We start from the raw sequence: 144,179 nt of genomic DNA on the forward strand, positions 1-144,179 counted from the left end.
CTATAAATCGGTAGCCGGATAGGAAGCGTTACTAATGCCGGTGGCTCTTTTCTCGAAGTGGTAGAGGGGCGTGGTTCTTTAGTAATCGAGGGGGGTGGAGAGCTCGGATCGAGGCAGGTCGTAGAAAAGAATAGATACTCAATTGTCAATTAAATATCAAATTTAAAATATATTTCGTTAAAGATAGAGGAGTACGGTGTCGACGACAATCGTGGAGCTTACTCCACTTAATAAAATTTCATAAATTCACAGATGTGGTTAGGACGGAAGCCGAAAGTCGGCACAAAGCGAATGCGGAAACTTTAATTTTTCTCTACAAGGCGGGAGGCCGTCGAGGCTCTCCGCTCGTCAATCACAATAATTATAATATGCTCGAGATCGGTATTCGCGATAATAAAGAACGCAAGTATTAATTACAAGATGACTGTCGGTGCCGGCTTTGTCCGAGAGGGACGTACTTAATAACTAAATATTCAGGCCGGTCGGTCCGATCTTTCGCGCGGCCACGAGACTCTACTTTGTATTTCGAGTCCTCTACACTAATAAATAAGCAACAGCAAAACGGTATCGGATTCGGGATCACCGGTAACACGACAAACGGTATCCCTTATCCGGTTCCGCACGAAAGTCGACCGCCTTACCGAATCTTACTGAATTCCGCGTGGCTGCCGAGTGATGGCCTTACAAAAAATCTCCAAATCCTCGTCCGCCGAAGTTGATCGTAGAGCTGGTCCTTTGATACGCCTTATCGCACCGTCGACCGAACAGTGAGGAGCCCCTGTCCCGCGCCGGCCGGCTCGAGCCGTCGCGCAGGCGCGGACGCTCTTCGATTACCAATAGATGGATCCACGTGACTCGCGTGATCCTCGATCCAGCGCCGCGCTGCTTCATCTCTCGAAAGGTCCGTGATGGACACGTGCTCCAAAAGTGCGATCCCTTTTTCCGCCGTTTCGGTAGGTCCGGCTGGCCAGGCCGCGACCAATCCGATCTTGGTGACTGGCGGTTTACATGGCTGTGGCCGTTCTTCCGGTCCGTAGCCCGGTGGCGCGTGCCCACGGCGTGATCCTTGCTGGGAGCCGTCGTGTCTCCGTGCTGTCATTCGGCGCGGTCGGTACCCTTGGCTCAGGGACGACAACGCGCTGCGGGGCCCGACGCACGGCTCGGCGGGGAAACTCCTTGAAAAGCGCTCCTTCCACTGTCGATTGTCCCCAGCAGAATTCCCACAACGGCTGCTCCTCCGTCGCCCTTAGCACACTCTTTAGATGAGCCCTCACTCGGCGCCTTTACTTTAAAATTTGACGCGCGCGCCGGACGCGCCACGTCACACAGCTTTTTAAGTCAAAAGTGCAAAACCACAAATTGCCCGCAAAACAAATCCAAATTATTATTTCCTCGGTAAGAGATAGGAATCTTTTATTGTTACGGCATTTAATCTCCGAAAATTCACACAATCGAATTGTGCCGTCTTTTTTCTTTGCCAGAACAGGAGAAATCCATGGGCTACTAGATTCCTCTATGACTTTTTGTTCTTTTATTTCTTCTAATTATTAATTTATCTTTGCTTGTAAATGAAGAAGAATACGACAAGGTACCTGTTTTATGGGAGAAGAATCACAAAGTTTTATATTATGACAGAGAATATCATAGTTTTCCGCAACAATATTATCGAAAAAGATATTATAAAATTCACATAAGAAATCTAAAAAAAATTTTCTTTTGCTCAATTTCTAAATGTACAGAGCTCTGTTCGGAACTATTCTATTTCTGCAAAATAATTAGAGAGCTCGGCAAGGCAGTTCTCAATGCGAGGACAAATTAGCCCGCGCTTTACTACCACGTTTTCTGTGAAACCAAAAACATTTTCAAAAAGGCCATCAAAAATACCCGTTCGGGAGAAAAAGTCTCCTCTGAGTATGGCCTCATCGTTAATATCTGTAAAATTTCAAAACAGTACAAAATTTGTCTAGACGAACAGAAGCGGTAGCCAGTGAAATTATCGACACCCTTCCGTGGGATATTTCAAATTGCAACACTCTATCTGCTCCTGATTCAAAGAAGCCGCCATACCGATACTCAATACCGACACATCTGAGCCCGTGTCAATTCTAAAAGAAGAGTGGCACCCGTTTGACCACGTTAATATTGGCCACGGTTTCGATTGACCACGTCAATATTGGCCACGTCAATATTGACCACGTCAATATTGGCCACGTCAATATTGACCACGATCCCGATTGACCACGGGGTGGATTGGCCACGTCAATATTGGCCACGTCAATATTGACCACGCGTTATTATTGACCACGCGTCAATATTGACCACGTCATTATTGCCCACGCGTCAATATTGGCCACGTCACTATTGGCCACGCGTTATTATTGACCGCGTCAATATTGACCACATCATTATTGCCCACGCGTCAATATTGGCCACGTCACTATTGACCACGTCATTATTGCCCACGCGTCAATATTGGCCACGTCACTATTGACCACGCGTCAATATTGACCACGTCACTATTGACCACGCGTCAATATTGCCCACGTCATTATTGCCCACACGTCAATATTGGCCACGTCACTATTGCCCACGCGTCAATATTGACCACGTCACTATTGGCCACGCGTCAATATTGCCCACGTCATTATTGCTCACGCGTCAATATTGACCACGCGTCAATATTGTCAACGTCAATATTAATCTTTTTTTTTAAATTTGTTTGTATGTTATGAAATGTTATTAAAAAAGTTTCTGAGTGATTCAAATTTATTGAAACAGTGAAACATTTTTTTTCTTTCGTAGAAGTTAGCCAAAATTTGGTTAGGTCTGTCAAAACTCTATACAAAATTGCATAGGTAATTTTCCTTCTAAAATATTGAATAATTTCGGATATAAGATATGTTTTCAGACAAATATTGACAAACAAATACATCCACACGAAATTATAAATTGTGTATCTTTTGTAAAAAGCATGTTTTCTAAATATATGTTATAATATATGTTAAATGTATGTTATATCTTATAGCATTAGTATAAAGCCCTATTCATAAGTGAAAAATATGCTGCTGTTAATATTGACTACAGAGAATATCTGTTTTTGATATAATTGTTCAAAGTTCGTAATGCACAGACGTTAGATATTTTTAATCGGATTGGAGATTAGTCGTATTTAATAATTATAATTCGATATATTTAAAAAGTTATATATACATTTGGCAATTGAGGATTTTGACGATTTTAATGATCAAGATTTGGCTAGTTAATCTGTCAGATTAGTTGCATTTATTAGTATTAGAACTTGTATTGGTCTCAACAAAGGGTTAATAATGTAATGCAAGGAGTGTATAACAATGCACTCTTTCATTTTGTAAAATAAGCAACACATACATATGTTAAAAATATAACTTCAATACACATAAACAATGCACTCTTCAATTTTGTAAAATAAGCAACACATACATATGTTAAAAATATAACTTCAATACACATAAATTTTTTGATAAAATTAAAATATAAAGGTGTTGCTTCTTCAATTAAAATCGAGTAAGATTTGAAGAGAATTAATAATTAAGTTTCAGTGATAACAATTCGTTGTTGTTAAAATATCTTTATTTTACTTATGTAACTGCATTCCTTAGTTTTATCCGCACAATTTACTTCGCAAAATAAAGTATAGTCATAAACTAAGTTACATCAGCAACATTAAAAATAAAATCACATAAATTTGATTAAATTTTAGAATTATACGCAATATATAACATAACACTTTGCATCTTACACCCATTCACTGAATCACAAATATACAAGACGAATTAAAAACAAATCTAATTATCTAAACATGTGTTACAAGAAAGAAAGTTATATTTTTTCTTCAATAAATACAAATGATTAGTCAAGCTGCAATGTTGATGACTTCGTTACATTGCACAAGATTCAGATAGCGGAGACAATAATGATGATCTCATGCTGAAATGAATCCCATGTATTGTAACTGCATGGATCCTTTTGTAATTCCTGTTGCCACTTCTTTAATATTATTTAAATTATATAACACATAGTTGTGAATACCAATTCACCTCACTTGTGACAATCACACAATATATATTTAATAAAATGCAAATATAATTTTAAAAACATAAAGCACGGCACTTCAATTACTACAAATTTCGATAATTATTTAGTTTAAACACATCACCTCAAATATCTCGAGATATTAATCGTTAAAGTTGGCGAATATTCAGGTTATGAAACCTGTCATACCGACGAAACATAACGACATGAGATCATGCTCCGCGACCACGTGCGCACACTCGGTGACCACATACACTTTATGATCATTGGCCTGTCCTTTTTAGCTACACTACTGCACTGATGCAATAAGTTAAATAAGTTAAGCTGTCTTACAGATGGCTAGGCATTCCTGTCCGCATGTGTACACAACGCGATTTCGCGCTATGCGTTTACTTGGCGCGAGATACTACTGTTAAGTTCAGCCTTATAGAATTAGAGTCGAATCGAGTATTAGGGAAGTATTTATGGGAGATAGAGGTAAGGCACGGAAGGACGTAACGTGACACGACTCTCGAAGGCACACGGTCAAGAGAAGAGCAGCGCCTCTGGGGGAAACGCACTCGTAATGTCCAGAAAATGTCAGCGTGCCAATAGGCCCGTTATAATTCTGTTCTCCTGGATTTGCGGTCGTTGATCCTGTTTTGAGTTAGCGAATTGAATCGCTTTAACTCGGGATCGGACCTGGTGCTTTCTTTGATCAGGGAAAAGCGGGGGGTCAGGTAAAAAAATTGATTGAAAAGACAGATTTAGACTCTTTTAACACAACTATTTATTCATATAATAACTAATGTTAAGTGACAGATAATTGCAGGCTGAGGTCGCAACATGATTATAAATTTAGTCGGGTTGTTTTACATATGATGGGTTGTTAATTTCCTTATGGTTAAATCCGCTACAGTTGACAGCCGTGATAAACGATTCGTTAAACAATAGAATTTGGAAATGAAGCGCATTTTATTAGTAACGTTACAACTTAGGTTTTGTTACAGTGTGGCGATTAGAATTTCAATTAGGTGAACACAATTTCAGAATTTATTCGTGTGGCTTACGCGAATAAATTAGACATTGCTCGGATGTCGATAGTGAAACTTAATATAACACAAAATGATAAGTACGATTAATTGTTACAGATCTTACTGTTACAAATTAAATATATTACTGATGAGATGGATATGAAAGAATCATTCAATTTCTTGAAGTATGGCGGTGGATGGAAGGAAGAACTTATAGAAAAAGTCGACAGGGACTGCGAAGGAATGAAAGATGCGGGGGAGGAACACGGGGATGTGGTCGGTGGGGGCGAGGGAAGATACTACGGAGAGTAAAACATCGAAATTTATTGAGTCGCCATATATTAGTTAATACTCGCGAAAGTGAAAACTCATTGGGTTAGATTTTATAGGGAATCGAGAGGATATCGATGATTCGAGTAAATCTTGGAGAAAGCGGTCGAAATGATAATACGAAGGACGGAAGGGTGGGGGAGAGAATTCTTCTAAAATTTCGATACTGAAATCGGAGGGGAGAGTGGTGGCGATTCATTTTCAGGTTCTGAGGAGCTGATGGGGGAGAATGAGGAAGGAGGGACTTGTGGAGAGTCCTCGCGGGTCGGAGAACGTATTGTCTCTAAAAACTCCTGGTAGGTCTGGTTGAGAAGGGCCCGCACCGCTCTGACTTGACTCCAACGTTTCCGTCTTATTGACTGGCGGGATTGGTTAAGTCGAAGGTGATTGTTCACTAAAGTGACAACAGTATATTATATGGGAGAACCGAACGATAAAAAAAAGAAAAAGGAAAGAAAAACAAATCTGAGTGAATGACTTACTACTTTGACCGCTGTGGAATGTGCGGGCGAGTGGAATTGTGGGTGGATATTCCCTTTGGGTTGCCAAAAGTGTTTGTGGGCGGCGGGTAGTTTCCGTGATGATGGTGGACGATACTCCGCACTTATTGGCAATGGTGCACTAACTTAAATCACTCACAAGGGCCGCACGAACTTTATTTTTCGCGCCAAACTTGCGTTTGACTCACTTGCGGAAAATGTTTAAAGACATTGCAAGAAAAATGGAAAGAAAAAGGTTGACGATGACGATGGCGTCGCGGCTTTATAATAACTTCCCAGGAAGGTAGGTTTGGGTGTGGGGAAGGTTCGAAGGCTTTAATTGGTTGATCCCTTTTCGGGATTGCACGGGAGGTGGTTCTTAATTGAATGGGACCTTATTTGTTTTAGCAATAAATTTCTGTTAGAATCCCTAATCATTGGTTTATTTTTCTTTGTCTCTGCTTGCGATAGTTCAAGTTCTGAGAGGGGAGGGAATTGATATTATTGGATGTTCTTATCTAAGGGCAGTAAAAATTAGAATTTTATATTTCCTGTTGCCCTGTCGTCAATTCTAGGATTGAGAATCGTATCTTGCTTCGAAAGTAAGGTGAATTATTGCTTCCCGCGTTCAAAACAATCGGGTTTTCATTTGTTTTACGCTCGGAGTTCTACGCGGTCTCACACTTTTCTCAACGATTTAGATGAGCGAGTCCCAGATGCGCACAGTAATAAACGGACACAGCAAGCTGAGTGAAACGGACACAGTAACAAACGGACACAGACCAAACGGACACAGACCAAATGCGCACAGAGCAAAACGGACACAGTGCGAAACGGACACAGACCAAATGCGCACAGAGCGAAACGGACACAGTGCGAAACGGACACAGACCAAATGCGCACACTGCACATGCGCACGGACCAAATGCATACACGGAAAGTCGCAAACTCATGTGATGCAGTGAATGTTTCGCACGCACACACACACATACACACACACACACACACACACACACGGGGGGGGGGTGCAAGTGCATGATCAGGGTACAGAGAGACTTTAGCATTTTGATGTTCAATTCGGAAAGCGCGAGCTCTCTGGAATTTTTATGACCAGCTTTTTCCCACAATGCGCGACGCGGTGTTTAATTCTATACTCTTTTCGATTCCCGATGAGTGCCAGATGCATTTTTCTTAATTTGTCTCTTTCCTTAGAGGTCAGCGGGTGATAAAAACGTGAAATTCTCCGGATGTAACACTACCATATCTGTTGATTATTTACTAAATTAACACTGAAATATAGTGTATAAATTAGTGTAATAATAAACTAGTAGAAAAATAGTGTAATAATAATCATGTTTCTTGAAACATATTATTGAATTTTTCAAATGGCAAATGCTAGATAAGCAAGCTCATTTCAAGGTCAACTTCAGCTTTTCCAGTGGAAACTTCATTGTAGAAATGAACAACAAAAAAAAAAATAAAACAATTTGACCCCACAGCCACCTCTATTATCAACTCCCGGTCCAAAAAAATATTTTCCAATAAATATTTCACTCTCAAGTGTTATTTTAAATAAAAGTTTTCATTTAAAAATCGAAAGTTGATCTCTAAATAACCTTCCGGGAGTATCTTCAAGGTCACAGTAAAGGTCATCATTTTGTGTGCCCTTTCACGCTTGTAACTTTTGTCTGAAATATTTTTCCTTAAAGTGCTTCGCCTAAAAGTTATTCTTATTGCAAATATCCGTTTGAGTTTTCACGATATCTAAATGACAAATTTAAGGCTTCATAACTCAACAACAGGACTTCCGCTTCCGGTGACTGTGCGAGTGACAGGAGTGAAAGCAGTGTGCTAGTGTGCGAGGAGATTTACGGGTGTGAGTGACAAAGAGAGTGTGTAGGAGAGGTAGTAAGAAAAAATAGGAGAGCAGGGCGATAGGTGAGATAAATAAATTCAGAGGTAGAATGAGGATAAAGCAGAAAAAGAAGGGAAAAGTGTGGTATTATCGGTTAGGTTAGGTTAGACGCGGGGCAAAGAAATAGGTAGGAGGGAGAACGTACGAGCGAGGCAAGCGCGGGCGATAGAAGCGCCGGAAAGACGGGTGAGAATTCGTAGAAGCAGGACAGGTGTGTAATTTAGTTAGAACGAGAGGTGTTCATTAGGAACAAAGAGAATAGAAAGGGATTAGCAAAACAAAGATATATGAGTAGAAGTGAAGGGAGAGCAAAGTAAGAAAAGAGGAAGGCCATCGAATATAGAGAGGTTAGGAAGAGAGAACGGGTAGCATGGGAAGCATCTCTATGTCTCGCTAACGGCAGTTCTATCTTACATAATCTTCTTTCTCTACCTGCTTCTCTTCCTCTGCTTCCTCTTCTTATTCTCTGTCCTTCCTTTTTCCTATTAAACCGGAGGATTTATTAATCGGAGGATTTGTTTAATAGGGGAAAAAAGAAGGAAAAAGAACAAGAAGAGGGAGCAGGTAAAAGAGGAAGATTTATATAAGAGGAGTAGGATAGGGAGAAGTCTACCAAAAGGAGGGCAAAAATGCAATGGAGATTGGAATAAAGCGTTAGGGGATATTAGAGAATTTTTAAGAAAGGATATAGTTCAAGAAACAGAAAAGATAAGAGATGAAAGTAGACGAAGGAAGGGAAGAAATGAGTAAACAATGGAAATAAATGATGAGGAAGTGGGAGAAAGAAAGGAAAGAAATGAGGAAGAGATTAGAGGAGCTAGAAAGGAGATTAAAAGGATTAGAGAAGAGAGAGGAAACAAGGTGGGAACGGGGGGAAGAAAGGAGGTCGGGGGAAACAGGAATAGAAGAGGGTGAAGTAGCAGGCGAGTTAACAAGGAGATTAAGGGAAATGGAGGTAAAATAGGATAAAGGAGAAAGAGCGGAGAGGAGAAATTTAGTAATTAAGGGTATTAGATTGGAAGAAGGGAAGGAAGAAGAGGCAGTAAAAGAGTTATGGAAGGTGATGAATGTTAAAGAAAAAGTAAAAGAGGTTAAGAAGATAGGAGGTATAGACAAAGAGGGGAGAGGGCTGGTGCTAGTTAAGATGGAGGAATTAGAAAGTAATGGAAGCAAAAAAGAGTTTAAGGGGACAGAGAGAGAGAGTAGTGGATGATTTGACGAGGATAGACAGAAGGACGAGATAAAAGAGAGGAAAGCCGAGAGAGAAAGAGAAGAGAGAAAAAGGGTGCAAGTAGGTTACATGAAGATGTGTGTGGACGGTGTAATGAAAAGGTAGGATGAGGTAAGAGAGAAGTGGTATGGTGAATGGGGAAACGTAAGGGGAAGTGCGAATTAAGGGATAACAATAGGAGGGGGATAAGGAAAAGGAGAAGGAAAGAAAGAGGAGTAAGTGTAGGAGGGAGCCAGAGAAAGAAGTTTATAGGATAGCGTTTTGGAATGTAGCGGGCCTAGGAAACAAAGATAGCGAATTTTGGGAAGAGCTGAAGGAGTGGAACGTGGTAGTAATGAAACATGGATAAATAGAGAAGGATGGGAAAAGATAAGGTTTAGGTTGCCGAAAGATTACATATGGGAAATACAATGGAAAGAAATTAAAAAAGGGTGGAAATTTGGGGATGGAAGAGGAGAGAGGGAATAGAGGGTTACAAGAGAGGTACTTGAGATGGGTACTGGGAGAGAAGCGTGCCAGGATATATGGTATGCGAAGAGTTGCAAAGAGATAAGTTAGAAGGGAGGGCGGGAATGAGAGCTTGGGGATATTAAAAGAAGTTAGAAGAGAAAGTAGGTGGAGAGTTAGCAAGAGGATGTTGGGAAGAGATAAAGAAAAGAACAAGGGATGGTAGAGCAAAGACAGGTTGGGAAGAAGAGAGGCGGAAATTTTATGAGGAAAGGGGTTGGGGAATAGAGGAAGTAGAGAGAATGAGAGAGGAGGGGAGGTTAAGAGGGGAGAAAATGATAAAGAGAGAGAAGATTAGGGAGAGGAGGGAAAGATGGGAGAGAATTAGTAGCTCGCGGTTTAATAGGTGGTACGGAAGAATAACAAGTGAGGGTATTCCAGATTACTTAAAGAGAAATTGGGAGGAGAAAAGGTGGCAAAGAGTAGCAAAGTTTAGGTTAGGTAGCGGAATGAAGGGAGGGAGATATTAGGAGGATGAGGAAGAGAGGCAATGTGGAATTTGTAGATGGGGAGAGGAGACATGGGAACATATGTGGGAGGAGTGCATAGACTGGGGGGAGAAAAAGGGATGGCAGGAGATGGTAGATGAAGTGTTAGGAGAGAAGGGAGAGGGAGAAAGGTGGCTAGAGATACTAGACAACATGTGGGAAGAGAGGGAAGGCTGGGGGGAAGAGAAGGCCGGGAGGAGAAGAGTGCAAAGAATGATTGAGGACAAAAGATGGCGAATAGAAGAATAAATGGAGAAGCGGCGGAAGCGGAGGTCCAAGAGTGAATGCGGAATGGATGGATGAATGGAGGTGTGGTCTCTCTCTTTCTCAAAATATAGGCGAAGCGCAATGCGAAAAAAGCGATATTATTTATTTTTGTAAACGGAACGGGAGTCCGCCTGTACTCCGCAAGAGAAAGGCGAATAAAGATATTATTATTATTATTATTATTATTATTAACTCAGCAACAAAGAGTGGGCTCAATTTCTTTTAGAGGATTAGTATCTCATAGTTTGCTATCATTTTCCACCAAAATAAAGTCAAAAATCAAGAGCGAGAGAATACAGGCTATTTTTGACATGCTTTTAAGGTTACTTTTTTTTAAGAGATCACATAAGCAATATTTTAAATTATCAAATATATTTTAAATTATGTATTTTGAATCTAAATCAAACTATAAAATTGATTATGTGAAGAGAATATAATTAAAATAAAAAATTGTTTAATCTTTAGAAAACCGGCCTTTTTTTGAATGACTTTTTTAGTTTTAATGCTAGAATTTTTGTACTCGTTGATGAGTTAAACTACGAAAAAGATAACATTGCTCCAGCGCCTATTATTAAGCTTCCGGTCCGGAAAAGTGGTTATTTTTTGCTATATTTGAACTTTATAATATTATTGTTTATTGTTAAAATAATTGTTTAACGTCATTTGCAATAAAAATATGTTGAAAAGCATGTATAAAAATATAATTATGTTGCACTTTGTAAGGTATAAAAGGCAATAAAAAGTCATTTTACAAAGTAACATTAATTTATTTCGAAATAAATGCACACATTATAATAAAAGAAGTAACTTTAGTTAAACAAATAGTGTTTTCAATAAATCTAATTATAAGCTTAATATTAAGCTTTCAGAAAGGTTAAAAAGAAAACAGCATTTTAGCAATAAAATGAAATGTTTGAAACCAAAAATATAAGTTTCTTTGAAAAAAGAAAATAATTTATCATTTGTAAAGCTAAAAAAAATTATAATAAAAAATAATGAACTGTTCCTAAGAATTAAGATAGTGCTCAGTATAATTAACGGACTCATAAATATTGAGCTTTACAATAAAAAAACATTAAATTGCGTAACTCAAAAGTAAATTCTAAGAATAAACAAAAAAAATGCTAGCTTATATTAGACATAATTCATATAACAAGTATATCCTGACAATATATGAGTAATAATATACATTGAGAAACAAAATTAGCGCAACAAAAATTTATACCAAAATTTCACTCAACTTCAAATAATCGTAACTTCGTAAAAACTTGTCGTATTAGAAAATTTTTTCTTTTATTTTAAAGCTTGAAGTCTCTACTTGAAAGAGCATTTATTAAATTTTGATCCTCTCCTTTTCCCTTTTCGAAATCTCTTTAAAAGAACGTGTTTTGTGTTCAAAAATATTCATACTTTGACGCGCTTCACAGGGTTGAATTTTTCTCGTAACCTTTACAAGAATAATGATAAAATATAAACTTTTCCCTACAAATTAAAAAAAATTGAAGTCTGTGCGATTTTTTTTGCGGAATTATGACATATCAAAGTTACTTTGCATTTTAGTTTATGTCTGTTACCGCCAGCATCAGCATTATTCAATGCGCACTACGAAAAAGTTGCTGGCCAGATTTTGCGCATTGTGTGTGTGTGTGTGTGTGTGTGTGTGTGTGTGTGTGTGTGTGTGTGTGTGTGTGTGTGTGTGTGTGTGTGTGTGTGTGTGTGTGTGCGTGCAAAGCATTCACTGCATCACACGGGTTTGCGACTTTCCGTGTGTGCATTTGGTCCGTGCGCATGTTCAGTGTGCGCATTTGGTCTGTGTCCGTTTCGCACTGTGTCCGTTTCGCTCTGTGCGCATTTGGTCTGTGTCCGTTTCGCACTGTGTCCGTTTCGCATTGTGTTTGTTTCGCACTGTGTCCGTTTATTATTGTGTCCGTTTGGTCTGTGTCCGTTTGTTACTGTATCCGTTTCACTCAGCTTGCTGTGTCCGTTTATTACTGTGCACATCTGGGACTCACTTTCATAAACAGGCTGTTCGAGAATCATTTCGATACTTCCGTCGACTGCTAAGGTGGCAGCACCTACTAGAGCGGGCTAGAGTGGCTAGACTAACCTAGATCGTGGAATGCCGCGCTAACGTAACTCGCGCATGCGTCGGCTCGTCTCCCGTTTCACTTCGGTACTTGTGCTCTATGGCTGCGATAAGCGGTGCCTCTTGTGCAACAGTTTTGCATAATAATTGTGTTCGTATTAATTCGTGGGATCTTCGCATACGGAATCAAGGACTGCTCAACGGATAGGCTTACATTGTCGCAAGGAGAAAACTTATCACAACTCTGGTATATCAACATCATCGAGAGGCTTAAGCTTACCACGTAACGGCGCACGCCGGCGCCATGTACCAATGGCTCACGGGCATTATCATTACAACCCGGTAAAACAATAATATAATCAATGTGCGAGTGATCAAAGACTCTTCTCTATTTATTTTGACAGACTCACTCTGATGTTTAAATGAACGATTTACGTGTGTAGCGCCTATCAAACTTTATCTGTGATAAATATATTAAGATCCGGACATCACACTGAGTCCACATGCCTAATATTCGTTTTGTACTATTTTATTATACCTGTTCCACGGCGTTCCCTCAACCTGCTTCCATCTGTAGGGTAATTAGCGAACTCACCGTGAAATTTGCGAACACAGACTAAAATGGATAGATAATTTTGATATGTCATAACTCCGCCCAAAAAATTGTACAGCCAAACTTTTTGGCAATTTCAGTTATCTTTTTTTTTACAAACGTTACACAGTGATGAAACTTAACCCGTTAAAATAAAAATTATTGCGATCTCGCGTGAAAAAAATTAAAGAGAATTTCTGTTATTTTCATTTTGCACCAAGATTTTATTCCTTTATTTTGAGTGGTTCATTGCTGTGCGATTTTTTTAACCGAGTTATTGAGATTTTAAGAAAAAATGGTCATTTGGATTTTTATCGCTTGCTACTTGTAAACAGATCAACGTACGGCTCAACAAAAAAGCGTTAGAAAGCTGAAGATGTGCATTTTCGAATGCTATTAATTTTTTCATAGATTTACTTTTTCTAAAAACAAATTGCATTCAAAGATTACGTAAAAAATCGCAAATTTTACCGTTCTCATTTAATTTAATACATTGTCGTGAAGAAAGATCCAATCACATCACTAAAGCAAAGTTGTATATTACAATTACTCCCCAATAATAAACACTAACGTTCTTTGATTAATTACTGCTTGTAAACGTTCTCATATGTTTATGCACCTCTTAATAATGTCCTATGGAATTTCGTGCCAAATTTGCCTAAGTGCTTTTCCTTTACTTATCAATCAGCATTAAAAAGTGCAGACTTTCAGCTTTCCATTGTTTGTTACTTAGAGTTGTACGTTGATATATTTACGAGTAATAAGCAATGAAAGTCAAAATGACCTTTTTTTCTTAAAATCTCAATAACTTGGTAAAAAAAATTGCACAGCAATGAACAACTACTTAAAATAAAGGGATAATATCCCGATATAAGATGCATATAACAGAAATTTTATATAATTTTTTCACGCGAGATGCAGCGCAACAGAGTCGAATTAAAAATTTTTATTTCAACGGGTCAAGCTTCATCATTGTGCCACGTTGATAAAAAAAAGATAACTAAAATTACCAAAAAGCGTAAAAGAAAAATTAAAAAAAAGAAATTTCAAGCTTTAATATTTTTTGGATTTTGTTTCTGCGATGATTTTTCCTTAAGTTCCAGAGAATTGAAAATAACCTTTTTCGGTATACGAATAGTGTTTTATTTTTTTTGAGTAGTGTATATCACAAGTAATCACTAGCATTTTTAATAACGAAGGTATTATAAATGGCTGTCTTTATAAGTGCCATACATAATACCTTCTCCATTACACTTAATTTCTCCTTTCGAATAAGTTATGACTCATCTCATTTGATATTTCACAGTTATTGCTATCTCTGTTTGTTAGTTACAACTCATGCATATTTTTTTCAGCCTTTAGATTTCAGTTTTTCTGTACAACACTTACGTTGTAATCAGAATAATACAATATTGATCCGATCAGGCAATGATGATTTTTCTAAAGTCAGCAACGCAACGATGTTTACTTTTGTCACTCCAACATGTCTACAAATTTATCACAATTTAAACATCTGCGGTAAGTTACTAAAATAATTTAAAAAAGGAATAAATTCATTTTGAACTTTAGTACTCGAGTATTTCTTAAATATATTTTGAGTTATTAATATGAAAGGATTTTGGATGGACATCGCGTACTGAAACAATGTTATTCCAATGTTTCAAGCATTGCAGCTTGCAATTAGAATTAGAAACTCTAATATTCAGTAACAGGTTCGTCAATTAAACACTCTATCTAGAAACATCTTCTACCTATCCACATTTCTCTCGTCACAAAAAGAGGACTATTACAATTATAGAAAGTTTAATATCAGAGCTGATATTGACCTCCCAGTCCTGATGATTCAATATTGGCCACGCGAAATATCGGCACAATACTATTTCAGTACGCGGCATACATCTGTTTACATTGGAAATCTCTGGAGCGTCCCGTTTTCCCACGTCAATATTGGCCACGGTCCCGATTGGTTATCGTCAATATTGGGCACGGTCCCAATTGATTATCATCAATATTGGCCACGATCCCGATTGACCACAGGGTAGATTGGCCACGTCAATAATGGCTAAGTTAATATTGGCCACACGTCATTATTGGCCACGCGTCAATATTGGCCACGTCAATAATGGCCACGTCAATAACGGACACGCATTTCTGCCCAAGGCACTCCTACCGACAGGATGAGTGCGGGAGGGGGTCCGAAGGCCTCCCTTGCACCCCCTCGTGTGTGTCCACGCAAAACGAGATCCTTATATTGACGTGGGCGATATTGACGCGTGACCAATATTGACGTGGGTAATATTGACGCGTGGCCAATATTGACGTAGGCAATATTACGCGTGACCAGTATTGACGTGGCCAATCCACTCCGTGGTCAATCGCGATCGTGGCCAATATTGACGTAGTCAATATTTACGTGGCTATTCGGGACCGTGGCCAATATTGACGTGGGCAAACAGGTGCCACTCAAAATCTTTCATATTAATGGGAAATATTAATAGAATTGTAATGATTCTAAAACTATTTTGAGCTTTTTTTACAGCTAAATCAAGTGTACAATAATAAACTTTCTTTTTCAATTAAACAGCACCTGAAAAAGTAAAAGGTTTACGGACAGAGTACATTCAAAAACAAACTAAAGGATTATATAACATTGCAGTTAAATGGAGTAAACCTATTCTACAACCGGACAATTACACGTTGCGGTTTAACTCATTTCAATTTGAACCGCGTTTAATGGTTGTATCTGGAGTCAGTATTGCCACAATGTAACAATTCTTTTACGATTACAAAGAAAACCCTGAAAGTCAGAAATTTTTGCTTTATGTTTTTATAGAATGCAGTTGAAGCTCTTTTTTCGAACGTTGATGTAAGGTTACAATACGAAATCAATATTGTAGCAGAATCAAGAGGTGGTGTAAGTTTACAATCAACTACATCTGGAAATATCGATCAAGAATCAGGTAGGCATGCTAATAATTTTAATCAAATATTATATAGAAAATTTCTTTTCGAATAAGACCTATGGAATATAATAATTGCAGAACTATCGTATCAGGAAGTTATCGTAGCGTTATCAACATTAACTATTGTCGCGGTGGTATTTGGAATAATTTGTATGCAACATCGTAACAAAAAGACTAAGCAGATTAATATGGAATATATACATTTTGAGGTAAGCTCATCAATAAACCATGATCATGCAATATTTAACCGATGATTAATTGTAAGATAGATCGATTTTTTATAGTATAATTAATTTTAACTTAATTAATTTTGATTCTTTATTATACTTTTGGTGAAATATCAAATACAATAGATTTCTTATTATATTTAAATATCACGTTTTGGTCAGTTAACAATTAATAATTTTGTTATAATTTTTTTATTAATAATTACGTAACCTTTTATCAAATCCCTGTAAACAAATTGTTAGCAAATTACGAAGTTGGCAATCAAGTGCAAACATAAACAATACAGAAACATAATACGTCCGAGCTTTAAATTTGTTTATATATAAAAAGAGCCTAATAAATTTATATATGCAAGAGACGAAATCTAATGGCGATCTTGCTTCGTTTTCACGATAATATGAAAATTACACTGAACAGTTTCTGGACGATTTCTATTGCCATCATTAAATTACAGACCCTGCACAATTTTGCCACTGATTCTGATTAGAAAAATACTTGTAATTTGCTGCTAAATTATATTAGCAGATTTTTTTATTTATCTGCTAGCATTTTGCTGACATCATGTGATAAATCAAATTCTATATTACATTTGTATCTTTCTTCCTAATAAGATTTGTAGCAAAATTTTACAAGGTCTATTTTTATTTTCGTTAGATTATTGCAAAAAATTTTTATTATTGAAGCAGTTTTTCATCTCAAATTTCAAAACAACTATCTAAAAAAGATTTTAATAATTTTTCACTTAATAGGATACTATGGCCTCCTTAAAAAAATCTTTACAACGAGATTATACGATAGAAAATATTGATACTCTTTTGCCTGATGATAAATTTCAACTTGCTCCACAACAGTTGAAACTTAAAGGTATATTAGGCAGTGGAGCGTATGGTATTGTCAGACTTGCCTCATTGCAAGATGAAATCGGCGGTATCATGGACGTAGCTGTTAAAATGATGAAAGGTATTTTAATATAATAAAATAAAGCAGAATAAAATTTATTTATAAAATGATTTAAATGTGCAACACGTGTTAAGAGAATTCTACATTTACATAAAATATTTGTGTATGTAATAATTGAACATAAAGTAGTATTAAAATATATAAATAAACAATTTTACTTATGAAGTTTTACTTCATTATGTGTAGATAATCCAACAATAGAGAATATAAAAAATTTTCATATAGAAATTTCAATGATGAAATCCGCCGGTCAGCATCCAAATATAGTATCTTTAATTGGATACTGTACTATGTACAATAAACCTTTATTAGTAATGGAATATTGTAGCAAGGGTGATTTACAAACGTATTTAAGAACGGTGAGCTATGTCAAAAAATAACTGAAGGTTATCGAAATCGCATCACTTTTCACATATGTAAAGGCTTATAATTCAGAAATTATAAAAAATATTTAAATTCTTTACATTATAATAAAATACGATATTTCTTCTTTCTGATATAATTTTTTATAATTCTTTGCAATATTAAAGCTTTTAAAAAAAAGTAATTTTGTGTAAGGAAAAAATTTTGTAACGAACCCCGGCTGACGGCAAACAGCGATCGCAATCGGCCTAGTCAAACAATCGCCATACGGGCATTGGCCCGTGATGAAGCATCTCCATTTCGTTGATACGGCAACCATCTCTACGATACGCGCGTCCCCCCGTCCGACATCCCAATCGTCGAAATACCGAACGGGGAGGGGACCGAGGACCACCGAGAGTCCCCGATCCTTCGTCGAGCGCGGTATATAAGGCTGCCTCGGTGTAGGAAAAAAATGTGCGGAATTCTTTGTCAAGAGAGATGGAAGAAAATGCTTGGTGCTTTTTTAAAGTGAGTCCCCTTGCCTCTCACATTATCTACCATCGGGGTGCTTTTTTAAAGTGAGTCCCCTTGCCTCTCACATTATCTATTATCGAGCTGCTTTTTTAAAGTGAGTCCCCTCGCCTCTCACATTATTTATCATCGGGGTGCTTTTTTAATGTGAGTCCCCTCGCCTCTCACATTATCTATCATCGGGGTGCTTTTTTAAAGTGAGTTCCCTCGCCTTTCACATTATCTATCATCGGTGTGCTTTTTTAATGTGAATCCACTCGCCAAAAGATAATGTGAGGCGAAGGGACTCACATTAAAAAAGCATCTCAATGATAAATAATGTGAGAGGCGAGAGGACTCACTTTAAAAAAGCACCCCGATGCTAGATAATGTGAGAGGCGAAGGGACTCACTTTAAAACAGCACCCCGATGATAGATAATGTGAGAGGCGAGGGAACTCACATTAAAAAAGCACACCGATGATAAATAATGTGAGAGGCAAGGGGACTCACATTAAAAAAGCACCCCGATGATAAATAATGTGAGAGGCAAGGGGACTCGCATTAAAAGCACCCAGAACATATGGAATTTAAAAACGTACTGCAAACTCCTCGTGATAAACTGCCGAAACGATAAGTTTTATAGGCTACTGCAGACGTCCTGGAAATATTATATGTATTATTATATTTTATATTATTATATCATAATTTTTCTTGGCAACTAAACATTGCAACACTGCAACTAGTATGTAAGTTCAACATGACAACAATTGCCGTGCGCCGCGGCGCGGTCGTCCAGCCGGCGCGGCGCGGCACGGCGCATAGTGGTACCATGTATAGGAAAATTGCGGAAAAAAATATATAACTTGTTAATTGTGCAATGTTTGTTCATAATATGTGTTTGATATAAAAGTATAATTAAAAAATTATAAATTTATATATATAAAGGGAGCCAAAAAATTTGACATCAATAATATGTTTTAAAAACAAAACATTAAAAAAAAGAATATTTTATCTAAAAATTGTATGACCTATAATAAAACGGGAAAAATAATAATAAATTTACCTATTTGATCTGCAGCAGATCTTATAATTTTTTAGTAATTTAATATTTTTCTCATATAAACTGTGGCCCGAAAATTTCGTCAATCTTGAAACACAGTTACTGACAAGGGAACCTTGCGAACCCGAAAATTCTGATCTTAATGAAACTTGGCATAAATGTAGAGGGGGTAAATACATGAATTTAGAAATTATAAGTTGGTGCTTATAAACGGTTTAAAAGGTTGAAACCACCCTTCAAAAATTTAGAGTTTCTGCCTTTTTTTGATATATCTTGTAAATTAAACAAAGTATTAAAAAATGTTTCATACAAAAGTTTTACAGTATAAATACCTCTATTTAACTATGCTATTTAGTTAAAAAAAAATAATTTTTTTTTAACAAACTTTTTTCTTTGAAAAAAATTTTTTGGAGAAAAAATAAATAGCATAGTTAAATAGAGGTATTCATGCCGTAAAACTTTTGTATGAAACATTACTTGTCTCCCCTTCCATAAATTAATTTTTTTGTCAGTATTTTAAATAAAAACATACTTTACAAATAAATTTTTTATTTAATCTCGTTTTAATATAAAAAGTAACGGAAAGAGTAACGAATCATTACTTTTTAAATAACGATCATAATAACTAGTTACTTTTGAGAATCAGTAACGGTAGTTTATAGTTACTTTTTTCGACTTGATAACAAGTAACGGTACCTAGTGTACGGAAAGATATCCCAAATCAGCTTTTCTTAGCATCTTTCTTTAATTAACCAAATTTTTTAATTTATATTTTAATTGTTTTAAAATTTTGTTTAAAGAAATATTTTTGGTTTTACAAGTTTAAAATAAATTTATTCCTTTCATTAATATTTTAAATAAAAAAATATTTTATAAAATTTTTATTTAATCTTGTTTTAATTTAAAAAAATAACGGAAAAAGTAACGAGCCATTATTTTTTAAATAACGGTAATGGTAACTACTTACTTTTGAAAATCAGTAACGAGTAACGGTAACTTATAGTTATTTTTTACTCGGTAACAAGTAACGATAACTAGTGTAGGCAAAAATATGAGGAGATGGAAATAGAACGTTAATTAGTTAAACACTGAACTTTATTTGGGACAAGATATGTCATTAATCGGCTGAGGCGCGATCCGAACGTGAGCGGGACTACGGAGGATTTGAGCTCGAGAACTCGAGTTTCAGTCTGAAATATCGCGTCGATTATCATGAAAACTAAATTAAAAAAAAAATTGTTATTTGCTGCGACGAACATTGGCGACAGTGGTTCTACGGTCGGACCATCTCAGAGTCGCAGCATGCTCTTATTCCGCGGCGTTAGTCATTGCATTAATTCTATCATCGGATACTTCAAAAAATCGCAGTACTTTTATCTCGCATAAATTAAGCGCCACCAAGACATCGGGCGACTATGTGCGACAAAGCCGCGCTTAGTTACTTTTAAAAAGTAACTTTCTGCCAATTGCTCACGTGATACACGGATTCAATTGCGCATAAATTTTATCGCAATCCGTTATTTAATAAATGTCCTATCGAGATATGGCAGTAATTATAAAATTTTTTAATCTTATAAAAACTGTACAAGTATGGCTTAAATTTTTATATAAAGTGAGATTCAGTTCAGACATATTCAGTTTATAAGCTAGTGCGATTTCGGTAACCTTTTTTTATATAATACAATAATATGTAAATTTAAAAAATGTTTTGTTTTGTTTAAAATAATTACTTTGTCATTTATACATATAGAACAATTATTTTATTAAATTTTGTTTTTAGATTGGGCAGAATTTAATGAATGCTGTATTCGAGTGTAGGAATCACTTAAAATCCAATATCGTGAAATACAATACTATGTCGTTTGATAATAAAAACATAAATCATGGTAATACGCGCGTGTGTGTGTGTGTGTTTGTATGTAGACATATGTATACAGAATATCTATAAAGTCTATCCTCATTTCTTATATTTTGATTCAAAATTATGAAAAACTATGAAATACGTGTTTAACCATTGGAAGAGTTAATTTATTCTTCCAACCAGCTTAAGGGAATGTTGGAATATCCATTAAATTCGATTGAAATCGATAATGTAGAATAATTAATGCGCATTATTAATAAAATTTCATATATATATTTTTTTTTTACAGATTTGGAAATTCTTTTCTAAAATTAAAGTGGACGTATTAATATTAATATTAGTCTACGAAATTGGACTTTATAATACTGCGAACAAAATATTATATTTAGTATATTACAGGATTGGGGAGTAACGTTGTTACCGTTACAGTTACTTTTTTTGGTAACGGATTGGTAACGCCGTTACTTTTCTTTTTGTGTAATTGGAACGGTAATGTAGTTATATTTTTTTAGTAACGGTAACAAATTTATTACTTTTATTGTTACTTTTTATGGTTTGAAGTAAATTTCATATTTATAACATATGTAATTTATATTTAGTCTTTAGTTGTTGACCAATTATTTGATGTAGAATTATTACAAGGTTCTCCGAAATTAAAAAAATTTATTAAATTTAATATAGCTTTGCAAGCAGTGCATCCATAGAAAGATTAGTTAATATTGATAATTCCGTATTGTCATCATCCAGTAATCTATATGATGCGTAATTTATCCACAAGTTTTTTAATAATTATAATTTTCTTATATTTGTAACGATCACCTATCCTTTTTCCTCCTCCGGGCTGGTGCGCGGATAGACTGTAGTCGGGAACCAGGGAGGGAGAAAAATCCGGAGACACAGCTTCGATTTTAATTAATATAAAATCGTTTATTAGGATTGTAAAAATGCCATACAGTTATTTCAGGCAATTATCGCCGTCTCCGCTTTGTGCGGTGCTTCGCTTCTAGGTTGTGATCCACTTGATGCTACAAACGCTTCAAAACATTCTATGATTGGCCAATTCGTAAAATTCTTTGTTCCGATTGGTCATTCAAATGCTTCAAAGCATTTGTAGCGTCAAGTGGATCGCACCCCTAGTCTCGTGCGCTTAACGTACGGCTTTCGGTGCGTCGATCAGCTGTTCGCGTTCTTAGGAGTTTTACACGCGGAGTGAAGGAAGGAACGGCCGGGTTCCCCCACTTTCTACTAATGTTTCGCGAATGTTTCATTCGATGGTTCCGAGGAATGGTATCGAATTTGATATAATTCGCGGCTAGCCGGGAAAGTCCGGCCAAGGCGGGAGATCCACACTCCTGTAGCTGCGACGGTTTGGGAAGCTGGTACGTGTACGCTTTAGCCGGTATATCCCGGCCGAGGCGGATGAAGTTCTCACCTCGTTCTTAGGCGTATCCATACAGGAGATGATTTTCGGGAGCCGGCGGTCGGGAAGTACCTGACCGAGACCGAGAAGTCTCAGACGCCTGCTTTTGCCGGATTTCTGGGAGCAAGCGTCGTATCAAACGGATTCGGTGCGGGCTTGCGGAAAAAAAGGTACTGTCCTCCGTACTTGTCCTTCTTTTATACCCTGCGCGAGTGGAGACCGGAGTCGCTGAGAGTGGAGAAAAAAAGAGAAGGAGCAGAGCCTGCCTAATTTCTCGTATTGTTTTCGGCGTCGCGTGATTCCGTCAAATTTCGGTGTTATTGTGATCGGTAGGTGTGGATATCGGCGGTCAGAGAGCGCGTGCGCAACCTGTTTAACCGTCGCGCGACCTGCCCCTTCTTCACGCTCGTCTCAAGCGATTCTATTCTGTATGCGTTTAAGGATGTATCGGACTGAAGTTCAAAATGGTACAAAGTTGCTAAAAATTTGTGAAATTGTTCTTTTAGTTTCCCTAATGTACTGCAAAAAAATTGAAAACGCATGCACTAAATGGTTGCTGAGTTATAACTATTTTAATTTCCACTGATTTTACATGGTATCCTTTTCTATATTATGGAAAAGGACGATCTTGACGGATGAAACGGATAGAAGAAATAGTACCAATGTTTTGAATTTTTTTGTACTTCTAGTATATGAATAGATGAAAATATCTGCCAAGTTTTAATTGTCTTCACTACACCGTTTTAAAGAAATAAAATATAACTTGAGATAATTCTGCATTTTCACTGTCAAAAGTTTAAACTCATAAGTGAAAAAATCGCAAATACGTAAAAAATACCTTTGTAAGAGTAAAAATAAGACTCCAACTATCGTTCAAGTTTTTTTCATCTAGATTTACTATGCGTTAGGCATAGATATTTAAGTATTTCAAATTTCATGCATTTTTGTCTAAGACTGTATGTCCGATACACCCTTAAAATGGAAGCGCGTAGCGCTTCCGTCGTCGCAATGGACGACACATCGTTGTTTGATGATTTTGATGCATTTCAGGGATACACCGTTACATATTTAGAAAGTTTAAATTTATAAAAAAACACTATATGTACCTATATAATAGAGCGCTAAATTTTAAAAATTAATAAAAAATATCGATAAAATTTATAATAAATTCGTATTTTGTAATTTGGATAATCTTGATCTTGATGATTTTTGTAGCTTTACACATTTTAAGAACATTTAAAAGTTTAAAATTATTGCATTAAACATAAATTGGGCGTACAAAACACATTTAAAGACTGTATCTATATTTTTAAAGATGTTAAAAAAAGAGGAAAGTATATTAAGGATTTTGACTCTTTTTATAAAAATGTGATACTAGGCAGTATTAAATTGATCAGTAATTAATTTTTATTTTAAGTATTAAAAGCACAATTGTTAATACTTTTAGTACTTAAAATAAGCAATAATTACTGGCTAATTTAATACTGTCCAGTATTATATTGTTATAATTATTACAAGTGAAAGTAAAAGGAACAGTATTTTTTTATAGAGTTTGACCTCTTGAATGGGATAAAAAAATTATTAAAAAATTTGAGGTATGAAGAACACCTTAAAAATTGGACAAGAACTTGTTTAAATTAGTTTTGTACTTTATTTTTTAAAATTTTATTTGTTTTAATTTCTTTGAATTTTTGCATATTTTAACCTTCTCTTACTTATTTTTACATTTTTGTTAATGAAAAATAAATCAACTTAATATATTTTTTAAGTTGATTACGTTGACATGTAACGATAAGACTTTCTCGTGCGTCCGGATTCGCTCGCCGGGATCAGGGTTCGAGAAAGCAAGAAACTCTGATTTAGCAAAATAATAAAATTATTTATTTAAACTTTTAACAAGAAGACATTAACACTGTTCTCAAATGCTGGACATAGACGATTAATTATATCTTGGACTCGGCATCCGCGGTTCGCTTATTACACGCGGTAAACTAAAGTTCGGTTTGTAATGCTAACGACTTATTTAATAATAGAAAACTAATAATCACGGTTTAGTTATTAACAGGAAATTAATGAAATCGCAAAAAGAAGTGTCTAGTTTTAAAACGAACGTGTTGGTTTTGTTAGCTGTGTTTTACAATTTATGCTTTCGCAATACTTCTACAAAAATAACGCACGGAATTCTAAGAAATTATTAATAATTAATTAGCGAAGAAGAACGAAATCTGGATATGTACGGGTTAGCGAATACACCCGATAAAGGAGAGGTACACCTCAGGATCGAGACACACTATCACCGTGTCAGAGAACACCCTCACTCTCGAAACGGAATCGCCGAGCACGCCCGGCGGAGAAAAAGTACACTCTCTCCTCAAGAAAACTTCGAGTACGCTCGAGGTGGTTAGGGCACACTCTTCCTTGGTTAGACACCGAGATAATCGATGATACCGAGATGTCGATACTAGGGTCTGGTCAGGACTGGAATCCTTCCCCGGTCAACGGCCGGGCTTTATATACTGCTTGGACATCCCCATTCCAAGCGCCGAGACAGGCGGCGGTAGTGGAGGGGATGCCCACAGGGCCGTAGGGGTAGGGAGTGGCGCGATCAGCGGTAACGGCAACGACGGGGGCGCAAAAGAGAAACGGCTTTAAAATTATTACGGTCGTGAAAAAATCAATAAATATTACAAATTAATATGGTCAAATGTTTCTAAGTAATTAATAAGCATTAGTGAATCAAATTACGATTGAATAGAAAAAATCGTTAAAAAAAGAAATTTCCAAAATTTCCAAAATTGACTGCGGGATTCAGGGTTCGGGCAGCGGACATGAATAAGTGAAAAGACAGGCGATATACGTTTGACGGGAGTGGTTCAATGACACACAGTATAATTGGACACGTTGCACACCGTGGTATTGTACACATAAATTTGTACATTGTTCGATTGGACACGCATTTGCGCACAGTTGCTTTTAGACACAACACATATTTTTGTAAAATTTTTAACACTTGCACAGATGCGTGTGAAATTTGTTATTAACTTTGTTAATTAAACATTTGTTACATTAAACACAGTGCATTTGTGCACAGTTTTTTTGCGCACAGTCAAGCGGATAGCATTTAGATATTCTTGCTAACCCATGTACATTGTATTAGAAATCTGCAAACACATGTGAACTTTACTTTGTTTGCAATGTGCATGAGTTAGCAACATGGACGGAGTGAGTGCGGGAAGGGGGGCTGAAAGCCCCTCTTTGCACTCTCTGCGTGCGCTCGCACGCACACATGTGTGCGTGTGCAAAGCATTCTCTGCACTACATGGGTTTGCGACTTTCCAAAACTATTTGCCGCTTCTTAGACTGGTATTTATAGTCGGGTTTTATACTTAAGATTATCTTAAGATGCCATCAGCCAATCACAGACCCGTATTAACATCTTAAGACATTACTTGAAACGATCTTGAAATAAGATTCGATTATGAATACCGGCCTTTAGATATATCTACAATTGTAATTTATGAATATCTAGATGCGATTTGCTTGACTGTGCGCAAAAGAACTGTGCGCAAAAGAACTGCGCAAAAAACTGTGTGCAAACGCACTGTGTTCAATGTAACAAATGCTTAGTTAACAAAGTTAATAACAAATTTCACATGCACATGTGTTAAAAATTTTACAAAAATATGTGTTGTGTCCAAAAACAATTGTGCGCAAATGCAACGTGTCCAATTGTACTGTGCGCAAATGAAGGCTTCTCATGTTTGACTACTGGTTTATTGTAATAAGATAAATCCTAAGCTAATATAGTGCAGGTCCCTATGCTAATTTGTACAGGAGGTTCATGTATTGCGAGGTGATACGTTGAGAATAAAGCTGGCAACGTTTGCTGCTATTTCATGGCGTGCGTGTGTGCGCTGAAAAATCGGCAGTGATGCGGTGCTCCGATTGGTGGTGGCGCTCTTATTGCTAGCGGTACCGCTTCGGCGCGGTAGTCACGGCCCTAAGGCCCGTGATCGCGGCACTGCGATGCACGGTCACAGTATACTGACATACAGTAGGAACATGAAGTGTCGGCATCCTTGATCTTTTTCAATCGACTTTTTACCGCCATGTTTTTAGGCGACACACAAGTGCCATATTAAAAGTATTATAAACCCTTACCATTAGTAAATTTTAAATGTACTTTATTACTAGATTATATTAATTATATATAAACACATAAGATTATTACAACATATTTTATTTATATAAACACAAATTATTTTTATAAACAATAACATATGTTTTAAATGTATTAGTGTGTTATTAATGTGTTATTAAAAAATTATTTAAAAAATATAAAATTTCTTACATTTAAAATACATTAAAATAATTATAGCAAAATATATATAAAAAAACTTTATTTTTAATAAAATAAAAGAAATAAACAATACGTTTTTTTAAGATTTGTCTGTAAATAATAAAATGTTGTGAGTGTCCAACACTGACACCGAGAATAGCGTGGGCGATAAGAATGTCGAGTAACATCTCGCGTGAGGACACTGTCCGGCTTTCACACCGGACGTCGCACCGGGCAATGTACTCGATTGCCGCTCGAAGTCTCCTGATTTCCGATGGAATGCACGTAGCCAGCAATTGTTGGCTAAGCAAGTGCACGGGCCTGTGACCGCGGGAGAAATTCTCTGGCAACAAGCCCGAAAAGCGGTGTATATAAACACCGCGGAAAGAGAACGAGCACGCTCATTATTAATTAATACAGCGACGAATCTATGTCGCTCGTCGTAACGCATAATTGTACTTAATCATTTGCGACACTTATCAATTCGGGTTTAATAAGTGAGAACTGTAACTATTTGAAACAAATATATCTGTTTATAACTACTCTCGGCGTTACTCTACAAAACCTGATCCTGAGGAGTCATCGGCAGCGATCTCGTAACGTGTCCCGAGACCAGGGCACGACAAAAGTGATATTTTTGCTCATATATGTATGTGGTTTCTTTAAAAAAAAAGCTCTCTTAAAATGAATATAATTTAATTACATTTGCTGTATAGATAAAATTATAAAAAATAATTGTTATAAAGGTAAAATTACAAGAATAACTTTTTTATATTATTTTATGTTAATACTGTATAGACTTTAACATGCAAGCATAGAAGGAAAATGGGGCAACGAGAAATGAAATGAGCAAGTCAGATAATTTTGGAACCAAATTTATTGTTTATTTATATTATTTATTTTGCCAGATGAGTAATTTATTTTTTTATCTTTATCTTTGAAGTTTCTATTAGTAAATTTTAAAGTAAAATATATTCCCATTCGTGAAAATAAATGTATTACATAATCAGGCGGAAAGTTTTCACACGGATGTAGAAAGTTTGTTTTTTTCTAATTCTTTAATAAATTTGTTTACAACTTTATTTTTTACAATAAATTCTTCGAACTTTTCATAAAAAATTCTATTCATTTCGCTAACAAAATGTACAAAACTTTCAGATGGAACATACAATGAATGAGTACCAGTTGCGCACAGTAATAAACAGACACAACAGGCTGAGTGAGACAGACACAGTAACAAACGGACACAGACTAAACGGACACAGTACGAAACGAACACAGACCAAATGTGCACAAACCAAACAGACACGGTGCGAAATGGAAACAATCGCAAATCCATGTGGTGCAGAGAATGCTTTGCACACACACACACACACACACATACACACACGCGCGCGCGCAGGTGCAATGGGGGCTTTGCCCCACTTCCCGCACCCACCCGTCTGTAGGGCCCTGAAAAGTCGCAAGCCATGTGGTAAGTCCGTTTATTACTGTGTCTGTTTGTCACTGTGCGCATGTGGTCTGTGTCCGTTTTGCACTGTGTCCGTTTGTTACTGTGTCCGTTTGGTCTGTGTCCGTTTGTTACTGTGTCCGTTCCACTCAGCCTGCTGTGTCCGTTTATTACTGTGCACATTTGGGACACTCCCCATACAATGATCGAAATGGCATATCTATGTTACCAGAATACGGTTTAAAATGCGAGAACATTGTTTTATCATTAACATTGTGATTTTTGGCATATGAATTACAAACATCACAAACGTGTTTTTCCAAACATTTTTTGATAAGAATATTGAATTCAATTTTGTTCAAGAATATCATAATCTTGATAATCTTTACTACTTACAGATAAATCTTCTAAAAATATGTCGTTGACAATTTTTGTTTCTTTATTTAAAAAATGCTGAAACTTTAGAAGTTATTCACTAAAATTTGCAGCAGAATTTGTATCATTATGAAAAAGCAAAACAATTTTCTAAATGACCTGGTAAATTGAATTGTTGTTGGATTTATGCAATTTCCATTTTATTGTCGTATATAACCAAAGATATTTTCAAGGGCATCTTGATTGATTCTACGTGTTAAAAAAAATTACCTAGGTAGCAAGGTGACGTTAATACGACGTCAATAATTCGTCATTTAAGGTCGCAGACGTCATGTTACCAAATAAAGACGTAATAGTAATGTCATTTTTTTACCTATTAATTACGTCAGTCATTTATCCATTCTACAACGTATTTCCGACGTCATATTCTTGACTAATTAATAACGTCAGTTAATTGATCATTTTACGACGTATTAATAAAGTTTTATTAGTGACTAATTACTGACGATAACTATAATTCTTTGTAATAATTGACGATTTGACCTCAAATGACGAATTATTGAGGTCTAGTGGACGACACCTTGCTACCTGTAACTATTAATCATTATTTAAAGATTGATTAATAAACAACATTATTAAAATTAATACAATATTTTATATAATTAATACTATCAATATTTTAGAATCATTCCAGACAGCACATAATATTTATAATAAATATTTATTAATATTTATTAATATTTATTTTTTCAAAATATTATATAAATATTTTACACATATTTTATATACACGAAGAAAAAAATCTTTATTCAACATATTATTAAAATATAGATTAAATATTTTATATAAATATTTTATATAATATTTATGGTAAATAAAGATAAAGATTTCTATAAGTAATATTTCGTAAATATTTATAAATATTTCATAAATATTTTTATAATATTTATGATAAATCTTTATGATTTGTCAAATCTAAGACCACAAAAATATTTATAAAATATTTGGATAAATATTTATAAAATATTTAAATAAATATTATAAATATTTTATAAATATTTTATAAATATTGCGTTCTGTCTGAGATATAATTTAGCTTTATCAAAAGAACAGAGCAAAAACATATTTTTATAAGTTATTCCACATGTTATTTCGCATATGTAAAAATCAGGAAAAAACCTGTAAATTTATATTTATTTATAAAAATATTAGTTAACTACAAGTTTCATGTTTCTCGCATCTATTGAACTGAATAACTATAACAAATATGTATTCATGAGCATCAAGTGTTCATGGATCATCACAAAGTGCTAGGTAGCGTACGATCTTTGAAGTCAAGCAACGTCCACGGCGGTTCAGAGTTGGATGGATGACCGCGGAAGTTAGGCAGTCCCAAATGTGTGACTATGGTGTGGTGGGTCACGATACTTGTTGAGAAACAACGTAAATTTTTTTTTACATTATAATTATGTTATTTCGATATTTTCATAATGCAAGTACTGCTTATATATGATATGTATCCGAAATATTTTCTAAAACGTCAAAATAACGGCTTTTACTATCTGGGATAGTCATAAAAATGACGTTAAAATGTCATCTTTATTAGATGTAATCTAAAAACCTATGTTTTGTCATAAAAATAACAGTAAAATACCGTCAAATGTACAATACTAGCTTCTTGAAAATGACGTCAATAATATGAAAATAATGACGTATTTTTGACGTCAATATATGACGTCGTTAAGATGAGACAAATGTATGTCAGTTTTACGACATTTAGACGTCATTTTATCTCGACATTATGACGTCTGGTTCGTCATAAAATGACCAAAAAATGCCGTCAATTAGACGACATCTTGCTACCTGGGTAGTATCCTTTTTCATGCAAAAAATCACACAATAGCATAATAGAATTTATTGTTATTTTCCAACCTTGAATAGACTTTATAAAACTGATTATATCTTTTCCAGTTTTGATATTTCAAACTTTTACCTTATCTAAAAAATTAAAACATTCAAACATAAAGTCTTTTTGATTTTGCGTACCTTCTTTCCGACCTATGGTTTATTAAATTTTTTTTTTTTATTTAAATCCTGATGAATTAAGTATATTAAAAGTTGATCAAATCTCTGTAAATCTCTGTAAAAAATTTTACTATTCCTATAGCGTCTTCAGGTAATTTTTAAAAAAATATATATGTACACATTGCAGAAGAAAGTAAATAATTTAATATTTGTGTCACGTATTTTATCTTCATTTTGTCAAAATTTGTGAGTTTTACATTGTGCGTTTTATATTGTGCGTCAATCAATTTAAGATATGATCGGTTTTCTTTCATTTTATCGTAATTATAAAAGTATGAAATATATGTCCAAGATGTAAAATCGTTTCCAGGAATATATCTTTATGAGCAAGTTATTATAATATTATACTTAATAGTAATAAGCTGATACAGAATAAAAGAAACTTAACATAAACGTGATAACAATAATACAAATACAAAATAAGGAGAAATATAAGATATAATGCAAGAATAACAAGCAAGAAAAAGCAAAAAGCCGATATCTGTTGACCTTAATATAACTTAAACTAATAACAATGAGCTAATGCAAAGTAAAGTGAAGCATAATATGTTAACAAAACAAAGAAGATAAGGCAAACGCAAGAGAAAGGACAGTGTCGAAAAAAAGGTAACATGCCAAATAGATTATATCATATTGAAGACTTAAAAACTAATGTCTACATACCAATTTACTAACCACGCAGAAACATGAAAGATACATGCAAAAAACTAGAAAGACACAAATGTGCAAGGATGTCAAACCGCTTCAGACGCAAATAGGAAAGAGCGAAGGAGACTTTTAAAAGTCGCAAGAGAGGGAGCAGAGGTGATATTATCCGGAAGAAAGCGCCAAAAACAAATAGAAGAGAGATGAAAAGAGTTCATATAAATAGAAATACGGAAAGAAGGTATATGAAGAGTGCACGAAGAAGTAGCAATACGATCAGATCTTCTAAGCTCTGGATTCCAAAGTGTAAAAAAATCACTTGTAACGGACCGTATTTCCTACGCGGACTTTTTAATTCGCCGGGGATCGGGTGTAGGAAAGGTCCCTGAAACAATAGACTTTTCGGTTTTTAGTAAAACGACAGAATAATATATTTTAATTTGAAACGTATTTACAATATATACAGATGAATATAATGATGTATGTACAGCGCGTTGCTTGGTCGTATCAGCTGTTTTTCCCCACTCGTGTGGATAGCCCGGTGGGGGTCGCGGTGTGCGGCGACGAGCCGGCGGGCAATGCCCCAAGACGCGTAGCGATGTTTCGTGGCGCGGCGAGGTGAGCGGTACGACGAGCGGTAATCGCCGGTGCCTCGAGATCGATGGTGCGCGGTACGCGGTGTGAAGCGCGGAGTATTGTGACGTGCGGTGATTTTGACTTGCGTCTGGTGATCGAGGAAAAGGCGCCGGTCGATTTCGAGATCTCTCGAGGGAGACGGAGAACTCTCCACCCCGTTTTTGTTCGTAGCCGAGAATTCTTGGCGAAGGCGGAGGCTCTACCCTCGTGTACGGAATCGAGTCTTAGGAATCGAGAATGCGATCGGCACCGAGAGCTCTCGGTTAAGGCATAGAACGCTCTACCCTACTTGTCGTATCGCAGGAATCTTCTCAGGATCGCACTCTGGTCGGGATCGGACTACCAGCGTACGGTTCGGAGCGAGAAGTGTCGCAGCCTCCACCGGAGCAGCTTTTTATACCCGCTCGGGTGGAGGATCGAGGATCCTCGTGGATCTTCGGGTTTCCCCCCTCCTTCATGGAGGTTGGGAGAGCGCGAGGAAATACACGGAGTGGAGACGGTGATCGTCTCGACGCTTTTTTGTGCGGCGTTTAGGACGGGCTGATGCCCGTTTCGCGGACCGGCGGTGGTTCGGCCGGGCCGTACGCGGTCGGTGGTGCCGGCGGACGGGAGGTTCGTTACACACTCAAGTAAGATGGCGAACGCATGTGGAGGATGCGATACGTCTGGCAGCCCAAGAAATAAAGTCTTCTGTTTTTTACAGAGAGCCACCTAAGTCAACGTCTGTATGGATAACATGCTCATCCCGCCTAAGGTCAAAGATAAACCTGATGCAATAATTTGCAAGTTTCTATAATTGATCATCAAGCTCCTCAATCAAGCCGTGATACACCAGGCACCGGTAGTCAAAATAAGGCAAAATCAAAGTAGTAACCAGCTTTATTCTCAACTCCGTAGAGAGAGAGTTCCTATTGAACTTCAATCTATGCAACACAAAATGGACCCTTTGCGAAACGTACAAGATATGCCTCCTCCAAGAAAGAGTAGACACGAACATCACATTAAGATTTCTTGCTTCACTTACAAAAGGGATAGGTGTACCATTTACAATAATTGGAGGGAGCAAACTCAAGTCGATTCTATTTACATAAGCCAGGCTTCCGAAAATAAGAACTTTAGATTTGGAAGGGTTAAGTTTAAGAGAATTTTTACATGCATAGTTAAAGATAACATTCACGTCCCTGGTAATGAGCAAACTTCAAACCATGAAGAATGTCGGAGAACACGTAAGGTACACCTGGATATCATCGGTAAAAAATTATGTGACGTGTATAAGACAAGATACTACTGATGTCATTGATGTAAAGAGAGAACAAGATTGTAATTATAATATAAAGAGAGACTTTTATTCAGGTGATTAAGAACTACCAAAATTTGAGCCAATTTAACCAGAGGCCAATTTTCATAAGATCTGTGCGGACTCCTTTCTATAAATCTCGTTTAATTTTTATGTTTCCAAAGCCTTACAAATTTTTACTTTAAATAATTTTATTATATTTACAATGCAGGAAGTCAAAATTTACATAAAATAGTATTTCTCTTAAGTATATCTTTGGGGGCCGTAGTCGACCCTTTTTTAATTTCTTTCTTTAATTAACCAAAAATTTTTTACTTACATTTTGAGCATTTTAAAATTTTGTTTAAAAAAATTGTTTGGTTTCGCAAATTTAAAATTAAATTAATTTAACCCATTAAGTCCCAAGCGGACTGTTTTCAGTCTTTTTTTTTAGCGGTATTTTATACCACAAATCTAGTCCTCAAAAAAATTTAAACCAATTTTTTTTTATTTAAAATTTTCTAAACTTTTAATATCCGTCAGAATGTCTCAAAAATGCAATTTGATAAAGCGATTAAAAGAAATATTTACATACAGAAAAATCGAAAATTTCATAGATTTCCCTCTTCTAACCGCCATATTGGATATCGCCATTTTGAATTGAAATATACTAACACGTACATTTGAAAGTTCATGGTCCATGGACACAAGATTTTAACTTCTCAGAGATATTTCAATCCGTTTTCTACGTGTAAATATTGACTGAAAAAAAATTTCATTGAAAAAATCAACTTTCTTTGCAAATAAATTAACATAATTCTAGATCGCATCTTTAAGAAATTCTCACGACGGATATTAAAATTTCAGGAAATACATAAGAATTATACATAAGAAAAAATTGGTTTGAAATTTTTTGAGGACTAGATTCATAGTATAAAATGCCGCTAAAAAATCACAGAAAATTGTCCGCTTGGGACTTAATGGGTTGACGGTCTGCATCAAATATTAGTGAATATAATTTTTCCATTAACTTAAATTTTTTAGTTTATTTAAACGACAGGTTTCGTCAGACTTGCAACACAGTTACTAAGCTTGAATATCGATGCTTTATAGTATCTTAAAATTCTCCCTCGCAGAATTTCAAGATACTATAAAGCGAGTGGCACCTGTTTGCCCACGTTAATATTGGCCACGTCAATATTGGCCACATCAATAATGGCCACGCGTAATATTGCCTACGTCAAAAATGGCCATGTCAATATTGGCCACGTTAATATTGACCAAACGGACACAGTTATTGAAGTTAAGAAACCGGTATTGATAAGGATCTCGTTTTGTGTGAACACACACACACACACTACACGCGCGCGGGTGTGTAAGGCGCCATCGGCTCCCCTTCTGCACCCACCCCGTTGGTAGAAGTGCCCTGCGCAGAAATGTGTGGCCAATATTGACGCGTGGCCAATATTGACGTGGGCAAATGTAACGCTTCCCTCTAAAGCATCGATATTTAGCTTAGTAACTGTATTGCAAGTCTGACGGAATCTGTTAGCGCGCAGTTTAAATGAGCAAAAAATTTAAGTTAATAAAAAAGTTATATTTATTACTAATATCCGATATGGACTGTTAAGCGGTCTACTTAATCCATTAATATGTTTAAATATATACCAATCGGAAAAATCAATGTACTAATATTGTTATATGTTAAAATTAATTTATTGCGTTTGTTAATATTTTAAATAAAAAAATATTTACAAACAAATTTTTTATTTAATTTCATTTTAACATTAAAAAAATAACGGAAAAAATAATTAATTGTTACTTTTCTAAGTAACGATAACAGTAACTATAATAGTTACTTTTAAAAAGTTACTTTCCCATCCCTGGTTTAATAATATACATATATCTACATTTACCATATTGTGATTATACATATATCATACATTACACAATAATTTCAAGTAATTTTTCAAACAACAATTTTTCTATTACGCAGAAAAATATGTCTCCAATTATAAGAACGCATATAGAATCGCCAATCACTTATATGATATTCAACAAGGTAAATCACACAAAACAATCACACATAATATATTACATAATTCTTCTATATATATTGATGTTTTTCCAGATGTGATGAAATATACAGAAAATGTTACTTCTGCTGATTTATTGAATTTTGCTCGACAAGTAGCTACAGGAATGGTAAGTTGCCTAATAAAAAATCTATATTAATCCGGAGCGTGAATTTAACTAACAATAGACGCATTTTGATTATTTTAACCAAAATATATTTTAGCACATACACATATTACAATTAAATAGAAAAGACGGCAGTATGGATTATCCAATGTGGGTTTATGGAATTCATGATATTTCGTATACTGCGTGTTAAATTTCAGAGATAATTTTTAAAATTATTCCTTTACATATTGTTTAGACGTTATAACATGAACCTTTTACGAATTTCATGACTATCTCTTTCTATCTTTTTCCTCTCTTCAATAAATTTTTAATTATGTTCGTACACACACACACACACACATACACACACACACACACACACACACAAATTGCAACGTTTACGATACATCGGCGCAACGCTGTACCAGAACGCAGCAAGAGCAAACAAAGAGCATCCACGGAGAAGCTATCCCAGTGTTGATTAATAAATTTGCTAAATTCAAAAAGTCCATGCACCTACAACTGTGCTCATTAGCTTTTTTTTAAACAGTGCCGTGATCATCAAGTGGTACCAAAATGCTTTCGATTATAAAACTTCGTACCATCTTCGAACCAGGCGAAAGGCATTCTTCGACAAGCATCGTTGAAGTTAGTTAGAGAAAGAATGTCAGCAACTAAAGAAGATCTAGCTGAGACTTCTCGGAAACTATTTAAATTACATCTTTGTCTTTCCAACTCTTTGAACCCGGAATCGTGGCAAACACTGGATCGAATAACATACAAACAAGCTAACTGTTCCGTTGAGACAAGAACACGGAAATAAAAAAGTAAATATAAGATCAGTCCTCTGGTCCAAACTCCAGTTTCCACACATACAGTAAAAAATCTTAGCAGTCAAACTCTATCTCCATCTGAAGTTTCTGTCCTTTTGAAAAAACTTAATTTTACAGTCACCCCTACTAGCATTCCTAGGGAAGAAATCATCAACCAAATTGAAACGGCTATTTTTCACCTCTCTCCTGAAGAAAACAACGACATTAGAAGACGGACGGCCAATATCCTCTACAAGCAAAACTTTCCAGCCAAAATATAAACAGAGAAGAACGCTTAGCACTCAGAAATCTGAAACCAAACAATAATAAAGTCGAAGATAAATGTTAATCGCCAGCGAATAAATAACAGTGAGATAGTTTTTTGTCGACCCAACTGGCCAATTAATTGAATTAATTACAAATACTACGTTTTAACCCTTGGTTTGGGTCCTTTTCAAGTATTATCTACAATGAACAAATATATTACATCCCACATAGAAGTCATAACACATTCTCAAATTAGAACGCGGTATATAATAAAAAAAAATAAATACCTTAATCTACGCAGGTAAAACAATTATCAATTGCAATTCGTCAGTCTCGTGCATCCAAACCACATTCTCATGATATGTTTCAACGAATCATGTGGAAGCCAGTCTAATTAAAAATGAGCCCCATACAATAAGGTGAAATTCCAATAAGAGGTGGTGATAATTAGAAATGTCAATAACTTACTTGTCTGCGTGTCGGAGTTGCATAGTAAGATCATAACGCATTAAGTAATAAAAAGTAAACTTCACCACATCAAAAGAAAGATTATTTTAAATAGTCATTACATTTATCACATCTTAACGGTCATATGGTAACAAGCAGACTGAGAACATAAGAGCAACAATGCGGTGTGGAAACACGATGTCAGAAAGTCACTGCAATGAATACACGGATAAACAAAAAGAGAGAGAGAAACAAATCTGACAAGTGCAGACAATATTAGGCGGATTTTATTATATGATTATAAATTGGATTTAAATTTTCGGTGTCTTTTTTTAAATTAATAGTGTTACAATGTTTTTTAATAAAGAATGTTTCTGCGATCTCTCTCTTTCTCCTGTGCCTTTTGCTATGTAAGGTCTCAATACTTTGCCAGTCGAAATCATGATCGTGTAATGCGCGGTGCCTACTTACAACAGATTGGTATTTTCGTGTTTTTTAATATTCTGTCGATGTTCTTTCAATCTAGTCTCTAAATGTCTCTTTGTCTGCCCAATGTATGTGACATTGCAGTTATTACAATTGATCTTGTACACTACATCAGTTCTCTTATTCATCTGTAATCGATCTTTACCTCTCTTTATGTGAGAGTCGAGTTTTTGGGGGACTGTATATGTATACTATGTCAAGACCACACTTTTTTTAGCATAGAACTGATGTTCTTACTCCTCTAAGTCCTCTAATGTATGGAATAGCTATGCAATTTTTAATGTCAAGTTTTTTGCATCATTACTTACATATGAATGGTCACGGAGTTTTAGTGCTTTGGTGCGTTTTTTAATGTGTCTACTAGAACACAACATTGCGCGCGCTTCGCGCGCGCCACTTAGCATTTTTATATTGAACATTGCACTTATTCTTCTTCTGTAATATTACTCTCACACACTTTATCATATTTAATGCCCTTCTCTATCTCACGCTCCCTCATTCTCCCTTTCCCCCTCTCTAAATTATTAATTATATTATTAATTATATTAATTATATTATTTTCATATTGTTCAATATTACTCTTACACACTTTACTTTTTTATTTAATCCTCTTCTATATCTCTCACGCTCTCTCATTCTTCCCCCTCCTCCCCACCTCTCTCTCTCTCTCTCTCTCTCTCTCTCTCTCTCTCTCTCTCTCTCTCTAAACACAAATTATTAATTATATTATATTTGCATGTTTCTTAATATCATCTCTTACACACTTTACCTCCATACTTAATCCCCTTTAAATAAATTAAAAATTATAATATATTATATGTAACGTTACCTGTTAATTTTCAATAAAATTTCAAAACTTTCACTTTCTGGCTTTCTTGTTTAATTTCTCTCAATTATAATTTCCTTTCATCTAATCTCTTTCCTTTTCTAATCTCTTTCGATAAAACTCACTATCGCTCTCTGACCATTTCAACAACTTCTGACAACAAGCATCCAACAACTTTAAAATTAAATTTTTTAAATCTTATGCCTTAATAATACAACATTAAATTTAAATTTTTAAATAAATTAAAATTTATAATATTATACGTAATGTTACCTGATAATTTTCAATCAAATTTCAACACTTTCACTTTCTGGATTTCTTTTTTAAACTCTCTCGATCTCAATTCTTTCTCTTTAATCTCATTCCTTTTCTTCTATTAAAATACACAAAATGTCAAAATAATTAAAACGCAAATGATATTTAATGAGAATAATAATAATTAATAAAAATTGATAATTATTGAGAATGATAATTAATAAGAAATGAGAATTAAGAGTTTAAGATTCCTTTTTTTCAAAATATTTAAAACGCAAATGTTACCTTCCCGAAATCTCGCACTCTCTCTCTTTTTCTCTCTTAATAAGATCTTCAAATTTACTTAATTTCTCTGTCTCTCTCTCTTTCCTTCTCTCTCTCTCTCTCTCTCTCTCTCTCTCTCTCTCTCTCTCTCTCTCTCTCTCTCTCTCTCTCTCTCTCTCTCTCTCTCTCTCTTTCCTTCTCTCTCTCTCTCTCTCTCTCTCTCTCTCTCTCTCTCTCTCTCTCTTTCTCTTCTTCTTCTACCTATCACTTAATTCTTGCAATTTTTTTAAACTTTTTATTTTTTATAAATATCTATATAAACACTGGCGCAAAAGAAAACGAGACAAAAGTTTTGACCGATTTTTAGGCAATCTTCAAAGTGATGCAACTTTGCGAAAAATCATCTAAATTACATGTACTTTTTTTAAATTAAAGGGCAAAGACTCTACTTTGAGAATCCCTAGGTGAAAGTTTGATTTGTTAAGTGCTAATATAACATATAGTATTGCATTGAGTAGGCAGTCCTCAACTACATATCTCATTGGATACATTACATTTTTTTGCAGTGTATATATGGTTTTACGTCCGTATCAGCTATATTAATTGATTTTGAAACAGCTATAAGAAAATCAATATATCTACCAGTTTGGAGTCAATGTTAATTACAACCAAATGATATATTGATTTTCTACCCCTGACATTCATTAATATTATGTAAATTTTTATTTCTATTTTCTGTATATACCTCTTTAATATTTCTTTTTTTCTTTTCTTACTCTCTGCTTCCTCTATTTCTTTTTTTCTTTTTTTAATATAATGTTTATTTTCTTTAACCTTAAATAAAAACATTTATATATGTTAAAAATAAAAACGCAATTAAGTCATTAAAAATTCAAAATTTTGACAAAACAAGCTTTACAGCTTTTTAAACAATTATTAAATACCTATCTCGTCTTTCTTCCTTTTTCTCTCCGCTTTTTTATGAAATATCTTAATGTTTATTAATTTAAAAGAATTATGCTTTTTGAATCTTTTCTCTCTTTTCTTTTTTTCTCTCCTTTCTTTATCTTTTTCTCTTTCTTTAATCCTCTATCCTTTATCTTCTGCAATTTTAAATAAAAAACGTGTAAGTGTAAGTTTATAAATAATTACATAATATTATATAAAAACATATTTTAATAAAAATTATTTACATATTTTTTTTAAACTTTTTTTTATAAATACACACACACACACATATATGTATTTATTTAAAAAAAGTTAAAAGAATTAAGTAAATAATAATTTTTAATAAAATATATTTTTATATAATATTATGTAATTATTTATAAATTTACATAATTTTACACACACACACACACGCGCGCGCGCACGCACAAATATACACACACAGAAAAAAATATAGCCAATAATATATGTAATTGCGAGCTGCTAACTACATAAAATATTCAATACAATAATATTTACTGTTAATGCTGTAACACTCTTCTTTTTCTTCTTTCTTACACTCTCTTTCTCTCTCTCTCTTTTTCTGCTCCTTCTTTCTATAGAAGTCGCTGTTTCTCCTTCTGTTTTCTTTTCTGCTTCTTTTTTCAACAAAAGTCGAAACTCTCTTTCTCCTACCAATCTATTTCCTTTCCTTCTTTTTTTCTAAAAGATTATAAAATTTTAAAGATATTATTGTTATTTCCTATATATATTACATTATTACTTAATATATCTTAATATTATATAAAAACATATTTTAATAAAAATTATTTACTTATTTTTTTTAAACTTTTTTTTTTATAAATACACACACACACACATATGTATGTATTTATTTAAAAAAAGTTAAAAGAATTAAGTAAATAATAATTTTTAATAAAATATATTTTTATATAATATTATGTAATTATTTATAAATTTACATAATTTTACACACACACACACACACGCGCGCGCATACACAAATATACACACACAGAAAAAAATTAGCCAATAATATATGTAATTGCGAGCTGCTAACTACATAAAATACTCAATACAATAATATTTACTGTTAATGCTCTAACACTTTTCTTTTTCTTCTTTCTTACACTCTCTTTTTCTCTCTCTTTTTCCGCTCCTTCTTTCTATAAAAGTCGCTGTTTCACCTTCTATTTCCTTTTCTGCTTCTTCTTTCTACAAAAGTCGAAACTCTCTCTTTCTCCTACCAATCTATTTCCTTTCCTTCTTTTTTTCTAAAAGATTATAAAATTTTAAAGATATTATTGTTATTTCCGAGAGAGAGAGATTATATTATTACTTAATATATCTCTTTATTACTTACCTTATTACTTACACACTTTTGATATAACCAATTTTGATTTGAAAACACAACTGTCAAACACAACTGTCAAACACTACGAAGCATGCGGCTCAATGATCAGCGAAAGAACCAATCAGCATCGCGGATTAAAGGCAACAATTCTTCAACCTCTCTCTCTCTCTCTCTCTCTCTCTCTCTCTCTCTCTCTCTCTCTCTCTCTCTCTCTCTCTCTCTCTCTCTCTCTAAACACAAATTATTAATTATATTATATTTGCATGTTTCTTAATATCACTCTTACACACAAAAAAGTTAAAAAAATTAAGTAAATAATGATTTTTAATAAAATATGTTTTTATATAATATTATGTAATTATTTAAAAAAAAAATAACGCAACAGCTTTTTAAACAATTATAGATTTAAACATGCTTTGTTATAAAAAATTTTTAATTTGGAAAAAATTATTCATATATAATCATATGTATATGTATATACATTCATATATATGTATATATATATATATATATATATATATATATACATATTTATACATATATGTATGTATGTATTTATTTTAAAAAAGTTAAAAAAATTAAGTAAATAATAATTTTTTATAAAATGTTTTTATATATTATGTAATTATTAAAAAAAAATAACGCAACAGCTTTTTAAACAATTATTATATACCTTCCTCGTCTTTCTTCCTTTTTTCTTTCTCCGTTTTTTTTTTTTTTATGTAAATATCTTTATCTTTATTAATTTTAAAAGATTATGCTTTTTAAATTTTCTCTCTTTTTTTTCTCTCTTCTTTATCTCTTTTCCTCTCTATAATCTATCCTCTATCTTCTGCAATTTTAAAAAACGTAAGTGTAAGTTTATAAATAATTACATAATATTATATAAAAACATATTTTAATAAAAAATATTTACTTAATTTTTTTAAACTTTTTTTTTAAATAAATACACACACACACACATATATATGTATTCATTTAAAAAAGTTAAAAGAATTACGTAAATAATAATTTTTAATAAAATATATTTTTATATATTATGTAATTATTTATAAATTTACATAATTTTACACAAACACACACGCGCGCGCGCACGCCCAAATATACACACACAGAAAAAAAATATAGCCAATAATATATGTAATTGCGAGCTGCTAACTACATAAAATATTCAATACAATAATATTTACTGTTAATGCTCTATCAATCTATTTCCTTTTCTTCTTTTTTTCTAAAAGATTATAAAATAATATTTAAAGATATTGATATGCAATAACATATATTATTGCATTGAGTACATCTGTAGTTGACAGGACTGCAACTACATATTTTATTAAATATATTACATTTTTGCAGTTTATGTGTAATTTTATAAATAATTATATAATATTATTATATAATTATATTTAATAATAATTATATTATAAATATATTAATTTTTTAAACTTTATTTTTTATGAATCTCTCTTCTTTATCTCTTTTCCTTTCTATAATCTATTTTCTATCTTCTGCAATTTTGAATAAAAAACGTGTAAGTGTAAGTTTATAAATAATTACATAATATTATATAAAAACATATTTTAATTAAAATTATTTACTTATTTTTTTGAAACTTTTTTTTATAAATACACATACACACATACATATGTATGTATTTATTTAAAAAAAGTTAAAAGAATTTACACAGAAAAAAAATGTAATATAGCCAATGACATATGTGATTGCGGGCTGCCAACTACATAAAATACTCAATACAATAATATTTGCTATTAATGCAAGTACAATGTTGATACTGCAATAGCATATATTATTGTATTGAGTAATGTGTTGTATTGAATATGTAAATATATCTATAATTGGCAGCCCGCAATAACATATCTTATTAAATATATTACTTTTTTTTTTCAGTGTAGTAATTAATAATTTTTAATAAAATATGTTTTTATATAATATTATGTAAATTTACATAATTTTACACACACACACGCGCGCGCGCACGCACAAATATATACACACAGAAAAAAAATATAGCCAATAATATATGTAATTGCGAGCTGCTAACTACATAAAATATTCAATACAATAATATTTACTGTTAATGCTATAACACTCTTCTTTTTCTTCTTTCTTACACTCTCTTTCTCTCTCTCCTTTTTCCGCTCCTTCTTTCTATAGAAGTCACTGTTTCTCCTTCTGTTTCCTTTTCTGCTTCTTCTTTCTCTCTTTCTCCTACTAATCTATTTCTTTTCCTTCTTTTTTCTAAAAAATTATAAAATTTTAAAGATACTATTGTTATTTCCGATTATATTATTACTTAATATATCTCTTTATTACTTACCTTATTACTTACACACTTTTGATATAACCAATTTTGACGTAAAAACACAACTGTCAAACACAACTGTCAAACACTACGAAGCATGCGGCTCAATGATCAGCGAAAGAACCAATCAGCATCGCGGATTAAAGGCAACAATTCTTCGAGACTTTCGAGATGACTTCGATACATTCGATAAATAAATAACATGGCTTTTTTAGAAAAGGAAGGATTGACTAATTGCGGTGGAAACCCATTATTTTTCAAGATGTCTTAACAGTATTCTCGTGATGGAAACGTACATCAGAGAGGAGAATCGCTTGGTCGACTAAACTTCTGATGACATTAAACTTATATTTTAATGGATAATTGGAAAAAAAATTTACGTATCTGTCCGACGAAGTTGGTTTGCGGTACCAATTAGTAACGAGCTTACCATCAATCCTTGTCACAGTTGTATCAAGAAAATTGATTGAGCCATTTGATTCTGTCTCATACGTGAATTTAAGTCTGGGGTGGTAGCTACCCACACAACACATGGACACGATTACGACATAAATCGGATATCCGAAACGGGTCCTAAGGACATCCGATAGACATCCCGTGTACATCCCATGGACGTAAAAACGGTTGTCCTATGTCTCGCCAAAAGACATCCAAAGGACGTCCTTAGAATGTCCTCACCGGACATAAAATGGTCATCATTTGGACATATATAATTTTGCTAAAAAATGCACTGAAACAACTAAAAATTAGCTTGATTCATAAATAAAATGTCGAGATATGTTAAGTTAATATATAAGTTAACTTAACATATCTCGACATTTTATTTATGAATCAAGCCAATTTTTAGTGCTTCAGTGCATTTTTTAGCAAAATTATATATGTTAACATTAGACAATTTTGTATACGTCGATAGTCGAAGCTTTCTACGATGAAGTTTTCATCGGATAAATGTGAGAAATTTGGACTATAACTTTGAAACTCTGGTAAAAATATAGTAACGTCTTAATTGTTTTTTTTCATATTCTATTTCTGAGATTATAAAACAATTAATATAAGAAAAAATTATTTAAGTTGTTTTTAATTTTTTTCAAATTATAATTTATGTCTGGAGTAAAATAAAAAAAAAACATTACTGTTTTTACCATAGTTCCGGAATTATGTAGTAATTCAAATTTCACATCTATCTGGTAAAAATTTTATCGTAGAAAGCATTAGCTAGCTATTGATCAGTAAAAAATAATAAAGTATTAATATATTTCGACATTTCATTTATAAATCAACCCAAATTTTTCGTGAATTCCTTTTGATGAGAGGACAGTTGTTGGAGCACAAATAAAATATACATATTCACTTTGACATATTTTATATATATATATATATAAAGGAGAAGAAAAACAAACAATTAAGTTTTATTTTATCAGGTAGGTATATAATATACATTCAGATATTGTCTTCTGGGTTTTTTATCCTCTCAGACGAACGGCGGAACCAGTTAATTATGGTTAACTCCACATTCCTATCGTCAATATTGAAATGCTGCTTTGCAGAAACTGCGAACAAGAATTCAAGTATTATATCGTCAATTTTTGTCATCGACTATTAAATATACATACTAAATAATGCACGTGAAACGAAAGTTCCGTTGAACTTTTCATTCTTTTTGAGTCCTTGCCAGGATATTTTTGTTGCTACACAAGGCGAAAACACGGCTCGTAATATTCGTCGAATATGCTCAGCACCATTTTTTCCCCCACGAGTGGAAAACATTTTCTCCTGAAAGAATAAAAAAAATTTAATTTAATCTTTATCGTCGATTACTTGTACCATTTTTAGAATCGTTACTGTGTTATAAATACTTACAAGCTGTTCACGCGCAGCAGCGTTGTTTGACAATAATGTCTCAAATTCATGCCAATCATTTAGCGTTTTCAATGGAAAAACTGGTAAAAAGTTTTCCAATTCTTCCTGTCTCGCGTTCAAGAGTGTTACGTATAGAAAAAAATACATGTAAAATTAAATTTTTATCTGCTAATTTAAATGAGTTTAGATGGCCAAAGAAGGATGACATTCAAGAAGTAGATAAAGAATTTATAATGTATGGGCCGATATATCTTTAAATGGGATAAATCCTTTTACAATTAGTAAAGAAATACGTTCAAATATCGAAAAAAGATTCAAAACATTCAAAAATAATTATTTCATATAATTTTAGTAATAACTTATATTTTATGTTATATTTTTATAAGAATTTTATATTTCCATAAAAGTACTCTAACAAAGAGTTTCTTGAAGCAAAGTTAAATACTTTGTATAAAACTGTTAATTTGCCACAATATTTAATTCGTTTTAAGCCGGCGAGCAAAGAAATACACGTTAATTAAACAAAATGATTAATACAAGTAACCGTATCAGTAACATTCAATTCTACGGACTTCAATGTATAAACAGCTATGTACTTACGGAGCTTTAGGTTCTCTATTTCCAATATCAAGGTTAATTTCTCTATTTCCAATATCAAGGTGCGTTCACCTTTTTCGTACCTCGTACCTTTTTCGCACCTTGTACCTTTTTCAACTTCGGATCTTTCCGCAACTTGTATTCGACATTCAATTACCTTCCCGTCGATTAATCTTTGCTGCGACATAACATCGTCTACGTCGCTTCGTTTTATAAATTTCCCGCTGCAGCTCGGATATCTCCTCAGCGTTGAGACCCTCTTTCTGCAGTCTACAAAAACAAAAAATTCTTAAAAAAAAAAAACAATTTCTCGTATTTTCTTGCTACGTCTATCGACAAGTGTTTGACTATAAACTATTCTGTAAACACTAACGATATCGTTACGTGTTCTACGCAGTTTTTCTATATCGTAGAACTGCGCAGAACACTTAACGATATCGTTAGCGTTTACAGAATAGGCCCCTTAATTCTTGTAAAATATACGACGAGTACCCTTTTATCGCATGGCAATAATACGGGATCAATACAAAATGAGATATTATATTGTTTAATCTTTTAAATGCCTAATATTTTCTATGCAACTTTTACAACCGAAAATAACCTCAAATTTATAAGTAGACTATATTTCAATAAATTATCAATATATTTCATATAATTATTTTATAAAAGTAAAGATTTATGTCAGGTAATATTTAGAACAATATTTTATTAAAGAAAGAAAGATTACGTACCTTTCAAAAATGCAGATGAACTGCTGGCTACTGCCGGCTAACTTTACACACACACACCACGTAAGAATGTCTCTCCACTCACACACGTCGCTCGCTTAGCTACCGAGAGTCGCCAATCGCGCACGCGCATGGCGAGCTTTGCAACGCGATAGCCAATCACAGACACACTCAACTTTTACTTAATATAATATATTTTAAATAATTTCCTTATTTTAAACAACTTTATACAACTATAATTAACAAAAAGGTTTAGTTTTTCATATTTAACTAGTAACATTATTAGTTGAAAATATTTAAACAATTAATAAAAAATGTATAAACAATATTTTTTCTTATTTTGAAATAATTAAAAATATACGTTGTATAAATTTTATAAAATTTAAATTTTATTAATTATTAAGATATAGAATACAAATTATATTATAGCATTGTTATCTTCACGATAATTATTTATATTACATTATACTACGATATTTTAGGACATCCGGAACACGTCTTTCGGACATCCTGTTGTAGTTGCGATTTAACGGGACGTCCGGATAACGTACTTCGGATATCCCGCGGACATCCGAAATACGAGGACATAAACAAGACTTTTCAGGACACATATAGGATATCCGAAGGACGTCCGTGTGTTGTGTGGGTATTGAACACATTGAGTATGTTGTGCAAACTCTTTTTTGGAACTATTGCAAAAATGTTGTCAACGTATCTGCAATAATCAACAATAACTCAAGAAACCAGTGATGATAAACCATCAATAAATGTTGAATCGATTTTCCAGCAAAATTTCGTTTATTTCAGAAACGACGTTTCGACCCTTGATTTGGGTCCTCTTCAGGTTAAAGTAAAATTAATTGGCAAATATTCGACATAACAGATAGATTCGGACCAAAACGAATTATAAAGTCACGTTCTAAAATAGAAGTATCGTCAATATAGTCGATATAAGTAACATTAAATACGTTGATAAATTATAATGAGGATAAGTTTAAAAGTAAATCTCGACGAAACGAAACAAATTACGAGATTATAATAGTCGCCACAAATTGATAAAAACTTACATGTCTGCGTCAATAGCAAATTATAAATGCGTTGTAGTCGTGTGATGCACATGTTATCCGTTTATTAATTCTTTTTCAAGAGAAAAAATCTGAAAGTGTCAAACTTGCGGTACGATGGTAACGACCGGTGTGAAAATCGAGACAAATGTAATAACAAAGTAAAGAAAGTAAACATTAAGCATCCTTGATAATTCTATTATATACGAAGTTCAAGTTTTCTGTGTCTTTTTGTAAGTTTGTAGAACTTTTATTCTTTTTTTATGAAGAACATCTTGGCAATCTACCTTTTGCATCTATTTTTTTCACTATTTTTGGTGATTGCCAATTAAACTCGTGATTATTTTTAGTCTGATGTTTGCTAACTACTGAATGTTCACTTTGATTTTTTTTAAATATCATTCCGATGTTCTTTTATCCGTGTGTCTAATTGTCGTTTAGTTTGCCCAATGTAGGATGCGCCACAACCATTGCATCAAGCGATACACAACGTCAGTTCTCTTAGATCGACACAACTTGTAGATCTACACAACTCTTTACCTTTCTTTATAATAAGGTCTAATTTTTTTGGAACAGTAAATAGTGTGTTAATTCTAACTTTTCTTAGGTAGTGACCAATACCATCACTAACGTCTTTTATGTATGATAACGTTATGCATCTTCTAGTATTGAAACTCCCACTTTCCATTGTCAAACCTTTATTCTTTGCGGTATCATTTCTGTGTTTTAATTCGTTAATTCTTCTATTAACATGTTTTTCAATGACGTCATCAGGAAAATAGTTATTTTTTAAAAATATTTTTAACCAACATGATATTTGCCTAATGAGATTTTTTGTTTGATAGTAGCATTGCTCTATCAACTAAATTTATTATTGTATTGATTTTATACCGCATTGGGTGGCTCGAAAAAAAGTTTATGTATCTACCGGAAAATGTGGACTTCTGATATCAATTTGTTATCAATTTGTTTTTGTCACGCATAACGAGAGTATCCAAAAAAGCAATAGATCCGTCCGATTCCATCTCATGTGTAAATTTCAGTCGGGGCTGATAATTATTAAAGATCGTGAGAACATTATTAATTTCAGTATTTTTCGGTACAATGGTAATGATGTCATCGACGTACCTATAAAACATTGGAATGGTGAATTATAACTTTCGCAAACAAATGGTTTCAAGATCCTCAAGAACAATGTTAGCTAAAATTGGGGATAGCGGGGACTGCCATATACTTGTTCATAGAACTGTCCCTCGAACACAAAACTTGTGGAACTTAAAACCAAATTTACAGCATGTATGAATTGCGGCAATTGTAGTTTTGTAACAATTGAATCTCATTCCATCTTTTTTTATGGACTCAAAAATAAGCTCATTTGGAACGTTCGTAAATAAGGAAGTTACATCAAGCGAAACTAATTATTGTTCATTGTTAATATTCACATTTTTTATGTTGTCTATAAAGGACAAGCTATTATCAATATGAGACTTCAGTTTATTTATCGATTGTTTTAGAATGTCCTGTAAGAAACTTGTAATATTGTATAATGGGCTTCCAATAGTTGAAACGATAATACGTAACGAGAACTCTTTCTTGTGTATTTTTGGAAGTCCATAACAACGTAGCAAGTTTCCATTAATACACTAAAAAATCTATAAGAGGTTTCATCTATAATATCGTTATTACGCCATACTTTAACCAACTGATTAATCTTTGATGTGAGTTTCTCTATAGGATCCTTATCAAGTTTTTTATACGTTGAACTGTTATCAAGTAAATCGTTCATTTTTTTAAATGTAATCATTTTTATCCATAATGACAGTAACCTGTCTCTTATCCGCTTTTGTAACAAAGATGTCACCATTTGTCCGCAAAAATTCCCTACATTCGGCAAACTGCTTTAAAATGTGTCCATTTATAGAATCAAAATGTTTTCTATTATTCAGGAAGTTTTGTAAAAAATTAGTCACAGTACTTCACATTTTATCCACCTTATTCGGAGCAATTTTGTGACAATTCGTTTCAAAGTTTTTTATAATATCTACCGCCGATTGTACACAGTCATTATTATCATTGCTGTTTATTAGCAGACCGAATTTATCACCTAAACTGAATATTAAAACATTATCAAGAATATCCCTGTTACTAATATTGATGACCCATTTTTTGTGGTCAAAATTTTAAAAATCTGCAATAAAATGGAATGTCAACGTCCAACAATTGCAGACACTCAGTCTCAAGGTCGTCCATCACGATATCTGCCAGAATCGGCGATAAGGGAGATCTCATGAGACTACAAAAAAAACAACAATGTTTTGATTCTACCAGCAGACAAAGAGACACCATGGTGGTTATGGATAAGGAAGACTACTGCAATAAAATCAAGGCCATGCTCTCGGATCACAAATTTCATAAAAAAACTTAAACGCAACCCGATTTCCACTATAGAAAAGAAAACGATTTCTTTTCTTAGAAATGCAGATTTTTCTCCTCAAACTCTTAGAAATTTAATCCCCAAAGAATTTTCGGCTCCTAGACTCTACGGCCTTCCTAAGATTCATAAAGAATCAGTGTCATTACGCTCCATTGTTAACAATATAGGAGAACCCACCTATAATTTGGCCCGCTATCTTATCAAATCTCTCCAAGAACTTACTGGACTTAATGATTCTAATATTAAAAATTCAATAGATTTGGTGAACAAAATTACTAAAATCAAAACAAAATCTAATGATATCCTTGTAGCTTTGATATAGTCTCATTGTTCACAAATGTTCCAGTCCTGGAACTTTAAACATTACCAGGAAATCCGACAAAATTTCCACGAACCCCCTTCCATTAATAGAACACTGTTTAATGTCAACTTACTTTCAGTTTCAAGGAGAATTCTTTGAACAAACTTCTGGAGCATCAATAAGCTTTTCCATCTTACCCATCATCGCAAATATCTTTATGGAACATTTTGAAAATCAAATTCTAAAAAACGCACCTTTCAAACCGTCTATATGGTTCCGACATGTTGATGACACTTTTGTGATTTGGAGCCATGACAGAGATACCCTTCCTCAATTTCTTGTCTTTCTCAACTCTCAGCATCGTAACATTCAGTTTACAAAGGAAGTATAACAAAACAACTGAATCCCTTTTCTAGATGTGTCGGTTAGAAGAAACGGAGATGATACTTTAAGCCATCAGGTCTAACGAAAACCAACACACACAGATCGATATCTTCATCCCACCTCTCATTATCCTTCGCAAAACAATTCAGTCATTAGTTCATTGGTATATAGAGCCCTTAAAATTTCTGAACCAACTTCTTTGAATGGGGAATTAGAACATTTTAATTAAATTCTAACAAAAAATGGATATAGTAGCAGAAACATCAGTCAAACAGTCCAAAGATTGAAAAACAAAGTTTCAGTCTCAACAACATCGGGACGCCAAATGAAGAGAAAGAAAAGAAAAAGAAGAGAACAAGGCTTTCCTTCCGTATTTTCAAGGTACGACAGACCGCATCAGCAAAATTTTGCGCAGACACAATATAAAAGTGATCTTCAAAACACAAAGGAAGATTTCCAGTTATTTCCTAATCCAAAGGATCAGAGACAATGCTTAGAATCACCAGGTGTAACAAAATCCTTTGCTCTTGCGAAAAAATGTACAAAAGAGAAACCGGGAGAAAGATTAGTACACGAATTAAAGAACATCAACGGTGTACCAAATATAGCCAAAAGAGCTCAGTATCGGAACTCCTAGCCCTGATGATGCAAACTGCAACGTTTGCGAAACGTCGGCGCAACGCTGTACCTTTGTGGTGGTATACAACTTTGTGGTGTAGAAATGTGCAGTGTACAATTTTGCGGTGTATAACTTTGCGGTGTACAACTATGCGATGTACCACTTTACAGTGTAGAAATGTACGGTGTGCAATTTTGCGGTGTACAACTTTATGGTGTAGAATTTGCGGTATACAACTTTATGGTGTAAAAATGTACGGTGTATAACTTGGCGGTGTACAACTTTACGATGTAGAAATGTACGGTGCACATTCTTAAGGTGTCCAATGATTGGCACCCGATTGGCCACGTCAATATTGGCCACGTCATTATTGACCACGATCCCGATTGACCACGGAGTGGATTGGCCACGTCATTATTGGCCACGCGTCATTATTGACCACGTCAATATTGGCCACGTCAATATTGGCCACGCGTGATATTTCCCACGTCAATATTGGCCACGCGTCATTATTGCCCACGTCATTATTGCCCGCGCGTCATTATTTCCCACGTCATTATTGCCCACGCGTCATTATTGGCCACGCGTCATTATTGGCCACGAGTGATATTGCCCACATCAATATTGGCCACGCGTGATATTGCCCACGTCAATAATGGCCACGTCAATATTGGCCACGCGTCAATATTGACCACGTCATTATTGCCCACGCGTCATTATTGCCTACGTCACTATTGACCACGCGTCATTATTGCCCACGCGTTATTATTGCCCACGTCAATATTAATCAATTTTTTTGCTTAACGTGGAAAGTTGCAAACCCATGTGGTGCAGAGAAATGCTTTGCACTGTGACGTGACGCGTCCGGTCGCGCTCGTCACAAGGGCGTAAGTTCGACCAAGGGAGTCGATTTGGGGCTCCTCCTCGCCGAGCCGAGGGGGATGCGACTTTGTTTTACGTTTGTTTCTTTCTTTTCTGGTTTCCGCGTTACCGTGTCAGATTAATTAGGGTATTTAGGACTAAGGCGCCGAGAGAGGGCTTAATTTTATTGTACCACGAACGGAGGAGGAGCGGCCATCGGGGGAAAAGTATCGCGAGCAGTCGACAGTAGGCGAGGTGCCCCGCAAAGAGTTTCCCCGCCGAGCCGTGCGACGAGCCCGGCTGATTGTTACCGCCCTGAGCCGCAAGGATACCGTCGCCGTAAGGATACCGTGGCTGAAAATTTACCGCGTGGCAACATGAGGGATTCCTGAAAGGAATCACGCCGAGGGCACGCCACCGGGCTGCAGACCGGGGGAGCGACCGTCAAACTGTCAACCGCCCGCCACGCAGATCGGTTCGGCCACGGCATGGCCAGCCGGGCCGACCAAAAATGGCAGAGCAATAGCACTCGCATCGGCGGAAGTCGTCACGCGCGGACCACGAGGCAGTTGGAGGGGCGATGCGGCGCAGCATGGGATCGAGGCGTGCGGATCGACCGAAAATCGAAGCACGCGCATGCGCGGCGGCTCGAGCCGGCCGGCGTGGGACCGGGGCTCCTCACTGTTCGGCAAGCCGTGACTGCGTGTACTTGGCAGAGGACGAGCCCCAGATACCGCGACAGTTACCGAAGACTTCAGGGACCAGGACTCCGTTCATTATTGTAAGGCCAGCACTCGGCAGCCATCGATTAAGTAAGGTTCGGAAAAGGCGGTCAACCCTCGTGCGGGACCGGATACCGGATACCGTTTCCACTTGTGACTTCGGTTATCCGAATCCGATACAGTTAGTGATATTGTTGTGTAAGGTAACTCGAAGTAAAGAGTAGAGTTTTGTGGCCGCACGAGGGCTCGGACCGACCAGCCCCGAATAATTTATACCGCAAGTACGTCCCTCTCGGACTACGCCGGAGCCGACAGTCATAGGATTAGAATCATTGTTACCGCGACTTGTTTCCGCTATTATTAATTTTGTCTTTGTTCGAGCGGAGAGCCTCGTCGGCCTCCCGCCGCGTATTATCAATTCTGTCTTTTCCACATTTTTGTGTCTATAATTCGTTTCTGTTTCTATCAAAGTAATATCCGTGAATTAATTGTGTGCAGACGCATTGAGTAAGCTCCTTGCAGCATTGTTACCGTTTTCACTCAGTAAAGAAATATAAAATATTCTTTAATTGTTTAATAAGTGAGTACCGAATCTTTATACGACCTGCCTCGATCCGACTTCTCCACGCTTTCCGCCTCACTAAGAACCACGCCACTCTACTGTCTCGAGTAAACGAGCTACCGGCACTTGTAGCGCTTTCTAGTTAGTTACCGTATTATCGTTGATTATTGTGTGGCGCGAGAAGTCGCGCCTGGCGCCCAACAAATTAGAGCATGGGAAGTTACCGTTCTTGCACGTTACCGCTATCGTATCGAGAGCAATCTCGATCGATATTGGGGGATACCGTATACAAGATACCGTTATCGTGTCGAGAGCAATCTCGTCCGATATTTAGGGGATACCGTCTACAAGTTACCGTTCTCGCTTCGAGAGCAATCCCGAGCGAGTGGGGGATACCGTATGCAAGTACTGATACCGTATAGAGAGCATTCTCGAGAAATACTGAAGCTACCGTCTAGTAAACTATGTAACTAGAAGAGCGTTACTTGTTACCGCATATACAGAGATTCCCGTTTAATTGGGCGTAGCCCCCTCGGACCTGGCGTTCCCGAGGGAAAGCAACGTTGCAGCACACACACACACACACACACGGGGGGGGGGCCTTCGGCCCCCCTCTTGCACCCACTTCGTCCAACTCGCAAACCCATATACAGTAATGACGTGGTCAATATTGACGCGTAGCCAATATTGACGTGGCTATTATTGATGTGGGCAATATCACGCGTGGCCAATATTGACGTGGGCAATATCACGCGTGGCCAATAATGACGCGTGGGCAATAATGACGTGGGCAATAATGACGCGTGGCCAATAATGACGTGGCCAATCCACCCCGTGGTCAATAATGACGTGGCCAATATTGACGTGGCCAATCGGAACCGTGGCCAATATTGACGTGGACAAATGGGACGCTCCCGTCCAAAATTTATGGCCCGTGTGTCCAAAAGTTATTGTGTCCAAAATCCTTGTGTCCAAATGAACCGTGTCTATTTAAACCGTGTACATTATTGTGTGTCCATTTGTAACATGTCTATCTGCACTGTGTCCAAGTGAGCCCCTCCCACGCTCTTTCACCGGCAGAAAAGCTCGTTCTTTAATGACACTCGCACATTGGTTGTAGTGGCACATTGGCACAAACTTTCCACTCGCGCACTAATAACACAATTGTGTCGATTCTGCTTGGTTCTAGTTGGCTGGAATCATGCTTTCTTTAATTTTTGACTTTGTTGATCTCTTTGTATTGTATACTTTTGGCTTCCTGGATCCTACCGCTGTCAGCAATTTTGTTGTGTCGATAAGTCCTGGATCGAGAATTCTTCCCGGAGAAGACGAGTAGTTTGTACGCTTTAGGAGTTAGGACCCGAAGGGTGAGAGTACGGCTTGAGGTTAATAGTAGTTATACTAGGCGGGTTCTAAACAATAGAATGGGGGGGAATGGGGAAGGGGAATGACGTCACCGGGGAAGGGAGTAATTATCTATCACATAAATTAAACATTTTTTTCGTTTATCGTTCCTCTATAACAAATGACCTTGTCATAAATTTTAAAATTCTTTTGTTTACTGTTTCTTTTTAACAAATGAACCTGTCATAAATTAAAAAATTCTTTTATGTATTTGTTTTATAACAATTGACAATGTCAGAAATTTCAAAACTACCCTTGTTGATCGTTTCTCTGTAACAAATGACCCTGTTATAGATTTTAAAATTCCTTTGTTTGTTTTTTTTTTTAACAAATGACCCTGTCATAAATTTCAAAATTCTTTTGTTTATTTCTTTTTAACAATTGATCCTGTCATAAATTTCAAAATTTCCTTTGTTTATTGTTTTTTGTAACAATTGAGAAACTTGTCTCAAGATGTTTTCGAAAGTCCTTTGTGCTCGGGATTCACTGCCACTCAGGTACATAGATATAGAAACTTTATTATTATTTTATATATATATTATGTAATTTATATTTGATTATTTATAATTGAAGTTAAATTATATATTTATATATATTCTAATGTAAATTATAAATAATTAAATAATAAAAATTATATTATGCATATTCCACCCCAGTTACAGTTTACTCTTTCTCTCTCCCACTACACTAATTGTATAAGCAGCGCTGTTATCTCGGCTGCCAACGAGCGCCGATATTAGGCTGCCAGATTTGATAAACATAAAAAATATTTTAAAAAAATAAAAATGTATAACATTACTGTTGTTACGTCCAGGGGACTTCACTTTTATTGCCCGCTGACCTTTTCAGAGATAAGCAAACCAAACAAAATTCTGAGACTTATCTGCGATCAAGTGTCGCGAGAAAGAAAATTAAATAAATATCTCTGCACCGCGAGGGCGTCTGTTTCCCATAATCAGAGGGACCCAAGACATTAAAAGCCCATAAAATTTGGTGGGGGTTAGGCCCCGGCGAAGTTAAAATTCAAATATTTGCCTTTAACGGACTAAGGGCACTTACAGAATTCCTTTACGACCGCAGATAAGTGCCAGATGGAAAGTTAGATTACTCGAAAAGGGGCAAGGGCACATTTGGTTTTAAGGGTAAAAACACTTTTTATTTACGGGCGAAATGTTATCGAAAGAGAGCCAGATCACCTCAAATGTCAAAGGAACTATAAAATTTTCCTTTGGAAACCAGATGTGCCTGCCACCCCTGAGAAATGCGCGGGCCGGGAAACATAAAATTTCCTCTCCCTATTTAAGATAAGAGCATCTGAAAACCTCCTCCCACCTACCAGATTTGAAAAAGTTAAGCGGAGGGAACCAACGAACCAATAGCCAAAAGGGCTAATGAACACCACCCCAAGACCAAACAACCACCCATCCAATGAAAACCTTAAAACTTAGTTCCCATGCATTCCCGTCAATTAACATCCCCGAAACACCCACACCTAAAATTTTACCTTTTGGGAAGAATATTATGCTATATAAACCTGCACTCCGAAAAATCAGACAGTTCCTGTCTCGGTTACTGTGCCAGTCGGTTTCACTGTCTCAGTCACTTAGTCACATAATAGCTTTCGTGATTAGTTACCGCTGCTCCGATTTCGGATTGTCTGCTTCCTTTGACGAGTGAAGTGTCGAAAGTGCTAAAATCAGACTCTAGTGCAGAACTCGTAACTCAACTCAGCGAGTGCACCTTTTCTCTCCGAACTTCACCACCCCGCGGGCCCACCGCCTTTGGACTCGGCCAGCCGACTTCAAATCCAACCTGTCCGGCGAGGATCGACCTAAGAAAGAGATTTTTGGATTCAATTCCCTCCTACACGCCGCTCATCAAGTAGTAAGTCTCTTAATCTCAGCTGTTAACCCCCTCTCCCGGCTAACATACTGTTGTCACTTTAGTGGACAACTATCCCCAACGAAAACGATCTCGCCAATCCATAAGACGGGAGCGTCGGAAACGAGTCAGAGCAGCACGAGCCATCCTTGACCAGGTGTACCAAGAGTATCTAGAGGCGACGCGATCTCCTCCCCAAGGAGACTCATATCGAGTCCCTACTCCCCCTCCTACCCAAGAAGACTCATCTCGAGTCCCTACTCCCCCTCCTACCCAAGGAGACTCATCTCGAGTCCCTACTCCCCCTCCTACCCAAGGAGACTCATCTCGAGTCCCTACTCCCCCTGCGTATTCACCTGTAAGCTCACCAGAACCGGAAGAAATTCCATCCCCACCTTCCCCTACACCTTCTATAGAATTCTTAGACGAATTCGACCGAGTACCACCCAGGCCGCGCCATTATTATTATAATGGTACCCAAAACTCGTTGATAGAACTCTTAGAACAATTCCCAGTAAAGACAGATCTTTCTCTCCAAAACTATCGCGAATTTACCCCAGAAGCAATAGACCCAGATGTTTTATTTAATGTAGTTTCTGCACTCGATCCCACAGATTTTATCCTCACCTTTACCCCTCATTACCATGATCCCTTCGCAGTCCCAGTAGATTTCTTTTACAATTTCTTTCCCCCTTCCTCAGTAATCATCCGAGAGATAATATGAAACTTCTAACTTCTTCCTCACCCGTCGATTCACCCCAAGAATTTGGTATTAATATATATATATATATATATATATATATATATATATATATAACAAACTATTGTAAAATCCGAGAACTAGTATGTTTAAATTTATTGTAATCTTTATACACACATTATTATAATAACTACCGCACCAACATTATCACTAACACATATATACATATTATACATATATATAGATAAATAGCAAGTATTAGTATTACCAACAATGTATTCCATTAGGAATTAAGTATACATAATTAAAACAATAGTAAATATCAACCTCAGTTTTTTTTTCTGTATAAAACCACCAACATTAGAATAAATATGATTATAAGTTAAATCTCTTGATTTATTTATTAGTCGACCTACCCTCATTCCCCAACTAAAGACTGTATCGGGTCCGATCCCGAGTTAAAACAATTAAATTTGTTGACTCGAAAGCAGGACCAACAGACGCACAGCCGAGAGATAGGGGTTATAGTGAGCCTACCGGCACACTGACCCACATTTCTGGCAATAAAGAGTGTGTTTGCCCCTAAGGCACTTGTCTTTTCCTCGAGCCTGTGCCTTCGGGAGTCGTGTCATGTTGCGTCCTTCCTTCTTTATCTACCATACCCAACCAACCTTCCGATCCTAGTCAAAACCCCATAAACCTGGACGTAACACTGTAGTCTGCGTTTAATATTATACCTGAAAAATTTCTTTGATACAATTGAACATGTCGCAACATGTTAAAGCTCACAATCAGTAGGACTTTTTCCCTTCTTCTAAAATTCTTTTCAAGAAATCACGTGACTTTACAAATAGTATATATGTGAGACTCTTAGAACATCCCTTAGACGTTTTCAAGTCAATTTTCGAGTCAATTTGCCCGAAAACTTGTGTGTATAGTAATTTTTTTTAAAATGCGGTTTTAAGAACGATTCAGTTTTTTTCGCAAAATGGAAAATTTCCAACGAGTGGAACGCGATCTTCTAGAACAAGCAAACGAAGTCGCTACATTGGGTGAATTTTTTATTTGGTTGCAACAATGTGAGGAGTGCATCAAACAACTTAAGGAACGTAATCGTGCCAAGCGTCCTCGGCTTGTCGTTGGACAAAGACAATCTTTGGCGAGAATCGCTCGACTCGCAGGTGAAAAAACGCGCCTGCAAAAACGTTTTATGCACGTCGGTGGCAATTACGCTAACACTAGTGACGATAATGCAAATAGTGGTAATAACGCAAGATTTGAGTGGCGTGAAATGGATACTGCATTCGAGAGCCGTATCTTATCGGTGCAGTGATTAACGTCCCACATAGAAATTGGCATCTAGTGGATGTCCAATGGACGTCCATTAAACCTCCATAGATCCATGGGACGTCTATGTCCATGGTGGAAGTCAGATGGACGTCCATTGGGGGTCTAGTAAACTTCCTTAGCTCCATTGGAGGTTTACCTCCATGGCAGAAGTTAGATAGACGTCCATTAGGGATCCAGTAAACGTCCATGGCTCCATTGGAGGTTTACCTCCATGGTGGAAGTTAGATAGACATCCATTAGAGATCTATTAAACATCCATAGCTCCATTGGATGTTTTCTTCTATGGTGGAAGTTAGATGGACGTCTATTAGGTATCCATTAAACTTCCATAGCTGTATGGAACATTTATTTTCATGGTAGAAGTTACCCAGACAACACGCTTGTCAGAATGAAAACTTTAAGAGAACTTTTTTAAGAAAACATTTAGATATCGTGGAAATAATGTCCAAATGGTAACATTTATCAGAGACGTCTACTAAGAGAGGTCTTTGAGATATCTCATAAAAGAGTTTCATTTAAGTTTCTTGAAAATGTTATTCTTATGATATCAGCTTAATGTCTCATAAAAGATATCTGTCCGATTTTTGAGCCGTCCATGCGCGTTGTAGTCGATTCAGAAATCAGACAACACTATAACATCCTAAATAAGAGATCCATTTGATATTTAAAATAATTATCATAAAGATAATGTTTCCAAAAATAACGGTTTGTCTACAATTACTGCGCACAAACAAATGCACAAAATCTAAATTTATCATGTACTGAACAAAAACAGAATAATAAATGTATTATTCAATTTTTCTTAGAATATATGATCTATATAGTTAAAACCATCTAATTAACCATTTGCATTCTTCAAATTTACATGCATTACACACCATTTGAACGCTTCAAAGTATTAATGCTAAACAGACCGCAATTTCCATCAAATTATTAAGGTTATGGAAGAAGATAAATTTAACAATGAAATTAATAAGTAAATAAATTAATGCTATTTATTTTTAATATGTTTTGCAAAATTTAATTGCTTTTATAAAAAATAATATAATGGCGTCAGTTTATAACATATAGGTATATGCAGACAATAACAAGTACTCATATCGATGAGTCAAATTGGCATAGCAGATAGAGTACAAAGATTTGTAATCCTAAGGTCCCGGGTTCAAAACCTACCAAAAACAAGTAAGAATAAAATAAAATAATATAATTTAAATTTAATTAATTAATAAAAATTTGTCCTAAATTTAGTATGTACTGTTGATAAAAATAATTTAAAAGAAATAAAATTTTTATTTTAAATTTTTATTTTGTCAATCATCTATCGAGGCTCCATGAAGCCTCTATTAATGATCCACGAAACATCCGTCAGTCATCCATCGAGGCTCCGTGAAGCCTCTATTAATGATCCACACAACGTCTAATAGACTTCTTTGACGACCTCTAATGGAGGTCTAATGGACGTCCACAATGCGGAACTGTGGATTTTTAATGGCTCTATATTGAACGTCTAATGGACGTCCACTAGAAGTTTAAACTTCCATGGCAGACGTCCATTAGACGTCTACTGGAGGTTTTATTTCTATGTGGAGTGCGTCATATCGAACGTCATTTTTTAGAAGATGCTAAAAATATTGTGCTCGAGCGAGTGCGGGAGGCATAGACAAACACGACAGTGTAAAAGTGAACACTGCGTTTAGTGGCGAATTTGTAGCAGGAGATAAAGAGGTGCCAACACACACACACACACACACACACACACACACACACACACACACACACACAAGAGTGTGAATACAAAAAATTACGTACTCTTTCAATTATCAGATTTGAACAAATGATACGAGCTGTACGTTATCGAGCCCACGTTAACGTTGCTGGAAGAATTTCAACAACGTGATAGTGGGTGGGCGTTGTCGCGTATACTAAATTTAACTGTTAATATAAATAAGTACAATTCTATGCGTGCGGGATGTCGTTTTACATTACCACGGACCTATTATGCTGAAAAGAGCAGTAATCAACGTGCAATCTGAAAACAATGCATGCTTCGCATGGTCGGTGGTCGCCGCTCTATCCTGCAGAAAGACGTAGTGATAGAATGTCGTCGTACCCTCATTACAGTACCGTTTTGAATTTTGGAGATATAGATTTTCTGGTCGCGCTGAAAGACATTAGAAAATTCGAGCGACTTAATAACAATATTTCTATTGATGTTACGGCATCGAAGAGGATAAATTTGTCCCTCTGCGACTCTCAAGTGAAAAGAAGGAGAAGCATGTAAATTTGAAGAATGTAAATTTATTATACGTGCAAGATAACGAAGGCAAAGTGGGGCTCTTTGTACTGATAAAAAATCTTTCCCGACTCATAAGCTCACAATTGAGCAAGAATAGATGCAGAAAATACATTTGCGATTGGTAAGTAATAATTCTTTTATAAACATGTTTATCAATTTTTTTTTATCAAATAATAATAAATTAATTTTTTTTCTTTTGTTATTCACAGATGCTTACATTATTTCTATTCCGAGGAAAAGTTACAATCACACGCTGTGGACTGCAATCGGATGAATGACTGCCATTCTATTACCCAGTGAAAAGAACAAGTGGTTGAAATTCCGTAACTCAAACACTAAAGAACGACTTCCCTTTGTCGTAAGTGGGTGGTGTTCTTTTTGCTGGCGTAGCACGCTTCTAGTTCTTGTTTTAATTGCTCAAAATCGCGGATTTTTTGCGTTTAAAAATCTAACATTGCTCGGTCTTTTAATTTCGTGCATAAGATGGCTCCTAAGCTTACTTCGTCCATCGGGTCAATGTTTTCGACCGCATACGTCGCGCTTAGAAATTCTTGCAATTTTCCTGCATTCCCATCAAATTCCAGGATCATGCAGCGTGCCTCTTTTAGCGGTAAAAACCCGCGGCTTGTTCAATGTCGGACGTCATCGTCGAGGTCTACTGTAAGGATCTATCACGATCCCTCAGGTATCAACTCCTTGTAACAACGTAATATAAGCCGAACAAGCTGGAACATGTCGAAGCATGATTGTCAGTTAGCGACAAAAGGTCGCGAAGAGCGTGGCTTCTCGCACCTCCTACGCGAATCCTAACAAACTAGCCTGGAAAAATCCGGCGAATAGGACAAAGGCGTAACCGAGATTGGTCGACGAAAGCGACCGAAGACTGTATATAAACGGCACACGAGCATTAGCACATTGTACGCCCGACTGCACAGTGGGCCAGGAGACCAGAAAAAGTGGCCAAAAGTCAACTTTAAAGTTTTATGAAATAAATTACGTCCTTATGTTGTGCATATTTTGAAGTTGCCGGGATACAATTTTTAATAATTTTTATCGATTTGTATTCTTTTGGCAGCATTTTAATCTGTAGCTAAGCATTATTTTTCTTCTCTAGATTATTTGTTACAAACGAAATTAAATATATATTATTATTTAAAGGGCTCGTTAGCTTCGTTTTTTTATACATAGGAATGAGTGAAATACATGAAAATTAATTACATGTATAAATAATCAAAATTACATACAAATTCCTAATATTATCAGCTTAATTAGTAAATTCTTTAGTACAATTTTGTATACCGATTACTCATAATCGGCTATAACTCATAAAAAAAATGAAGTGTGGAATGTGTTATTCATATTATGTACTTTAACGTACTTATGCAACTTTTTGCAACTTTTCATTTATGTTTGAAAAAATAATATGAGACATCTTTCGCGCGATCAAATGCCACAGTGCACAGTGGGCCAGGAGACCGGAAAAGTGGCCAAAAGTCAAGATTTTGTTAGATTTTAATAAAACTTTATATATAGATATGATTTTGAAGGTCGCTAATAACGAATATGATGTCAAAATCTAAAAATTAAAAATGTGGATCTAATATGACGGACAAGAAATGCAAAAACATGGCAATTTTAATGTAAATTTTTTATCGGAGATTTTTAAGGACGCTGATTACGAATATGCTATTTAATTTTTTAAATTTAAAATGGCGCATTCGAAATGGCAGACCAAAAATGCAAAAACTCGTCGTTTTTTGATAAAAATTTTTTTTCAAGACTTTTCGAGGCCTTTAATTACAAATTTGCTGTTCAAATTCTAAATTCAAAATGACGAATTCAAAGTGGCAAAAAGAAATTAGTTGTAATACAAATAAATATAAGTGGTCGGATGTCTATAAAAATAGGATATTAAGAATTTAAATCAAATATTTTATCAAATTTGCCCGCGATTAGCCTACATAACCCCAGGTAGCAAGGTGACGTTAATACGACGTCAATAATTCATCATTTAAGGTCGCAGACGTCATGTTACCAAATTAAGACGTAATAGTAACGTCATTTTTTGACCTATTAATTACGTCAGTCATTTATCCATCCTACAATGTATTTCCGACGTCATATTCTTGACTAATTAATAACGTCAGTTAATTGATCATTTTACGACGTATTAATAAGATTTTATTAGTGACTAATTACTGACGTTAACTATAATTCTTTGTAATAATTGACGATTTGACCTCAAATGACAAATTATTGAGGTCTAGTGGACGACACCTTGCTACCTATAACTATCATTATTTAAAGATTGGTTAATAAACAACATTATTAAAATTAATATAATATTTTATATAATTAATACTATCAATATTTTAGAATCATCCCAGGCAGCACATAATATTTATCATAAATATTTATTAATATTTATTAATATTTATTTTTTCAAAATATTTATTTTTTCAAAATATTATATAAATATTTTACACATATTTTATATATACGAAAAAAAAATCTTTATTCAACATATTGAAATATAAATTAAATATTTTATATAATATTTATGAAAAATAAAAGATAAAGATTTGTATAAGTAATATTTTGTAAATATTTATAAATATTTCATAAATATTTTTATAATATTTATGATAAATCTTTATGATTTGTCAAATCTAAGACCACAAAAATATTTATAAAATATTTGGATAAATATTTATAAAATATTTAAATAAATATCATAAATATTTTATAAATATTTTATAAATATTGCGTTTTGTCTGAGGTATAATTTAGCTTTATCAAAAGAACAGAGCAAAAACATATTTTTATAAGTTATTCCACATGTTATTTTGCATATGTAAAAATCAGGAAAAAAACTGTAAATTTATATTTATTTATAAAAATATTAGTTAACTACAAGTTTCATGTTTCTCGCATCTATTGAACTGATCTATAACAAATATGTATTCATGATCATCAAGTGTTCATGGATCATCACAAAGGGCTAAGTAGCGTACGATCTTCGAAGTCAAGCAACGTCGACGGCGGTTCAGAGTTGGATGGGTGACCGCGGAAGTTAGGCAATTCCAAACGTGATTATGGTGTGGTGGGTCGTGATGCTTGTTGAGAAACAACGTAGATTTTTTTTACATTATAATTATGTTATTTCGATATTTTCATAATGCAAGTACTGCATATATAGGACATGTACCCGAAATATTTTCTAAAACGTCAAAATAACGGCTTTTACTACCTGGGATAGTCATAAAAATGACGTTAAAATGTCGTCTTTATTAAATGTAACCTAAAAACCTATATTTTTTCATAAAAATAACAATAAAATACCGTCAAATGTACGATACTAGCTTCTTGAAAATGACGTCAATAATATGAAAATAATGACGTATTTTTGACGTCAATATATGACGTCGTTAAGATGAGACAAATGTACGTCAGTTTTACAACATTTAGACGTCATTTTATCTCGACATTATGACGTCTGGTTCGTCATAAAATGACCAAAAAATGCCGTCAATTAGACGTCACCTTGCTACCTGGGACTATAGCTTTTGAGATCTACCGCGAGAAAGTTGCAGGACATTATCGAACTCCATTTGTTTTTTTTTTTTATTTAAAAAATTAAGTAGCATATTTGTAATCAACGTCCTCGAAAACCTCTAATAAAAATTTGCTTAAAAATTGCCATGTTTTTACATTTTTTGATAAAGATGTTGTGTCCGCCATATTTGATTCGCCATTTTAAATTTTTTAATTTTAACATTATATTTGTTATTAGCGACCTCAAAAATCCCTATATATGATGTTTTACTAAAATCTGAGAACTTCCGTTTCCGGTAGAGTGAGTAGAAGTATTGTAAGAGCAGGTGTGAGAGAGAACGGAGTGAAGCGGTGATTAGAGAGAGAATTAGGGTGAGTGAGAGTGAAGGGAGAGAGAGAGGGAGTGAGTGAGAGAGAGCGAGTGGAGGGAGCAAAGGGCGTGCAGGGATAGGGCGGAGGTAAGGTGAATCGGCGCATAGAATGAGAGGTTAGGGAGAGAAGGAGCGCGAGAATAATACGAGCAGGGAGTAGGAAAGTAAAGAGAGGTAACTCGCGGAGTGGGAGAAGGCGAGCGGGCGCGGATAGAGTGGCTAAGATAGAGGGGCATAGGGTAGGAGCAGTGGGCGCGCACAAGAAGAAGAAAGAACAGACTTAGAACCAGGAGAGTTAGATAGAGTGACGATGGCAGAGGGAGTGAGAAGGGAGAGAAGTGACAGCGTGGGCAGCGCGAGTAGTACGGAAGATCAGCTGAAAAGAAAGAGAGAGCTGCTAGGAAGAGACTCGTTAGAGCGGGAAAGAGGGCTAGCAGACATATTCAAAAGGAGCAAGAAAGTGACGCGATCGCCGGAAGGGAAGGAAGGGGGAAGTGTGGAAGAGGAGGTTTGGAAGACAATGTTAAAGGAAATAAGAGTGGAGTTGGGGGAGGGATTGAGACAGCTAAGTAAAGAGATAAAAGAAGTGGCGGACAATCAAAAAGAAATAATGAAAATGGAAATAGAAGAGTTGAAAGAAGAGCTGAAGAGAAGAGAGGAATGCTGGCAAAAGGAGAGAAGAGAACTGAGAGAAGAGCTGAAAAAATTAGAACGAGCGGTGGAAGAAATGAAGAAGGAGAGGAGGAATGTGGAAGAAGGAGAAGGGAAGTAGAAAGAGACAAAAGGGGCAACAGTGATGGAGGAGAGAGTAGAACGAATGGAAAAGTTATGGGAGGGAAGAGAGAGAGAGGAAAGGAGAAGGAATATTGTGATAAAAGGGCTGAAAGAAAAAGGAGAAGACAGAAACAGAAAAATTAAAGAGATAATGAAGGAAATTGGAGTGGAGGCGAAAGTAGAGGAAATTAGGAATTGCAACGTTATTTTCTTCGCGTCTGCAACTTCGCCGTGCTTCTCAACAAAAGGTTGGGCGCCAGGCGCGTAATTCGCGCCGCACAAAACTCGCGATACTCTCGGTACTTCGCACGACGGCCAAATGCCGGCTAGCCCGCCTCCACACGAAATGGCAGAGGGGCGAAGTTCTTTCTCGGCACGCGGAATAGGAGAGGAGAGGTCTCGCGTGAATAACTAGATCGACTGAATAAATATAATAAGCATGTATTGAAGTTAGAATGGCAACTGCGTTGCCATCGATTACAATCTAATCATTATAACGCACTGACCGGTACGGCTATAGCGTACTTAACTCAACATTCACAATAGCTCAAAGCTTACTCTACACAGAATACAATCTACTTCAATATGACGGCACACGACGTTAACAATACTTAATAGGCGATAAACGGGATAGGCCGCTACGTAACTTGCGCATTCCGTGCAGAAATCCTCATCTGCGGAAGCCCGCCTCGGTATTGCACAACCGGCTCACACTCTCGGTATGCGGCAGATGAATCCCGGCGGATATTACTTTACACGCTATCCCGTCGCGAGACTTTACTTCTTACGCCAATACAAAGATCGACTGTCGGCTCGACATATTCCCCGAGGGAGGAGACAATAGGCGCAATAACTACTCTATACGAGGCGAAGATCGACACGGCCCGGCTACGCGGTGACTCGACTCTCGGTATCCCGAGAATAATAGATCCGCCTACCGAACGCTCGGTAGGGTAATTAATTCGGAATAAGTGAATGGGAGAAATATTTCAGGAATATATTAGGAGGAGTGAAGAGAAGAGTAGTGATGGGAAATAGTGGGAGAAGAGAGATGGAGGATGGGGAAGAGGAGCTGTCCAAGGAAGAGATAAAGAGGGTGTTAGATAAGTTAAAAGACCGGAAAACGATGGGGATTGATGGAATTCCGAACGAGGTGTGGAAGTATGGAGGAGAGAGAATAAAGGAGTGGGTGTGGAGAATCTGCGGGAGGATATGGAAGGGAGAGGGATGACCGGAGGAATGGAAGGAAGGGATCATAACCCCAATATTAAAGAAGGGAAACGGGGAGAAGGTAGAGGAATATAGGGGGGTGACACTCATGCCATCGCTTTACAAGGTGTATACGACGATCCTGACGGAGAGACTGAAGAAGGAAATAGAAGAGAAAGAGATATTTTCAGAAAGTCAGTTTGGATTTAGGAAAGGAAGAGGGACGATAGATGCGGTGTACGTGATAAACTATCTGATAAATAGGCAGGTAAGCAAAAGTAAGGGAATGTTGGTAGCGCTATTTGTGGACCTGAAGGCAGCGTTTGACTCGGTGGGGAGAGAGACGGTGATGAAGGCCTTGAGAGAGAGAGAGGTGAGAGAAGGATTGACGATTAGGATAGGCGAAGTGCTGATAGAAGTAAAAAGTAGAGTAAAGATAGGTAGCGAGGTAGGAGGAGGTTTCTGTACAGCGAGGGGGGTAAGACAGGGGTGCCCATCGAGTCCGACGCTGTTCAACATGGTGCTGGCAGACCTGGAGGAGGAAATGGGAAAAATGAAGTGGGAAGGGGTGAGGCTGAGGGAGCGCAGGATTTTCTCGCTATCATATGCGGACGATATGGTGTTGATAGCGGAGACGGAGGACGAGATGAGAAATATGATAGAAAGGCTGGAGAGATATTTGGATAAGAAGGGTCTGGAGGTAAACGTGGAGAAAACGAAGATTATGAGGTTTAGAAGAGGAGGAGGCAGAAGAAGGAAGATAAATTGGAGATGGAAAGGAAAAAGAATTGAGGAGGTAAGAGAGTATAAATACCTAGGGTATATACTACAATCAAACGGAGGTCAGGAAGCACATATCAAGGATAGAGTAAGAAAAGCAGCGGCGGTGATGGGTCAAGTCTGGGGGATTGGGAAGAAAAGATATGAGAAGGATTGGGGAAGGAGAATTTGGATCTTCGATAGATTAGTATGGACGGTACTAGAGTATGGAGTGGAGGTTTGGGGATGGAAGGAAAGGGAGAGTGTGGAAAGAATGCAAGAGAGGTTTCTAAGATGGATATTGGGAGTAGGGAGTAGAACCCCGGGATATTTGGTGAGGGAAGAGTGGAAGAGAGAGAAATTGAGAATAAGAGCGGGGAGAAGGGCTTGGGGTTTTGAGAGGAGAGCAAGGGAGGGAGGAGGAAGAGTATGGGTGAGAGAATGCAGGATAGAGATGAGAGAGAGAGAGCAGAGAGGAGAAGGGAACTCTCGAAATGGGAGATGGAAAGGAGAGAGTTCTTCGAAATGAGAGGAAAGGATGTCGGGGAGATAGAGGGAGAGGGAGGAGAGGAATGGGAGAAAGTTGAGGAGACGGAGAGAAGGCTACAAAGGGAGGAAAGAGGGGAGAGGATAAGAGATACGAGATATAATATATGGTACAAGTGGATTAGAGAGGAGGACATACCGGAATATCTAAGGAGGGGATGGGGAGAGAGTAGGTGGAGAAGAGTAGCAAGGTTTAGACTGGGAAATGAAATACGGGAGAGTAGATACTGGGAGGATGAGGAGAAAAGAGTTTGCAGGTTGTGTGGAGGGGAAAGAGAATCATGGGAGCATGTATGGGAAAGATGTAGACGGTGAGAGAAGGGGGGAAGGGGAAGCTGGCAAGAGGCATATGGGAGGATCTTGGGGGGAGCGGAAGAGGGAGAGGATTGGATGAGGGAGGTGGAGGAGGAGAGAGAGATTTGGGAGGAAGGAGGAGTGAGAGAGGATGGAGGGTGAGAGAGGAGTGAATGGAAGGAACGAAAGTAAAGAATTGTAAACGGAAACGGAAGTCTATAGGCGTAAGGTTAGGTAGGATGCGGCGCGAGAGAGAGAGAGGTCACGTAGGTAGAATTAAATAGGATAAGGTCAAAGGAGCGAGCGGAAAGAGAAGAGTGAGTTGAGGTAGAGCGTATAGGGAGGCGAGCGAGATGAGAGGCAAGGTGGCGAGCGGCGTACTGTAAGAGCGATATTTGTATAAAAAGGTGTAAAGGTTTGGGACCGTTCCTAAAAAAACGCCATTCAATCCCCAAGGGGAAGAATAAAGCTTATATCTATCTATCTATCTACTAAAATCTGACAAAATCATGACTTTTGGCCACTTTTTCGAGTGAGTCCCAGATGCGTACAGTAATAAACGGACACAGCAGGCTGAGTGAAACAAACACAGATCAAATGCGCACAGAACAAATGTGCACAGACCAAATGCGCACGGACCAAATGCGCACAGTCGCAAACTTATGTGGTGCAGAAAATGCTTTGCACACACACACACACACACACCCACCCACACACACACACACACACGCGCGCGCGCGCGCGAGGGGGGGGGTGCAAAGGGGGCTTTGTCCCCCTCCCGCACCCACCCCGTCGGTAGAGGTGCCCGAAAAGTCGCAACTTATGTGGTAAGTTAGTTGGTTACTGTGTCCGTCGTTTGGTCTGTGCGCATTTGATCCGTGCGCATTTGGTCCGTGTGCATTTGGTCCGTGCGCATTTGGTCTGTGTCCGTTTCACTCAGCCTGCTGTGTCCATTTATTACTGTGCGCATCTGGGACGCTCCCACTTTTTCTGGTCTCCTGGCCCACTGTGGACTGTAGTAGAATATATTGTTTTTACCATTATTTTGCTTTCTGTTATCCCTCGCATCCTGAACGTATATCACTTCTACAGTTTTCAAAAGTGGGATTCGATCCAGTCTTTAGTACGGAACGCGTATAGAGCCTATATGATACGCTTACTTGCGGGAGTGCGGTACGCAAGGATTTCCATCGGGTGTGGAATTACGTCGCGGCCGTGCGCGCCGAGGTAACTCGCCTTACTGTGTGTTCGACGTCGCGTCGAAATGAGAAAGAGAATCGATAGTTTCACTGTGTGTGAAGAGGTACACCGTTTGTTATCACCAGCGACATTGCTGTGTGCAAGAAACTGCGTGGACAGTCACCACTGGATCAAGATGACGACTAAGTTCACTGTCGCTCAGCTAAAAAAGCTACTTCGAGATAGGAATCTCCCAACGTCAGGCAGCAAAGCAGACTTACTGTTGCGATTGCGGGAACATGCACCGAACATCGCAGGTGCCATAGAAGAGGAGAGCGGTACATTCGAGGGAGCGACTGCGCTCGAGCGAAGGCCGCAAGGAGAAAACGCCAGTGTCACGGAGACACTGAAACCGTCGCAAAATCATGCACTTGAAGCGGACCGAGCAGCAAGCGTCGAAGTTGAGCTACTTCGACGGGAGAGAGATGGGAGCGTCCCGTTTGCCCACGTCAATATTGGCCACGGTCCCGATTGGCCACGTCAATATTGGCCACGCGTCAATATTGACCACGTCATTATTGCCCACGCGTCATTATTGCCCACGTCATTATTGACCACGCGTCACTATTGCCACGTCATTACTGTATATGGGTTTGCGACTTGGACGGGGTGGGTGCGGGAGGGGGGCCAAAGGCCCCCCTTGCACCCCCCCCGTGTGTGTGTGTGTGTGTGTGTGTGTGTGTGTGTGTGTGTGTGTGTGTGTGTGTGTGTGTGTGTGTGCAAAGCATTTCTTTGCACCACATGGGTTTGCAACTTTCCACGCTAAGCAAAAAAAATTGATTAATATTGACGTGGGCAATAATGACGCGTGGGCAATAATGACGCTTGGTCAATAGTGACGTGGGCAATAATGACGCGTGGGCAATAATGACGTGGTCAATATTGACGCGTGGCCAATATTGACGTGGCCATTATTGACGTGAGCAATATCACGCGTGGCCAATATTAACGTGGCCAATAATGACGTGGCCAATAATGACGTGGCCAATAATGACGCGTGGCCAATAATGACGCGTGGGCAATAATGACGTGGGCAATAATGACGCGTGGGCAATAATGACGTGGGCAATAATGACGCATGGGCAATAATGACGTGGGCAATAATGACGCGTGGCCAATATTGACGTGGCCATTATTGACGTGAGCAATATCACGCGTGGCCAATATTGACGTGGCCAATATTGACGCGTGGTCAATAATGACGCGTGGCCAATATTGACGTGGTCAATATTGACGTGGCCAATCGGGACCGTGGCCAATATTGACGTGGCCAAACGGGTGCCACTCAGAGAGATTTGCTTCGCCGCGAGCTTGAATTGATGAAACGAGAAGCCGAGTGGAGAAATCAACAAAATGTGAGCATGTCCGATACGAGAAGCCCCGTCTTGAGTGATTATGGCAATAATAACGTAAGAGCCATAAAAGATTTATTGAATGAGTTTAACGGAACGGGCAACGAATTTTAGAAATAGAGGCGACAAGTCGAGCTTTTACGCGACTCATACAACCTCGACGATAAGTCTACGCGAGTTCTAATCAGTTCGAAATTGAAGGGAAAAGCTTTCGACTGGTTTCACTCAACGCCCGAACACATAACACTGAGCGTATCGGATCTCTGGAAGAAAATGAGACAAATGTTCGACCACAGGCCGAGCAAACTGGCCTTAAGAAAAGAATTCGAACGAAGGATGTGGCAAGCTGGAGAATCTTTCATTGAATACTACCACAGCAAAACTTAGCGAACCGAGTACCGATCGATGATAATGAGCTCGTCGATTATATCATCGACGGCATACCTGATCTCAGGCTACGAGATCAAGCAAAGATTCAACGCTTCAACGAGGCATCTGATTTGATAGAGGCGTTTGAGAAAGTCACTAAAAAGTAATCCGAGAAACGAACGAGGTAATGTGGGGAGAGAGCAGCAAAAATAAAAAAAAGTGAAACCGATCATCACAGAACATGAAAAAACGGACCTGACGCGGCGGGGACCTGGAATATGCTTCAACTGCAAGGAGAAGGGTCATCGGGCGACCGATTGGAATCAGCTACGGGCTGTACTTGAGAAGAGGGCGGACGACCGATCTGACAAATCTACGGGAGCAAGCAAGTCAACAAGAATGAATCTTATTCAACCAACTGCTGGGCTAGAGCCGTACACGACACCCGTAAGCTATTCGATTTCCGATCAAGATAAAGCGCACCAATACTCATTTATAGCGATTATTGACACGGGGTCACCAATTAGTTTAATTAAGCCAGAGTACGCGCCAGTTAATCTTTGCATCCCATTCGAGAAAAATAACCACGAATACAGTGGCGTTAATAAGTCTCCGGTAAAGATACTGGGTGTTTTTGAAAAGATTGTTAAAATTGATGATGTTAACGTTAACATTAAATTTCATGTAGTGCCGGAAACCACAATGAGCGGCCCTGCGTTCTTAGGTAGAGACTTTACCTCAAGCCCTGCAATAAAAATTGTTATTAATCAAGGTTTAAAAATATTGACGAACGAACCTGAACCGGCCGCGGAATCGAATAATTTTGTTTCTCGGTTAATGCATATTGACTGCACAACACAGTCACTTGATGAACTAAATATTAATCCAATCCACAATTAGAGATAATTTTCCTGCCTTTTTAATAGACGATCACTTGGATCGCCTAAAAGATAAAGAAATATACAGTTGCTTAGACTTACGAAACGGATTTCATCATATTAAAATCCATAAGTCTTCGATTAAATATACTTCGTTTATAACACCGTTGGGGCAATATGAATACATAAAAATGCCATTTGGACTCACGAATGCCCCAAAAGTATTTCAAAGATACATCTCTAGTATATTCAAATAGTATATTCAAATCCATGATAGACACAGATAAAATATTAGTATATATGGACGACATATTAATTGCTACCAAAGAAATGAAAGAGCATTTTGCTATTTTGCATGAAGTATTTAAAATCGCGCAACGCAATAAACTCAGATTCCGGTTAGACAAATGCTTCTTTCTATACAATGAGATTGATTATCTTGGCTACCGTATTGACAAAAATGGTATTCGACTAAGCGTAGCAAATGTTGAATCCGTTATTAGTTATTCGGTCCCGCGTAATGTAAAAGACGTTCAACGCTTCATTGAACTTGCTAGTTATTTTAGAAGATTTATCCGAGGATTTTCAATTATCGCAAAACTATTGTATGATTTGTTTAAAAAGAATGTAAAATTTCAATTTGGCAAAGAAGAAAATGAGGCATTTGAAACGTTAAAAAAACATCTAGCTGAGAAACCAATAATAACTATTTATTACCCAACAGCTGTTACAGAATTACATTGCGACGCGAGCGGATTCGGCGCTATATTAATACAAAAACAAAACGACGGTCAACTAAAACCATTATACTTTAGCCATTGCACAACAGCAGAATCTAAATATCACAGTTATGAATTAGAATGTCTAACCGTCGTGTACGCGATAAAAAGATTTCACATATACCTGGCAGGGATAAAATTTAAAATAATTACAGATTGTGATAGCTTTCGTCTTACTCTTAGCAAACAAACTATAAATCCGAGAATTGCCCGATGGGCTATGTTTTTACAACAATATGACTATAAAATCATGCATAGGCCCGGTAAACGCATGGCACACGTAGACGCGCTTAGCCGATGCAATAGTATTCTTGTGTTAGAAGGAAATACTATCGAACAAACGCTATCCATCAAACAGGACCAAGATCCTGAGATATGCAAAATCCGCGATAAATTAGAAAAAAGCGAATGCAAACTATATGAACTTCGAAATGGTCTCGTGTAGCAAAAGGTTAACAAACGTAAATTATTATTTTACGTACTGTGACGTGGCGCATCCGGGCGCACGTCACAAGGGCATAGGACCGACCGAGAGGGTCGGTCGGGGGCGACTCCTCGCCGAGCCGAGGGGGATACGGCTGTTATTCTATTTTTATTTTTGTTTAGCTTCCGCGATACCGTTTTTCCGATTGTAGTGACAATCTTTTAAAGTAAAGGCGCCGAGTGAGGGCTCATCGGAAGAGTGTGTCAGGGGCGACGGAGGAGCAGCCGTCGCGGGAATTGCTGGGGACACTCGACAGTGGTAGGAGCGCCCTTCAAGGAGTTTCCCCGCCGCGCCGTGCATCGGGCCCCGCCGAGCGTTTCCGTCCCTGAGTTAAGGACTGACCGCGCCGAAGGACAGCGCGGAGACACGACGGCTCCCAGCAAGGGTCACGCTGTGGGCACGCGCCACCGGGCTGCGGACCGGAAGAGCGGCCACAGCCATGCAAACCGCCAGCCACCACTATCGGATTGGTCGCGGCCTGGCCAGCCGGACCTACCGAAACGGCGGAAAAAGGGAGCACACTGATAGAGCACGTGTTCATCACGGGCCTGTCGAGGGACGAGGCAGCGCGGCGCTGGATCGAGGATCACGCGGGAGCACGTGGATCCAGCGATTGCGAATCGAAGATCCACATCGCATGCGCGACGGCTCGAGCCGGCCGGCGCGGGACAGGGGCTCCTCACTGTTCGGTTGACGGCGAGATAAGTGTGTCACAGGACGAGCCCTTACGATTGCTTTCGACGGAAAAGGACCTGGAGACTGTTGTAAGGCCATCACTCGGCAGCCACGCGGAATTCTCGTAAGATTCGGTAAGGCGGTCGACTTTCGTGCGGGACCGGATAAGGGATACCGTTTGTCGTGTTACCGGTGATCCCGAATCCGATACCGTTTTGCTGTTGCCTATGTATTAGAGTGAAGGACTCGAAGTATGCAGTAGAGTCTCGTGGCCGCACGGAAGATCGGACCGACCGGCCCGAATATTTAGTCGTTAAGTGAGTCCCTCTCGGACAAAGCCGACACCGACAGTCCTCGCGTAATTAATCATTGCATTCTGTAATACCGCGAATACCGATTTAGATTGTATTGTGATTATCGTGATTGACGAGCGGAGAGCCCCGACGGCCTCCCGCCTCGTAGAGAAAGAATTAAGTTTCCGCATTCTCTTAGTGCCGACTTCCGGCTCCCGTCGTAACCACATCTGTGAGTTTACAAAATTTTAACAAGTGGAGTAAGATCCACGATTGTCGTCGACACAGCATTTCTTTACCTTTTACGAAATATATTTTAAAATTTCTATTTAATTAACAATTGAGTATCGATTCTTTTCTACGACCTGCCTCGATCCGAGCTCTCCATACCCCTCGATTAATAAAGAACCACGCCCCTCTACCACTTCGAGAAAAGAGCCACCGGCATTAGTGACGCTTCCTATCCGGCTACCGAATTATAGTTAATTGTTGTGCGGCGCGGAAATCCGCGCCTGGCGCCCAGAAAATTAGAGCATTTTCGGAGTTACCGTTCAAGCAGGCTACCGTTTTCGGACGTTACCGATCTCGCGAGGAAGCGTTACCCGCGAACTATTAGATAAACTATTGCTGTTAATTGGGCGTAGCTCCTCGGACCTGGCGGTTCCCGACGGAAGTACGTCGCAGTACCATTAACCATGGAAAACAATGTTATTCATACATGTCATTACGATGAGCCACGTAGGTCTTAATAAAGTACTTGCAAATATCCCATATAGACAAAAAGATGTCTTTTAGATTATTAAAAGACATCTTGCGATTTCTTGCGATATCTCGCATTTTTTACGAAAAGATATCTTTTCGCAATCTAAAAGATGTCTTATGCAACAGTTTGAGATATCTTTTAGATATCTGGCGATGTCTAAAAGACATCTTGAAGAAATTTAAAAGATATCATGAAGAAATCTAAAAGATATCTTAAAGATATCTAAAAGAAGTCTTTTAGAAATTCAAAAAATCTATATGAGACATCATAAAGATGTCTTTTGTACGTCTTGAAGACTTTTTTTAGAATTCTTTTTAGACATTTTAGACATTTATAAAGATTTATACATTTATGCGGAGGCTCAGAGAGCTTTCTCCGAGAAGAGGTGCGAAGACCCGTGGAATTCTCCATCAGGATACAAAAAATTTATTACGTAGGTTCTAAGAGGGTTGAGAGCTTACTACGATTGCTATCGGAAGTTAATCCATCACCGTAAGTGATCTTCTTATATAGCTTTCAGAATGTAAATTACATCACGAGAAAGGCAGCATCGCGTCGTCACCTATAGCGGCGATTCCGCGAACTACATCACGACTGCGGATGTTGCTCGCGTGTGCACATTGTATTGTGGCGGATGTTTCACCGCTACATGAACTACTAAATTATGATTTAAAATGTCTTTTTTTAAATGTTGAGTAATAAATATATAAAGACGTTTATAGATATCTTAAAGCAATTCTAGAATTGGTCTTCAAGATATATGTATAAAAGACATTTTTAACCTCTAGAAGACCCTTTTTGGCCGACTTTTTAAATTTTAATACTAAAACATTTTTGTCCTTGTCAGTGAAATAAACTACGAAGAAGATAACATCACTTTAACGTCTAATATTATTAGGCTTTTAGTTCGAAAAAAAGTGATTATTTTTTTGTTGTATTTGAACTTTATATTACTATTTATTGTTAAAATGATTGTTTAGCGTCATTTGCAATAAAAATGTTGAAAAATATGTATATAAAAATATAATTATATTGCACTTTATGAAGTATGAGACAGTATATAAAGTGTCATTAAAGTAACATATCAAATTATTTCGAAATAAATGCATATATTATGTTAAAAGAAGTAATTTTAGCTAAATGAATATATTGTGTTTTCGGTAAATTTAATTATAAGCCTAATATAAGGCTTCTGGCCAGGAAGAGGTTAAGATATCTTGTATAGATCTTTCATTTAGATATCTTTGACATGTCTAATTCGAAAATTTTTAAGACATCTTTTAAGATGTCTTTTAGAAGTCTTTTAGATATCTTTTAGAAATTTTATGAAGATATCTTTGACAAAATCTTTTTAGATATTTTTTAGAAATTATATGAAGATATCTTCGACAAAATCTTTTTAGATATCTTTTAGATATTTTTTAGAAATGTCTTGAAGACATCTTGAATAAGATGTCTTTTCGATTTCTACAAGATATCAATGTTTTCTGGGATTACAAAAGTATACTGGTTCCCCAACATGCACGAAAAAATAAAAAATTATATAAAGAATTGTTTAAAGTGCATTGAATTCTCACCACCAAGTGGTAAGCAAGAAGGATATTTACACAATATTCCAAAAGGCAATTTACTCTTTCAGGTGTATTATGTTGACCACTACGAGCCATTAGAAAAAACTGGAAAGCAAAAGGGTTATAAATATATATTATCGGTTATAGACGCATTTACAAAATTTATACGACTGTACCCGTGTACATCCACAACATCAAGCGAAAACATTTGAAAGATTACTTTAGATGTTATAGTAAATCGCGGCGGATAATTAGCAACCGAGGTAGCTCATTTACATCCGACAAGTTTAAAAATTTTATGAAACAAGAAGCAATAGAGCACATACTAATTGCCGTTGGGACCCCGCGCGCTAACGGACAAATAGAGAGATTGAATAGAGTACTAACACCCATGCTTGCAAAATTATGTGATGATCTAAAAAAATGGGATAAAGTCATTCACGTGGCGGAGTATGCCATTAACAGTACTGTATCTCGATCAATTGGCAATACTGCCAGTCAATTATTATTTGGACTAGACCAACTAGGAAGCATAAACGACTCCTTGCGTTTAATTCTAAATAATGAAATAACGAATGACAGAAACTTACCAGAAATACGAGAGAAAGCTTCACAAAAAATAGTCGAAACCCAAGATACTAACAAAAAATTACGACCGCAATCATAAAGAAGCAACTGATTATAAAATAGGCGACTATGTAATGATCACGAACGCAGACACTACCGCAGGTACAAACAAAAAACTTTCCGAAATACAAAGGACATTACGTTATTCATAAAATTCTAGATTTCGACAGATACATTGTGCGTGACATTCCGGGATTTCAAGTAACACAAATACTGTATCAAGGGGTAGTGTCTACCGATCATATTAAGCATTGGATACGCAATTAATTAACTACATCAATAACTAACAAGGGAACCTCGTGAACTCGAAATTCAGATTTTAATGAAACTTGGCATAAATGTAGAGGGGGTGAATACATGAATTTAGAAAATTTTAGTTGGTGCCCAAAAACGGTTTGAAGGGGTAAAACCACCCTTAAAAATTGAGACGATTTTTGCGGTTTTTCGATATATCTTGTAAATTAAACAAAAAAAAATGTTTCATACGAAAGTTTTACAGTATAAATACCTTTATTTAACTATGCTATTTATTAAAAAAAAATTTTTTTATAAAATTTTTTTTTTCCGAAAAATGAATAGCGTAGTTAAATGGAGGTATTTATGCTGTAAAACTTTTGTATGAAACATTTTTTAATATTTTGTTTAGTTTACGAAATATATCGAAAAACCGCAAAAATGTCTCAACTTTGAAGGGTGGTTTCATCCCTTTAAACCGTTTTTGGGCACCAACTAAAAATTTCTAAATTCATGTATTCATCCCCTCTACATTTATGCTGGGTTTCATTAAAATCAGAATTTACGGGTTCGCGAGGTTCCCTTGTAAGTTAGTTTTAAGTTAATTTTAAGAACTTGCGATATTGTATAACTAAATGAAATATTTTCTTTTGTTTTTCCTTCCACGTTTTTGCATTTTTTTTACTTTTATTGATCGAGACGATTAATTCATCAGGATGGACGAACTTTAGGGATCTATCACGATCCCGCTCAGGTATCAACTCCTTGTAACAACGTAATATAAGCCGAACAAGCTGGAACACGTCGAAGCATGATTGTCAGTTAACAATGAAGGGTCGCGAAGAGCGTGGCTTCTCGCATGCCTTACGAATTGTAAACGAACCCGGAAAAGTCCGGCAAATAGGACAAAGGCGTAACCGAGATTGGTCGACGGAAGCGACCGAAGACTGTATATAAACGGCACACGAGCATTAGCACATTACATTGTACGCCCGACTGTAGTAGAATATACTGTTTTTAGCATTATTTTGCGTTATGTTATCCCTCGCATCCTGAACGTATATCACTCCTACGCTACAAATGTTGTTTCTTGTCTGCCGGGTCGCGATGGTCGGTAGTCATAAATGCGCTGTGTGTGTAATTGTGTTTCTTGCACCGCGTCGATGTCCGTTTGCAACCGGCGTATCTTGTGGATTACGCAGAGTATCTCGTACTTCGTCTTCCCTTTCATGCGCTACATTAGGTTGTGCGGCACACGGGGGCGAATTGTTTAATTCCTGTTGGATTTGTTGTATTTTTTGCTCGGCATTGGCAATGAATTGTTGTGCGTTCGTCGGTTGCGCTTGTTCGTTGGCACTTATTTTGTATCTTTTAAGGATTTCCTCGGAGTTGAATATATCAGAATCGTATGAGGTTAACGAAAACTCGCTTCGTGAGGATACGCGGCTTGGAGTGCGACTAACGTACGGTTTTGTTCGTTCGTCCACACGGTTTCGTTGTGTCACGTCAACTGCGTTGTCGAGGAACAAGTTAAAATCGAGGCTCACGAAGGAAAATTCTTGCTCGTGTACGACGTGCTCGGATAGTTCGCTATCGCTTTCGAGAGGACGCTCTAAGGCTCTACGAACGTTATCTCGATCCTCGCGAAGAGCTTGTGTCGCTTGCCACGCAAGATTTAATTCGCTGTAGCGTATATTGAGCCGCCTGTTCGCTAAATAGCGACGATTCGTTTGGTATCGGTGAACTTCTACCTTTCGACATTCGCTATCACTAGTATGCGTTTTGATAACTGTGTTACAGAGGGTCTACATATTTCAGGTTTTTTGGACGCGCTTGTTACAATATCTTTCAGTTACAGAATGGATAGACTTACATTATCGCGATGTATCACTGCATGTTGTCCATTGTTCAGCTGCTTGAGGCTGGTGCGTCTCGATGCAGTAGGATGGTGTCTTCTCTGATTACGTCGCTATCGCTGTTGCGCTGTCCGGTGGCGGAGCTCTGGCTAGACAGCTATCTTTCTTACTCGCGTCTGAAGATCAGCTGATCGGCTCGGCTGTACCTTCGGCGAATTTTCGCTCTGGCTTCCGCGTTTTTTTTCGGCAGTTCTCCTAGTGGCTCTGAGTCCGTTAGGGAGCGTTTTCCTCTTTGGTATATTTTGGCAGTGATATTTCACCGCTGCCATCAGATTTGTCGTGCCCTTGATCTCGGGACACGGTTCGGGATCGCTGCCGATGACTCCTCGGATCAGGTGTCCAAAAGATAATGCCGAGAGTAGATATAAAAAAATTTATTTGTTCCAACGTGGTTACAATTTTTGGTTAGCGAATCCGAATAGACAAGCGTCGTATTCGATTAGGTATAATTATGCGTTACGACGGGCAACATAGATTCGTCGCTGTATCGATTGATAATGAGCTCGCTCGTTCTCTTTTCGAGGCGTTTATATACACCGCTTTTCGGCCTGTTGCCAGGGGGTGTCACTCGCGGTCACAGGCCTTTGGCCCGTGCACTGGCTTAGCAGCACTAGCCAGCAATTCGTAGCTACGCGCATTCCACCGGAAATCAGGAGATTTCGGGTGGCGAATCGAGTGGCAACCGAGTACATTGCCCAGTGCGACGTCCGGTGTGAAGGCCGGACGGTGTCATCTCGCGAGGTGTCACTCGCGATATTCTTGGTGTGAGTGTCGCACACTCACAACAATTGCAACGCACAACTTAACATTCGTGGACTATCAAGACTGTTACTCAGCTCGATCAGCCGCGTTACGTCGTCTTTGCTTTACAGGCTGGTTGGAAGAACGTCATGCTTGAGGATACGAGCCAATTTTACCATTGTAAATTGAAATGTTTAACTGTATCTAAGCTCAGAATGTTATCTGTATGACGATATAAATTCTGGATTTCGAAAAAAACAGATGGTTAATTCTGTACAACATGCGCGTTTCTGTGAAGACTATTATGGATACAATAATCTTGAGTCGAATCAATCTGTCACGACTTTTCGACAAAAAGGTCCGTTTGTGATTATCGATTGCTCTCTGTGGGTAAGTTCGGTAGCTAATGTACTCTACTCCCCACTTCAGATGTTCCACCGCATGGAGCTTTTTGGTCGCCCTGAAAAGGGCGGTTTATCTGGCGTCCTTATAAGGACGGTTGTCCCGCGTTGATCGATGCTACGAACTCCGCGTAGAGGTCCTGTGGCTTCAGTTGGATCTTGGCGCTATGGCTTTGCGTCCTCTTCTTGGGGGCCCGTGGAGTCCTGGGCTTCCCTGAAGGCGTACTAGGCCAGGAGTCGTTGGAACCGCCAGAGGCCTTAGCCTGCACGCTAGCGTCGACCTTCGGTCGGGTCGGTGTGGTCTGCGTCCCTGTGGTGTGCTGCAGATAACGTGGAATCCGGGCTCGCTGAATCGGTGGAAGATCCAAAGGAATTAGCCTCCAAGGCAACTTCGCTTGCCCAGGGTCGAGTCTCGATGTCTGCAGGTCCTTGGTCCAAGGTGCTGGTCGCCCCTCCGGCCGGGTCGGCCGATTGCTCTTCCGTCTCCGCGGCAGGATGCTGCCGTTGAGCTCACTCCAGGAAGGAGGCCCTGGGGAGAGCACACTCCCCGAAGGAGGCCCCGACAAGAGCACACTCCACGAAGGAGGCCCTGACAGGAGCACACTCCACGAAGGAGGCCCGGGTGAGCACATTCCACGAAGGAGGCCCGGGTGAGCACACTCCACGAAGGAGGCCCGGGTGAGCACACTCCACCAAGGAGGCCCAATGTTATCTCGGACGAGCACACTCCGAGAGGGAGGCCCGTCACTACACAAAACAAGAGTACAGAGAATATCTTTGGAAAATATCCTCTGCGAATCTAAGATTAGATTAGATTTCAGCGCTGCGGGTGGTCTTTATATAGCCGGGCCGCTGCACCTTACTCCCGAGTGCCGCGGCCGCTCTATCGGCTGCGCCGCGCACTGCTCCGCTGGCGCCTCACGGCGTGGGCGGTGAGCGCGCGTCGGTTGACGCACCGGTGTACGCCGTGAGCGCATTAGCTCAGGCGCGCTGCTAGAGTGGCGTGACCGCCACATGACCCCCTTGGTTGACTCTAAACCCCCTCAAAGCGAACTGGCTGTCGAGATAGTCGTCCACTTCTTGTGTGAGTTGGAGTTGAGCTTGGTAGGGGCATCGGTGTTGACTTTGACTCCTCTGTTGTAGCTTCCTCTTGTGCTAGGATGTAAGCCGGTTTCAGCCTATCAATTGAGACGTTGACCACGCGTCCATTAATGCGGAGCTTGTATGTTTTCTCTCCTCTGTTAAGGACGTGGTATGGACCGTCATAAGTTGGCTGTAAGGTTCCTCTCAACGCGTCATGTCTCAAGAAAACTTGTTGTGCTGTACTCAAGTCTTTATGTACGAAGGTAGCCTTTTCTCCATGTTTTCTTAGCTTCGGTTGTAGGCTCCTCATTGTTTTTCCGAGTTTCACTGCGAAACCTTCTGTGCTTTTTGTTGTGTTGGCTTCTCCCAGAAACTGCCCTGGAAGACGTATTGGTTCGCCATAAACCATTTCTGCTGGGGTAGCTTGTAGATCTTCTTTCCATGAAGCTCTTATGCCCATTAAAACGACTGGAAGTATGTCTGCCCACTCTTCCGTTTGGTGACATTTAATCGACGCTTTCATTTGGCGATGAAATCTCTCGATCATGCCATTCGCTGCTGGGTGATATGCTGTTGTTCGTATGTGTTTTGACCCAGTTAATCTGGTTAGTTGTTTGAACAGATCTGATTCAAATTGCCGACCTTGGTCAGTTGTTATTCGTGCTGGAGTTCCATAACGTGCTATCCAGTTTGTCATCAGCTGTCTTGCTATTGTTTCTGCTGAGATATCTGGTATAGGTATGGCTTCAGGCCATCTTGTAAATCTATCGATGATCGTCAAGCAGTATTTATATCCCATTGATGTTGGCATTGGTCCGACGATATCCATGTGGATGTGTTCAAATCTTCTAGTGGGATTAGAAAAGCTTCCCGTAGGTGAGACTGTATGCTTAAATACCTTTGCCTTCTGGCATGGAATGCAAGAGCGTGCCCAAGTGCGGCAATCTTGTTGTATGTTTGGCCATACGTATCTATCTTTAATTAGTCTTGCAGTTGCCTTAACGCCAGGATGTGACAGACCATGCAGGGCTCTGAATACCTGCTGTCTGAATGGTTTTGTAACATATGGACGTTTTATCGGCATTGTGGTGTCGCATACTATCGTCGTTGTGGAGCCTGGGATTTGTACTTTTTCCAGCTTCAGCGAATGTTGAGTGGTGCCGTCTAAAATTTTCTTCAGTTCAGTGTCTTCGTTTTGCGATTTTGCTAATGTTTCGAAGTCTGGCGCTGTTTGAATAGCTTCAACTCGAGATAAGGCATCTGCCACTACATTGTCTTTGCCTGCTACGTGCCGTATGTCCGTTGAGAATTGACTAATGAAGTCTAGATGCCGAGCTTGTCTAGGTGAGCTCCGTAGTACGTCTTGTTGGAAAGCGTAGATTAACGGTTTATGATCTGTGTAGATGGTGAATGTTCTTCCTTCCAGCAGGTGTCGGAAATACTTTACTGCTCCGTATACTGCGAGTAGTTCCCTATCGTACGGACTGTACTTCGTTTGTGCTTGATTGAGCTTCTTGCTCATGAATGCCAGAGGTTGTTGTTCTCCATTAATCACCTGATGTACTACGGCGCCTATTGCAGTATCAGAAGCGTCTGTAGTTAGCGTTATTGTTGCTTCTGACTTTGGGTGTGCCAGTAACGTAGCTCTCGTCAAGCTATCTTTGCACTTTTGAAAGGCGTGCTCTAGTTGTGATGTCCATTCTATAGGCGTTCTTCCTTTTGTTTTGGGTCCTTTCAAGACGTCTTGCAATTTGGCTTGGTCCTGAGCTGCTTTCGGAATGAATCTTCTATAGAAATTTATTGTTCCTAGGAACTGTCTCATTTGTTTCACCGTTTCCGGTTTTTTGAATTCCCGGATTGCCTGGACCTTTTCTGGTAAAGGTTGAGTTCCTTCTTCAGATACCGAATATCCTAGGAATTTTATCTGTTTCTTGCCGAACACGCATTTGTTGGGATTCAGCTGTATGCCGTATTCTTCTAAACGGTGAAACAGTTGTTCCAAATGTTTCATGTGTTCTTCTTCTGTTTCTGAAGCGACTAATATGTCGTCTATGTATGTATAACAAAATTCCAGCCCGTGTGTGACCTCATTTATAAACCTTTGAAAGGTTTGTGCAGCGTTTCTTAATCCGAATGGCATGTAGCAGAATTCAAATAATCCAAAGGGTGTGGTGATAGCCGTTTTCGGAATGTCTTCTGGATGTACCGGAATTTGGTTGTAAGCTCTGACTAAGTCCAGCGTGGAGAAAATTTTCTTTCCTTCTAAGGATTGTGCAAAATCTTCGATATGCGGAATCGGATAGCGGTCAGGCACTGTTCTTGTATTCAGTCTCCGATAGTCGCCGCATGGTCTCCAGGCATTTTCTTTCTTAGGTGCCATGTGAAGTGGTGCGGCCCATGGGCTTTTAGATGGACGAATGATCCCTTCTTCAAGCAGGAGATTAAATTCAGCTTTGGCTATTTTTAATTTATCCGGTGCCAGTTTACGAGGCTTACACGCTTCTGGTGGGCCTGAATTAGTCTTTATATGGTGCACAGTCGAGTGCGGGTGCTTCTGTGCCTGCGTTCTTGTTGACTGAGTGATCCGCGGAAATCTTGCTAATAGTTGATGGAAGGGGGTGTTGCCTGTCATGGCTTTCACCGAATTGGCGTTGGTTCTATTAGCTGAGCCTTTTGCTGTCAGCCCTGTTTTTGCGTCTATTAACTGTCCCTTTTTTACATCCGGTAATAGGTGAAAATGTGCCAAGAAATCGGATCCTATTATAGGCGTCGTGACATCTGCGATTATAAAGCGCCATAAGAAGGCGCGGCGTAACCCCAAGTTTGGTTGAATAGTGATATAGCCATATGTCATGATGCGGGATCCGTTCGCCGCATAGAGCTCTTGTGTGCTGAACAATCGTTGCCTTCGTATCATTGAACGAGGATAAACGCTGACATCAGAACCGGTGTCTATTAAGTATCGTATTCTCGTGCTACGATCAGTGACAAATAAGCGGCTTATTCCTGGGCAGGGGCCGTTCGCCGCTGCTAACGACTGCCCCTCTAGTTTTCCTCTTTTTTGAACGAGCATGGCTTTACACATTTCCTTGCCTTGTCCTTGAATCTCTTATGATAAAAGCATACCCCGTCGGAATTCTTCTCTTCCTTGTGGTTAACGGAACGAGTTCTAGAACGGCTTCTTCTTCTATCTTTCTGTAGTGACTGTGTCAATCGACTGTTGAGGCTGGCTACTTGTTGCGCCAGAATTTTTATTTGTTGCTCCATTGTTTGCTCGGTCGTGGTCGCCTGAATGCTTGCTACCACTGCCGTTCTGCAGGTTATCTCGTATATTCTATCGGCTTGTTCAGCCACTACCTCTAAATTGTCCGCTGTACGAGTAGCGAGAATGGCTTGTAGTTGGGATGGTAGTCTGCCCATCCATAATGTGCGTAATAATTGTTCTGAAATAGCCGAACTTGCTAACGATTGTAAGTGTCTTAAAAACTGTGATGGTCTTCTATCTCCCATCTCTTCGTGTTCTAAGAGCTGTCGGATCTGTTGCTCCTGAGATATCGACAATCGTTGTATTAATGCCCTTTTAATGCTCTCGTATTTGTTCTTCTCTGGCGGTTGAGTGATGAGGTCTTTTATTTCCTTGGCTTGTTTCGTGTCGACTTGTGCCAGTACGTATGCGTATTTAGTCTCATCACTCGTAATTCTACCAAGTGTGAATTGTCCTTCGAGTTGGGCAAACCATAACTCGGGTTCATCGGCCCAAAAAGGAGGTATTTTTATGGTCACTCTGTTGATCGGGGCGCATTCGGCACTTGTTAGTTCTGCCGGCTCCATTGCGGTGAAATATTCTGATCACGTCGGGGTCACCAATTTGTGGGTAAGTTCGGTAGCTAATGTACTCTACTCCCCACTTGAGATGTTCCACCGCATGGAGCTTTTTGGTCGCCCTGAAAAGGGCGGTTTATCTGGCCCTTATAAGGACGGTTGTCCCGCGTTGATCGATGCTACGAACTCCGCGTAGAGGTCCTGTGGCTTCAGTTGGATCTTGGCGCTATGGCTTTGCGTCCTCTTCTTGGGGGCCCGTGGAGTCCTGGGCTTCCCTGAAGGCGTACTAGGCCAGGAGTCGTTGGAACCGCCAGAGGCCTTAGCCTGCACGCTAGCGTCGACCTTCGGTCGGGTCGGTGTGGTCTGCGTCCCTGTGGTGTGCTGCAGATAACGTGGAATCCGGGCTCGCTGAATCGGTGGAAGATCCAAAGGAATTAGCCTCCAAGGCAACTTCGCTTGCCCAGGGTTGAGTCTCGATGTCTGCAGGTCCTTGGTCCAAGGTGCTGGTCGCCCCTCCGGCCGGGTCGGCCGATTGCTCTTCCGTCTCCGCGGCAGGATGCTGCCGTTGAGCTCACTCCACGAAGGAGGCCCTGACAGGAGCACACTCCACGAAGGAGGCCCGGGTGAGCACACTCCACGAAGGAGGCCCGGGTGAGCACACTCCACGAAGGAGGCCCGGGTGAGCACACTCCACCAAGGAGGCCCAATGTTATCTCGGACGAGCACACTCCGAGAGGGAGGCCCGTCACTACACAAAACAAGAGTACAGAGAATATCTTTGGAAAATATCCTCTCTGCGAATCTAAGATTAGATTAGATTTCAGCGCTGCGGGTGGTCTTTATATAGCCGGGCCGCTGCACCTTACTCCCGAGTGCCGCGGCCGCTCTATCGGCTGCGCCGCGCACTGCTCCGCTGGCGCCTCACGGCGTGGGCGGTGAGCGCGCGTCGGTTGACGCACCGGTGTACGCCGTGAGCGCATTAGCTCAGGCGCGCTGCTAGAGTGGCGTGACCGCCACACTCTCAATAAAACGAATCGATTAAACACACTCGTAGCACAATTGTAGATGTGCGTATAGAATTTAAGTGTAAAGAGAATGTACCAACGCGTACTGTCTCATCATACACGATCACGTAGTTCAGTACAATCCGTTGACCAACAATGTGCGCGAAATTACTTAAGACAACGACGTCGCTCTTTTCTTCTGAAAATACATTTGAGACGAGATAAGAATCTATAACGCATCGATGTTGACCACAGTCTTTCCAACGATAACAGTCATGTCTGTACCAACGGTTCGTGGACCTGCAAGGTTTCCTTGTTGGAAGAAACCTTATCGTGAAGGAATTTGCCTCTCAAAAATGGCGTCGAACTCTCTCATTATATTTTTGGATGCTTTGAACTATGGAACAATCTCACCAAGGTAGAGAAACATCAGGCGAGGTGGTTGATTGATAATCATCACGGGACAATGGGAGGATGGAATGATTCCATACAGCATGGCTAGGAGTTTGATTACAACGGCGGTGATGGATGCAACGGCGGCCAAAGATGAAATTACTGTTTACGTTAAGAGACGTGAGAAACGAGAATGGTTGCGGGATTTGCGCCTAGACGAAGCGATACAAGAAGTCTATATCAAAAACATCGAGGCGCATTATAAAAATATTGAATCTCTAAACAAAATGGATGTTACGCATATCTTACATTGTCAGAAACATGTAAACAGTTGCACTCTCAAAATGTATTTAAACTATTCAATTGGTGGTCTAACAATAAAAAATAAAAATAAATATATACAATTTTTTTACTTTATTTTACCTCCTCATAATTTCTTTCTTTCCCCTTTAATAAAATCCACATTTAATAAATTAAATTAATTTTTATATATTAGGATAATTAGTAGGATAAAAAAATAATTTCAAAATAATTTTTTAATTTTTACACAAATACATATTTATTTATTTATCACACAAAGCGTCATGTATTGTTAGAAGCATAAGTCATCAGTTCACAATCTATCATACAAGTTTTATCATAATTTTTATATAATAATTTGGCGTCACATTCGTTACGAATATTATTTCGTTGCAAGCAATTTACAAATTTATTATATTTTTTTTTTATTATATACATATAAGACAATTATGTGTAGGGTGATAAAGCAAACGTATGTGTTTCACTATAAACAGAGTGGAGATTTCTTTTATTCATTATTTAACAATGTTAATTTAAACTTAATTACAGTATTTCTAGTCTTACCTATAAACAGAGAAACGACAATTAGAGTTCCCTGTTATCACCTCTCTGCTTATACCGCGAATCTTGCTTCTTATATCTGTTTCAATCAGAAATTCTTTTCCTTTCTTATTGTGTTTTACACACGTGTTCTCCTCTCCGGGAAAGTCCCTCTCTCTTCTCTCCTCGTTACTCTATCTGCCGGCGATTGGCATAAAAGGTGCGTGGTAGCATGAGCGCGGTATATTTGAACTGAAGAAAGTATACTTTTTTTACATCTCCCCTCCCCAGAAGGACGTTACTAACATTGTCAATCTTCGTCATCATCTTCTGATGTTGGAAGTAATTTTGTTATGTGGATGAGTTCAGCTTCTTGTTTTCGTTTTCCTGTTTTTATTCTGTATAATGAATCTGATATCTTTTCCATTATTTCGTAAGGTCCAATTCTCAATTCATCTAATTTTTTCCTGTTCAATCTGTTGCCATTTTCTATATATACTAGATCTCCTGTGTTAAACCGGTGGTCCTTTCTGTTCCACTTAAATATTCTCTTGTTATATTCGTGTGATTTTCTTGTTCTTTCTTTATCCCTTATCCAATTTTCTCTATTATTTCTCTTCTTCATTTCATCTGGCAAAATGCTGGTATCTGTGCCATCTAACAAATATTGAGGTGTAAAAGCAGTTACCGTATGCTCTGTTTTATTGTATCTGTCTGTACATTCTCTGGCGATTGTTGTCCAGGCTTTTTTCCTTTCTTTCTCATTTATTTTACATCTTATCTTATTGACTAGAGTCTGATTCAGTCTCTCGTTCAGACCATTGGAGAAAGGTGCATTGACGGCTGTAAAAATTAGTTTGACGTCATTTTCTATCAGGAATTCCTTAAATTCTCTTGAATTTAGTCCTGGATATTGGTCAGTAAGTATTATTCCAATTTTGTCCGTTTCTAACACCTTATCTACCAACTTGATGAAGTCGGTTGCACTCTGAGTTTTTGATGTTGAAATAAATGCATATCTTGTAAAATGGTCTACAAGAAAGTGGAGATATCTTTTTGTTGATCTTTGTCCTCCAAAACCTCCAATGGTATCTATTGACATTTCGAATAGTTTTGTTGCTGGTCCTAATTGTGACATCAGCTCATATTTTTCTTGCCCTCTGGATTTGTTTTTAATGCATATTTTGCAGTTTTTACACACTCTCTTTATATTTGCAGTTATATTTTTAGCTGTATAATACGGACATATCCTATTCATCGTTTGTCTAATCCCTATATGGCACCATTCAGAGTGTATTTTTTTTATTAATTTTAAGCTCAATTTCTCAGATAAAACTATTTTTTCTTTATTTTTAACTTTTTTATAGAGCACTCCATCTTTTTCTATTAATCTTGTTTTGTTTTGCTGCAATGTTTTATTTTCTGTTTGATCTAATTTTATCTCTTTTATTTCTATTAGATTAACTATTTTCAGCATTTCTTCTGTATTCTCATGTGGTTCCAGAAATCCTCTGGATTTCTACTCAAACTATCTGCTTCGGCGTTATCTTCTCCTGGGATGTATTTTATTTCAAAATCGTATTGCGACAAGTAATAAGTCAACTCACCAAGTTCTTCATCGGTCCTAGCTTTTATGTTTATATTTTCCAATGGTTTGTGGTCCGAAAATATCGTGAATTTTCTTCCAATCAGCCAGTGTTGCCAATACTTTACCGCCTCTTTGATTGCCAGGCATTCTAAATAGATTGCTTTTTTCTTTTTTGTGAATCGTTCAATTTTTTTGAAAAGTATGCTACCGGTTTTTCTTTATTATTAATCTGCACTTGTTTGAATACTGCACCAATATCTTCTAATGATGCATCCGTGTAGATCCTTATTGGTAAATCCTTGTCGAATATTTGCAACACTGGTTGAGAACTTAGCAGTTTTTTTATATCTGTAAAAGATTTTTCGCACTCTTCGGACCATATAAATTTCTCATTTTTCCGTAATAGTTTGTGTAACGGGTTTAGCAATATTGAGCTTTTTGGTATATATTCATGATAAAAGTTGACTTTTCCAAGAAACTGTCTAATATTTTTTGGGGTTTTCGGAGTGGGAAAATTTTGTATTGAGATTAAATTATCTTTCATTGGTCTTACTGTGTTGTGTTCTATTATGTGTCCGAGGTATTTTATTGATTCTGCTGCAAATGTACATTTTTTTAATTTTAGTCTGAAACCTTCATTTATTATTGCTTTTATTACTTTCTCTATATGTTCTGTATGTTCTTTGAATGATTCCGAAAAAATTAAGATATCATCTATATAATTTTCTGAAAAGTTTTTTAAGTTGTGTTTTCTCAAGATATTGGATAAAATTCTCTGGAAAATCGCTGGTGATGTTTTTAATCCGAATGGTAAACACGTCCATTGGAAGTGCCCCTCTTGTGTAACAAATCCAGTTTTCTGTCTATCCTCAATGCGTAGTGGAATTGACCAAAAGCGGAATTTATATCTAGTGTGGTGAAGTATTTACAATTTCTTGTTTTTATTATTAAGTCATCTATTAATGGGAATGGTTGAGCTTGTGGTATAATTATCTTATTTAATTCGCGAAAATCTATACATAATCTTGATTGTTTGTTTTCATCTCTTTTAAATGCTAGAGTTACTGGTGCCGCAAATGGACTGTATGATTCTTCAATTAGCTTGTTTTCCAGTAGTTTTGCCACTTGATTTTCTATCTCTTTCATATCCTCTATAGTGCATCTATACGGCCTCTTACTACAATATTTATCAACCATTAAGTCTATCCGAGCTTCGTAGTCTGTAACGGTGCCTACATCATATTTATTTTTAGCAAATACTGTGTTATACTTTTCTATCAATTTTTCAATCTGTATTTTTTTTCCTTATCTAAGTGATCTAAATTCATTGTGAACTCGTCTTCGTTCACATGTTCGTTAAAATTTACTTTAAATTCTTCTATTTCCTTATCTTTATCTAATGTATTTATCTCTTTCTCTATCTTTATTTCTTTCTTTTGTGATATTTGTAAATTTTCATCCTGAATTAGTTTGAATTTTTTTATTATATCCAAACCAATAAGAAAATCTTCAAAATCCTCTCTTTCTATAATAAATACATCAATGTATTCCTCTTTCTCAAAAATTTTTATTTTTATGGTTACTAAGCCTTTTGTTTGAGTCACACCATTGATTGTTTTTAAAAATATTTTATTTACATCTTCTATTTTGTTATTTATTTTGACGAATTTTGAATTTATCAGAGAGACTTGAGAACCTGGATCATATGTTCCGTTTATCTCTAAATTTTTTTCTAATAATATTTTTACTTTGATCAATGGTGTGATTATTCGTTTTTTTGTTCTGTATTTAGATCTACTTCTATTACTGAGTTGCTTCCAATTACTCTTGCTTCATTTTCATTTTTCTTTTTAAACCAGCATGAATTCTCTGGATAAAACCTAATACCTTTGTTTAGTTTCTCACAGTTTTTGCATGGTTTCTTCTCCCCAAAGTTCCTTCTATTGTCTTGTCTCTCTTCTTTCTTTTGCATAAAGCTATTTTTATTTACTAGATTTTTGCATTTCCTGACTTCATGTAATAATTCGGTTGAATTTTTACAATTTTCTCTATCTATCCTGTTTCTAACAAATTCAGGTAACCCTGCTGCTATAAGCATCACTAGAGTCTTTGTACCAATATCCTTGTCCATATCTAGCAATAGCTTCTCCTTTCTCATAGCATATTCCATCAATAAACCGTCTTTATATCTGTAAGATATAGCATATATTCCTGTGTTCCATCCTTTATCCGCGAACGTCTCTAAGAATTTTTCCTTCCATTCGGACCATCCAGCTTTTATTGTCAATGTTGTTAATGTTGCTGAGTGTCAGTTTAAACACGATTTGTCCAGGAATAATCTTAATATCTCGATCTTTGTATTATCTTCACTAATTTCAAATCTTTCACATTCCTTCTCAAATGTCTGTAACCATTGTTTTGCGTTCGAGTGTTTACATATAAATCTTTCAATCATAAACCTCTCTGCTACGTGTTTCAAATTTAGTTGATTTTCTTTCCTCTGTGTGGTTTCTACTGTATTTGCTTCCATTATCTGCTCTAGATATATATCATCAAACATTACATTACCATCTTGGTCGAAATAAATCTTCTTCATCTCCTCTGTGCATGTAATCTATATCATCTTTTCTTGACCTCTTCGATTAAAACTTTTTTTCAATCTTTTATAATTTTCTGTTTTTATTAACTCAATGTGGTTACCTGCAAATTTTCCGGTGTCTGACAGCACATATTTCTTATTGTCTTCTGTTGTAATTGAGGTTATGGTTATTATGCTTGTCTTTTTGTCGCTTGGTGATGCCTCATATTTGAATGCGAATAGCAGTTTTTCCATTATAAACAAGAATTGTCGTTTTATAAGACAATTATGTGTAGGGTGATAAAGCAAACGTATGTGTTTCACTATAAACAGAGTGGAGATTTCTTTTATTCATTATTTAACAATGTTAATTTAAACTTAATTACAGTATTTCTAGTCTTACCTATAAACAGAGAACCGACAATTAGAATTCCCTATTATCACTTCTCTGCTTCTACCGCGAATCTTGCTTCTTATATCTGTTTCAATCAGAAATTCTTTTCCTTTCTTATTGTGTTTTACACACGTGTTCTCCTCTCCGGGAAAGTCCCTCTCTCTTCTCTCCTCGTTACTCTATCTGCCGGCGATTGGCATAAAAGGCGCGTGGTAGCATGAGCGCGGTATATTTGAACTGAAGAAAGTATACTTTCTTTACATACATATCATGCCACAACTTAAAGTATACATTATTGATAACATTTTCAAGTTTTATTAAAAATTGTACACTTGATGGTTTCATATATATATATATAATTTTGTTATTTAAGATGAATTTTATAACACTCTCGTTATGTATATTTACAAGTTCGATTATAAGATTATTAATCTATAGCGATGTAGTGATGGTTGACTGCAGGAGCCGCTCGATATCCGTACGTTTCTCAATCATTATTAACCAGGTATCATGTGAAAGTGGTATCTCATTGCCCTTGTCGCCAAGAATCATCTCCACAATAGGTTCAGGCCTCACGCTGATTCCTATTTCTAAATGTTTGTATAATGTAATCGTAAGGGGAAATCTCCTTCCCAGGATGCGGAGTATATAGCGCGACTACGATATTGTTCTGTAAACAAAAAAAAATGTTGCGAGTTAGAAATAAAATTAAAATAAATATGTAACAAATTTTGATTTAATTAAAAAAAATACTTACGATTTAGTTACTTACTGCACACTTCGTTTTCCTGGATTAGAACGTAATAGTTCATCTTGTACGTTTTTTTTTTCGAAAAATCTTCCACCGATCGACTAAGGAGCAACGTTGTCGGAAACCTTTGCTATCCGGTAATGCGACTGATGTTGGAACTCTTCTTATATGATGTACCCCTCCACCGTGTCTTAACAGTAGTGTGCATAATCTCATTGGTCACGTAATTTTTTGAAAAGAATTTTAGAAGAAGGAAAAAGTCCTGCTGAGCTTTAACATGTTGCGACACGTTCAATTATATTAAAGAAATTTTTCAGGTATAATATAAAACGCAGACTATAGTATCCGAATGTTATACTTTTTTATTTTTTAAACATATTTTTTAATGTTTATAAAATCTAGCAGTCTGATATCGGCGCTCACTGGCAGCCGAGATAACGGCGCTGTTTATACGACTGTTTAGTGTAGCGAAAGAGAAAGAGAGAGAGCAAACTATAACTGGGGTAGAATATACATAACATAATTCTTATTATTTAATTATTTATAATTTAAATTAGAGTACATATAAATATATAATCTAACTTAAATTATAAATAACCAAATTAAAATTAGGTTGCATATATAAAATAATAATAAAACTCCTTTATCTATGTACTTGAGCAGCAGCGAATCCCGAACATGAAGGACTTTCGAAAACATGTTGAAACAAGTTTCTCATTTGTTAGAAAAACAATACACAAAAAAATTTTCAAATACACATTAAATATGTAAAATTAGAATATATATAAATATATAATCTAACTTAAATTATAAATAATCAAATAAAAATTACATTATATATTGTAACCGTGCTCGCAAGCAACGGCCAACTTCGCCTCCGTCCCTGGTCGCGGTCCTAAGCCGCCCGGGTGTCGGGGCGACTGTCTTCGTGAAATTTCCCGATGCAATACTTAGTTGGGCGCCAGGTACGTTAAGCGTACCACTCTGTTTGTACCAAATCGCTAATTACCGTTACGGTAATAAAATCGCGGAAAAGACGGGCGCACGTTAGGCAACCGGGACGTTAGCGGCTCCGATATCCAGCTGCTCAGCCCTAAAATGGCAGAGGGGGAGGTTCGGCGCGGGCAGATGGAATCGGGAAGGCGAGAGAATTATTTACACAACGTAAATGTAACAAAAAAATTTAACAAATATATTTGATCGTAGGTAGTACAACATTAGACGGCTCTGTAGAGCGGCGATGGCTCGCGCGCGTTACCAGCTGACGACCGCTAGGTATCGAATATCGCGAAAACGGGATACTTAACGAACGGGTTATTGTGCGTACGCGGGAATTTTCCGGCTTGTCTACGCTTGACCCGGCGTCGTTGGTAGACGCCAAACTCCCGATAGGATAACGGCTTCGCCAAGGGCGAACGGGACGAACAGTAACTCCGAGCCCGCGCGGCACGCGACGGACTCGTGTTCTTCCGCGCGCATTTAATGTGTATTTGAAAAAAAATCTCGCGAGTAATAAGCGCGATAATTATTAGTCACTCGCCAACCAGGCGGTTCAAGACGATTACATCAATTATTACCAGAGCGCAATTATCGAAGGACTCGCAACATAAATGCGATCGACCAAATTAAACAATACTAACGATAACTTACAAATGCGCGACAATTTACAACACGGGAATAACTCGTGATACGACTACCGGACGAAATTACGATTGACTCGGCTGCGGATCGGGACGTACACGCAACGCAATGATAACACGAAATGCACAGGCACGGAGCGAAATCACGCGGGCGGGCGCGATCGGGCGAGACAACGATGCTCTAATAATTCCGCGAGCTCTTGGCTTTACTTAATACGTCGGAAAATACAATAGTAACTACGCGACTTTCCCGCGACTCGCCCAACCCGCGAAATCGGTGGCTTTACACAGTATTTTGACGCTCGTCTCACCACGTCGCCTCTCTTTCGCTTGCCTCCTCCGGGTTGGGATGATTTCGGCTCCTGCGTCCTCTCTCACAAATCTTGGCTCGGGACTCCGGAACACACGCACAGTATATTATACGTTTGCAGCACGAGTGAGGAATCCTGGATCTCGCGGAGGCTGCTCGACGGCGCGCCCCACCTTGCCTCCGGCACTCCGGGCCCTTATTGGTTGATTTCCCGAAAATCGATTTTCGCGCAGAGCGCGGTGTACACGCTGTCGCCGGCTGATCGATCCAAACGCGACGATCGATAATTAGGGGCCCCGTGCACGAAAATCCTGGCGCCTCCTTCCGCAGCAGTCTCTTCTCTTTTTGCCGGGCGCCTCCTCCATCACCAGGGTGTTACTTCCTCCTCGACGGGGGCGTTCGCTGATTATAAGCTGTCGCGATTCTTCCGCCGGACTTCATGCGGCATCGGGTCTGCAGTCGTCCCGTCGGGATGCCGGCTTCGCGCGCCGTCGCTGGATCCTGAAAGCGTGATTCGGCGGCAGTATCGGAATTCTCAAACGGCACAAATGGTAGACAAGATAAGGGGGGCGGCATTACCTGCCGACCCCGCTTAGAAAGGGTCTTCTTTTACTCCCTCGATGTCCACTCACTCTGCGACCTCCGGGAAGGTTCTCCGTCGAGACGAGACGTCCAAAAATTACAAAGAGATCTCCAGAGCCACCGATCTCCGCCGAACCCGCGATACAGCGCTCGCAAAAATCTTAATAATTAATCGAACAGACAGCACGTGGGACATCACACACACAAAAACACGAGATAACACGCTTTTGCATCCGCTCCCGAGCGGGAGGACGCAGGACCCGCGTGATGTTAACGCGTAAGGGCCTTGTGACGGACAGCAGCCTGCGGCTGTCACGTCACAATATATATATATATATATATATATATATATATATATAAAATTAAAATTTATATATATATATTTAAAATAAAATTAAATTTTATATATATATATAAAATGATAAAATTTCTATATCTATGTACCTGAGTGGCAGTGAATCCCGAGCACAAAGGACTTTCGAAAACATGTTGAGACAAGTTTCTCAATTGTTATAAAAAACAATAAACAAAGGAAATTTTGAAATTTATGACAGGGTCAATTGTTAAAAAGAAATAAACAAAAGAATTTTGAAATTTATGACAAGGTTATTTGTTACAGAGAAACAATAAACAAAGGAAGTTTTGATATTTATGACAGGGTCATTTGTTAAAAAAAAAAAATAAAATAAACAAAAGAATTTTAAAATTTATGACAGGGTCATTTGTTATCGAGAAACAATAAACAGAAGAAATTTTGAAGTTTATGTGACAGGTAATTACCCCCACCCCTTTCCCGGTGACGTCATCCCCTTTTCCCCCCATTCTATTGTTAGAGCTCGCCTAGTATAACTGTTGTTAAGAGAATGCTAAAACTGTCCTGTTTCATCGATAATTTTCTGGCTCATTAATCTTTTAATTGCATTTACAAAATTAAAAATCTTTGTCCAGGTTTAAAGACGATAACAAAGACGGGTCGTAACAATTTTGTAGGAAAAACGACAAAAAATTTTAAACTTGTTTGCTCCTAGCGTCGACCTGTAACAAAATGTACTTGATGTAAAAATTTTAGACCTTGTACGTATAAATCAAGCCTGGGCCCAAAACGAGTGAACATTTAGGAATAATGGCACGCTTTTAGATTGAGCGTAGGCGTTCTAATAAAAAAGATTGTTTAGCCAGAAATTTTCGTGTCTAAAAAGAGCAATCTAAAAAAGAAAAATTTTTTTAATTCTTGGTATAAAATTCAATTCATAAGCTGATATTAATACATAAACTTTAATTTTGGAAAAAAATTTCCAAATCTATAAAAGAATACATACAAAATTTTGTTAATGATGTGCACAAATGACTCTACATTATCGACCTCGATCAAGTTTGACTAGCAGTTTAGCATCCCCTTAATGAATTAAACTCACTTCTTACTTGGTTTACTCGATTTACCGGTCTTTATTCTTCTGCTCTTCGTTCACAACCAGCTGTTGGCGCGTAGGGGTGTCGGGTGACGCTTGCGATAAGGCCCGTACGATAGCGCGCAGTAAACTGTTATACTGTCTCCGCCAGGTCACTGTGCGTATTGCCTTATATAGATTGATGATCTGCTAGCGCAGCGCGAATTTGGGAGGCCAGTGACCGAGTGCGTTGAGCCATTTCCACGAGACTGTGCGTTTCGACATCGGTACGCGGTACCTTCGCGTTTTGACTCGTAATGTATTTACTTTAGGTCGATGCGAATTGCGTTCAAGCTGTTTTGCAAAATCACGGAAGTTAGGAATCTCCGTGAACGCGACGGATTATTAAGATGACCTCTTTTGCAACATCTTTCGTAACCTTATCCGTGCGTTGTAGTGCGGGCTACAACACATCACATTAAACGGTATATAACGAGTTTGAGAGTTCAGTGGCACAAAAAGCCTAAAAATATTGATCCGGAAGCACAGGATCTACTGGACTTGTAATGCAAAAAAGCTAGTCTTAAATTCAATTATATTACAACTTGCATAAATAAATCTATTAATTCTGGATTTACAAAGATTTTTAAATCACTTTGTTATGTCCAATCTAATGTCCAATTAAACGACTGTCGTTGACCAAGCATTTCCCAAAATTACTGGCCTTCACTGAGTGGATCTCGATTACATCTTGCCTTTACTTTCTGAATCACGATCACATCTTGTCTTCACTGGTTAGATCTCGATCACATCATGCTTTCACTGGCTGGATTTCCATCACATCTTGCCTTATTTGAACAAATAACTTCTATTTCCTTTATTGGTCAAATTACTGACTGATCTTGCCTTAACTGATTAGATTAATAAACACATTTAAATTTCAGAGGTTTGTTTTATCTAAAAACATCAAAAAACGTTCATTTTGCACATTTTTACCTTGAAAATTAATCTCAAGGCCGACTTTAAGGTTATCATCAAGTACATCATTTTGAACTCTACAATTTTGATTATACCATTTTTTTCAAAATATGCATCGATTTGGATACAAGATTCTGCAAAACAACTGATCATTAAATGACCCTTTTGGATCAATCGGGCCATTCACGTTCTGAACGTAAGATTTTACGCTTTATCAATACTCGAGATTAAAAGTAGGCTATTCCCATTAAAAAACATGAGATGATCTTCAACTGACCTTGCAAATTGGCCTCAAGGTCAACTCAAGGTCATCAAGTGCATCACTTTAAACCTTACAACTTTAGTTCTGAACACTTTTTTCAGAAAGTGCATTGTTTCGAAAATAATTAGCTGTTTCCAGGGGGTTGAGGGATGAGTTCTACCCTTAAAGTGCGTGTTTAGCAGAAACAAAAAAACACGTGTTTGATGTTTTTCGGTGTTTAATAAGTATTTTAAGTTTTATTCGAATCGGTGAGTGTCAGTTGGATAATGTTACTTGTAAGAAGTGGTAAAAGTATTGTGGAAAGTATTATAAAAGTATTATAAAATTTTTTTCCGTTTTCGGCATAAACTCCGCAATCCAGACTGGTGATAATGCATATTTTTTCATTCTTGAAAAAATTCCCAAATCAATAAAAGCAATAAAACAAATTCTTATGACAAAAATTATTACGTTTTATTAAAACAGTTTTCTCTCAAGACGATCTTGAAATAATATTTAACTATGAATACCGATTTATGATATCCATTTTCTTCTGTCTACAGTTTTCTCATATAAATGAAAAATACTGGATTTTGTGTTTAGGAATTTTTATCTTCTAATCGGATAGTACATCGTGATTTGGCTGCTCGTAATGTATTAGTGCGGCCAGACAGAATAGTGAAAATTTCAGATTTTGGTCTCAGTCGGGATATCTATCAAGAAAATGTTTATCGAAAGAAAGAAAATGGTAAATTGCCTTTAAAATGGATGGCAATCGAGGCTTTAACGCATCAAATATATACTACTTATAGTGACGTGTATGTAGTCTACTTTAAATTACGTACATTGTGCCAACTATTTGATTGTTTATAATAAAATATTGAATTATTAGATGGGCTTTTGGTATTTTATTGTGGGAAATAGTCACTTTAGGTGCTATACCTTATCCTGGTATTCCTGCAAATAAAACTTTGCAATTTCTTAAATCTGGATATCGAATGGAGAGACCACCAAATTGTAGTCGGGAATTGTATGTATTTTTATCACACGAGGGTCATTCAATAAGTAAGGTTAAAAAAGTAATAAAATCGTTTTTTTTCCGCAAATTTTTTTTTTATTTCACGACGTAATTTCCTTGGAGCTCCACACACTTAGTCTAGCGGTGTTCTAATTTTTTTTATTCCCTTGGAAAAGTAGGAAGTCTCGAAGCCTTGAAAATACTCATTCACAGCGATGATCACTTTCTCATTTGACGAAAATTTGTTTGCCCTAAATCAGATGTTGAAGTTTGAAAATCACAAGATGCTAAAAATAATAGGGTTAATAATGCAGCAATTCAAAATTTAATTTGAGCAATTTTGCCAATGCGACTGTAGAATTCGTCTCTCTCCATTCTTATAACAACTGTTGACACACTCATTTCAAACGTAAACTGAACGTAGCTTTCGACTGAAACTTGGTAAGGTTAGTTTAAAGAGTATGGCTACTTGACTATATATTACATTCATTGTGACGCTATCTTGCAAAATTTATCTTACTTATTAAACGACTCTCATAATATTGTATTTTTCTAGTAAATTTATAACTTTTAAGAATATTCTAAGAAATTTCTAGCTTTATATTTTTTTTCTTTTTTTTCAGGTACAACATAATGTATTCGTGTTGGAATATAAAATCACAAAGTAGACCTACTTTTATTGAATTAAAACAAAGCTTGGATAAATTGCTTGATAATTACTCGGAAAATAAATACTTGAGTTTGTGCGACATTCTACATGAATCAACTGATGAAAATAATGAACCAAAGTCAAATACGCATTAAATATGTAACATAATTATACATAACAATATTAATCCTTTGCAGCATGGTGTATACTTTACACTTAAATGAATAAAAAGAAGAAAAAGTTCTTCACTTCCGATTTTTCTGATACTTTATTTTCTATATCGCTGATTCCAAAAATAAAATCAAAATTTCAAAATTTCAAAATTTCTGGTAGTTTCTTCAATATAATAGTTCCAATTCCAAAAAAAGCATATCTGACGTAAAATCAATTGTAAGAAAAAAATTGCTCTTATAAGATATACTCAAACTCGATATATGACGGTTTTTGGGGTTGCTGATTACGAATCTGAAGTCAAAGTTAAAAAATTTTTTTAATTTAAGATGGTGGATCCAATATGGACAAAATTCATGAATAATAGGCTAATTTATTTCAATTTGAATATCTGGATGGTTTTAAAATCTCTGATTACAAATCTAAAATTAAAATTAGAAAATTGAAAATGGCAGACCCAACATGGAGGACCAAGTTTTTTAAAAGTGGTTGGATTTATTTATATTTGGATATTTGAATTTTTTGAATTATTATTCATGAATTTTTATTCATTATCTAAGAATACTGAATTGCGAGCTCAATATGACTCTTAAGAATTGCAAAAAAAAGGTGATTCACACTAAAGATCGGTATCGAGAAATTTTCAAAGTTGCTGACTAAAGATTTGAAGACAAAATCTAAAAATCCAAGTAAAAGCGGACAACATACTCGAAATGCATTTATTTCATATCTACAATGTTTTGTTTCAACAAATGAATACTATTATATATCTATTTCATGTGCTTATAGTGCCCATCACGATAATTATATTCTTATCTAATTAGAGTTTTCGTCTAATTCAATTTCCGTAAAGCAAAGTATATAAATTTTTATTATTTTATTTTCATATACGTTGATGGTTACATGAAGTCGATCCAGTTTGATTTGTAAATAAGACTAAAACTCGTAGATTCCCGAATTGAAATAAATTAGCTCACTTTTCAAAAACTTGGTCTGCTAAATTAGGTCCGCCATTTTGAATTTTTGAATTTAGAACAAACAAATATAAAGAGCTCGTTAATGCTAAGCAAAAATAATACGATAAACAGGTCAATATATCGAGCCAAGACAAATTATTCTAGTATAATATAATTTATTAAATAAAAAAATTATATAATTATAAACGCGATTAAAAAACAACTCTGTTAAAAAATGTTAAACAAATTTCTAAACGTTTCGACTATACATAGTTCTCTTCAGTCGTAACAAATTACCAATATTTATAAACTTTAACATGAGTGAAATAACGCAATTTGTTATGATACATTTTTATAGACGATATGCGTTGTTTATGATTGTTCAATGGTCATCATTTTTAACTGTTTAATTATATTGTCGTTTGCGTTATTTTACTCATATTTAAGTTCGTAAATATTTGTAATTTGTTACGACTGAAGATGACTATGTATAGTCGAAATGTTTCAAAATCTGTTTAACATTTTTTAACACAGTTGTTTTTTAGTCGCATTTATAATCATATATTTTTTTATTTAATAAATTATATTATACTAGGATAATTTGTCTTGGCTCGATATATTGACCTGTTTATCGTATTGTTTTTAATTTAGATTTTAGATTTATGATTAGCAGTCTCAGAAATCCTCAAATATCCAAATTGAAATAAATGGGTACATTATTCATTAATTTCATTCACTATATTAACCCTCTGCCTACACACCTTATTTTTCTCCCGATTCCTACACACAGGGGTTACGCTAACCCCAAAATTTCGTTGACTTATATCTCCAAATGTATTTAATCAATTTTAACTTCTTTTTTTTTTAATCGAAAGGAAAAAATCTCAGAATTATGATGGTCTTGGCTAAAAAGTCGAAGATATTAAAAGAAAAGAGATTTTTTGAAAAGACTGAGAAAAGAACGAAAAATTTTTGTAAAAATTTGCCTTTTTTTCAAACGTCCGTATTTATTAAAAAAAAAATAGATAAAGTAATTAAAATAATGATTAATGGAAAGGGGAAGAGTTGTACGTTAAGAATCTATCGTCAGTTTTTTGATTCTGTTAAAAAAATATATTTATTTTGTAATGTGAATTAGTAAAAAATGAATGCAGTTTAACCCTTTGCGGCACGGTGGTCGATATATCGACCACCTATCTTGAAGTCATTTCTTTAATTCTTCGGACACCAAATACTGTATTTTATTACTTTTTCTTGTAATTTTACTTTAGTAATAGTCTTAGTAATATTTGGTAAGGTATAATTTTCCTTTATTATTAATTAATTTTGTTATATAAATAAATAAAGAGAAAAAAAGTGTGTTTTTTACAAAAAATGTATGTCAGAAAGAAGGAAGAATCATAAAGCTGTGAAAATTGGTATACAGAGGTTTTTTGGGTCGCTGATTACGAATTCGCTATCAGATTTTGACGATTCTTTTTCAAAATGGCGATCCAATATGGTAATTTACGATTTTGAGTATTTTTTATCGGTTTTTTATAAAAATTGGTATACAAAAATTTTTCAGAACGCTGATTACGAATCCACTATCAGATTTCGACGATTTTTTTTAATGGCAAATCCAATATGGCGATTTATGATTTTGAGTATTTTTTATCGGTTTTTTATGGAAATTGGTATACAGAGATTTTTCAAAATGCTAATTACATATAAAAATTAATTTGCTGTGCTAACTGTAATAAAAAAAGTAAATTGTGCAAAAAAATAAAAAAGTAAAAAAATTGTAAAATACAAAAATACAAAAAAAAGAAAATAGAGACAATGACCGCCACGTCCACGTTCGTGTCTCTGAAGTAAACTAAGTGCGGTTTCTTTTATGAAAAAATTTTATGTTCTATGTACCATTGTCAAAAAAATGAAAAAATATAAAATCTCAAAAAAACATTTTTTATCATCCATTATTTGAAATTTTCCATATTTAAAAATCTGATGATCTACACATAATCAACTTAAAAAAGCTAGTTCTGTACATCTGTTCTTGTAAAAAAAAAGTAAGAAAGTCCAAAATTTTTCAACATTCCGACCCTAAAAAATTCAATATATCAATTTCCATAAAAAATCTATAAAAATACTCAAAATCGTAAATCGCCATATTGAATTCGCCATTTCGAAAAATAATCGTTAAAATCTGATAGCAGATTTGTAATCAGGGTTCTGAAAAATTTCTGTATATCAATTTCCATAAAAAACCGATAAAAAATACTCAAAATCATGACTTGCCATATTGAATCCGTCATTTTAAAAAAGAATCGTTGAAATCTGATGGCAGATTCGTAATCAGCGACCCTAAAAACCTTTCTACACCAATTTTCATAAAAATCCGATTAATAGAAAAATGTGTGCCGCAAAGGGTTAAACACAATAGTAAAAGTAAATAGTAATATTTATTTAAAAAACATAATTATTAATACACAAAAACATAATTATTAATACAAAACATATTTATTACAAATAATTTTTTTTATTATAGAAAAAATTTTTAATTTGTAATGCTACAATTGCAGCATATTTTTGCAAAGTGATCGCGACATTGGTAATATATATAAGTACTGTATGCGTAAATGATACGTAATGAACAAAAAATAACTTTATTTACCCTTCAAATTTAAAATTTTTCCATTTTTTTTGTTACGTTCCTTACACACCGGATAACTGTAACCCCAACACACACTTCCGATGCTCCTACTTCTATTGTTTTCAGAACATTCACAACGCCCAAAAAGGAATAAATAGAGCACAGTTTAAACTCCCCCCCCCCTGGTTCCAGCGTCCCCTTGCTAAATACTTTTAAGTAGCGAACATTTCAAAATCGACTGGGGTTACCGTAACCTCATGTGTAGGCAAAGTTTTAAATCAGCCATCTTGAATTTAAAAAATTTTCAAATTTTGACTCCAGACTTAGATTCAGCAACCTCAAAAACTCCTATATATGAAGTTCTATAAAAAACGCATGTAAGATAAATGTATGTTTCCAAGAGTTAAGGGATCAGGGGCAGTAGTGGGTGGCACTTGGACACGGTACAAATGGACACGGTGCATTTAGACACGGTGCTTTTGGACACGATATCTTGCACACGGTTCAAATGACCACGGTGCATTTGCACACGGTGCATTTGTACACTGTGTATTTGGACACAAAAGAAATTTTATTAAAAATGTACGCCAGTTTTATGCACACATAAAATTTGACCACCGGATATTTGCACACGAAAAAATGCCCACCGTTCACTTGGACACGTAAAAGTTGCACATCATTCATTTGCACACCGCTCACTTGCACACCATTCACTTGCACACCGTTCACTTGCCCACCACTCATTTGCACACCAAGAAATGCGCACCGATCATTTGCATACGGAAAGATGCGTACTGATCATTTGCACACGGAAAAATGCGCACTGATCATTTGCACACGGAAAGACGCACACCGATCATTTGCACACCGTCTATTTGGACACGTGCTTTTGGACACCGTTTATTTGCACACCGCTCAGTTGCACACCGTTCAATTGCCACCATTTAAGTAGCAAACCTATGTGATGCAGTGAATGCTTTACATACACACACACACGGGGGGAGTGCAGGGGGGCCTTCGCCCCCCCTCCCGCATTCACCCCATCCAAGTCGCTAACCCATGTACACATTGTAAACGCAGCCACAATGTATGAATATTTAATATGCGTTTGATTGAACGGTGTGCAACTGAACGGTGCGCAACTGAACGGTGTGCAAATAAACGGTGTGTATCTTTCCGTATGCAAATAATCAGTGCGCATGTTTTTATGTGCAAATGATCAGTGTGCATCTTTCCGTGTGCAAATGATCAGTGCACATCTTTCCGTGTGCAAATGGTCAGTGCGCATTTTTCCGTGTGCAAATGATCAGTGCGCATCTTTCCGTGTGCAAATGATCGGTGCGCATTTCTTGGTGTGCTAATAAGTGAGTGGTGGGCAAGTGAACGGTGTGCAAGTGAATGGTGTGCAAGTGAACGGTGTGCAAATGAATGGTGTGCAACTTTTACGTGTCCAAGTGAACGGTGGGCATTTTTTCGTGTGCAAATATCGGTGGTCAAATTTTACGTGTGTATATAACTGGTGTTTATTTTTAATAAAATTTCTTTTGTGTCCAAATGCACAGTGTGCAAATGCACCGTGGTCATTTGAACCGTGCGCAAGATATCGTGTCTAAAAGCACCGTGTCCAAATGCACCGTGTCCATTTGAACCGTGTGCAAGTGCACCACTCCTAGAGGCAGTTAGTAACTTAAAAAAATTGTTTTTTGGATTTTCGTAATTTTTAAAAGTACACTCACTCGAAAAAAAAGCGGTACACCTAAAATTTGTCAAAAAATCACTAAACTTCCAATGACGACAACTACGCAAGTAATAAAGATAGAAAGGTTTCTAAAAAAAGAAATTAAAGCTTCAAATGTCTACTTTAAGAATTGATTTAGTAAAATTTTGCGCAATAATTTTTTTCAAAATGGCGTATGACAAAACGAGAGCATGCGAAATTGAAAAATATTGGTTTGAGTTTGCGACGATCCATGGCGTGAGGCAAGTATCACAACTTAATGGGATAAAAAGCATGCGATAGTACAGAGTTTTCCTTTCAAAATGCTTTTTTACTCGTCTCGATACGATGATTTTTCGCTGAGATATGCCCATTTGAATAAAAAGGCAGTTTTTTACTTTAAATGCGCATATCTCAGCGAAAAATCATCGCATCGAAACGAGTAAAAAAGCATTTTGAAGGGAAAACTCTGTACTATCGCATGCTTTTTATCCCATTAAGTTGCGATACTTGCCTCACGCCATAAATCGTCGCAAACTCAGACCAATATTTTTCAATTTCGCATGCTCTCGCTTTGTCATACGCCATTTTGAAAAAAATTATTACGCAAAATTTTATTAAATCAATTCTTAAAGTAGACATTTGAAGCTTTAATTTCTTTTTTTAGAAACCTTTCTATCTTTATTACTCGCGTAGTTATCGTCATTGGAAGTTTAGTGATTTTTTGACAAATTTTAGGTGTACCGCTTTTTTTTCGAGTGAGTGTATAACATCTTGAAAGTAATAAATTTTTAAATCGATCCAACTAAAACTGTTGAAGTAGCAAGGTCACAAAGGTCAGTCTCTCAGGTTAAGCGTGACTATTAGGAAGGAGCCATTACCATTCTTTACCTGCGGATGTTTTTAAAGCTATCAAACCCATATACCAAGACTTAAGCAGTGACAATTTACTGCAAAGATGCGTCAATCAAAACAATAATGAAAGCCATAATCAACTGATTTGGAAAGTGAGCCCAAAAACAACACCGAGTAGCACAGTTATTGTGAAAATAGCCGCATATTTGAGTGCCTGTATATTTAATGAAGGCACGACAGCATTATTGACCATTTTAAATGCTACGGGAATAATGTGCGGCCCGAATGCTCATAAATATGTTGAGAAGGAGAATGCCACTCGGATAAGGACGTGTGACAGGCGTGCAGCAAACGACCCGGAAGAGAAGAATACTCCGTCGTCAACACCAAATTAATATTTTTGAGGCGGCTATGGAAGACGAAGGTGTGCCTGGAATTGATGATTCTGTATAAGTTTAAAAATACCTTTTATTTATATGTAGGCAGTACTTAAAACTTTAAACGCGTTTTTCTCAGAACTGCATTTTCAAAGACGGTGCCAAACATTTCTGAAAAACTATTCAATCGATCAATCTGAAATTTTACGTGCTCCCTTTTAACATAAAATGCAAGTCCTTGATCGAAGGATTTTTTTTTACTTATATTTTCAATTTTATGTACAAAAAATGGGCGCTTTTTTTAACGAAAGTCGAAAGTTTGACTTTTGGCTGCCGCCATTTTGTCCTAAATTAATTTTTTCCTAAAATCTTCGATTAAGGACTAGAAAATTTCATGTACAAACTAAATTTATTTTTTCATCTGTTTCAGATTTTCCGGCTTCACACAGCAGTTGGCACCGCAAAACATGTTTTTTTAAAGACGACTTTTGTTATTAATTATAACTTTTTAAAATTTTAATATTTTTACTTGAAATTTTTTCTAAATTTTCTTTAAATGTTATATAACCAAATGCCAATGTTCATAAATTAAATATAATACTGTAGCTTCAAAGAAAAAATCCCCAAAAAGTGTCTTTTTTGGCCTTCTAATTTGACCCCTTAATTATCTCATAGTTAAATTGAATTTTATTATACTCGAATTTTTATTGTGTACAAAATTGTCCGATCAAGAAAATTTAACATACAAATTCAGACATATGTCCGATAATGTTAGCGAATTCCAAACACGGATCTTTGCATAAGTTTTCGTATTCCACATGCCATTTCGCATATGTAAAATTAGTAAAAAACTGTAAAACTTTATATTTATTTATAAAAATATAAGTTAACTATACATGTTTCATTTTTTTGACAACATCTATTGAAATGATTTATAAGAAATATGTAATGCATAAACATAAAGTATTCATAGATCATCACGAAGCGTTAGGATGCGTACGATCTTCAAAGTCAAGCAACGTCGGCGATGGTTCACATTTGGATGGATGACTATTTTTTCTGGGTGTAGAAATTAAACAAGATGTTCATAAGACATCGAGAGGATATTGAAATTTACATCCATAGTACGTTCCTGGGACATTATGGTAGTTATCCCGCGATTGTAACAAGATCGTTTCATGGGATGCCCATAGAATCGTTAATGTCAATTTTTTTATTGCAGTAGGCCGATCTTGTTGACGTCCTAAAGACGTTTTTAGACGTACTATGGATGTATATTTCAATGTCCTCTCGATGTCTTATGGGGAGATCTTGGGCTATCGTAGGAATGTCTTTAGGATATCAGCAAAATCTTCCTACTGCGGTAAAAACAAGCGGACATTATCCCTCCATGGGTATCCCATGAGAAAATCTCGTTACAATCGCGGGATATCTAGCATGATGTCCCAAGGACGTACTATGGATGTAAATTTGTTGCCTGGGTAATAATAACAATTTACATATGCCTACATAGAATATACTTGTAAATAATTGTTAAATTTTATTAAATTTGTAATTTATTTATTTAAAAATAAAAACTTGACATACATTTGACTATTTCTAAAACAAAGTACTGTTATGTCGGAATTTAGGGGATTTATTCTCCGGTGCGTGTCGCGACGCCTCGGTCGTCCGACTGACGCAGGCTCTCCTTTTTCGGTTTTAGACAACACGCTTACACGTATTTTACCTGAGAGATAGCGAGAACCCGTTGCCGATGGAAAACGATGTGGGATTTGGTTAATATGATTATGATCGGGTGTAGTAATACAGCTGTAATTGCGAGCACAAAATCTGTGTGTATATATTTATGATCATAAGTACAAAGTTGTATATTAATACACACACACACACACACACACACACACACACACGTATTTACGTTTTTAATTAAAATAATTTTTCTATTTAAATTATATACTGCTTGCCTGAATTATAATAATATTCTAGGTATTTATCATTACCTATACTAACAATACTAATAAGAAATAATTAATTAAATTGACAGACATGCCTACATTGTTAAAAATTTCCATTGTAAAATCACAATAAAAGTGTTGGAAACCCTTTGTCGCGGATTGAGCGTCGATCGCCGGCCTTTGCGTGCCCGCAAGCGATCAGCTGGTTCGTTGGCGTGAACGCCTGACTCGATCGGAGCACGATGCCGGTGCGTGCGTAATCCACGCAGCCCGAGTCTTCCGAGGTGCGCACGGAATTCTCGCGTATTCTCGTCGCGTCGGGCAGGATCGGCCAATCCGGGCAGGCGATTTGTTCACGCCGTCGTAACGTGACTGAGAGAATCGAGCACCGGGAAAGAGCAGAAAAGAAGAGCAGAATTCTTTGACCTGACGCAACACGTGGTCGATCGTTTACGACAAGTGCGAACGTTTTCCGCGGTACTCGATCCACGATCTCGGTTTTCGCGCGAAAGAGTGACGCATCAGGGTGCGAACAACTATCCCGTCGCGATTGGATCTCTGCCGCAAGCGCGGACCCATCGCGAAGGACATTTGGTGAAGTGCGGCGGATAACCCATCAGGCGCATGGGATCCTCGCGCGCCAATTTGTACGCATCTCAGCTTGTGAATTGTTCAAAGACAAATAAAGACATTTGGAGACCTAAGAACAGTGCCTTTCCGGTATCACGCTCCTCGAGGCTCCGATCGGAGCCGAGATCCACTTTCCCTCCCGCTTCATTTCCGACCAGGGGAAACAGCACAGAGTGAACACGAGACACCCTTTTCTAGCGGGGGTCCGCAGATAATGCCGCCCTTATCTTGCTTACAATTTTCATCTTGTAAGAATTCCAATACTGCCACTGAGTCACGCTTTCAGGACCCAGCAAAGGTACGCAAGGTCGATGTTCCGACGGGGCGACTGTGGATCTGATCCCGCACGACTCCCGACGGAAATCGCTGCTTGCAATTGAGGTACGCACTCGTCGAGAGTGAACACAGTAATATAGTAGCAATGTAACAGCAATGTAACCGAATATAATAGGTTACATTATTCTAAAATTACACGTAACTTACATGTAAGTTACAATTTCCGACTCAGCAGTATAACATGTTATATAACGTGTTATCTAACCGTCACACAACTGTTACATGCGTTCCGTTTCATGCATGATACGCATATCCTGTTTCTGAAAATGATAACATAAAAAGACTTCTAAAAGATAACATAATGATATGTCAGTATGTTAACCAATGCGCCGTTTTTTGAGAACAGAAAGATATCATGAAACTGATATCTAAAAGATTTCTTAAATCGGATATCTTTGACCTGCAACTAAAGAAAAATAAAATAAAATAAAAATTTCATTTTTTTTAAATTATTCTTATCAACAGCACATACTAAATTTAGGACAAATTTTTATTAATTAATTAAATTTAAATTATATTACTTTATTTTATTCTTACTTGCCGCTGGTAGGTTTGAACCTGGGACCTTAGAATGACGAACCTTGTATGTACAGAGATGAGCGGAAAGGCGATCGCTCATTGGACATCGCGCGTCGCGTGCGACAGAATCGCGTTGATCTGCTGGAGCCATTATGGTTCTCGCACACTAGATGCGATAAGCGACGAGCGATGAGCGATATCCAATGAGAGCTCTACATTTTCGAACATTTCATCGCCATGTTGGAAAAAGCAGAACTCTTATTGGATATCGCTCATCGCTCGTCGCTTATTGCGTCTAGTGTGCGAAAGCCATTAGGCTAGCTGCGCGATTTACGTCGCGCGCGATGCGCGATACGCGATGTCCAATGAGCGACCGCCTTTCCGCTCATTTCTGTACGCTTACTTGTACACTGTACGGAAGCATCCGAAATGACCACGTTCAAAATGGCCACCATTTTTCTGAACGCAGCCTTAATCAGGTTTAATAACATGTATGCTTCTAGAGCTGGACAATCATATAACTATGGCCGGTATTCATAGTCGGGTCTTATATTTAAGATCATCTTAAGTACTATTTTAAGATGCCATCAACCAATCACAGAGCCGTATTAGCATCTTAAGACATTGCTTGAGACGATCTTGAAATAAGATTTGACTATGAATACCGGCCTATGACCTATTTTACACCGAGCACTTGGTACACGTATCAAATAGTAAATAACTAGTGAATGTGTTTAATCATTGGCTGATCAGCTTAAATTCACTACTTGATACGCGTACCAACCCAGTGAGAAATAGTATATCGAATCGACATCGATTCGACGTCGAAATCATCGAATCGACATCGATTCGACGTCGAAATCATCATTTCGATGTCGATTCGACGTCAAATTGATGTCGAATTCATTATCGTTTCTCACTGGGAAGCAGCGGTCGCAGATTGCGGCCCCGGTAGCATACGGTCGCATGGGGAGGGGATGAAGACTAAGGGCAAGAACCAATCATATACTGAGCACTCACTTATTCTTTAATATGATTGGTTTTTGCTCTTAGTCTTAATCCCCTCCCCATACAACCGTATGCTACCGGGGCCGCAATCTGCGACCGCTGCTGGGAAGTGCTTGTTGTAAACTAAAGCTATTTCATTCTTCCGAGAAATAGCTATTAGCCAATTTTATAAATCCGGTGTTATTAAATCTGACATGTAAAACCGAGTCTACAATAGGTATAATAAGCCTTATGGTATAAGAAACTGACCAATTGAATATGAGAATATAATTGAATGTAAGAAAAATAATCAAATATAATTGGTTAATTCCTTATGGCTTAAAGCTTACTAATTAAGACTTACTACACCTATTGTAGACTTGGCCTAAACGTAGTGATGAAAGTACAATGAAAGCAAACAAATGAATTGAATCTTTGGAAGGGTTTTGTAACAACGATCTCGTGATTGGTGATCCATTCGTTCTGTAAAAAAGTCTTGTCGAGCCAACTTTAAATAAACGTGAATAATTCTCCTAATAAAACACAAAAACAACCGTTGGCCGTCGATGAACGATTTGAAACTGCTGGACACGTATATAATTATAATCTCGCTCTGCTTTGGCTTCACTCTGTTCAGGCTAGAGCTAACAATAAGTTCTACGGGCTCTAATACTCGAACAAAAGATTATAATTGGTTCAGAAATTGGTACGTACAATTTTATAAATATTTATTGCATAAATTTTTTTGTTTGATCTGTGTTACAATATTTCCTAATTTTTTCATTTTTATAAATAATTGCATGCCTTTTTTTCTCCTCACAGCATTTTTGCAACGTTTGCTGTACTTTCCAAAATACTAAAAATTATATGGTTATTTTACATTAAGCATATAAGTTGGGCATTATTTGTGGTGGACTTGATGTTAAACGAAAAAGTGGGTATACTTGCTAATGCTTGAAGTATTATACTTTTTTAATATGTTAAACATAACTATTCATTTAATCTAATTTTTTTAATTTTTTCTTTCCTTTATTCTTTTCTTTTAATTTACATTATTTTTAAGGAGTAGAATATATTATTTTTATCGTTTGAATTTTATTACAAGAATATAAAAATAGGTTTTTACAATGCCTAAAATAAAGAAGTCTTTCGTTTGGAAAATTTTCACAAAATCTATTGATAATAGTGATGCTACATGCAAAATTTGTAATAGAGTAGTGAAGGGCGGAAAAGGTGATGGTACAAATAATTTAAGCAATCACTTAAAACGAAATCATGCAAAAAATAAAGAAGTGGAACAAATTTTAGGAGAAAGTGAGAATAGCAATGAAAAGGCTCCTAATCCAGAGAAACCAAGTACTTAGGTAAATTAATATCCTATAATATTTATATATACATATATACTTATATTATTTTATAACATCATTTATTTAAACATATCAATGAGTTTTTTAAAAATCGCCTCACGGTCTACATCGGATTTTAGTGATGTTATTAAATTTAATTTTAATTTTTCTTGGCTTTTTTATTTAAACTGCGCGCCGACAGGGTTCGTCAGACTTAAGGGGGGATCCTGCTTTAGGAGGCCTAAAAAAAGCGTTTTTTGGGGAATTTTTTTAGGATGGAAAAAAATATCCAAGTTTAGCGAACTTTTTGGGATATTTTCATATATATTTGAACATTATAAAAAAATTTTTTCAATGAAAAATAATCCAATGCAGTCGATTTAGGAGCACATTTGTAAAGCACCTCGCAATTGAAGTCTCCTATCGGTGGGAAAGATGCAGTTCGTAATTTTTGTCTGAAACAAAAATCAAGTAAAATTTTAATTTTCAAACATTTTTCTTCTAAGTGAACTAAGAAAAACCGAAATAATTGTGAAATTTAAAATTACTCTAAGTTTGAGAAAAAAATGTGCTTTTTGGGAAAAAAAATCACTTTAACTTGCTATAAAAGTTGTTAAAAATTTTTTTTCACGAATCTTTTAGTTCAAATAAAAAAGGATACAAAACTGAAGCTGACAAACTTTGGTTTGTTTCGATTGGTCGTCTGCTTTTCTTGCAATCACGCCCACCAGTTTGTAATAATCATAAAAATGAAAACTCGAGAAAACGCGATCAAAGTTTTCGATCAGAAAAAATATTAATTTTCGATTACTTACAGTAATAATACGCTAATCAGCTATTCCTGCTCCATAAAGTAGACCTTCAGCTTCCTCAAAAAAACGCGTTCTGATAAATTTGCTCAAGTCTACGGGCCGTGCGAGCTTCCTTGCTGGAAAAAGACTGTTTTTCCTCTCGATGCGTTGTGCGTCAACGTTATCCGCAAACATCTTACATATCTGACCGACTTTCAAGTCAAGCAACTGCATTGTACTTAGAACTGCAGAATATCCTTCGTTGAACATTCCTGCAGCCATGTACGCAACTATTTCAATGACTTTTTGGCCAGAATTTAAATGTTTCGGGCTCATGCGCCAGACAGTCGAATTAAAGGATTCGTTTGAATTTTGCGTGTGCCCGCCTAAGCATCGCGTTAAAAGTTCGTCATTTGAAAGTTCTTCGTAGATTGGGCGAATGTGTTCCTCGACGTTTTCATCAATTAACCTGACAGGATGCTTAAAAGATGTAAGTTCATTCGTGGCTTCAGCTTTGCGCCATTCACACCAGCTGTCGGCGCCTGTCGGATTCTCGTGGCGAGATTTATCGCTTGAACAATAATGATCAAGCGTTGCCATTATAGCTTTCTTCATCTCTTGGACAGAATTAATATTTCTCCTAATTGCTAAACCATAATAAATTGTTACTTTTTTAATGATGCTCTCCGTCAGACGATTTGACCTCCGAGCTTCTCTTGCTTCCTTTTATTTCGGAGTCGTGTACCTATACGCTTTTGTACGTGTCCCACGCACTCATTTTTTGTAACAGGGCAATCGTCACCGTATGAATCTATTTTCAAGATACCAGTAAAAGTTTTTGAATCGCCGTCGCCGATGTAATTAGTATACTTTATTCCAAATTTTTCAACAGATCTCAAAAACATTTCCACGATTGAATCCACCTCCATCTTCCCTGCTGAACTATCGTGATTTGAGGAACATGATTCTTTGTGATCTTCATACCATTCTTCAAATTTGTCGTCGTCTAATGTGTTTTTTTTTTAGGGCACACGAGTGACAATACGCACTTTTTACGATAAGGTCGACTACTTTGCCAGAGTAATATGCAATGAGAGTTGTTACACAGAACAATGATGTAAAACCACGTTTTTTCCAGGATCCATCGCCGGAAACTTTCAAATGATTTGCAGTTCTCTCATTTTCTACATTTTTTCTTGTTCTTCTTTGACAGCTTTTTCACAGACAGTTTCAAACATTGATTTCGCCGCTGAGTGAAAATGCTGCACTATTTTATCGTACGTTGATTTCGCCAAACCTTGACTCATATCCATAAGTCCACAAAACACATTGATGCCTTCTCGTCCAACACCAAGAAGCCTCATAACGAACACAATTCGTCTATTTATTTCGTAACCGGTGTTTATTAACGGTTCTGAATTAATTTCTCGTCGACCGCACATACATGATAATACAATTTTGAAACCTAAGCCTCGATGCCCGCTCTCTGCAAATGTTATATTTTGTTTACAAGATCTGCAGATTACTATGTCAAAAATCGCAAGAAAAACTGTAAGAAATTCAATTATTCTGTAACAGTGACCGGGATACACAATTATATTTTCGGTGCTTGCGGTCGCCAATTTCTTCTCACTACTGCTTGTGTTGCACTCTGTATCATCTAATTTAGTTGTGAATGGATTGCCATGGAATGTGCGTTTTCGTGGCTTCGTAGAACGATCGTTGCTTGATCTACTACCTTTAGGATATCTTGCCATATTCTTGCGATGTGCACTCGCCAAGAGTCAAAGCAAAACTAACCGTTGACGCTAGAAGCAGCTCAGTAAAAGCACGTACACAGAGAGGTATTATATACCTTTATAATATGCACTATTGCACGGCACTACTACGAACTCAAAATATTGTCCCGAATGACCGTTGAACCTTTTCAGGTATAAAATTCGGAGTAGTAGATCGAGGAGAGGAGCGCGCGCGCTCTAGTCTGTCCGAACGCTCGCAAACCTGTTTGTATCCGCTCGACGCACCACCGCTTTCAGTGCTGTATCTTCGAAAGTACTGCGAATTAGCCTCTATAACTTTGGGTACATATTCTTAGATATATTAGGTATAGATTTATGCAATAAAAAAAAATCTATTTTTTGAACCTTCTAAAGCAAGATCCTCCCTTAAGACGCAGTAAACAAGCTAAATTTCAATGCTTGAGAGTATCTAATAATCCCCCCTTCCCACCTGACCCGAAAAACTGTAAATTAATTTATTGCGAAAAATAACTTCTCGCCGGGGTTCGAACTCGGATCTCTCGTCATTCCATGCGAGCGTCTTAGCCAATTCGACCACCGAGGCATATGGTCGGTTAGAAATAATATCATTTATTTACTTGTATTTATTTTCAGAACCAATTAAAATTATTACCATTGTCATCACAAACATCTATCTCTACATTGACCCAGCTAGCAAAATGACGCAAACTTTGCGCGAAGTTTGCCGCAAACTCGAGCAAACCTTTGCAGCAAAATTACGACAAGGTGTGTCCGCACTAAGCTTAGCTTTTGCTGGCAAGGCTTGTTGTAAATAATATGACGCATATTTTATGCAAATAACAGAGTAAAATTTTCTAGTAAAGCATAACAACAAATTTACAGCAAGAACAAGGCAAACCTTGCTGTACACAATATGATAGCAAATTTGTGGCAAGAACGGGACAAATCTTGTCGAAATTAAGATCAACAAAAATAAAATATTGGACTGATTAGTCCAATATCATATGTGAATAGTGCAATCGTACTTGGTTCTCTGTTCTCGACGAACTCCCTTTATTAATCCAGTAGGTAAATCTTTTTCACGTGAAATGCGCCATCTCGAAATAGATAGTAAAGTCACCCAGAAATAAAGTTTAAAATTCGATAATGCAACCCTGTTATTTGCATAAAATGTGCGTCATACTATTTGCGACAAGCCTTGCCAGTAAAAACTAAGCTGTTTACGGACACACCTTGTCGCAATTTTGTTGCAAAAGTGTGCTTGGCAAGTTTTATTTTGTTCTTGCTACTAATTTGCCGTTATTCTGTGCCTAACAAGATTTCCTGTTCCTGCCATAAATTTATTGTCATGTCGTGTAACAAGGTTTGCTTTGTTATTTGCTTAAATTTTGCATTTTATCGTGTCGGAGCAAATCTTGTAATTTCTCTACGTAATATTTATGTACAAGTCTTTCTCTGTTATTTGCAGTATTGTGTGATGAAAACTTTTGCCGTAAATTTGCTCAAAACTTTTAGAAGACAAAGCAACAATTACTTGTCATAAAATTGTTGTTAAAATTGAAACAATCCTTGCTGTAAAGCTTTCACCATATGTGATTTTAACAGGCCTGGCTAGCTGGGGAGATCCATGGACTTATCTGATTCAACAATTTCTTCATCAATACCTAGTCCTAGTCCGTCAGAATCAGAAAACAATAAGCAATTTATACTCCAGCCAAGAATCAACAGCGCTTTTAAGCAAATAAAATCATTTAGAGAATATATATATATATATATATATATATATATATATAAAATATATATTTCGAGTGATATACTGTAGGCGATATACATTGTTAGAATGTTCGCTCAGTCAGGATATTGCAAGAGGATATATATATCTCCAATCGTTATTGTGTTAAATATATGTATTTGCGAATCAAGTATATAAGGTTGTAACGAACCTCCCGTCCGCCGGCATCACCGACCGCGCGCGGTCCGGCCGAACATCCGCCGGACCGCACAAACGGACACCGGTCCGTCCTAATCACCCGCAATAAAAAGCGTCGAAACGAGGCATCGTCTCCGCTCCGCGTATTTCCCCGCACGCTCCCAACCTCCACGGGAGGGGAGCAAGTGCGGGGAAACCCGAAGATCCACGAGGATCCCCGATCCTCCATCCGAGCGGATATAAAAAGCTACTCCGGTGGAGGCTGCGACACTTCTCGCTCCGACCGTACGCTGGATTCCGATCCCGACCAGAGTACGCTCCTGAGAAGCTTCCTACGATCAGTAATTAGGGTAGAGTATTCTCTGTCTTAACCGAGAGCTCTCGGTACCACTCGCATTCTAAATCCTAGTTCGTCTCCGTAGCAGAGGGTAGAGCGTACTCCGCCTTCGCCGAGAGTTCTCGGCTACGGACTTTCCTAAATCGCCCGATCACCCGGCTCGAACACAACGGGGGTGGAGAGTTCTCCGTCTCCCTCGAAAGATCTCGAGATCGACCGGCGTTTCCTCGATCGCCAGATACAAGTCGAGAAATCACCGCGCAGCACAACACCCCGCGCTTCACGCCGCGTACCGCGCGCCACCGATCTCGAGGCTCCGGCGATTACCGCCCGCCACACCGCTCGCCTCACCGCGCCACGAAACACCGCTTCACGCGCCAGGGCATTGCCCGCCGTACACCGCGACCATCACCGAGATAGCTACGCGCCCGACAGCGAACAGCTGTTTCGGCCCGCGACGCGCGACTTACACAGACACACATATACACACCGCATCTGTAAATAATCATTCCGCCGAACGACTCACGATACACACACCGACACACTTACACAATTGTAAATAGCTTGTACATATCCACGATTTTATTAAAATATATATATTTTAGCCGAGTCTATTGTCTCAGGGACCTTCCTACACCCGATCCCGGCGAGTTAGTCCGCGTAGGAAATACGGTCCGTTACAAGGTATAAGTCGCTTCTTCAGAGACTCTCAAACAGTAAACTTATCGGGAAAATTATTTTTTTAGTATCGCGCTCTTTTATACAAGGTGATGCCAAACGATTTCCCCATTCCCGAAAATCAGACCAATTACCTGACGATTTCGCGGATTATCGTGATTTGTTGTCAGCGCGTTGGTGGGAGTCAAATTTTGCATATTCTGGCTGGGACTCGAAATGATAACTTCAAAAAAGAGAGAGATTGATTGATTTATTGATTGATAACAGTACATTTAGCCGCAGGGTATAACCCTGTGCGGCTCCCAACATGGTGAATAACGCATTTATAATAATAGTATAATTGAAAAGAATACAAAAAATTAGTAAGATCGTAAAGCGAAGTGATATAAAACGGAAGTTAACTACAAAGGAAATTAACTACAACGCAACATAAGGATGATGCAAAACTAAAAATGAAATGAAAATGAAATAACATAAAAATAAAATAAGATAAAATAAGTGTGCAAATTAAGCACAGTAAGTTATCTATGTAAGTACGGAAATGCTCGGTGCAGCAAGGCCCTCGGCTTCCACCCGGTAAGACCATGCCGCACTGTCCCGCTCCAGGAGAAAAGAGTGGAGTCTTGAAAGCGGGTAATGAGAGTAAAAAGGAATCAAAGGAGTAAGGACGGTGATCAGCAGGATCAAAAAGCAAATCATGAATGGAGTTTAAGAGAATAGTGGACTGGATAAAGAATGAATTTTGCATAGCTGCAGTTCGGGAGGTAAAGTAGGTGAAAAGGCGAAGGGAAAGACGCTGTGAGGAGCGCACCACCGAAGAAAAAGTAACAAATTGATATAGCTGAGAGATATGTAAAGGACATTGTCGCAGCAACGCAGAGTACGCCTAGATTCCAACAAGATACTCCCGGCGAGAGGGAACAGACAACCAGCCGATGGCTAGACGATAAGGCATAATATGTGATCTACGAGAAAGACTGCCATAGACAAATCTGACGCAAGCATTTTGCGCCCGCTGAAGTTTTAATGTTAAGGTCTTATTAAGCATAGAGTACGCAGCACAAGCATAATCGAGGTATAGAAACACTAAGATTTCTACAAGTTTTTTCCGTAATTGGAAATTAAGAGAGTGCTTATACAAACGCAGTTTGCGCAGAGCAAAATGCATGCGTTTGATAGATTGGTTGACCTGGGGGGTCCAGTCCAAGGTGGGAGTAATAATAACACCCAGGGCGCGCACTTGAGCTTCATAGCAAAAGAACTGATCTCCAATTGATACACGCCTCAGCGAAAGGAAGTCAAGACGAGCAACATACTGCTCGCTTCCCACAATCATCGCACCGGTTTTATTGGCAATCAGACTTAAGCCGTTGGTTGTGGCCCATCTAGAGATGGCGTCAGCATCTTTGCCGATAATATCTATTGCATCGTTCAAATCTGAAGGGTAAAAGGAGTAATAAATTTGGAAGTCATCGGCGAATAACATGAAGTTGGAGTGGGTCAAGACAGACAAAATACCGTTAATAAATATAGAAAAAAGAAGAGGACCCAATACACTACCATGTGGAACGTCCATCAGGACTACTTACAAATTGAGAACGCGTATATAGGTATGAATAGAACCATTTGACAGTCTGGGGTGAGCAACGCAGTAGATGCAGTTTTTGTAGCAGACGCTGGTGAGGTACAGTATCGAAAGCCTTAGAGAAGTCAAAAAGGAGTATTATGGTAAGTTTGCGTTGGTCAATAACTAATCGCATGTCATCCAGCACTCTTATCAGTGCGGTTTGCGAACTGTGAACTCTCCTGTAACCAGACTGTTTGAGATTTAGAAGACCATGCCGTTTGATGTAAAGAGATAACTGATTATGTACTATGCATTTGAACAGCTTAGACAGTTCCGGTAAGATGGCGATGGAGCGCGTATCGGAGAGTGATGTCAACTTGAAAAACTTGGAGAGAGGGATGATTCGCGCAGTCTTCCACATAATAAGAAAATAGTCAGAGGTAAGAGAGACGTTAAATAAATCGCAAAGTGGCTGCAGTAGAGCAGACTGAGCGAGACGCAATATGCAAAAAGAAATGCCATCACAACCCACCGACGAGGAAGAGTGCTTCAAAGTATGATAAATGGTAGGTATTTGTATTGATGAAAACGCGAATTCAGAACGACTTTCATTGGGCATGATATCCATAGTGATATCCGACAAGAAACATGGCGTAAGCGGTGGAGCAACAGAAGCGATTCGAGCAAAATGCTTATTAAGAGCATTTGTAGTAAAGACGTCCGTTGACAAAGGGCGCTTGTCATCACAAACACCCAGCTTCCGCAGGTTAGACCATAGGGCCGCGGCATCCGCAGAATCGGATAAAAGTTGTTGTAAATACGAGTTTTTACAAGTATCGAGAGTGTTGTTGATTTCACTGCGAGATTTGTAACGCTGAAATAATACTGGAGAATTAGTTGCCTTCGCGGCTCTATACAAATTGTCTCTAAGACGCATAAGTTTGCGTAAGTCAAGATTAATCCATGGCTTGCGTCTACTGGAGACTCTAATCGCTCTGGCAGGCGCAACGAAAGCTGACATAATGGAGTTAGAAAGTGAGTCAACAAAGTAGTCAATAGAAGCGAGCGAGGCATGATCCGCATCCATTGACGGTAAATCATGTAAACGAGCGATAAGCAAGCTGTTAATGGTCGATAGCGTTAGCAACCTCCGATCCCGTTGAACGATAGTTCGAGAAGAGTTTGATAAAATCAAACTTAAATTCAATGGAGATTAAATCGTGACCAGCAATAAATGGGTAGGAAGATTTGTGAAAGCCCAAGAGTGAGGAAGGACTACTGATAATAAATATATCAAGTAGCGTATGCGAAAAAGATTGAACAGAAATAGCGTGATGGGTAGGGCCAAATGGAACCAGAAAGAGAGAAAGATTATCTAGAGAAGAACGTAGTAATTCAAACATAAAGGTAACAGAAAGTAAATTGATATTGAAGTCTCTAGTAATTACAATATTAGTATAGTGGTCAATGAAGTTAGACAGAGTGTCGAAAAAGAGGGACGGAAGGACGGCAGTAAACTACAGCAAACAACATTATTGTGTTACAGGAAGTGATTCTAAAAATGATAAACTCGGGAGTATTATCAAAGTGTGGATCAGATGACGCAAGAATAGAAACAGAAAGGGCGTCACGAATGTAAATACCAACGCCACCTCCCTCTTTTCCAACTCTGTCTAATCTGAAGAAATTGTAACCTTCAATGCTGACAGTGACCGAAGAATCAAGAAGCATTAAAAAGGTTTCGATTACAGCTAAAATGTCATAACGATTACTAAACAAAAGTCGTTCTATTAAAGTGAAGTGAGTTTTTAACTTATTAACGTTGGATTGCGCTATAAGGAAAGGCTGGGAGGAAAAATTCTTGATACAGGATGCAGATGAAGCTTTAAGTCACTGAGGAATAGTCGGTAACAAAGATAAGGATGAGTTATCCTTGATAAGTAGAGGCCGTGATTGCCGTGATTTTCTAACGTAGACATTAAGTTTACAAACATAAAGGCGTAAATAATTGTGCTTTATAGCAAATTTGCAGGTCTTAACCCACAATTCGTGTACCACTTTTGGCCATAGCGGCCGCAGGTAGAGAGAGCTATTAGCGGAGCTGCCAAGCACGTCTCATAAGTTTAGCGCAGCGAGTTTCGAATTGAAATTTTCGATTCGAAACTCGCTGCGCTAAACTTACGAGACGTGCTTGGCAGCTCCGCTAATAGCTCTCTCTACCTGCGGCCGCAAACTCCTACGCTAGCGCCTCATCGAAACTTTCGATGAGGCACTAGCGTATCACGAGCTATTAGTGAAACCAGCTTTAAAACAATAGCTCGAGTAGGGCTAGAGGAGGACGTTGAGGCGTTGAGAAGTTGCTGGTATCCATGGTCTTGTGTTCACTATAAAAGGAATGATCGATAATGGATTCATGGCAGTCAGGACCTTGTGAACAATATTAAGGTCACCGCCTGAGCAATCCGAAGGAATACCAGACAACAGAACTTTGCAGGAGTCGGAGAGAGACGGGTCAGCAGGCAGTCTCGAAGGAGAACTCGAAAATACTTGCGCTTCAATGTTCTCAATTCGTTTCTCTACTCCAGAAAAATGACCTATTTTTGACTCAGCGGCCGCAAGTCTTGCGTCAAATTGTATAAATTTACTTTCCAGAGATGAAAAATTATCAACGAGATTAGCCAGTATAGCGCTATTGCGCTCAATGCTGGCAGCAATATCACCCACCGTAGCGGTATCTGGATTTGCGTTGGGTCCCCCCTGTGTGCTGTCGGCACTGGCGTTAGATGGTAGGCGAGCAGACTTGCTCAGCTGGTGGGAGGAAGGAACGCGGCTCATATTAGCAGTTAGGCGACAGGGTGGGGTACTGACAGCGTCGAATTCCGTGGTGGGGATTTCGGAAGGAAGAGAGAATGATAGGAAATATAGGTGACAGAGAGTAATATGAATCCGCAGGTGAGAGAAGAGAAGATAGAAAGGCGTTTAGGAAGCAGTGGAATGGACAGCAGAGGCTCGAAGGACTCACCGAAGCAGACGATGCACGTAGAGAAACAGTATCAGCGACAGCAGAAGATGCAGCAGATAGAGAGATCGCAGGCGTTGCACAGCAGACCAGAGAAGCATGCGGTGGTATAAGCGAAAAACAGCGCACGTGCAAGAGCCGGGTACATTTAGTGCACTGCAGTATTGGGCCTCCCTTCTGAGCAAGGCGCTTGTTGCTAACAGCGCAGGTTCCGCAGGATTTCTCCCATCGGCTGACAGCAGAGATGTAAACACCAACGATGTTGGTAATGATAGAAGCGCCAAGTAGTTTCACTTAGAAGGCGTAGATGGCATGAGTAGGTAAATACTCCAAGCTCGTAATCCACCACACGGTTAACCTCAAAGCGCCAGGTGTAAGGAAAAATCAGAAAAACACAAACACACAGCAAAATCAGCATGCAACTAATATGCAGCAACAGCATGTGCACTTGAAAGAATATGTACCGCTGAAACAAAGACGCCCGAAGGCACAGATGCGGCAGTATCGAGCACAATAGTACAGAGCACAAGAAGCAGCGTGAGAATAGTACTTATGTGCGCGCAAGAGAGAGAGAGAGAGAGAGAGAGAGAGAGAAGCGCGCTCCGTAATCAAAACAAATATATGATTGTTACAGTCTTCACGTCGTTAAATTTAAATCATATTGCCTACAATATTTTTTCAGTGAAATAAAAAAATTGGATTTTGAAATTAGAGCCTTTGGGACTCTGAAGAATTACAAAAATTTAAGCTTTATTGGATTTATCCACAAAAATTCGTAATACTTTTCTTTTTAGAGGGAAGTACAAAAGCAGGAGAAATTACTAATGCCATTCTTTTTATGATTGCCAAAGATAATGTCTTTTCAAACGATAAATAATGAAGGATTCAGGAATCTGTTAAAAACTATTGTGCCTCTTTATTCTATATCTGGAAGAAAATCGATTACAAAAAAAAATGGAAGAAAAATATGAGTATCTAAAAGTATGTAAAATACAAAAATTGGAAAAAATAGATTATTTCTCAGTGACAGCGCATATCTGGACCGACGTACTCAACACCATCAGCTATTTAGGAATAACTGTTTACTATGAATTTGAAGATGAATTACAAACTACCACAATTAGTGTTACGGAAATAACAGAGCGACACACCTCTGAAGTTATAAGAAAATGGATAAAAACAATTTTACAAAACTGGCACATTGATGATGAAAAAATAATTGTTGTCGTAACTGATAACGGAGCGAATATTAAAAAAGCATTTAGAGATACCTTTGGATCTACCAGACATATTTCATGTTTTGCACATTCAATAAATTTAGTCGCTGATGATACAATTAATTTTCAAAATGCAATATCATTGTGCACAAAGATTAAAAATATTGTCACCTATTTTAAACAATCTACTATTATTACTGATGCGTTACGAAAGCTCACCCACCTTAAATTAATCCAAAGTATTGACACACAATGGAATTCAACCTTTGGGATGTTACAACGATTTACTTCACTCTCAAAAGAAATTGGATCCATTTTATTAAGTTTTCCAGATTCATATGAAATGTTGACTGCAACCGAACTCCAATTAGCAAACGAAGTTATAGAAGTATTACAACCACTTGAACAGCTTACAAGGGAAATATGTGGGGAACAACTTGTCACGGCTAGCAAAATCATTCCATTGATCAATTGCTTAAAAAATAAAAACGAAAAACTTCGTGAGAGTCTAAAAACGCCAACTGCACTTTCTTTAGTTGATTGTCTTCAAAACTCTATTTCGGTGCGATTTGGGTACATAGAAGAAAATTCCATTATGGCAACTTTAACGATTCTAAATCCTAGGTTCAAGAAATTACATTTTAATTAATCTTTGTCATGTTCGTATGCAATCGGTCGTATTGCTAGATAAATGAGAAAATTAGATCGGACAAATATGTTTAAACAATCTGATGTTTCAGTTGCTGAAATAACAAACATGGAAATATCAGACAAAACTGATGATCTATAGTCCTTTCACGATGATCTTCTCAAAAATAAAAATATAAATACTATCCAATGGCGCCAAGATGAAATTCCAACAGACCTAAGGTATTACTTAAATCAACCAATGATATATCGCAGAGAAAATCCAATAACTTATTGAACAAACTTCGCCTCAATATATCCGATTCTCAGCGTTATTGCTAAAAAATACTTAGCATCAGTTGGAACGTCAGTGCCTTCTGAGAGGTTATTTTCAAGGGCTGCCAATATTTTAACAGATTCCAGGAATCGACTTTCGTCCGATCATTTACAAAAATTATTATTTTGAAATTCCTTATCCATTAAAGATTGGCAATTAAAAGACGAGTAAGTATAATTTTGTACAAAACAGTTAAGCCCCTGGTCCCATGAAGAGAATTGAAATGCGGAAGCGAAACAAGCAGATCACGGAATTGTTTAGATATAATTTTTTGAAGGGTTTTGTAGTAACAATCTCGTGATTAGTTATAGGTTCGTTCTGTTTTCTTCTAATCCGCTCCATGGAATCAAGTCCTATAAGAGAAACATGGTGTTCTTTAAAAATATATTTTATTATTAATATAAATATATTTTTATTAATATAATACTATAATATAATACTTTATTACCGATAATTATTATTGATAATTATTATTTATATATATTATAGATATATATATATATATATATATATTCATGTAAATTTAATACTTTGCTATTAATATAAATTTTTTCAAAAATTTAAAGCTTAATTTAATTACTTATTTCATTTATTAAAGTTTTAAAAATTAAGGAACTAATTAAAATTTACTAATTTAGATGTTTTGATTATATAGAAATAATTTTTTACGATTTTTTAGATCGATTCTTGCAAAATCAATTCTTTAATTCCAATTTTTCAAGAGAATCGATTCAAAAATCGATTCTTCTAAGAGAATCGAACATTCCTTACCGCGCACGCACCGTCGTTGACCAACGTATACTTAGCAGACAGATAAAACATTATTAAAAGTTATCTTATCCAATCATTTGGAAATTATTTAGAAACATTTGGAAAAAATTTTTTAGAATTTGGAAAACCATACAATAATCAGAATTAATTAAAATCAATTAAGCGTATAGTTAGCAGAAAATGTTTAAAAATGTCTTTTCTTTAGTCCGATCGTTTGGAAATCATTTGAAAACATTTGAAAACATTTGGAAAAAACTTTTTAGAATTTGAAAAACCATAGAATAATCAAAATTAATTAAAATCAATTAACCTTATAGTTAGCAGAAAATGTCTAAAAATTTTTTTCTTTAATCCAATCGCTCCAAAATCATTTGGAAAAAATATCGGTATAATTTTCATTATTTGAAAAACAACTCTATTTTAATGAAAATTAATTAAAAGTCAATATTTAGTTTGTCTGCACTAAAGTCTGCACTATAGTGCAATAAAGTGTACTTTTCTTTACTACAATCCATTTTGAAGTAAAATTTGATCATTCTAATCGTTTCCAAACGATTCCAAATGGTTAGGGCTCCCGCACAGACTTTTGCATAACGCATAACATAAATGCATAAAAAATTCGGGTTAACGTCATTTTCAACCGGTTTCTGAGTTAACACCCTTTTCAAACGGTTTCTGAAGTAACGCCCTTTTATTCGGAAGCGACGATATAAAACATTGTTTAGGTCCGCAAAAACGCACATACTTTTCCTCCCTTCTTGCTCAATTCCTTATTAACAATGTAATTTAACACATAGATCGCATCTGCCTTTCCTCTTCCTTTAACAAATCAAATTGAGTTTCTTGTAGTTTTTCCTCCACTGCCTTCATTAGCCTGTCGTTCAAGATACTAACATCTTGTAAGCCGTATTCAGTAACGTTACACCTCTGTAGTTCCTACTTCGCTCTTCTCTTTTTTTTTGAAGATCGGACTGATTATTCCTTTGTTCCAATCGCCTGGAAATTTTCCGTGTTTCCATACACCATTCAATAGTCTTCCCAGAACCTCTCCTGCTTCTCCTGGCATATATTTCTACGCTTCGTTCTCTATACCACCTTCTCCTAGGGCTTTCCCTATTTTCGTCCATTGCTTCTCTAATTCCTCCGTCGTTAGTTCTAATATTTCTTCCTCCATTTTCTCCTCTTCTTTCTGTTGCCAGATTATCCTTTTTTCCTTTCCTCCTAGTAGATCCATGAAGTATTTTGTCCAATTTCCTAGCTCTATTCTTTCGTCTATGCCTTCTTTCTTCTTCCTATATCTATTTATGTACTTTGATACTTCTTTCTCTATGCTGATGCCCTTTATTTTCTTCGCCTCCTCTTCCTCGTGTCTTTCCTTTTCTTCTTTGCGCCATTCTTTATAGAGTTTTTTTTCTGAATATAATTTTCTCGGTTGATCTTTCCTTTTTTCATTTTTTTCATCATTGCTCTTAAATATCTCTTCTCTCTCTTCCATTCTTTGCTGTGCCATTCTTTCTTCCCGAACTTCCATCTTCCTTTTTTCTTTTTAAGCTTAGTGATTGAACTCTTTACCTTTGTTTTTAGTTCCTGCCAAATATTCTAGTTTTCTCTTTGCTCACATATCCATCCTTCCCAGCGTTCTCTATAACTTTCTTCTTTCTTCGTTCCAGTCACTTACCTTTATTACTTCTGTCTAATCCGCTTCGATCCATGCTTCCGTTAAATCTAAAACGTCGAATTCCTCAAAGTATTCCTACGTATCTTCATTTAAGTGTATAAAGCCTGCTACGTTCTAAAAACATATTCGTAATCCTCTTCTCCTTTCCCCCTTCTCCTTGGCCTCTTCTCATTTCTTCCTTATTCTGTCTTCAATCTCCTTATTCTTCTAATATTCCTTATTCCATCTAAAAATTTGGTCTCCGATAACTAATTTCATGTATCCTACCTATACCTTTTGTCCTTTTTCGTTTTCCATGCTTGTTTCCTACTTCAGTTTTTTCTGAATTCCTCTCTCCTCTTTCGTTAAGGGGTTACACCAACCTAGACGGTCGAAAAACAGGCCTAACTTTGATATTTTATTCCTCCTAAACGGGTAGTGGGAATTAAATGAAATTCTGGGTGATTATTGACTTATGTTTCGACAATATAAAAAAAATTTTTTTATTAAACAATGGCGACGGAAAGCAGAAATATGGCCGCCGACACACATTGAGGTTTGGAAAAACGCATTTTGCGGTGACCACTGTCCCGTCTAAACGATCCATCTGAAACAAAAAAACAAAATGGTGTTTTTAAGTTAACAGTAATGGTTTGTCGGTGACGATCGCCGATTGTCGATTTTATCGTTTGTTACAAAATGGCGATGAGTTGAAGTTAAAATTTAAAAAAAAAACAAAAAATTTTTGTCTTTTTCATTTTTTAATTTTTAATGAAGACCGATTAAAAAAAAATAGATCGTCACCGACAAAAGAATATTTCTGAGAGTATTGTGTAAAAATTTGAAAACGATCCATCGATTAGTTTTTGAGATCTGGTGGTCACCGACTTTGAAAACCATGTCTTGAGAAAAACGCGTTTAAAGTTTCAAGTTTAGTTCTACTATTGTTAATAGCCGAATTTTGCACTTTACCTCTAGTCGACAATTCTGGGGCCATATGAGATTCCTTCCACATCAATAACAGCAGCGCTTTGTGAAGACTTTTGTTGACAGCGAGCAATCCTTTCTTCGCGCGTCGCCTTCTGTGCTAATACTTCGGCCACATCGATGCGCGCTCGGTCTTGATTTTCGCAATATGCAGCACAATTCTTTTATTATCATTAATAAATATGCGGCAGCATCTTCATTAAATGTGTATGCAGCAATATTGGCAGCAATTTGCACAACGTGTGCACCGCTGTGCTGCACTTTTGGCGCTATGCGCCAAATCAGATTGTTCAAACTTTCGTTAACGTTTTGCGTAAATCCACTGACGCATTTCTCCAGTAAATTATCACTAGAAAGTTGTTTTCAAATATTGGACGAATGGCTTTAATCACATCATCGTCCAGTGGCGATTTATGTTGATATTGCTCCAATTCGAGCACTCGAACGCTCGATCCCGTTTTACTCAACTCTCTATAATTCCGGCATTTTTTCAGATATCAACATAAAACTCAAGATATATTCTCGAAACTTGAAGCTTCAAGAAAATGTAATATAAAAAAATCCATATTTCTTGCCTCAACTCCTTTTCTTTGCTTATAACCTCTCTTTTCTTTTCCCAGCTTTCTAGGCTTGCGATTACTATGTCCTTGTTTTCTTTCATTTTATCCTGTAGGCCTTTTCTATTTCTACTTTTACTTTTAAATTTTCATTCATAAACTTACTTTCCTCCTCTTCTATTCTTTCGTTTCTCTACTTGCACGGTTTAAATGGACACGGTGCTTTTGGACACGATATCTTGCGCACTGTTCAAATGATCACGGTGCATTTGCACACTGCATTTGGACACAAAAGAAATTTTATTAAAAATTAACACCAGTTACATGCACACGTAAAATTTGGCTACCAGATATTTGCACACGAAAAAATGCCCACCGTTCACTTGGACATGTAAAAGTTGCACACCATTCATTTGCACACCGCTCACTTGCGCACCATTCACTTGCACATCGTTCACTTGCCCACCACTTATTTGCACACCGATCATTTGCACACGGAAAGATGCGCACTGATCATTTGCACACGGAAAGATGCACACTGATCATTTGCACACTGAAAGATGTGCACCAATCATTTGCACACCGTTTATTTGCACACCGTTCAGTTGCACACCGTTCAATTGCACACCGTTCAATTACACACCGTTCAAATGCAGACCGTTCAATCAAACGCATATTAAATATTTATACATTACAGCTGCATTTGCAATGTTGTACCGCAAAGTTGTACACCGCCAAGTTATACACCGTAAAGTTGTACACCGTAAAGTTGTACACCGTAAAATTGTACACCGTTCATTTAGGCACGTAAAAGTTGTACAGCACAAAGTTGTACACCGCAAAGTTGTACATCGCAAACTTGTACACCGCAAACTTGTACACCGCAAACTTGTACACTGCAAAGTTGTACACCACAAAGTTGTACATCGTGTATATTGGATTGGAAATCTGCAAACATATAAATTTTACTTTGTTTGCAATGTAGAACATGGATTAGCGACTTCGATGAGGTGGTGCGGGAGGGAGGCAGAAGGCCCCGTTGCACCCGCCGTGTGTGTGTGTGTGTTTGTGTGTGTTCAAACCATTCTCTACGCCACATGGGTTTGCGACTTTCCACGCAAAACTTTGTGGTGTGCAACTTTTACGTGTCTAATGAACGGTGTGCAATTTTACGGTGTACAACTTTACGGTGTATAACTTGGCGGTATACAACTTTGCGGTGTACAAATTTTACGTGCCCAATTGCATGGTGTACAATTTTATCGTGTTTAAATTGTAATTTGTCCATAATTTATTTTTCCTGTGTACAAAATTACTGTGTCTAAAATTTCTGTGTCGAAATGAACCGTGTCCATTTGAAACATGTACATTAATTTGTGTCCATTTGCACCGTGTCCATTTGCACTGTGTCCAAGTAAAGGCCACTCTAGCTTGGCCTTGCTATTCTGTTGGGTTTTACTTCTACTGCTCGGTAGTGCCATCTCTCCGTTCTTTCTCTCATTACAGTGCTCTTTCCTTTTCCGATGCTCCCGGCTCTCTCCTCTCATCTCTTAACTTTACTTCGTCTCCGCTTGCGTTATCTGTTCTCCTTTGTTCGCACTCTTGTTCTTGCGCAGTCTCTCTTCTTTTCCTCTTTCTGTTATCCTTGGCTTCCAATTCTCCTCTTCGTCTTTTGGTCTCTTCTATCATCTTATATAACTGCTAAAAAGCCGCAGTATTTTAAGATATAATTCACATACCGCCATATCCCAACCGGAAGTCTACTAGTATTATTATATATTAATACGATTTTATATTATACAATTTATATATGTATATACCTCACATGAATATTGATAAACAAGCCCGAGAAAATACAACAGTCGTCCCAGATTGACCCATAACTATTAATCTATTATTATTAATTGCACAAAAAGGGAATATTGTTGTTTGACATTTTTAACTTCAAAACAAAAATCTTGAAATAAGATTACATTAAATCTACTTTAATAATAACTTTAATAATAAAAATAAAAATTTATTTTAAGGTTGTAACGGATCTCTCATCCGCCGGCATCACCGACCGCACATGGCCCGGTCGAACACCCACCGGGCCGCGATACGGGCACCGGCCCGTCATAAAATTTCCATAACGTTGAGACAAAAATCGCGTCTCAACGACCCGCGCGCTTCCCCCGGTGCTCTCCCAACCGTCAAGGGATGGAGAGGATCGAATGCGGAGAAAGCTGAAGATCCACGAGGATTACCGACACTCCACCTAGACGGGTATAAAAGGCCGTCACAGTGGAGTACGAGACACTTCTCGATCGAAACGTATCCGACAACCTGTGTCTGTCCGAACGAAAGAGAAGCCTCCTGCGATCCGGTAATTAGCGTGAAGTGTTCTTCGCCTCAGCCAAGCATTCTTGGCACCGCTCGCTTCCAACTTCCTACTCTGAATCCATAAGCTGAGAGTAGAGCCTTCTCTGCCTTTACCGAGAGTTCTTGGCCACGAAATCTCTTCACTTCTAATTACACGGCTCGGCATGTAGAGATAGAACGTTCTCCGTCTCTCTCCCGAATGTTCTCGGGACCGTCGCTATTTCCTCGAAAAACCTCCGAAACGGAGACATGGCTATGCACAAAACAACTTCACTTCGCGCCTCATACCGCACGTCACCGAACCCGAACACAGAGCAATTACCGTCTACCGCGCCGCGCTCTCACCGCGCCACGGAACTCGAGCGTCTTGCCGTGGGGCATCACCCGCCGCAACGCCGTACGCCCCGCGACTGCCACCGAACGCCGCACACGACTTACCGAACAGCTGATCGACACGAAGACACGCGTTTTTTTGTAAATAGTTCTATACATATGTAAATTTGTAAAAAGAAATACGTTAAATATATGGTAATTGTCTAGTTTAGCGTCATCTCTAAAATCGAAGAGTTTAGCTTCATTCGATGCGGTTTTGCACGAAATGAAAGAATCTGGCAGAAAAAACGTCGCTCTGCCCCGCGAAGCGAGATATTAACGATTAAAATTGACTACTGTTCAGGTTAAAAAATCTGTCATACCGACGAAACGTGACACTACGTACGCATGCTCTGTGGTAATATAATTATTATAAGCAATATTATTAAATGTTTGTTACTACTTTTGTTACTGTTCATATTCCAAAATATCTCGCAAATCTATGTGGTGCAGAGAATGCTTTGCGCATGCGCACGCACGCACGCACGCACGCACGGAGGGGGTGCAAAGGGTGCCGAAGGCCCTCTTCCCGCACCCCGTCCAAGTGGCTAACTCATGTACATCTCGTTTTGCGTAGAAAGTCGCAAACCTATGTGAACTTTACTTTGTTTGCAATGTATATGGGTTAGCGACTTGGACTACATGGGTTTGCGACTTTCCACGCAAAACGAGATGCACATGGGTTAACGATTTGGACGGGTGCGGAAAAAGGGCCAAAGGACTCTTTGCACCTCTCCATCCCCTGTGTGCGTGCGTGCGTGCGTGCGTGTGTGTGTGTGTGTGTGTGTGTGTGTGGGGGGGGGGGCACATATAAAAAGAACACACGGAACATGGGTGATATATAATATGATGAACTCAGAAGAATACTGTAATGAAGAATATACATATAATAAGGTAAAATAGAGCAATATAGATATTAAATTCACAGTAATAAACACACACACACACACGCACGCACACATGTACGCACGCACGCACACACATACACACAAAATATTGAAATTATGATATAAATATAAAATATTATTTTATTATAACCAAAAAACAAGTAATGTAGATTTTATCACATATACACACACATACATATACTTTTTTAATTATCACAAAAAATTAATAAAATTTTTTAATAATAAAGTTATTAACAAAGTTAAAATGACACTTATGTATAATTTAAGAGTTGTTACTTAAATACTATATACCAAACATTATAAATAAATCGTTTAAAAAACGACTATAATTACATATGCATTTGTGTAAGGATATTACTACGAAATATATAGTTACGCGACCTTAAAAAAATTACTGTTTGGATCTTTAGATGACAAAAAATAACAATCATTTATCCAACGAGTAGTGGGAACATTGCAAGACCCAACTAGCAAAATGATGCAAACTTTGCACAAAGTTTGCCGCAAACTCGAGCAAACCTTTGCAGTAAAATTGCGACAAGATGTGTTCGCATTAAGCTTAACTTTTGCTGGCAAGGCTTGTTGTAAATAATATGACGCATATTTTATGCAAATAACAGGGTAAAATTTGCTAGTAAAGCATAACAACAAATTTGCAGCAAGAACAAGGCAAACCTTGCTGTACACAATATAATAGCAAATTTGTGGAAAAAACAAGGCAAACCTTACTATGCACAATATGATAGCAAATTTGTGGCAAGAACAGGACAAATCTTGTCGAAATTAAGATCAACAAAAATGAAATATTGGACTGATTAGTCCAATATCATATGTGAATGGTGCAATCATACTTGGTTCTTTGTTCTCGACGAGCTCCTTTTATTAATCCAGTAGGTAAATCTTTTTCACGAGAAATGCGCCATCTCGAGATAGATAGTAAAGTCACCCAGAAATAAAGTTTAAAATCCGATAATGCAACTCTGTTATTTACATAAAATGTACGTCATACTATTTGCTGGCAACAGGCTTTGCCAGCAAAAACTAAGCTGTTTACGAACACACCTTGTCGCAATTTTGTTGCAAAAGTGTGCTCGGCAAGTTTTATTTTGTTCTTGCTACTAATTTGCCGTTATTCCGTGCTTAACAAGATTTCCTGTTTCTGCCATAAATTTATTTTCATGTCGTGTAGCAAGGTTTGCTCTGTTATTTGCTTAAATTTTGTATTTTTTCGGAGCAAATCTTGTAATTTCTCTACGTAATATTTACAAGTATTTCTCTGTTATTTGCAGCCTCGTGTGATGAAAACTTTTGCCGTAAATTTGCTCGAAACTTTTAGGAGACAAAACAACAGACAATTACTTGTCATAAAATTGTTGTCAAAATTAAAACAATCCTTGCTGTAAAGTTTTCACGATATGTGATTTTAACAGGCCTGGCTAGCTGGGAGAATAGTCTAAATGTAATAAAAAATCACAAAATTATGATTCTAGGCAGAATTGTGAGCACATTCTATGTGTAAAAATTGCGGACTACTTTAGCACTGCCCAGGATGCACTACGTGGAGGTACAATCCGCCTGGCATCCGGTGGCAGAGATCAAGACCTCACAGTACGTCACTTCTGTAGTATTTAGTGAAGTGACTCTTAACCTTTTCTGCCGTGACGTGTTAATTTAAATAGTACTTTTCTGGCTCGTAAAAAAACTGGATGTGTATTGTCCTTGAATGTTAAACGTGCTAGAATTTTTTTTATCTTTGTAGAACTTGCATCTAACTCTTGCTCATATTTTTGTACAAACGCATTTATTTTAAAATACTTGTATTTAATGTATTTAGCGTATCTTATAATTAAACTTTTAACTGTCTGATCCATTCGCAACCCATCAAAGATTCTCTATCTGAATCCGTAATGTACTGTCACGCATGTTCACTTTCCGCCGCGCGGAACCGCGACGCGGAGCAAAAATGATGCGAAAGGAAAGGAAGGATGGACGTTCCTTTAAACGCCTCTCAATTATCATCGAGCGATCCGCAGGAATTATCACCAAACGTTGGGCGCCAGACGCGCGCTTTCGTCGCGTCAACTCACCAAACGATCACGCGAAAGTACTCCAAGGTTCCGTTTCACGTAACGACGGTATGCCGCAGGCGAACGAGCGTTCACGCCAGATGAAGAAAGAGTTAACTTACATTCCTTTTATAGAGCAAATTAACAGCATGTTTATCGGATCGTAGCGCAAAAGAAAGAAAATAACAAAAAGAATTAATAATATAAAAGCAAAGAAATGTAGCGGAAATGTCGCTTGACGCGCAAATTACAGAGCTTAAAAAGGAGTAACGGAAAATATTCAAAACCAGAAAATAACTCGAATTTAACAGAATTAATCAAAAGGGGCGAAAGAAACAGCAAGAATAGAAGAAGGCGTAAAACTAAGGGTAACGATAAGACACGAGATTACAAATAACGCTAGGATGTAAAATTAACGCAACAACGCAACGCGGAATTAACAATAAGATTACGACGCGATATCAACGGAACGGGATTAATAGAGATAACAATGACGCAAAATATTGGAGGAGCCGAAGCCTCACGCACAATTCCTTGAACCGCGGCGCGAATGCGTGATGCACGCGCTACGATCCGACAAACACGCACCTCGTGCGTGCAACGAGATGGCGGCCGTGCTACTGGCCTTCTTTCACGAACGGGTGCTCTTTCCGTTATTACCGGGGGCCACGATCCTCGGCGAGCGCGTTCCACGCACGTAACGCTTTGATACGCGAACTCTAGTCTTCGCGAGCTCTCGGCGGCCCGCTGCGCTTGGGAGTCGATCACTCGTTCGAACACTAATTAGTACGTCCACGTATACTGCACTACACCAAAGAGCTCGACCCCAGAACGCGAGCGCGATCCGTCGACTCGCGAGTGACTTTACAATCTCACAAACATGTCACGGGTAACCTCAATGGCTTCCAGATCCCTCCGGGTCCCTGGCAAGGCTCTCGCTCGACACGGGACGTTCGTCCTTCTCTCGCCATGACAAATTTCCGAGGACGGTCGGGTTACCGAAATGTTAGTTATAACGGCTGGTGTAGAAGAGAGCGATCGAGACGCGAGGTGCTCGATCGCACATCGATGGTGCTCCCCGCGAGAAGGGTGCGCTACTTGGCTGTGCGTGGCGTCAGCCAATGAGCGTTACGCGTTACGCGCTTTGCGACAGCTCGCTATCAACGTACGCGACTCAATTTCGCAAGGCGTCCTTTGACTGCGGGGCCCTTGATCCTCCTCCCTTGCTGGCGGCTTCCGTCATTGTACGAGTAATTCCGACATTTTTTTGTAATTTCTGAATAACAAAATACTTACTTGCGCCAAGACTCTGGGACCCAGTTTACCTCGAATACTCTCTCTCAATATTTTAGTCAAGTCCGTGCGATCCCATCCTCGTCGCCAATTTATTGTGTCCGCGGAATTTTTAAGGAAGGAAAGATCTCTCGTGCGACGGTAAGATTTATCCATAAGAAAAAAGATCTGATCTGTTTGACAATACATTAATCGCTTAGAGAATATCTCGTAACAGAAAAAGAGTCCACGCTACGTACAATTCACCATGTGTTCAGTTCGATAGTCGAAACGAGAGAAAGCGAGCTTTTGTGTCCGCCTGTTCCGATTCTTCGTCGGCTTTCCTGCTCCGCCTATGCTCCGTTTTCGCCAATGACGCGCGCCTATTTCGCATTCAAACGCTCGCATATAACAATAAGCTGTGGTGTGGCGTTTTTCTCCCGTCATAAGGGCCTGGCCGGGAAGAGTCATTTAGGGCCACGCCGTACCTTGAGGGGAGGCGGCGGCCTTTCTCTTTTTGGCTAATTTAATTTATAAGTTAATACCGAGCGGATGGAGTGGTGTGCCAAGACGACCAATTATAAATTGAGGAGCAGCCGTCGAGGGACTGTCAATGGAGAGCCGAGACGACCGGAGGCGGCGGGGCCTCGGACAGCCGAAGGACCATAAATCAGGTCAAGTATCCAGGGTGTAAATACACAAGGAAATTCGTGAGGCAATCATTGCCGCTATGTCTTGTTTTAGAAGGAAAAAAGGAGCCAAACAACCAGATGCCGCCAGAGACGACGCCGGGGAAATAGCGTGCGCTCTTACTCCCGTCAGTCAGGGTGGAAGAAACCCCAGCAAGAGCAGTCGTCACGGCTTCGAGGAGTCGGCCGGACGGGGCCTGATCACTTCCGAGCCGATCCGGCAGAAGCCAGAACCACAAAGGAGGCCATCGAGGCATGCGAGCCGCAGCCTTCAAGTCGCGCAGTGTCACGACCAGAAGCGCCCTCGGACGCTGAGATCCTGTGGGGATCTGTGGGGATTAATATTCCTTAATATGCAGCGTTGCCAACCGTACGATAATTATCGTACGGGTACGATAATTTTACTACTTGTACGATGTACGATACTGAACTACTATCGTACGCTAAAAACACGATAATTTAGGGTATTAGTATTTATTTTAAATTTTTCCAATAAAAATTGCTTCAGTTGGAAATAAGTCTGTTCTTTTCAGCTGACTTCTTGCACTATTAATCTTTTTTTTTCTCCAAGTTAAAACGTGAAAGAGGAAAGATAAATGGTACAAAAAGTTAAAAAGAACAGACTTTATGTGTATTCTTTCCATTTATTTCGGATGAAAACAGATGATGAAACTGCATCTACATACTGATTATCTATGGCGCGCTGCCAGCGCTGCAAATGTGTAGTACACGTAAGGTGAACTATAGATGTCAGCGCGCTGGCAGCAATTTTGAAATACAGCCTCCGTCGTTTTTTGTTTATATCAGTTGATGTTTTGGCTATATGGCACTTCGTTAGAAGACTGGTGTCTCTATTTGAAGAAGTCAATTAATATTTTGTGATACTGTGATCTGTATGAGTGGGTCGGAAAGCCATAAGAGGACTAGTAAGTTGATGTTTCGAGGTTCTAACATTATAATCTCATCAATTTTGTAATAATTCTAACTTTTATCTGTAAAGCTCGTATCAGACTAGAGATCGAGATTGAGATTGAATTGAAATTTAATCAAAGCAAAGTTAATTAAACTTGAGATTGATTCTCATTTTTCTGATTGCTATGGTTAAGGGCCCCGCACAGACTTTTACACAACGCATAACATAAATGCTTAAGAAATTCGATTGGTTGAATTTCTTATGCATTTTGCTTATGGACCAATCAATTTGCTTATGTATATACGTTATGCAAAAGTGTGTGCAGGGCCCTTTAAACTCGATCTCTAGTCTGATACCGGCTTTATAGCTTCTGCAGACCAGCGCGATATCCTAAGCGTACACAAATAAGCGAAAAGGCGGTTGCTCATTAGACATTGCGCTGGTCTGCCAGAGTCATTAGATGTCTACAAATGATACAAATATATTTCAAATATATAAATAAAAAATATATTATACAAATTTTGTATTTACAGGTACAATCTTACATACGGACGAAATAAAATATCTATTGATATTTATATGAAACTCAAATATGGCTGAATCACTTGATTATTTTAATAACACTTCTGATTCTGATGCTGAAAATGCTTGTCCAAAAAAGAAAATTAAAATTAATAAACCAGGCAAAGCAAAACGCCGATCCCAAAAATTTCGAAAAGAATGGTTGTGTAACAATGAATTTAAATTTTGGTTACGTCCCGTCAAGAACAATGCATATAAGTCTTATTGTACATTGTGCAACATTGAATTTACTGCAGAATTAACTGTAATAAAAAATCATAAGGAAAGTGTTAAACACAAAGCAAAAGTAAAGGACAAAGACAACACCAAAAAGGATATTGTGAACAATTTTTTTCAGATAGATAGTCCTTTGGAATTGCAAACGAAAGAAGCAGAAATTAAAATTTGTGCCTTCCTTTCAGCTTATAATATTTCTTTTCTATCAATAGAACATTTGACAGAAATATTAAAAAACTCTTTTAAAGATTCAAAGATTGCTCAAAATATGAAATTAAAAAGGACAAAAGCTACTGCAATAGTTACAAATGTTATTGGAGAATATGAAAAAGACAATATAGTTGCATATTTGAAGTCAGTTAAGTTTAGTATATTAGTTGATGAGACAACTGATATCTCTACTAATAAAACGATGTGCATAATAGTAAGATATTATAATAGCAATGCAGAACGAATTGTAAGTTCCTTTTATGAACTATTAGAAGTTCATAAATTTTCGTCTGCATCTACAGCAAAAAAATTATTTGATATGGTTATTTCGGCATTTGAGAATCGAAATATTCCGCTAGATAATACAATAGGTTTTGGATCTGATGGTTGTAACACAATGATGGGTGAACACAATTCAGTTGCTAGTCGATTTAAAGAGCAATGTCCTGGAATAGTAATAATGAAATGTATATGTCATTCACTTCATTTATGTGCCAGCGAAGCATGCAAAAAACTACCTCATACTTGTGAAGATTTAGCCAGAAATATACATAACTTTTTTAAAGTAAAAACCTGAATTTTTTATTCTTTATACATTTAATTATTCACTAATTATAATTTTATTTTTCAGAATAGTTCTAAAAGGATGAGTGAATATCAAGAGTTTCAACAATTTTGCAATATTGAAATACACAAACTACTTCATCCATCTCAAACACGATGGTTATCCTTATTGGCAGTAGTAAATAGGATAATCGAACAATGGCCCGCATTAATTTTGTTTTTTAATGAAAAATGGTTGCAAGAAAAATTAATTTCAGCAGAACAAGTATTTAAAGCATTAAACAATCCCTTTATACAATTATATTATTATTTTTTACAATGGATATTGCCCAAAATTATATATATGAATGAACTCTTCCAAAGTGAAAAAGTTTTAGTAGCACATATGCATCAGAAAATGGTCGAAACTTATACCGATCTTTTATTATGTTTTATGAAACGAAATTATGTTCTTTCTAAACCCATTACGGAAATAGACCCTACAGATTCTTCAAAATTTCTTGAAAAACCTAACCTTTATTTGGGAATTAAAGTAATGAATGCTATTTCTAACAAGGAAATTCAAAATAGAAAAGATATGTTAGTTATTTTTTATGAGAACGTTTTGAATTTTATGAAAACCATTTGTATGGAAATTAAGAAAAGGTATAATTTTGACGATAAATATATGTCTATGTTAAAAATATTTACTCCAAAAGTGGCAATTTCAAATAATGCAAGAGATCAGTATCCTACTCTGTTACCTCTTTTAAATCACTTTTCTAGATTTACTGAAAAAGATAAGTTCCAAGAGATTGATGATGAATGGAGAAATTTACCTTTGTTACAGCTTTCAGATAATATCTTAGAAGTTGAAATAGATGTATTTTGGGTTCATATTTTGAAATTAAATGTGGCTAATTCTTTATCAAAATTTGTCTTAAATATTTTGAGTCTTCCGCATTCCAATGCTCAGTGTGAGAGAATATTTAGTAAAATTAATTTAATTAAAACAAAAACTAGAAACAAATTAAATATCTCCACAATAAATGGGACATTACTTGCTAGTCAAAATGTGAAAAAAAACACATTAGGTTCTTGCTCGTGCATAAATTTTACACCGTCAAAAAATATGTTAAGTAAATTTTCACAAAAAATGTATGATTTTAACCGTGATGATGACAATGAAGTCATTTTTGAAGACTGTACTTAAGCTAATTATAAGAATTTTCTTTAAGTCAAGTTCTATTAATGCAATAATTGATGTAATATATATGAGTTTTTTGTTTTAAAAAGTTTTAATACGTAATGCTGTTACGAATAAATATAAAATATATTTTTATATTTTGTAAAATATATTTACAATAAACATATATATATATAATTGTATTATATTATTTTTAGTTTTTTATTAGAATACAATTACTTTATTCCGCAGCAGAGCCTTCTTAACTATAATTTATGATTTGAAATTAATAAGTTCCTTGCATTTTGCATGTAATAATAAAATCTAATCAGACATATACATACACAATTATTAAAAAATAATAAACATATAAAATTTAAGTCGTATATAAAAAATTCTATAAAAATATTACAGTAGAAATATATTATAAACATTTAGTTATCATGAGAGATATATGTACGATAGTGTACGATAATTTTATCATGGTTGGTACGATATTTGAAGCATGATAGGTTGGCAACGCTGTTAATATGTTATGCGTGATCTGTATATACGTCGTCGCGGAAATCCCCACGAGCTTCCGAGGTAGAGAAAAGGTAGTCGTAGCGGTAATTAACTGCACTGGGAATTAACTTAACTGATTTATTAAAATATACATGACGCCGGTTACCTGGCGTGACTCGGTAACCAAATGTTAATGGCGGACTGTTCGGCGGAACACACACTGCCGGAAACGAACTCCTTACAGCGCCACGCTGGCGCGGGCGATACGTAAAGCTAGAGTAAAAACTCGCTAGTCGCCACAGACCAGCGACCACCAGCGACGTCCCCGACTATTGTAAGGCCACCACTTCGACCACGCGGTAAGGACGGAGAGACGGCACGGTCACTCCGCGATTCGCGAGATAGTAAAGAAGTTGGTAGACGCCATAAGAAAATATCGCGGCGAGAAATTTTCGTGAAACCGAGCATATCCGAGGCCCGTGTCGAACTCCGTCTCATAATCTAAGGCCCTTTTCCTGTAATTCTCGCCCTCGAGAGCCGCCGAGCCGCGTTGTAAATATAGATTTGCGGAACACCGGGACGACGTGAAGGAAGGAAGTGTACCGGGATTAAGAATACTGAGGGCTCCGAGTGGCGGGCATTGCGCCGAGACGAGATCTCGAGGAATCCGCCTCCCGGACGAGGATACCGAGTACTCGGGGACGATGGCGTTGTGCCGAGGCGTCGTAACCGCCTCACGAAGATTTGTGTAAAATCCGCTACGGGCAAAGCTATACCTCGTCGTATATGTTCGAGTTTTCGGTGTAATGTACGAAATCGCGTGTAGAATTGCGAGTAGAACGTGTGTGTGTCCCGAACGTCGACGAGAATCGCGTTAGTCGTTAGCGTAGTACCGAACTATGCTATCGATCGTACTGTCACCGTGTAGAGTGATTGTTAATCGTGTTATGAATTTGAAAATAACTGTTGTAGATACGTGGAACCTTAATCGCGTCGCCGAGACGTTGTAAGAATTCCCGTACAGCCAATCATGATTATACACCTTACTTGTTGTATATTTTATTAATATATGAATTATATTATTATCACATGAGTCGTTAGTGATTGTGGACCTCCTCTCCCACTTTCCGAGAAAGAACATCTTATTATAAGAACTCCGCCCCTCTACCATTTCGTATAGGAGCGGGCTATCGGGTAATTAGTCGTCGTGATTAACTAATTTGTGAATTTGGTAGGGCGCGACAAGTCGCGCCTGGCGCCCAGAGGTTTAGAGAAATAAAGTAATGTGAGTTAAAAACGCGATGAAGTTACGGACGAACCGAGAAAATATCGTCGCAAAGCTATATCAAATCTCCGCTTGATGCTACTTTACGCTGATTCAAATTCTACCTCTCTAACAGATCCCAACATGTGCGCGTGACCGATGATCTCTCCTCTCAAGCATCCTTGATTCCCTGGGCTCCGTTTTTGGTCCGCTTCTCTTCACCATTTTCATTGATGATATCCAGCATTACTTTTTCCATTACCATCATCTCCCATATGCAGATAATCTATATATCCACTTGCCCCTTTGTAACCTTGAAGCCGCTGTTAGTCGAATTAGGGAGGATACTGCCTTGTTAAAACAATAATCGGTTCGCAACGGTCTCGCCCTTAACGCTAATAAAATAGCTGCATTAACTTAAGCATCAACGACGTTCCAATTAATTTCGTCGATCAACCTTGGTGTTTGTATCTTTAGCAATCTCAGCTGGACCGAGCAGATCAGAGTCACATCAAATAAGGTCACTAGTGCTCTATACCGACTAAAATATCATCAAAATTGTTTCTCTTCACAATTGCGCACGCGGCTTGCAACCTCGTCGATTTTCTCGGTTTTTGATTATTGTTCAACCGTCTTCTCTGATTTGATTGGTCAACAGCGGCTCAGGCTGAGGTGGCAGATGAACACCAATGTCAGCTTTATTTTCAACTTGCGAAAGAATAAACACATTTCCCATGGCTATAACACTCCGAGATGGCTGACTGCCAATGACAGAAGTCTTTCTCACCCCAGTTGCATATTTTTTTCTATCCTCCGATCGGGCTACTCTCCCCATCTGGTGTGCAATTTTCATCGCTCCATCGCACCGCGTTCCATCTCCCGCGTTTCTTCACACGATCTTGCACTTCCATTTTACAGAACTGCTACCTACCAACAAACCTTCTGTTACTATGCCTCCATGCCTCCATGCCTCCTCTCCCTGGAATTCCCTTCCGGTATAATTACCGAATAATTCTGGACGTCCAATTCATTATCCTTTTTTTGTCAAGAGCTCTTCCGTCATCTGCAGGGGGGATAGCATATCAACCTGCCCTTATATTTACTCACTCATTTTTGCGCGTTCTCTCATCTTCGTAAATATTTCGATTTTTGTTCACGTCATCTTATTATCTCATTCAGGCTTGTTATTTTTCTTTAATTTTAATTTTTATTTTTATTTTTTTCCTCTTCTTTTATTTATTTATAAGTATTTGTACACTCCTTATTTTACTTGTTTTTTACACTGTTAAATTGTATTCTTAGTTTTGCTGTTCCCTGTTCTGTACTCTTATTTCGAACGTTCTTAGAACGTTCGAAATAAGAGTAGCTTACCCTAGAACTATAATAAATGCTTTGTCTCTCCCTTATCTTTCTCCCTCTCTTTCCTTCGTCCCCTCTTCTTCCCTCCTCACCTCTCTTTCTCGTATTGTGTCTTCATCGTAATTAAACCTTTAACGATCAAATGCACAAAATTTTTTCGTAAACTTTGACGGCGTAGACTTTGTATAAAACGGACAAATTTTTTATTAAATAGTACTTTTCTAAGAAGTTTCGAGTGTGCTCTTTCGAATGCCGCCGCGAAAAATTGAAAAAAATGTCAACAACATCGAGTTTCTGAGCTTTTTTTTTTTTTTCAAAAAAAGGCACGATTTTTTTCGAAAAATTTTTTTTAAGTGGATTTTCTTTATCGTAACAGATTTGGATTAGGATCGGAACTGCATAAAGCGTGCACTTTTTAGTTGTACTTGAAGACTATGCAACGCAAAAATTTTTTCTAACATGACGGATCAAATATGGCCGCTTAACCCATTAATTCCTAAGCGGACATTTTATAGTCGATTGGTTTTCGACTCAGAAAAGTGATGAGATCACATGAAAACTTAAAACAAAATATACTCTTTTACGTAAAAAGAGTTGCTCTTTCAGATTCCGGGGTCAAAATTTCAAAATTTTCTATTGGAAATTAAATATGGCGGCTCAAAGTTGATATAAATTTTTTCATCGACTATTGACTTTTTATAGTAGAAAACTTTGAAAAATTTTGTCCATGACTGTTGTAAACGATTGAAGTGACGGAGTTTGTCTCTTTAAAGTAATAAACTATGATTATTAATTGATTTTTTAAGTAGTTCAAGTAGTTCAAGATAGTGGATGCAGTATGGCGTTTAAATACATGGAAA

General features: G+C 37.4%; 4 protein-coding genes and 1 long non-coding RNA gene across 8 annotated transcripts in view; 3 read left to right on the forward strand and 2 right to left on the reverse strand.

Moving 5' to 3' along the window:
* The first annotated feature begins 14,237 nt into the window (after positions 1 to 14,237).
* Positions 14,238 to 100,931, forward strand: LOC105835746 (tyrosine-protein kinase receptor torso). The gene is made up of 12 exons (XM_028190260.2): positions 14,238 to 14,497; positions 15,564 to 15,727; positions 15,813 to 15,939; positions 16,021 to 16,151; positions 16,920 to 17,130; positions 17,317 to 17,489; positions 20,828 to 20,933; positions 35,131 to 35,196; positions 35,266 to 35,339; positions 99,089 to 99,303; positions 99,378 to 99,515; positions 100,127 to 100,931. The coding sequence occupies exons 1-12, from the start codon at positions 14,440 to 14,442 to the stop codon at positions 100,305 to 100,307; spliced, it is 1,644 nt and encodes a 547-aa protein (XP_028046061.2). The 5' UTR covers positions 14,238 to 14,439; the 3' UTR covers positions 100,308 to 100,931.
* Positions 44,647 to 46,595, reverse strand: LOC118645937. Of its 2 annotated transcripts, none has more exons than XR_004963568.1 (5): positions 46,489 to 46,595; positions 45,761 to 46,027; positions 45,161 to 45,265; positions 44,914 to 45,073; positions 44,647 to 44,850 (listed from the first exon to the last, which is right to left on the reverse strand). It is a non-coding gene; the product is annotated as an uncharacterized LOC118645937 (long non-coding RNA). The 2 variants fall into 2 exon arrangements; XR_004963569.1 differs by having other exon boundaries at positions 45,761 to 46,020; positions 46,489 to 46,583.
* A 22,708-nt stretch (positions 100,932 to 123,639) lies between the features above and the next one.
* Positions 123,640 to 124,707, forward strand: LOC114254201 (zinc finger BED domain-containing protein 1-like). Its single transcript, XM_028189835.2, has one exon. The coding sequence runs from the start codon at positions 123,676 to 123,678 to the stop codon at positions 124,585 to 124,587; it is 912 nt and encodes a 303-aa protein (XP_028045636.1). The 5' UTR covers positions 123,640 to 123,675; the 3' UTR covers positions 124,588 to 124,707.
* Positions 124,708 to 133,934: 9,227 nt separating this feature from the next.
* Positions 133,935 to 140,540, forward strand: LOC105828907. Of its 3 annotated transcripts, none has more exons than XM_012667473.3 (2): positions 133,935 to 139,028; positions 139,095 to 140,540. In XM_012667473.3, the coding sequence occupies exons 1-2, from the start codon at positions 138,048 to 138,050 to the stop codon at positions 140,217 to 140,219; spliced, it is 2,106 nt and encodes a 701-aa protein (XP_012522927.2). In that variant the 5' UTR covers positions 133,935 to 138,047; the 3' UTR covers positions 140,220 to 140,540. The 3 variants fall into 3 exon arrangements, with proteins under 3 accessions (XP_012522927.2, XP_036144126.1, XP_036144125.1); XM_036288233.1 differs by having other exon boundaries at positions 133,937 to 139,028; positions 139,100 to 139,193; XM_036288232.1 differs by having other exon boundaries at positions 138,939 to 139,028; positions 139,100 to 140,540.
* A 3,629-nt stretch (positions 140,541 to 144,169) lies between these two features.
* LOC118644145 (putative nuclease HARBI1) overlaps positions 144,170 to 144,179 on the reverse strand; it is a 1,930-nt gene continuing 1,920 nt past the window's right edge. The window contains exon 3 of the mRNA XM_036288234.1: positions 144,170 to 144,179. This exon is cut by the window's right edge and continues 544 nt beyond it. The gene's annotated coding sequence lies outside the window, so the exon portion shown is untranslated.

The sequence above is a fragment of the Monomorium pharaonis genome, chromosome 6 (assembly GCF_013373865.1).
Source record: "Monomorium pharaonis isolate MP-MQ-018 chromosome 6, ASM1337386v2, whole genome shotgun sequence".
NCBI classification, from domain to species: Eukaryota; Metazoa; Arthropoda; class Insecta; order Hymenoptera; family Formicidae; genus Monomorium; species Monomorium pharaonis.

Bases quoted from the DNA above. Each gene is read 5' to 3' on its own strand.
- LOC105835746 (XM_028190260.2), top strand. From the start codon at position 14,440: ATGTTTACTTTTGTCACTCCAACATGTCTACAAATTTATCACAATTTA. The intron at 14,498-15,563 runs GTAAGTTACTAA...TCAATTAAACAG, and splicing joins TCACAATTTAAACATCTGCG to CACCTGAAAAAGTAAAAGGT. The intron at 20,934-35,130 runs GTAATACGCGCG...TCTATTACGCAG, and splicing joins TAATAAAAACATAAATCATG to AAAAATATGTCTCCAATTAT.
- LOC114254201 (XM_028189835.2), top strand. From the start codon at position 123,676: ATGGAAGAAAAATATGAGTATCTAAAAGTATGTAAAATACAAAAATTG.
- LOC105828907 (XM_012667473.3), top strand. From the start codon at position 138,048: ATGGCTGAATCACTTGATTATTTTAATAACACTTCTGATTCTGATGCT. The intron at 139,029-139,094 runs GTAAAAACCTGA...TTTATTTTTCAG, and splicing joins ATATACATAACTTTTTTAAA to AATAGTTCTAAAAGGATGAG.